This window comes from Cucurbita maxima, unplaced genomic scaffold (genome assembly GCF_002738345.1).
Source record: "Cucurbita maxima cultivar Rimu unplaced genomic scaffold, Cmax_1.0 Cma_Scf00013, whole genome shotgun sequence".
NCBI classification, from domain to species: Eukaryota; Viridiplantae; Streptophyta; class Magnoliopsida; order Cucurbitales; family Cucurbitaceae; genus Cucurbita; species Cucurbita maxima.
This window is the reverse complement of record NW_019272029.1, coordinates 2,111,375-2,243,965: the sequence shown is the minus strand read 5'-3', so window position 1 is coordinate 2,243,965 and position 132,591 is coordinate 2,111,375. Positions and strand designations below refer to the sequence as shown.

The 132,591-nt window shown below is 36.2% G+C and overlaps 28 protein-coding genes, 1 long non-coding RNA gene, 2 other non-coding genes and 1 pseudogene across 44 annotated transcripts in view; 15 read left to right on the top strand and 17 right to left on the bottom strand.

Moving 5' to 3' along the window:
- Nucleotides 1-1,281, top strand: part of LOC111488091 (60S ribosomal protein L44) — a 1,356-nt gene extending 75 nt beyond the window's left edge. The window contains exons 2-4 of the mRNA XM_023135722.1: nucleotides 571-750; nucleotides 852-926; nucleotides 1,031-1,281. Coding sequence (XP_022991490.1) covers nucleotides 571-750; nucleotides 852-926; nucleotides 1,031-1,090 — 315 coding nt within the window. The 3' untranslated portion in view covers nucleotides 1,091-1,281. The remainder of the gene's footprint in view (nucleotides 1-570; nucleotides 751-851; nucleotides 927-1,030) is intronic.
- Nucleotides 1,282-1,864: 583 nt separating this feature from the next.
- On the bottom strand, nucleotides 1,865-4,302 carry LOC111488087. 2 transcript variants are annotated; one of them, XM_023135718.1, is made up of 3 exons: nucleotides 3,693-4,302; nucleotides 3,274-3,401; nucleotides 1,865-2,773 (listed from the first exon to the last, which is right to left on the bottom strand). In XM_023135718.1, exons 1-3 carry the CDS (start codon nucleotides 3,906-3,908, stop codon nucleotides 1,987-1,989), a joined length of 1,131 nt encoding a protein of 376 aa, XP_022991486.1. In that variant the 5' UTR covers nucleotides 3,909-4,302; the 3' UTR covers nucleotides 1,865-1,986. The 2 variants fall into 2 exon arrangements, with proteins under 2 accessions (XP_022991486.1, XP_022991487.1); XM_023135719.1 differs by having other exon boundaries at nucleotides 3,274-3,332.
- Nucleotides 4,303-5,378: 1,076 nt separating this feature from the next.
- Nucleotides 5,379-10,047, bottom strand: LOC111488086 (photosystem II stability/assembly factor HCF136, chloroplastic-like). The gene is made up of 9 exons (XM_023135717.1): nucleotides 9,668-10,047; nucleotides 9,091-9,326; nucleotides 8,463-8,593; nucleotides 8,097-8,229; nucleotides 7,800-7,922; nucleotides 7,257-7,331; nucleotides 6,898-7,013; nucleotides 6,065-6,149; nucleotides 5,379-5,687 (listed from the first exon to the last, which is right to left on the bottom strand). Exons 1-8 carry the CDS (start codon nucleotides 9,969-9,971, stop codon nucleotides 6,083-6,085), a joined length of 1,185 nt encoding a protein of 394 aa, XP_022991485.1. The 5' UTR covers nucleotides 9,972-10,047; the 3' UTR covers nucleotides 5,379-5,687; nucleotides 6,065-6,082.
- Nucleotides 10,048-10,139: 92 nt separating this feature from the next.
- On the top strand, nucleotides 10,140-10,212 carry TRNAA-AGC. Its single transcript has one exon. It is a non-coding gene; the product is annotated as a tRNA-Ala (tRNA).
- A 1,408-nt stretch (nucleotides 10,213-11,620) lies between these two features.
- LOC111488085 (endoglucanase 5) lies at nucleotides 11,621-14,752 on the top strand. Its single transcript, XM_023135716.1, has 7 exons — nucleotides 11,621-11,845; nucleotides 11,925-12,338; nucleotides 12,970-13,056; nucleotides 13,131-13,419; nucleotides 13,496-14,002; nucleotides 14,083-14,154; nucleotides 14,242-14,752. The coding sequence occupies exons 1-7, from the start codon at nucleotides 11,648-11,650 to the stop codon at nucleotides 14,529-14,531; spliced, it is 1,857 nt and encodes a 618-aa protein (XP_022991484.1). The 5' UTR covers nucleotides 11,621-11,647; the 3' UTR covers nucleotides 14,532-14,752.
- A 2,360-nt stretch (nucleotides 14,753-17,112) lies between these two features.
- On the top strand, nucleotides 17,113-21,243 carry LOC111488088 (glutamine synthetase nodule isozyme-like). The gene is made up of 13 exons (XM_023135720.1): nucleotides 17,113-17,270; nucleotides 17,357-17,396; nucleotides 18,118-18,221; nucleotides 18,409-18,457; nucleotides 18,561-18,667; nucleotides 19,620-19,707; nucleotides 19,832-19,960; nucleotides 20,065-20,139; nucleotides 20,220-20,273; nucleotides 20,371-20,408; nucleotides 20,569-20,728; nucleotides 20,811-20,871; nucleotides 20,957-21,243. Exons 1-13 carry the CDS (start codon nucleotides 17,197-17,199, stop codon nucleotides 21,046-21,048), a joined length of 1,071 nt encoding a protein of 356 aa, XP_022991488.1. The 5' UTR covers nucleotides 17,113-17,196; the 3' UTR covers nucleotides 21,049-21,243.
- A 699-nt stretch (nucleotides 21,244-21,942) lies between these two features.
- Nucleotides 21,943-29,262, top strand: LOC111488163. The gene is made up of 8 exons (XM_023135828.1): nucleotides 21,943-22,225; nucleotides 23,708-24,100; nucleotides 24,346-24,416; nucleotides 24,546-24,932; nucleotides 25,573-26,917; nucleotides 27,303-27,397; nucleotides 27,765-27,906; nucleotides 28,404-29,262. Exons 1-8 carry the CDS (start codon nucleotides 21,988-21,990, stop codon nucleotides 29,111-29,113), a joined length of 3,381 nt encoding a protein of 1,126 aa, XP_022991596.1. The 5' UTR covers nucleotides 21,943-21,987; the 3' UTR covers nucleotides 29,114-29,262.
- Nucleotides 29,263-35,986: 6,724 nt separating this feature from the next.
- LOC111488060 (delta(24)-sterol reductase) lies at nucleotides 35,987-39,446 on the bottom strand. Of its 8 annotated transcripts, XM_023135670.1 has the most exons (4): nucleotides 38,464-38,722; nucleotides 38,227-38,270; nucleotides 36,882-38,152; nucleotides 35,987-36,676 (listed from the first exon to the last, which is right to left on the bottom strand). In XM_023135670.1, the coding sequence occupies exons 3-4, from the start codon at nucleotides 38,127-38,129 to the stop codon at nucleotides 36,224-36,226; spliced, it is 1,701 nt and encodes a 566-aa protein (XP_022991438.1). In that variant the 5' UTR covers nucleotides 38,130-38,152; nucleotides 38,227-38,270; nucleotides 38,464-38,722; the 3' UTR covers nucleotides 35,987-36,223. The 8 variants fall into 8 exon arrangements, with proteins under 8 accessions (XP_022991438.1, XP_022991441.1, XP_022991445.1 ...); XM_023135673.1 differs by lacking the exons at nucleotides 38,227-38,270; nucleotides 38,464-38,722 and adding an exon at nucleotides 39,293-39,446; XM_023135677.1 differs by lacking the exons at nucleotides 38,227-38,270; nucleotides 38,464-38,722 and adding an exon at nucleotides 39,293-39,435 and having other exon boundaries at nucleotides 36,882-38,147.
- A 1,308-nt stretch (nucleotides 39,447-40,754) lies between these two features.
- LOC111488316 lies at nucleotides 40,755-47,159 on the bottom strand (annotated as a pseudogene).
- Nucleotides 47,160-48,470: 1,311 nt separating this feature from the next.
- On the bottom strand, nucleotides 48,471-50,965 carry LOC111488251 (S-adenosylmethionine synthase 1). Its single transcript, XM_023135948.1, has 2 exons — nucleotides 50,843-50,965; nucleotides 48,471-49,869 (listed from the first exon to the last, which is right to left on the bottom strand). Exon 2 carries the CDS (start codon nucleotides 49,865-49,867, stop codon nucleotides 48,686-48,688), a length of 1,182 nt encoding a protein of 393 aa, XP_022991716.1. The 5' UTR covers nucleotides 49,868-49,869; nucleotides 50,843-50,965; the 3' UTR covers nucleotides 48,471-48,685.
- A 4,532-nt stretch (nucleotides 50,966-55,497) lies between these two features.
- On the bottom strand, nucleotides 55,498-55,570 carry TRNAF-GAA. Its single transcript has one exon. It is a non-coding gene; the product is annotated as a tRNA-Phe (tRNA).
- A 41-nt stretch (nucleotides 55,571-55,611) lies between these two features.
- On the top strand, nucleotides 55,612-57,599 carry LOC111488252 (autophagy-related protein 8i-like). The gene is made up of 5 exons (XM_023135949.1): nucleotides 55,612-55,717; nucleotides 55,827-55,882; nucleotides 56,448-56,500; nucleotides 57,127-57,245; nucleotides 57,360-57,599. Exons 1-5 carry the CDS (start codon nucleotides 55,678-55,680, stop codon nucleotides 57,446-57,448), a joined length of 357 nt encoding a protein of 118 aa, XP_022991717.1. The 5' UTR covers nucleotides 55,612-55,677; the 3' UTR covers nucleotides 57,449-57,599.
- A 55-nt stretch (nucleotides 57,600-57,654) lies between these two features.
- LOC111488249 (E3 ubiquitin-protein ligase HEL2) lies at nucleotides 57,655-62,875 on the bottom strand. Its single transcript, XM_023135946.1, has 7 exons — nucleotides 62,515-62,875; nucleotides 61,058-61,363; nucleotides 60,672-60,880; nucleotides 60,133-60,181; nucleotides 59,962-60,051; nucleotides 59,734-59,796; nucleotides 57,655-59,609 (listed from the first exon to the last, which is right to left on the bottom strand). The coding sequence occupies exons 1-7, from the start codon at nucleotides 62,680-62,682 to the stop codon at nucleotides 58,023-58,025; spliced, it is 2,472 nt and encodes an 823-aa protein (XP_022991714.1). The 5' UTR covers nucleotides 62,683-62,875; the 3' UTR covers nucleotides 57,655-58,022.
- A 1,727-nt stretch (nucleotides 62,876-64,602) lies between these two features.
- Nucleotides 64,603-66,781, bottom strand: LOC111488250. Its single transcript, XM_023135947.1, has one exon. It carries the CDS (start codon nucleotides 66,717-66,719, stop codon nucleotides 64,782-64,784), a length of 1,938 nt encoding a protein of 645 aa, XP_022991715.1. The 5' UTR covers nucleotides 66,720-66,781; the 3' UTR covers nucleotides 64,603-64,781.
- Nucleotides 66,782-67,524: 743 nt separating this feature from the next.
- On the bottom strand, nucleotides 67,525-70,327 carry LOC111488184 (tRNA:m(4)X modification enzyme TRM13 homolog). The gene is made up of 9 exons (XM_023135854.1): nucleotides 70,162-70,327; nucleotides 70,005-70,070; nucleotides 69,552-69,878; nucleotides 69,218-69,470; nucleotides 69,039-69,096; nucleotides 68,370-68,456; nucleotides 68,150-68,284; nucleotides 67,898-68,036; nucleotides 67,525-67,813 (listed from the first exon to the last, which is right to left on the bottom strand). Exons 1-9 carry the CDS (start codon nucleotides 70,233-70,235, stop codon nucleotides 67,579-67,581), a joined length of 1,374 nt encoding a protein of 457 aa, XP_022991622.1. The 5' UTR covers nucleotides 70,236-70,327; the 3' UTR covers nucleotides 67,525-67,578.
- Nucleotides 70,328-71,150: 823 nt separating this feature from the next.
- LOC111488186 (peroxidase 5-like) lies at nucleotides 71,151-72,560 on the top strand. Its single transcript, XM_023135857.1, has 2 exons — nucleotides 71,151-71,381; nucleotides 71,661-72,560. The coding sequence occupies exons 1-2, from the start codon at nucleotides 71,154-71,156 to the stop codon at nucleotides 72,423-72,425; spliced, it is 993 nt and encodes a 330-aa protein (XP_022991625.1). The 5' UTR covers nucleotides 71,151-71,153; the 3' UTR covers nucleotides 72,426-72,560.
- A 1,973-nt stretch (nucleotides 72,561-74,533) lies between these two features.
- LOC111488183 (peroxidase 5-like) lies at nucleotides 74,534-76,283 on the top strand. Its single transcript, XM_023135853.1, has 2 exons — nucleotides 74,534-74,779; nucleotides 75,284-76,283. The coding sequence occupies exons 1-2, from the start codon at nucleotides 74,567-74,569 to the stop codon at nucleotides 76,052-76,054; spliced, it is 984 nt and encodes a 327-aa protein (XP_022991621.1). The 5' UTR covers nucleotides 74,534-74,566; the 3' UTR covers nucleotides 76,055-76,283.
- Nucleotides 76,284-77,006: 723 nt separating this feature from the next.
- LOC111488315 (peroxidase 5-like) lies at nucleotides 77,007-78,649 on the bottom strand. The gene is made up of 2 exons (XM_023136014.1): nucleotides 78,485-78,649; nucleotides 77,007-77,777 (listed from the first exon to the last, which is right to left on the bottom strand). The coding sequence occupies exons 1-2, from the start codon at nucleotides 78,647-78,649 to the stop codon at nucleotides 77,007-77,009; spliced, it is 936 nt and encodes a 311-aa protein (XP_022991782.1).
- A 1,172-nt stretch (nucleotides 78,650-79,821) lies between these two features.
- Nucleotides 79,822-80,869, bottom strand: LOC111488185 (short-chain dehydrogenase reductase 3b-like). Its single transcript, XM_023135855.1, has 2 exons — nucleotides 80,759-80,869; nucleotides 79,822-80,681 (listed from the first exon to the last, which is right to left on the bottom strand). Exons 1-2 carry the CDS (start codon nucleotides 80,770-80,772, stop codon nucleotides 79,895-79,897), a joined length of 801 nt encoding a protein of 266 aa, XP_022991623.1. The 5' UTR covers nucleotides 80,773-80,869; the 3' UTR covers nucleotides 79,822-79,894.
- A 1,749-nt stretch (nucleotides 80,870-82,618) lies between these two features.
- LOC111488187 (short-chain dehydrogenase reductase 3b-like) lies at nucleotides 82,619-83,942 on the bottom strand. Its single transcript, XM_023135858.1, has 4 exons — nucleotides 83,924-83,942; nucleotides 83,702-83,757; nucleotides 83,291-83,633; nucleotides 82,619-83,210 (listed from the first exon to the last, which is right to left on the bottom strand). The coding sequence occupies exons 2-4, from the start codon at nucleotides 83,716-83,718 to the stop codon at nucleotides 82,785-82,787; spliced, it is 786 nt and encodes a 261-aa protein (XP_022991626.1). The 5' UTR covers nucleotides 83,719-83,757; nucleotides 83,924-83,942; the 3' UTR covers nucleotides 82,619-82,784.
- Nucleotides 83,943-84,782: 840 nt separating this feature from the next.
- On the bottom strand, nucleotides 84,783-85,865 carry LOC111488170 (short-chain dehydrogenase reductase 3b-like). Its single transcript, XM_023135840.1, has 3 exons — nucleotides 85,840-85,865; nucleotides 85,438-85,780; nucleotides 84,783-85,325 (listed from the first exon to the last, which is right to left on the bottom strand). Exons 1-3 carry the CDS (start codon nucleotides 85,851-85,853, stop codon nucleotides 84,900-84,902), a joined length of 783 nt encoding a protein of 260 aa, XP_022991608.1. The 5' UTR covers nucleotides 85,854-85,865; the 3' UTR covers nucleotides 84,783-84,899.
- An 878-nt stretch (nucleotides 85,866-86,743) lies between these two features.
- Nucleotides 86,744-87,803, bottom strand: LOC111488314 (short-chain dehydrogenase reductase 3b-like; the record flags this gene model as incomplete). The annotated part of the gene is made up of 2 exons (XM_023136013.1): nucleotides 86,744-87,198; nucleotides 87,456-87,803. Coding segments are annotated over 2 exons (771 nt in total), but the record flags the coding sequence as incomplete, so codon positions are not given.
- A 2,425-nt stretch (nucleotides 87,804-90,228) lies between these two features.
- LOC111488149 (probable protein phosphatase 2C 49) lies at nucleotides 90,229-92,289 on the bottom strand. The gene is made up of 4 exons (XM_023135809.1): nucleotides 91,963-92,289; nucleotides 91,490-91,687; nucleotides 91,177-91,412; nucleotides 90,229-90,923 (listed from the first exon to the last, which is right to left on the bottom strand). Exons 1-4 carry the CDS (start codon nucleotides 92,137-92,139, stop codon nucleotides 90,353-90,355), a joined length of 1,182 nt encoding a protein of 393 aa, XP_022991577.1. The 5' UTR covers nucleotides 92,140-92,289; the 3' UTR covers nucleotides 90,229-90,352.
- A 6,062-nt stretch (nucleotides 92,290-98,351) lies between these two features.
- Nucleotides 98,352-100,297, top strand: LOC111488489 (polygalacturonase At1g48100). The gene is made up of 5 exons (XM_023136244.1): nucleotides 98,352-99,008; nucleotides 99,083-99,127; nucleotides 99,216-99,423; nucleotides 99,495-99,576; nucleotides 99,657-100,297. Exons 1-5 carry the CDS (start codon nucleotides 98,463-98,465, stop codon nucleotides 100,159-100,161), a joined length of 1,386 nt encoding a protein of 461 aa, XP_022992012.1. The 5' UTR covers nucleotides 98,352-98,462; the 3' UTR covers nucleotides 100,162-100,297.
- Nucleotides 100,298-102,632: 2,335 nt separating this feature from the next.
- Nucleotides 102,633-108,152, top strand: LOC111488189. Of its 3 annotated transcripts, none has more exons than XM_023135861.1 (2): nucleotides 102,633-103,094; nucleotides 108,142-108,152. In XM_023135861.1, the coding sequence occupies exon 1, from the start codon at nucleotides 102,687-102,689 to the stop codon at nucleotides 103,083-103,085; it is 399 nt and encodes a 132-aa protein (XP_022991629.1). In that variant the 5' UTR covers nucleotides 102,633-102,686; the 3' UTR covers nucleotides 103,086-103,094; nucleotides 108,142-108,152. The 3 variants fall into 3 exon arrangements, with proteins under 3 accessions (XP_022991629.1, XP_022991630.1, XP_022991628.1); XM_023135862.1 differs by lacking the exon at nucleotides 108,142-108,152 and adding an exon at nucleotides 103,305-103,335; XM_023135860.1 differs by lacking the exon at nucleotides 108,142-108,152 and adding an exon at nucleotides 103,297-103,332 and having other exon boundaries at nucleotides 102,633-103,093.
- Nucleotides 104,235-107,305, top strand: LOC111488188 (nitrogen regulatory protein P-II homolog). The gene is made up of 8 exons (XM_023135859.1): nucleotides 104,235-104,515; nucleotides 104,616-104,661; nucleotides 104,844-104,871; nucleotides 105,397-105,484; nucleotides 105,647-105,714; nucleotides 105,804-105,873; nucleotides 106,835-106,870; nucleotides 106,971-107,305. The coding sequence occupies exons 1-8, from the start codon at nucleotides 104,329-104,331 to the stop codon at nucleotides 107,036-107,038; spliced, it is 591 nt and encodes a 196-aa protein (XP_022991627.1). The 5' UTR covers nucleotides 104,235-104,328; the 3' UTR covers nucleotides 107,039-107,305.
- Nucleotides 108,153-109,177: 1,025 nt separating the features above from the next.
- On the top strand, nucleotides 109,178-112,205 carry LOC111488101 (ADP-ribosylation factor-like). 3 transcript variants are annotated; one of them, XM_023135741.1, is made up of 7 exons: nucleotides 109,178-109,311; nucleotides 109,904-110,063; nucleotides 110,511-110,581; nucleotides 111,031-111,150; nucleotides 111,264-111,382; nucleotides 111,469-111,550; nucleotides 111,906-112,205. In XM_023135741.1, the coding sequence occupies exons 2-7, from the start codon at nucleotides 109,916-109,918 to the stop codon at nucleotides 111,909-111,911; spliced, it is 546 nt and encodes a 181-aa protein (XP_022991509.1). In that variant the 5' UTR covers nucleotides 109,178-109,311; nucleotides 109,904-109,915; the 3' UTR covers nucleotides 111,912-112,205. The 3 variants fall into 3 exon arrangements, with proteins under 3 accessions (XP_022991509.1, XP_022991507.1, XP_022991508.1); XM_023135739.1 differs by lacking the exon at nucleotides 111,906-112,205 and adding an exon at nucleotides 111,613-111,656 and having other exon boundaries at nucleotides 111,469-111,569; XM_023135740.1 differs by lacking the exon at nucleotides 111,906-112,205 and adding an exon at nucleotides 111,613-111,656 and having other exon boundaries at nucleotides 109,186-109,418; nucleotides 111,469-111,569.
- On the bottom strand, nucleotides 110,588-123,626 carry LOC111488102. Its single transcript, XR_002719163.1, has 3 exons — nucleotides 123,615-123,626; nucleotides 113,585-113,587; nucleotides 110,588-110,708 (listed from the first exon to the last, which is right to left on the bottom strand). It is a non-coding gene; the product is annotated as an uncharacterized LOC111488102 (long non-coding RNA).
- Nucleotides 117,524-119,009, top strand: LOC111488100 (transcription factor MYB78-like). Its single transcript, XM_023135738.1, has 4 exons — nucleotides 117,524-117,772; nucleotides 117,858-117,987; nucleotides 118,140-118,464; nucleotides 118,560-119,009. Exons 1-4 carry the CDS (start codon nucleotides 117,625-117,627, stop codon nucleotides 118,746-118,748), a joined length of 792 nt encoding a protein of 263 aa, XP_022991506.1. The 5' UTR covers nucleotides 117,524-117,624; the 3' UTR covers nucleotides 118,749-119,009.
- On the top strand, nucleotides 121,206-123,165 carry LOC111488099 (probable pectinesterase 53). The gene is made up of 5 exons (XM_023135737.1): nucleotides 121,206-121,592; nucleotides 121,730-121,922; nucleotides 122,008-122,211; nucleotides 122,287-122,522; nucleotides 122,905-123,165. The coding sequence occupies exons 1-5, from the start codon at nucleotides 121,231-121,233 to the stop codon at nucleotides 123,062-123,064; spliced, it is 1,155 nt and encodes a 384-aa protein (XP_022991505.1). The 5' UTR covers nucleotides 121,206-121,230; the 3' UTR covers nucleotides 123,065-123,165.
- Nucleotides 123,627-123,843: 217 nt separating the features above from the next.
- Nucleotides 123,844-127,501, top strand: LOC111488343 (DNA-directed RNA polymerase III subunit RPC8). Of its 2 annotated transcripts, XM_023136037.1 has the most exons (9): nucleotides 123,844-124,193; nucleotides 124,387-124,549; nucleotides 124,617-124,712; nucleotides 124,968-125,055; nucleotides 126,123-126,207; nucleotides 126,322-126,385; nucleotides 126,575-126,715; nucleotides 126,837-126,975; nucleotides 127,070-127,501. In XM_023136037.1, exons 2-8 carry the CDS (start codon nucleotides 124,439-124,441, stop codon nucleotides 126,939-126,941), a joined length of 690 nt encoding a protein of 229 aa, XP_022991805.1. In that variant the 5' UTR covers nucleotides 123,844-124,193; nucleotides 124,387-124,438; the 3' UTR covers nucleotides 126,942-126,975; nucleotides 127,070-127,501. The 2 variants fall into 2 exon arrangements, with proteins under 2 accessions (XP_022991805.1, XP_022991804.1); XM_023136036.1 differs by lacking the exon at nucleotides 127,070-127,501 and having other exon boundaries at nucleotides 126,837-127,032.
- Nucleotides 127,199-129,446, bottom strand: LOC111488342 (gibberellin 2-beta-dioxygenase 2-like). Its single transcript, XM_023136035.1, has 3 exons — nucleotides 129,073-129,446; nucleotides 128,564-128,933; nucleotides 127,199-127,450 (listed from the first exon to the last, which is right to left on the bottom strand). Exons 1-3 carry the CDS (start codon nucleotides 129,444-129,446, stop codon nucleotides 127,205-127,207), a joined length of 990 nt encoding a protein of 329 aa, XP_022991803.1. The 3' UTR covers nucleotides 127,199-127,204.
- Nucleotides 129,447-132,591: the final 3,145 nt, after the last annotated feature.

The following is a 132,591-nucleotide window of genomic DNA, read 5'->3' as shown; positions in this document are numbered from 1 at the left end:
CGTATTTTGCTGTTTGTTTGGATTTTCTCACTCATTTCATGATTCTATCCTTCGTCTGGTGATCGGAATGACTGAAGGTTGTTCTTCGTTTTATAATATATTCTATTTGATTCCGAACGATGGAAGCTAAAGCCTCGCAAAATTCTTGTACTCTAGGATAATGGATTGATGAATATCGGAATTGTTTTTGGTTTGAAAATACCTTCTAGAGTTGTTTATTGGCATTTATGAAGGGCGTTGTTGGTATGTAAGAATGTTATGCTGTTCCTTGCAGTGTGAGTTCTTCTTGTAGCTATGTTGAATTTTTAGGATTGTTAATGCTGTAGATTTGGTTTTAGTAAGTTGAGACTCGATAGACTAGGTATGGCATTGTAGATTGACTATGAAATTCACTCAAGAATATGTTTGTAATTGTCTTCTCTATTCAAGCATTTTTTGCGCGTTGTTCCGAATATGTTCTCTACAATAATTTCTGTATAATAATTTTATGTTTCATGTAGAGTTTCTAAAGTATGATCTTATTATTCTTTGTTTCTTCTCTGAATGATATTCAACTCTTCTGCTAAACAGGTGAACGTTCCCAAGACAAAGAAGACTTACTGCAAGAGCAAGGAATGCAAAAAGCATACCTTGCACAAGGTTACCCAATATAAGAAGGGTAAGGACAGCCTTGCTGCTCAAGGGAAACGTCGTTACGATCGTAAACAATCAGGATATGGAGGACAGACCAAGCCCGTCTTTCATAAGAAGGTGAAAATCTCTTTCCATGATCATTGATCTGTTCAACCCTAAACCAGATTTTGTTTATTTTCCTTGAATACACAATCATGAGAGTTTAACTTTCCTTCCAGGCCAAAACTACGAAGAAGATTGTTCTAAGGTTGCAATGCCAGGGTTGCAAGCATGTGTCACAGCATGCCATTAAGGTTTGTATTCAAAGCAAATTTCTCATTCATTGGCGTCTCTTATTTTAGTTGTCCTTGAGTATGGTTTTCATTAATGCATACCTTATATTTGTTTGCTACTGCAGAGATGCAAGCATTTTGAGATTGGTGGTGACAAGAAGGGAAAGGGAACTTCACTTTTTTAGATTCATTAACGTTGTCATTCACCATGTTTTGCTGTCTAGGGAGTCTAAATTGTGGGTTTTTTATTTTTTGTTTGGTTGCTCTGATACTTGGGAACACTTTTACACATTGAATTTTGTTTAATGTACCAGTTTATAGTGGAACAACTAGGTAAGCCTCTACCAATTTAATGTATCACTTGTTTTGCTGTCAATCAGAAGCCCTTCTATTCACTTTTATTAGTTCGGTTATTCAATTGTCTCATTGTTTTTGAAAATGAATTTGAGTTTTTCTCGCGTCTTGCTACACGACACGAGTGATGAGTGAAGTTGAAGCAATAAGGTGTTCGGAAGCTCCACCGAAAGAGAGGAAATCAAACTCGAATAGGGATCAGTAGTAGTGTTGCATGGTTGGTTCCTTTGTTGTCGTCGAAGAGATCTTGGTGAGGGGCATGCTAGCAGATTTGCAATGTAGCAGCATAACGGCTGGATTATTGTAGGGATTACTTCCGAATTTGAGAGGGCAAAAACAGATTGAAATTACCAACGAAATCAAAATAGAGCCTTTTCTTTGGCTCGTCTCCTTCTGCACATGTACTTAGTATAGTTGCCTGACCGTATTGCCTCATCCACAGAAATGACTTTTATTAATAAGGCAGAAATATGGTTAATTAGGTGGCAATTTGCAGGCGCTTCCTTATGAAATGAGCTAATTGTGGCAGTAATGTTTTTAAATAAATTGATGTTCAATCGTGCTTAAAATGGTATGAAGGGGTGTACATGATGAATTTCCCTCACATAGATTACTCCAAATTTCTGGGTTTTGTTCAAAATCCTTGCTTGAAATCACAAATAAACAAGGCTTAGATGATTGAGCTGCACAAGCGCTAGATCGATCTGTAAGTAAATATGGATGATTATCAATCCATTGAAGCTTTGTACCTAGTTGTTGACCTTGGCAACCCATCAAATATCGACTTAGTGACCATTGCAGTTGAGAGTGCTTGAAGATCTGTTTTCAAACTCCAAGATGTAGACCACATGGATGAGGAAGAGTTACCTTTTTCTGTGTCCTGCAAATTACATGTGCTTGATGATCTTCTTCCACCAATCATCATCCCATTACTACTACCCATAAACGAGCCTCCTCCCACATCATCTGTTAAGATGGGTGTCAATTTACTCACTTCAGTAACCCCATTAGATGTAGCATTGATTCTTGAACCCCTATCCAGTCTCACATCCAAGTTCTTCGTTGTCATTGAAAAACTTTCACCATTGCTGATGTAAGTCTTGTTCAAAACGCTATCGGCTGCAATGGAGAAGTCCGCCATGGATTTCTGGCGTCTCCTCACCAGTTTTTCACTCCCTTTGGTCGAGTCGATTGCTCCGTACGGAGCGGAAATTATATCGGTGAATTCAACGTTTTCAAAATGAAAACCATCTGCAAAGCTTCTTGATTTTCTATGGCGGTTTTGATGAGGATTATGAGAGGATGCCAGCATGGGATGAGTAGTAATAGTAGTAGTGCCCCCATGGTTGAATTCCCCTTTTCTGTAGGCAGTGGTTTCACTGGTTGTTGGAATGTTCGCATGATGAGCTTCCGAAGGAGCCTTGAGTTTGGTGGATTTGATTCTCAGTGATTGGAATGAGTCCAACAGATTAAAGGACATGAACCGAGTTGCATTTCGCTCACAATTACTGTTCCTGTAGAAGCTCACACATGAGCAGAGATATTACGGGGAATATTATATGCATATGAATACCCACAGCAAATAACTAAACTTCAAAGCAAAATCATGCAACCTAATTAATTATATAATTGTTTTCTGTGGTGGGTACTCCAATTTAAGTCTTTTATCAACCGGTTACAAGTTGAACTATGCCCAAATTAACAAATAAGTAACAAATGTAATTAAGGATCAACTCGAGTGAGTGGCACGAGGAGAATTAACTTTACTAAGTACTAGAGTGTGAATGTGAGATTTTGGAGAATGAAACGAATCATTCTTTATAAGAGTATGAAACCTCTCCGTAGCACACATTTTAAAACCTTGAAGGAAACTTGGAATAAAAAGCTTAAAGAGAACAATATTTGCTAGTGGTAGACTGGGGCGATTACCGAACAATATTTGCTAATCGTGAAACTCTCAACATAACAATGAAGCAGTTTACACTATTCACGTATGAAACCAGAGAAAACAAACCTGGAAATGTCAAGATCCTTGGAAAAGTGAGGAGAAGGGAACTTTCCAGGAGTTGGAATCTGTAAAGATTTAAGAGCAAACATTTGATGGTCTGTAACCAATGCATTCATTCTCTTGATGTCCGAGACCTAATATATATACATAATTATGTCGTTACAAAACGCATAAAACATATATGATAGATTGTGATCGGAGTTGAGGGTAATCGTGATATGATAAATCATGAGAAGCAAAATTTTTTTTGTAAAACAATTTAAAATTTGAAGTTCTACTTATTTTAGGTATTACTTTCTGCATTTAAATCCAGAATATGTGAACAACTTCCTCCAATTGTCATATGTAGATCAACTTAAATCAACAAAGCAAGACACGAAAAGAAACGAACAAATCAACAATAAACAATCTCAGAGCATAATTACCTCGACGCCGTACTTGATGGCAATCCCGGCAAGAGTATCGTACTTTGAAACAGGGTGCTCGATGAAGCCGACGCCTGAAAACAATGAAATCGACGACAAATCTGTAGAGCTCGGTTCATCGATGTCCATGTTATTTTGCGTCCGATTCATACCACCGTTGCTATGAAGAAGATTGCAATCACGATTTTCGTCGTAACTTCCCCTTCCTTTTTCCATCCGCTCCTCTCAAATTCACCATCCAGAATCCATTGATAAACAGAACGAGGTGAAAAAAAATGAGATCTAGAATAAACAGAACGAGGATTTAAGAGGAACAATAATCGCGTGCGTCATGGAAGAATTTTCAAAACTAGCAGAAAATGGAAATCGAGAGATCGCTCAACGTATTCTATAACTTCTTTAGGATAAATGTGGCAAAATCCTCGAAGAATTCATTTGGATCAACGTCGTCCCCAAATTTTCCGGGAAAGAGAAAGAAACTAACCTCATTTTCCTCCGTTCATCTCCAATCACAAACGAATTTCATGCACTTACATTGCACTCTTCCATCGAATTCAACAAAGATGAGATTGGAGAACTCAGAAACTTCTAGGATTTTCGACTCATCTGATTATTTTGTTGTGTTCACCAGAATTGCGATTCAGCAATGGCGTAAAATTTTCCCGCGCCCTTTTTATATGTTTGGAAATCAATGTTGGTTTTAAATTGAACGACGCAATCCAAGCCTCATATTTGGCAATTTTGTAAAATTAATTTATTTTTAGTATTTAAATTATTTAAATATTTTAAAACTGCAAATTACACCAATGAAATTTTAGAAGAACTTACCATTAAAATAGTCAATTAGCCATTTGTGAAGGTTATAATATATAGCAATGGCTATGCTTAAAAAAAGTAAAAACATTATTTTATTCAAAAATATTTTATAATAATATTAAAATATAAATATTGAATTGATAAAAAAAAAATACCCTTATTTTATATGGAAATGGAAATCATTTAAACCTATTTAAAAATATTTAAAAAATACTCTTAAATTTTTAAAAGTTTAATTAAAAAAAGTTTCAAAATGCACCTTTAAATTTTTTAAAAAGAAAATTAAAGAATACTCTTATGGTTGATATACGTTTCAAAAATGCTTACCCAAAAATTAATTTATCTTAATCAGAATAATCTTAAGAAATTGTAAATATTAATTTGTTAAGAATTAATCAGATTGAAGCTATAACATTATCATTCGTTGGAAGCGAAATATTTGCAAGATTCGAATCACATATCAATTAAACATATAGTTGGAATTCCCAACGTGATACATTCTTGAAGAGCTCGATAATTTTCTTGTTGATCAACGATTATTACAATATCGGGTAACCCCGTCATATATTTAATCCCGCCCAGATATGTTTGCAAGTGAGATAATTGTTTCTTCAACATAGCGGCATCTCTTTTCGGAAGACGGTTGAGTCCCCCCGTCTTTTGTTCCGTTCTCAAGTCCCTAAACTTATGAAGTCTCATTTCGGCAGTAGACCAATTTGTTAACATCCCCCGAGCTATTTTTAATTAACATAATGACTCCGAGCCCTTGTTGCAGCATGAGCTATTGATTCCGCTACTTTATTTTAAAATTAAGTTTGGAGATAATCTATAATTGATACAGCCTTTCAAGTTTTGATTTCTATTGGGGAATTGAAATGTACAGTAATGTTCTATAAAAATCAAAGGACAAAAAAACATCTACAACTTCCAAATTCATCATTGTTGAATGGGCATATGAACAAGTATACATTTAAATTACAAATATTAACAAGAATGAAAACTATATACGAAATTGACTCTTTTTCGAATGAAAGCGTCTTCAGAAATGCAAAAAACGAGGAAAGATACGAAACTGGGTAGTATTAGTACCTCATCCCATCATCCAAAACAAGAATGCAGCTATGATTTAATGATACAAAATTTCGATCGCAAGCATCATATAGAATCTGATTCTGTAACCTGAGTAAGAACAATGTCGAAAAGTTAATGTCGAAAAGTTAAGGCACGGTTTGATAATCATTTGGTTTTGAAGTTAACCCTATAAACATTACTCCCACCTTTCAGTTCTGTTTTGTTGTCTAAAGTTTAGGAGTGTTTTCAAAATCAAAGCAAAAATTTGAAAAAAACAATAGAAAAATAGAAGACAAAATCAAACAGATCCACATCACAATTAAAATGAACATTTTAACACTGTGCTCCAAATTTCAATTGATTATGGCCAATAATTTTTCTTCTTTTTCCAAGTAGGAGAATTAAACAGTGACACCAAATGGCTAAGAGGCTATGATAAAGAAAATTCAAAGAGAAGCAGGAAAAGGGGGATATGTACTAATTACCGAGTAAAATCTCAAGCTTCAACCAAGATATTGAAGTAACACCCCGTCATTTCCGAGCACAAAGCCTTTCTTATCGTTTATAAACCTGCGGAGATGTATATAGATTAAAATCGAAAATTTGCGAAAGTAAAACGAAAGTACAGAATTCATGCTCACTACTAAACTCATCGCCCTAAATTTCTTTGGCAAAATTATAGTACAATTGCATTGAATTTGCAGCCTGATCGGAAGAGTTAGGCTTTTCTTGGCAACACAACTTGATATTATTCTAATGCCAAGTGTGAGAAAGCGCTTCAAGTGTTTTAAAAAAATTAATATTGTTTTCAAGTATGTACTAAGCACTATAAAGTTTCTGAAAAGTGCTTTTAAACATGTTAAGAACATTTTCACCTCCCAAAATTGATCCCAAACTCACCCTGAAATACCCTAAAGAAGAAGCAAGGTATAGATCTAATAGACCAAGCCCACCGATAGCAGATATTGTGAACGCTGGATCTTCAAAGGGGTAGATTGTGAGATCCCACGTCGGTTGGAGAGGGGAATAAAACACTCCTTATAAGAGTGTGGAAGCATCTACCTAATAGACGCGTTTTAAAACCTTGAGGCTGACGGCGATATGTAACGGGCTAAAGCGGACAATATTTGCTAGCAGTGGGCGCAAACTCCCTTGGACTATTACAATGGTTCTTCTTCTTACACTTTATTCATCAGAGGGAGACAGCCATTGAAAGAGAATTCATAAAGGGATGATCTATGAAGTAAGCACTTGAATTGGAGGTAGTTTCAAATTTCAAAAATTGTAAAACTCAAGTTTACAGGATGATCATACTCACTTTACAGAGTAAAGGTTGGCTGCAATATTGTCAGCTGCTTTATCACGGGTCCATGTCCTGCCACCATTTGTAGTTTTCAGAAGTACTCCACTTCCTCCAGCTGCCCAAGCCTCTTCCTGTACAGCACGTGTAATAAAAAACTAGATAATCATATTGTGGCTTCTGTCTGGCCCTTCCCTTATGTAATTGTTTATGCAAATCAACGAAATTCATTAAGTTCAGCCTCCAAGAAGGTCAATTTTAGTTATTTACATCAAAGAAATTTCATATTTCTATATTAATCACAATATTAGCAGAAGTCTTCAAGTATGAATGCAGACGCACAAAAGTATAGGCATGTCATGATCTTAAAAGATTACCTGTGAACGAAAACCAACATCTAATATGCCAAAACCTCGGCTTTGAACTGGAACTTCTTCAAACTCCTCACTGATCTGTTATATTAAACATATTGAATCCAACAAGCAGATAATATATAACATGAGTTGGCTGAGAGGTCCAGTTGAAATTCTGGGAAGTAACAGTGTAGATGTATCCTATACAATGACAGTCTAGAACTTACTTGTCACTCTATTTTCAAGAAAATAATGAATATGATGAAAAATTAGTTCAGTTCAAATGCTATGTTTTCATCATTTTGATTAAGAAAAAAAATTCTAATAGAAGCAAATCTGAAAAACATCGTGTTTATAGGATTCCACTATTGAGTTATTATGCAGCCAAAAGCCTAAAGCTCCAACCTCATATACAATATTCAATGCTTGAGTAACTAGTAGGAGAAAAAGGAAACGATTCTTGCTAAAGGTAAAAATCAAACCATACTGCAACTGTAAACCATTCTTCATATTTCCATTAGGATGGCTGGACGAGAAATGCAAATAAACGGTCACAACTTTACTTACCCCTGTCCCTTTACTAAGAAAAAGTCCTCCTCCACGAACAAGAAGCCAAAGACCACCATCAGCTCTCCACCCCATATTCTGAATCCTCCTTGCAATAGCTCTATTATGTGGCTGCCAGAATGGCTGGCATTGCAAATAAAACCAAGTATTTAAGTCGTACAAATGTGGCGATTAATCCCCACAAGAAACTCATCACTCAACAGTTTATTTAGCAGGAGCAAACTGCCTTCACAACCAGTTGAAAGCAATACACTTGGAAGTAGAGAGACAAAGAGTAAAGAAATACAGAAGTTAAACCTGCCCAGGCTCCCAGGTGAGATAGAAGTTACCACGACTTGAAACAGCTACATAACGCCCATCAGGAGAGCGATTGACGGTGTTAAAGGTTCCAGTATAATAGCTTGCACCACTTATACCACTAGAAACGGTTCTGAAAAAGGTAAAGAAACCACATTAGCATCTCATAATCGGGATTGAATTTTTTTTCTTTTAATGAGCTAAACTAGTGAACTGTGGCCCATGATTCCCTGCCACAAGCAGCCAGTAAAATCTTATCAGTTATCAGTCTATGAATTATTCCATGATGATTTCAAGGTTAAATTCTAAACGAGGCTTTGTCTTAAACACAAATAGAATAGAAAATTCTCTCCTGCCGAAGCTCACCTATTAAGAGTGGCAGAAACAGTCTCCTGAACTGCAGCCTTCCAGTTATAACCCTTGTTTGATGTAACATAAATTGCACCTTCATCAGTAACCATCTCTGCACTTTTTTCTCCAGTTGCTTTAATGTAGACCTGAAGGTTTTATAGTAGAATGACCCACTTTAGAGTTTAATATAAGCACTTTCAGGCAGAAAAGAACAGATTAATTTAGACCCGTAGATATATTTAAAACAATCAAAATTTCCATCTTAATTTGTAATGAGAGCATGTAACAGCCCAAGCTCACCACTAGCAGATATTGTGCTCTTTGGACTTCTAAAACGCGTCTGTTAGGGAGATGTTTCTACACCCTTATAAGGAATGTTCCATTCCCCTCTGCAACAAATGTGGGATCTCACACGCATTTTTTTTTGTTTTGTTGGCTGTGAGTAATAGATTCATGCTCCTATGGTCTTAACTTACATAGCGACATTACATGAGCATTATAACTACAATTGATAAAGAAAAGGTTAAAGCGGATCATTCAACCGACCAAGCATTTGAGGATAGTCCAAAAATAGAACAAACTAAAATTCAAGCATGGTCATATAATAACAATTCCTAGTCGAAGATATGAAATAGTAATTTACCATATCTCCAGGAAGCTGGGCGCTAAGAGGTATCCTTTCCCAACTTTCTCCAGCATCCGAAGTGTACAACAGAATTGCAGGCTTGCCAACAATCCATCCTTCCTTTCCTTTGAAGCTAATAGCATTAAACCGGTAGTTAAAGTCTTCTTCTTCAGCCGAGGGTATTGAACGTGGAGCCCATGTTCTTCCACCATCTTTCGTCTCTAAAATGGTTTGCCTAGTCCCCAAAAGGAAGCCTGCATTGGTCTGTAAGTGTCAAATGATTTCATGGCATATTATTGGCGAACGAGAAATTACAAATTACAACAGTCAGGAGCCTTTACAAAATCCGTAAGCCCGAACAATGTAGATAAGAACATATGAACAAAAAATGAACATCAGAAATTTCTTTCCACAAATTCAGTGTACAAATGCTCATAAACTCCAGATGTTTCCAACGACTAATTACAATGAGCAGTGAGCTCCCAAATTGCGACTCGAAAAAAACGGAGCAAAAGAAAAACAAATACAAAATTCTCGTGCATTTCTTAATCAATGAACAATCAGGAAAAAGAAAACCAAAGCAATCGAAACTAACCACGGTCCAAATCATCGGGCACAAAAGCAATGTCGAGAAGGACAACACCAGGATCTATAGGAAGGTAAAGTCTCTCCCACTCCGATAGAGATTCTTCAGACTTCGCCGGTGGTACGGGAGTAATAAACGGAGAAAGCGACAGAGAGACCGTGGCCGCCGTCTCAGCAACAAACTGGCGGCGATTGATGGAAGAATTCTGAAGAGAGGCTTTGGGAGTGGTTGAAGAGAGGGAATGGCGTGGAGAGGAGGAAGCAAAGAGAGAGGAGGACCATGAAGGTTTGAGGAGTTGTTGCAGAGTCGCCATTGTAGAGAAAAGGAAAGGAGCAGAGAAGAGTTGGCCGACCTCTTATCTCTCACGTTATCCAAAACAAATTCTCTCAACGGCTTCGCGGGTGATTTTGAAGCGTCTTGAAACGCAAATAGATAATTTTTTAATAATTAAATTTTAAAAAGAAGAAAGCACAGAGCATATGGGGATGTAGCTCAGATGGTAGAGCGCTCGCTTAGCATGCGAGAGGTACGGGGATCGATACCCCGCATCTCCAAAATCGCTTTTATTTTTCTCGAAATTGTTTGTGAAAAGAGTTTTTCGCTGGTTTTACCATGGAAATTATATTAAAATTCATAAAATTTGAATTACAGAATTCTTGGAAAATTGTGGGCATTTTTCGAAAATTTAAATAACGTGAATATTAAAAAAGAAGTGAGAAAATAAATAATTAGATAGAAAAAAAATTAAAAAATAGTGAATTTTGATCAGATTTACTTAAAAAAATGGTCAAATTTAAAGGTAAAAATTAGCTTTTCTCCTAATTAAAAATAGCTATTGAAGACTTATTTATATATAAGAAAGTAAAGTGGTTAATACAACAAAAACAAGGAGATTTTGAGCTTTATTTTTAATGAAATTAAATAAAAAATAGTTACAAATTACTTATAATTGACTTAATTATGAAATTTTAAATTTTAAATTAGACGATTTAATCTCAAAATTTGAATTTGGAGGTAGAAATTAATATTTGCTAAAAGAAAATAATGATCATAACAATATTACATATTTTATATATTTTTGAATAAAATCCTTGTTTATAGAACTAATAGTAGCTAAACCAATTTAATTATTATTTTCCAAATTTTAAGGGTAGTTGACCTTAACCTCTTAATTTTAATAATTTAAAATTAATTGAAAATTTTACATTTATGACATATTTGATTTTTTTTTTTTTTTTTTTTTTTTTTTTTTTTTTTTTTTTTTTTTTTTTTTTTTTTTTTTTTTTTTTTTTTTTTTTTTTTACTTGAACATAGGTTAAATTATATACATTCAATTAAGGTGATTAAATCTCTGTCAAATAAAATAAATAAATATTTTTCTTTTATTATTATTATTATTATTTTGAGAAAGTACACGTACTTAATTTTGGTTAGTTAGATAAGAACTTAAAATATTATTTTATTATTTTTATTTTTTTTTAAATTTATAAATCACACGGTCTTCTCCTGTCCCCCAATCAAAAAACACATAAGCCGCCTAACATTCCATATCCAAAGAACCAAAAGGGAAAATATATATATACACACGCCTTTGGATTTTATTCCAAATTCCCAATAAATAAATTAATATTGCTTCCAAAAGTCAGATCACAGTCAACGATGGAAACTCCATCAAAACAGTCTTGGCTCAATGGACGGTCCAGATGAAACGGCAGACCACAGTTCCACATAATTTAAAACCACAAATAAAAAATGGCCGAAACGACACTTCATATTTGCGCCCCACTAAGTCCAATTCCGAAGAAACGACGTGAGGGCCTTGATCCGACAGTGTCGTAAAGCTTCCCTTCTTCTTCTTCTTCAACAACGTGAAGGCTACCACTAAATAAATAAAAAAAATTCCAATTTCGATTATAAAAGACAAATGAAAATTTGAAATCTGCAAAAATAACAAAAAGAAACTCAGACGATCAAGCCGAGTGTCTTAAAATGATGCCACGCGGTTACTTATTGGCTTTGGTCGCCGCCGTGCTCTGTTTTGAAGCCGCCGCCGGTGACTTCAACTACGGCGATGCTGTGGATTTGAGTTTCTTGTATTTGGAAGCGCAAAGGTCCGGTAAACTTCCGGCGGACCGCCGTGTTAAGTGGCGGGGGGATTCTGGTCTTAAGGATGGTCTTGCACAAGGAGTAAGTTTTCCGGCCATAAAATTGGTTTTTATTTAATTTAATTATCTTCTAAATATGGAAATTAACTTTATATTAACAGGTGAATTTAGTGGGAGGGTACTACGACGCCGGAGACAATGTGAAGTTCGGGCTACCAATGGCGTTCGTGACGACAATACTTTCATGGGGAGCCATTGATTTCAAGAAGGAAATTACAGATCTGAACCATATGGACAACGCTTTGAAGGCCATTAAATGGGGCACTGATTACTTGATCAAGGCGCACCCTGAGCGCAACGTGCTTTGGGCACAGGTCGGCGATGGCGCCTCCGATCACTTCTGTTGGCAGCGCCCCGAGGACATGTCCACCCCCCGAACAGCTTACAAGCTCGATGAGTCCCATCCTGGCTCCGACCTCGCCGGTGAAACCGCCGCCGCCTTGGCCGCTGCTTCCATTGCTTTCAAATCTTACAACTCTTCCTATTCCGATCTCTTGCTGGTTCATGCTAAAGAGGTTCGATCATTATCCCCTCTGCTTTCTTTCGGTTTCAAACTCTTCTTTCTGTTTCAAACTCATGATTAGTGGGTTAGGAATCATAAACCTCTCCGTAGTAGTTTGATATCGTTTATGGAAATAGTGTTCATTATTTATAAACTCATGATTTTTCTCCGTATTAGCCTACCTTGGATTACTCCTCTCAATAATCCTCAACAATCCTCCTCTCGAACATAATACACTATAAAGCCTTTCCTTGAAGCCTCTTTCTTTGAAGCTCTTGAACAACTTCATTTTAATCGAGGTTTGACTTTTTTGTAGAGCTCTGGAACAAAGTGCACCATTTGTTCGACATTTGAGCAGCCCTTAATCGAGACTTGACCCTTTCTCTATAGCTCTCAAACAAAGTAGATCATTATTCGACATTTGAATCATCTTTGATTGCACCTTAAAAGGCCCGAGTTAAGAGCATGACTTTGATATCATATTAAGACTAACCTCTAAAATGATATGATATTATTCACTTTGATCATAAACTTTTAACTTTGCTTTTAACTTCTCCGTAACAATAAAGATATTATTCATTACTCGTGACAATAAAGATATTATTCATTACTTGTAAACTCATGATATTTTCGTTTGGTTTCAGCTTTTCACATTTGCAGACACGTTTAGAGGATTATACGATGATTCGATCCCATGTGCTGCTGACTTCTACAGTTCATCTGGATATTGGGTAAGAAATAAAATTTGAATTCCTCTTTCCTCTGGTTTTTCAATTCCTCATACGTTTTATTTACAAAATTGAAGGATGAACTGCTGTGGGCGGCGGCGTGGTTGTTCAGAGCCACCGGAGATGAATATTACTTGAAATACACGGTAGATAAAGCGGTGTCGTTCGGTGGAACTGGATGGGCAATGAAGGAATTCTCTTGGGACAACAAATACGCCGGCGTTCAGGTTCTTCTAACCAAGGTGTTGTTGGAGGGACGCGCCGCCGCTTATGAGTCCACGTTGAAGCAATATCAGGCGAAAGCTGACTATTTTGCTTGCGCTTGTCTTCAGAAGAACGATGGATTCAATATCAATAAAACTCCCGGTAAGCCAATGTCCGATCGCCGGAAAAAAAAACTTGTTCTGTTTTAGTAGCTAATTCTCGCCGGGAAATTACTCAGGAGGGTTGATGTACGTCCGGGAATGGAACAATATGCAATACGCCTCCGCCGCTGCATTCCTCATGGCGGTCTACTCCGTCTACCTCTCCGACGCCAACGCTAAGCTCACTTGTCCCGACGGCGTCTTCGAGCCTAAAGAACTCCTCAACTTCGCGCAATCGCAGGCCGATTACATCCTCGGCAAAAACCCTAATTCCATCAGCTATTTAATTGGCTACGGATCGAAATTTCCCCAAAAACTCCACCACAGAGGCTCTTCAATCGATTCGATTTTCACCGATCCCTCTCCAATCGGCTGCGTTCAAGGCTTCGATTTCTGGTACCATCGTCCTCAAGGAAACCCTAATGTTCTTCACGGCGCTCTCGTCGGTGGTCCGGACAAGAACGATAGATTCGATGACGATCGATCTGAGTATGAACAAACAGAGCCTACTCTCACCGCTTGTGCTCCTCTGCTTGGCCTCTTCTCCAAATTGCAGAGCTCTGTTAATGGCTACCGTATTCCTGGTAAGTCAGATTAGGATTTGATTTTAGGGTTTCGTTTGTGTGAATTCCTTGGCTGATTTCATTTTCGTCTTTCGAAACAGGATCCCGGGGAAATCCACCGCCGGTGAAACCTGAAAAGGAATCGCCCAACGCAAATGCCCCTGTGCCAGTAGGTGAGCAAAAAATAGACGGATTAACAAATTCAATATTGTTCTTCGTGTTCTTCTTGTTCTTCAATAAGATCTTGTGATTCATTGCAGGGGCTCCAGTTGAATTCATCCACACAATAACAAGCACATGGATGGTGAGCAAGGATAGCTATTACAGGCACCAAGTGAAGATCAAGAACACATCAGGAAAGCCAATCTCCGATCTAAAACTGCGCCTCGAAAATCTCTCAGGCCCTGTTTGGGGACTGTCTCCAACACAACAAAAAGGAATTTACGAGCTTCCGCCATGGCTGAGATTGCTTCAGCCTGGCTCTGAGTGTGTCTTCATCTACATCCAGGAGGGTCCTCAGGCTAAGGTCACTGTTTCTAGCTACCATTAACGAACGCTGATTTTTCCTTCCAAATTGGCTTCACAAAAAAAAAAAAAAAAAAAAATCAACTAATACAAGTTCTTCATCGCAACGATGTGTTTTTAAATGATTTGGTATAGTGTGGGTTGATTTAAGGAGAAGTGTATTGGCTAGGATGGACCGGTAGTCTTGTAATATTCTCGATTTCAATTTGGAAAGCGTGTAAAAAACTATGTCATTTGACCTCGAAACTTGTTGAGGATTATTGAAAAAGAGTAGTCCCACGTTAATTAACGAAAAAAAAGTGTAAAAAACTATGTTATTTGACCTCGAAACTTGTTGAAGATTATTGAAAAGAGTAGTCCCACGTTAATTAACGGAAAAAAGTGTAAAAACTATGTTATTTGACCTCGAAACTTGTTGAGAATTATTGAAAATAGTAGTCCCACGTTAATTAACGAAAAGGAAGATTATTGATTTATAAGTAAGGAACATTGTTTCGATTGATACGAGGCTTTGAGAAACCAAAAGGAAAGCTATGAAAGCTTATGATCAAACTGTACACTATTATATCATTGAGTGGTGATTTCTGACAAAACTAATATTATCATAATTTCCAATGGAACTTGAGAATTTTTAAAGATTTTGATTTTTCTAAAACCTTGAGGCAGACGTCAATACTTAACGGGCTATAAAGCCGACTAGCAATAGGCTCGGATTGTTATAAATGATATCAAAGCTAGATACAGACCGGTGTGTTAACGAGAATGCTAGACGCCCAAATGTGGTGGATTGTAAGACTCCACGTCGGTTTTTTAGAGGGAAACGAAACATTCTTTATAATAAAAGTGTGGAAATCTCACCTTGGTAGACACGTTTGTGGGTAAACCTTTTATTTAAAAATAATAAAAGATTAAGATTGGAAAAGGGGTGTATGGAAATATGTGGTAAAAGTTGCCTTGCATGGACGTGTTTTCTATACATGGTCATATTTAATAATGGTTTTAACATAATTTTCATCACGAAATTTAATTATGGATAGTTGTTACGTGTGAGCTGTCCGCATTTAAATTACTCTTTTTTTTGTCTTTTTTATTTTACAGAAAAAAACAAAACTTAAGTCAACGTGGTGGAATAAGGTAAACTTAGTTAAACATTTTGGAACCTTATTATTATTCATTAATCCATACTTTTTTAGAATTTTACAATAATAGCCCTTCCTCTCCCTTCAATTATATTTTATAATTATTTTCTAATATAAATTATATTTTAAATAAAATAACCAACCTATTAATTTCAATAATATTTTTATAAAAATTTATAATATAATGTTATACCTACCAAGTCAGAGACACCTTGAAAGTTCTTATAGGGAGAGACGTTTTTACATTTTGGAAGTTCTTATGAAAGAAAAGCAATTTCATATATTCTTAATTGACAAAGGGTTTCAGAGAGGAAATGCTCCGTTTTTTAGGGTACTCTCAAGAACATATCCAGTAAAGACAAGGTGGGGTCTATAGTAGGAGTGTATGGGTTGAATTGGGTTGAGAGAGAAAACGTTCCTTGTTTTTTAGGATACCCTCGATGTTCTTTTTCAAGGTACTCTCGAGAACATATCCAGTGGAGACAGGGTGGGGTGTGGTCTATAGTAGGGTGTATATGGGTTAAGACAGATTCACTGGAGATGAGGTGGGACGTAGAGATGTATGGGCCGAGTTGAGTTGGGTTAAGTAATTTTTTTTTGGAACCAATCCAAAACTTCGGATTAGTTGGACTCATAACCGAACCAAATTTTTTCACACCATAAATCTCTCCCAATTTTCAATTCACGAACAAAAAAACAGAATTGAAGAAAGCGCCCTCGTCATTGGGCCAAAGAGCGCCCAAAATCGCTCTCCCAAAGAGCTAATCTAACAACGCCTCTATCTATAGACATTTAAAATAATAATAATAATAATAATAATTAAATAATTTAATTTTTATTTTTAGACTCTGTTTCCAATAAAAATACTCCCAATATTTAGATATTGTACTATTTCATTTTTTAAATTATAATTTAGTATAAACAAAAATTTTCCATAAAATTTTGTATTTAATTTAAATAAGATGGTCCTAATTCCAATCAATTTTTATTAGATTAGGACATTATATTATATTTTAAGGAACATAACACAACATTATATGAATAAATAATATCAACAAAGGAACTATAATATGTTTATAAAAAAAATATGATTCGTGTTTACTATATAGATTAATAATTGCAAAACATTACTATAATTTTGCGTGGTTGAATTGATATTATGAATATCTTTAAAGAAATTATTATATTTCTATAATTTAACGGGAAATATAATTTATAATTGAATCAAAATTAATCATGATAAATTCAATAAAAGGTTTTAAATATTGATATTTTTCAAACAAAAAATTAAAAAGTGGGTTTAATTTTATATCTATTTAATTATCTAATTTTTAAAATTATTTATACATTTTTATAAATTTTGTATTTAATAGATTTATTTAAAATAAATTAAGGATTTGTTAATTTAAATAAATAATTGGTGGACTAAATTTGTTAATTTAAGATTTGAGAGGGTTCATTCGCCTATTTAATCCTTCGTTTCTGCTATCCCTTTTCTCACAATCTCCCGTTCTCTTCTATTTAGTTTTTTCTTCCTTTGCCACCGTCGCCATGTCTCTCCTCTCCGATCTCATCAATCTTAACCTCACGGACACCACCGAGAAGATCATTGCCGAATACGTATGGTGAGTATTCTATCTCTCAATCGCCCTATCTCTTCTCTTATTGTGATTATTGCCGGTTTTTTTTATTTTTGTTTTTCTTCTTGCAGGATCGGAGGATCGGGACTCGATTTGAGAAGCAAAGCTAGGGTACGCACTGGTTCTTGTTGCATTTTCCGACTTTGGATCAGATTCTGTTTTTGATGATGATTATCGTGTTGGCCTCTGTTTTCTGTTTTCTTTCTTTAATCGATTTTTCGTTTCAGAGTTCGGAGTCGATCGTGTTTTTTTTTTTTTGAAGTTTTTCTGGACAGATTTTTCTTTTTGACGTTTCAACTCGTTTGGAAAATTGTTGGTGGAGATCATTTTCTTCAGATTTCGAATGTTTCTCTCTCCGATCGTGCTTGGTTTCTGCCTGTTTCAAATCGCTTGAAAATTATAGGTGCAGATTTCAAATGTTTCTCTTATTATTATCTATCTTCGAATTTTTCCTTGAATCGATCATATTTTGAGAGTTCTTTTCGAGAGATTGTTCTTGCTGTATCAATTCGTTTGAGAAATTACATCACATCAATTCTTCAGTTTTCGAACGTTTCTCTATTTTTTCCTTGGAATTTGAAACCAGCTGTACATTATTTGGACAGTATTCTGGTGACATTTTCTTTAGCATTTATTCCCGAGGGATTTCCAGTAAATTACGGATATTTTCTTCACATTTCGACGTTTGATTTGAGTTCGAAATAGGTCGCTCTTTTTTAAAGCTTTTCCGTACAAATTTTGATGCACAACAGACTCGTTCGAAAATGTCCGTACATATCGTTTCTTCGGTTTCTGAATGGTTTTTTAAAATTTATTTTAAAATTACTCTCAGACTCTTCCGGGACCCGTGACCGATCCGGCGAAACTCCCCAAGTGGAACTACGACGGTTCCAGTACGAATCAAGCCACCGGAGACAACAGTGAAGTCATCTTACAGTATGTACAACGCCCCCACCTCATTATCATTTACACGTGACCATCATGCAATTGTTCACTCCGTCAGGATCGTGATCAACGGTCCTGATCGAGAGTATCCAAAATTATATTGGAATATTCCACTCGATTAGCGTAGTATTTTTTTCTTCTACATTTAACGGCGTCAGTTTTGTTTGACTGTTAACAGTCCTCAGGCGGTTTTCAAGGATCCTTTCAGAAGAGGGAACAACATCTTGGTATAGTGATCGACCGCTTTTTCCCGCTCATTTTTGGTAAATTGTTATACTTTTTGGTATTTTAAATGCGGGTTGAGGGGTAATTTCGTCTTTTCGTTATTAGGTGATGTGTGATGCCTATACGTCAGCTGGCGAGCCGATTCCCGCCAACACGAGATTCGACGCCGCCAAGATTTTTAGCGAGCCGGACGTTGTTGCCGAGGAACCTTGGTAATGTGACATCTTAGTATTAGTATTATTAATGCTAAGTAAAATCTTCCGTACCTCGTTTACTTATATAAAAAATGAGATTAAAAATAATTAAATTTTTCTGATCACTCAATTCTCTTAAATACATGTTGCACACTCTTTTTATATATATATGTTCTATTTTGGAATGAGACCCATATTTAATATAAATATCACAAACTAGTAAAGGTATTTTTCAAGTGAACATATTGTCCACTGGTAGCAAAAACCCCATCACGATTTTCAAAGACTTTGAAGTAGAAGCTAAAATAATTTTTTATTGTCCCGTGACTACTTTTCTTAATACCTCTCCATTCCCCGTGGGGTTGGAACTTGGAAAATGTCTTTTCTCGTGAGTGGTGTTGGTTGTTCATATATAGAATTGCCATTTGTCAAGAGGATGTGATAAATGTTGTATTGGACTATTCATTAAAGTATGTCCACCGTCTGCTTTTGGCTGGAACTTTTCCCTGCCACTATAGAATTCGATGGTTTAATGATTGTAGTAGGTAGCAGTCCACAATTTTGGGTACAAAAAAACAATGGTCCATATGTCAGCAAAAGCTATATCTTAGGCGCTTCACGGTGCGTGCTTTCGCACCCATCAACTTAATTGATCACATTTCAGGACGGAGAAATTTACTATGCTATCATAGATAGGTCCTATTAAGTGATTTCTACATCAAACTTCATTGGTACTTTTTGAAAGAAAAAAAAAACAATTATCATTTACGTAGGGTGTAGTAATACTCTTGTACTTGATATTTTCCAATTGATCTGAGGTCTCTTGTCCGTTCCCTTTCTCATGATAATTTCCTTTTGCTTTGTCTTATCCCAAGTAGTATTTTTCACTGAATATGATATGGGTCTAATTTATGATTTTCATCAGTTCTGTAAAATTCATGTCTTGCATGTATTTTGATGGTGACAACAGGTTCGGAATTGAGCAGGAATACACTCTCCTCCAAAAGGATACACGCTGGCCCCTTGGTTGGCCTGTCGGTGGATTCCCAGGCCCACAGGTATCCTATATGCTGTTTGTTCATCGTCATCATTAGAAAATAGGCAGGGTCTATATGATGATTGAAGTATTTGATTCTCAACTTTCTAAGGTAAGTATTTATCTAATTAAGCGGTGGTATGCAGGGTCCTTACTACTGTGGTACTGGAGCAGACAAGGCCTTCGGTCGAGACATCGTGGATGCTCACTATAAGGCCTGCCTTTATGCCGGAATCAACATTAGTGGAATCAATGGAGAAGTCATGCCCGGACAGGTGCATTTCCAACATAAATCATACATCCAAACACATAATTCCCCAGTCTTTTTTCTTTAAAATGATTCCCATGTTTTTTTGTTTGTTCTTTATTGTGTGGGCAGTGGGAATTCCAAGTCGGTCCTACCGTTGGTATTGCTTCTGGTGATCAGATATGGATCTCCCGATACATCCTCGAGGTATGATCTGACTTGAATATTAAAATACCAACTTGTTTTGTGACATCTCTTTTCTAATAACAATGGTTATGTTGTAACAGAGGATCACAGAAATGGCAGGAGTCGTTCTCACCTTCGACCCAAAGCCAGTTCAGGTTTGTGTTCAATTCAATTAGTAAACAACAACTTTTGTGTGCTTACTTACACATAGCATCATTTGGTTTGATACATTGTTTGATTATTATCAACCAGGGCGACTGGAATGGCGCTGGTGCTCACGCCAACTACAGGTTTTGTTTTCTTCTGTCATCTTGAACTTGCCCGTTGATCTGTTTGTAATAATTTGAGTTTGAGTAGGCACAAAGTGGACAATATCATATTATTGTGGAGAGTACTTATATCAAGCAAGTATATCATCTAAAAAAACCCTTTTTGTTTTGGTGGCCTCAGCACCAAATCAATGAGAGACGACGGTGGTATTGAAGTGATCAAGAAGGCCATCGAAAAGCTGAGTTTGCGCCATGAAGAGCACATTGCTGCCTATGGAGAAGGCAACGAGAGGAGGTTGACAGGCCGCCACGAGACTGCTGATATCAAGAACTTCTCTTGGGTATTATGTTGTCCAGCCCCTTTTTTACTCATAGCACCCTGTTGTGTTGTATTCATAAGCTCATAATAATGAAAAATCCCAGGGAGTTGCAAACAGAGGAGCCTCAGTCCGTGTTGGGCGAGACACTGAAAAGGCCGGCAAAGGCAAGTCTTATTCTGAAACACCCCAATTTCCTTTCTCAAGCGATCAAAGCTCTTATGGTTTCTTTTCAACAAATGTTATGTATAGGGTACTTCGAGGATCGAAGGCCAGCTTCAAACATGGACCCTTACGTGGTGACTTCCATGATCGCCGAAACAACCATTCTGTGGAAGCCCTAAACAGACTGAATCGGACGACGGCGTTGTGGCTGCAGTTTGTCTCTCCGTTTGATGCCTTTAATTGCAGTTGATTGGTGGCTAAAACTAAATATCTATTTGTTTTATGTGCCATTGTGATTGTGTCCGGTTATTGCTTTTGAACTAGCAACTCGAATATACCCTATTATCAAATAATTTATTTTCTTTAAGGCTTCACTTTTTACATAATTATTAAGATATATAATCATAGAAGTAAGTAATGATTTCGATTAATAAGTTTGAGAAATAAAAACTTAGGAATAATATACAATCAGTTATTCAATAATTATTGGGATTTTTTTTCAACGAACTATAGAACTTATTTGCTTTAAAAGCTAAAAGAATTGTTTTTGTTTTTGTTTTTTTTTTTAATTTTATAAAATAACACTCTAATTATAATAAAATGAGATTTGAAAAAAGAGAGGAAACTTATATCAAAAGAAATTTTAATCCTTAGTCGGGTAATGTATGTTATAACTAATAAATATTTACTTTTAATTGAGAGATGTATGCTAAAAGTTTAATAACTAATGAATGTTTATATATGTGGGTTTATACATACATATATATATATTCTAAATAATTAATTAACTAAAAGAATGTTTCAACACAGTTTCTTATTTTTAAAAAATATTTTATTAAAATATATATAATAAAATAAATAAAATTTTGTAGGTGGGAGTAATATTTATAAACTTAAATCTAAAAAAAATTATTATTATTATTTTTTTTATAACTTCCCAACCAATTTATTTTTCCCGTATATATGAGACGACGTGTCGTATCGGATACGATCGACAGCGCATTACTCGGCCCACGACCCATTTCTCGTGTGGGTATTATTTTTCATTTCGCATTCTTTGAGTTGGGTCTCCAAAACTGTATGTCAGGAGTCTCTGCCACTGCACCATAGATGAAAGAATGAATTCAGCTGCTGAAGCTAGAAGACGAGTGTGCGATAGATTTGGTGATGGCCGGTTTTCTAAGAACAATGAGAAACGGAAGCTGTTTGGGGTGGTCGTTGCCGCACTTTTGGCGACGTTGGTTGTTGAATCTAATGCATCGGAGACAATTGGAGAATGGCATATTCTTACCAGGCAGAATTTTTCTTCTCAGATCAGACTTCATCCGCATATTCTTCTTCTTGTCACACTTCCCTGTGAGTTTTCTGTCATTCTGTGATTTTGTTTTTATGGCAGATGTGATCAACACCAGGTACTTTTTGAGCTAATTGTGTACCGACTATATTGTTTTCTTTTGTTTTAATTTGAAACCATCTCTACAGATGTAGTCTGAATTTAAACAATATGCAATGTTTAGCTGATTAGGTAGTATGGTGATTTTTATTGCATTTGGATTGATTTTTTTTTTTTTTCGCGTTTTTTACTACCGCGACGGAGAGGCGGGTTAAAATCTGCGCGTTCAACTAGAGCGATTGGTTGAAGTTCGGAGGCTTCATTGCATGATGTTAATGAATTTAAGTGGCAAGAAGAGAAGTCTTGGAGTAGTTTGGTATTCGATTTACACATCAACAGTGTAAATTTTGATTTATGGAAGCGAAGCACCACTGTTTTTTGAATCATTGAAAAACCTTGCTCCAAACTTTCCAAGAGGTTGGAAAAAGATGTTATTGACCTTCATGAGCATTACACAAAACATAGGCTGTGGACTTTTCTTTGGACTTGATCTAGGGTGCGAGTTTCTCAGTGAGCAAGTTCAGACAAAAACTGGCTAGGTTTCTTGGGATGGATTTTGTATTGTTTAGCAGATAATTAAACGTTCTCTTATGCGAAAAGGATCATGAGCTATTAACAATTTTGATTATATTATCAGTCTTTTCAAGTGAGGAGAACTATTTAAGAAGAAAGATGCGTTATGCCCTTTTCATAACCTCATCCATAAAGTTCCTATTAAAGCTAGTCGTCAGTCCTTGTTCTTGATATGCTGGTTTTAGGCCTGGGGTGTATATGCTTGGAAATTGGTTACAGAAAAATAAAATTATTTCTCTGAGAATTCCCTTGTAAATGATCCTGCTTCCACCTCCAACTTCGAGGGAATATACTGAGCTAAACAGTATTTTACAATTAGCTATCTGGATTGGGCAAATGTTTTACAGAGAAATGGTAAAGGGAGATGCTGGCCAAAACGGATTGGGCCACAGTTCTCCTTTTGGAATAGGAATGTTCTTCCGTCTAGCCAACTTAGCTTGGATTTTTTCCATAACAGGAACCCAATAGAAGCTTTTTCTTGGGAAAAGCCCAGGGCACATCCAAATAGTTGAAGGGTAAACTGTTCAGCTATCCAACTTTCTTGCAAAATATTCTGCTGAATGATAGCCGTTCTCGAGAGATTTAAAGATAAATCTGAGAATTCAACGAGGATATGAAGAACTTTGCCACCAATATCTCAAAGAAAACTCATCATTTGGATAAAAGATAATTGTGACATGCCCATATTGCGAATGAGAAACCTCTGCCCTCTCTGTCTAAGGCCACCTGAAGCAAAAAATATTCCTCTCTATCTCCTATGAAGGAAAATTGAAAAATTTTAATTTCCTAAATCTTAGGGATGTAGTTTAAGTGTTCCAAATATATATTTTTTGTTTTATTTGTTGATGCATGATCAATTATTCTGTTGGCAGGGTCTGGTGAATCACGAGCCCTAATGAAAGATATAGCCCATCTTATTGAAAATAGAAAAGAAAGGTATAGTTCATTAAAGCTGATGTTCATGTACAGAAACTCAGAGAAGATGTTAGTAAATGCAATTGGTGCTACGTCAGAGGAGACAAATGTTATTTTCTACCATCATTCTGTATCTTACAAGTATCAAGGGAGACTAACAGCCCAAAATATAGTATTCTCAATTTATCCATACATGTCACTATTGCCTGAAGAACTTCCCCTTACGCACTTGAATACCCCTGAGGAATTGAAGTCATTCCTTGATTCAACTGATAAGGCCTTGCTTCTCACGGAATTTTGTGGATGGACCACACAATTGCTGTCCAAGGGGATAAAGGGCAATGTTACAGGTCTGTGATTTTACTTCTGTACCTCTTGTCCCCCTCAAATTCCCTATTTCATTTCCAAATGTACCAAGTATGATTTGTTTTATTATTTTCTGTTTCAAATGTGAATTGGTATGCAAAATTTGTATTTAAAAAAAAAAAGGTTCCTTTATATTTGCTTTGGTTGTATTCGGTAGCTACTCCTGGTGTTTCATCATTATGTTTTCTGTAATTTCTAGAATGAACATCTGCTCCACATTTTGTTGCAGATGATCTCGTTGGAACAACTAATGAACATACTGATGGAATACAAACATTGAGAGGGAAGAATAACGGCAAGGTGGCTAGCTATTTTTAATTACCATTATGCGATTGGTTTTAGATGATCACAAGAAAAAAAAATTATTCCAATAAATTTCTCACCTCTTTCTTCTCCCCTGCCTATATCCTCTACTTCCCAAAAAAACAGCATCGTAACAAAAATACAGACATGTGTGGTATTGAAAAAGTATATGGAGTTCCATGGTTTGGGGAGTTTAGTTCAGGAAACGATACTTCTGAGGCGAAGTGTACAAATGAATCTTTTCCATCATCTTGCAATCATGAAGAGTTCATGCGGTACAACTCTTTCTTCACAAATTTATTGGCTGTTGTCAGAGAATTCTTCCTGCCGAGAGAGAAGCATGGTTTTGGTCTAATCTCCAATAGATCAATGCTTTCGTCTCTTGGCATTGACAACTCGGATTCGTGGTTTGCAACACTTCATTTTGCTGGATGTCCCAGATGTTCAAAAACTCTTAGTGCAGATGATGACCTTAAGGAAAATTTACAGATGAATAATTTCATTGTTTCAGAGGTAACTTAATTTTCCTTCAAACAAGTTTGCTTTATGGTTGATTGGTTTCTCTATGATGTATATGTCAATAGACCACTGTGACACTTCTTTCATTTTAGATGATCATGTATATGTTGTAGAGATTACACCACTAAGCTCCTTGTTATTTTTTATTTTTGTCTCTTGTTGCTCTTAATGCCTCAACAAATTTTATGATCTTTTTGATGCTCTTAATGCCCTTCTAATGGTTCAGGAAGTGCTTGAAAATACACTGTAGCTGCTTTTTAAAAGTAATTATTTTACGTTTGTTGTACACTACCAATATTTTTTCTTTGTGATTGTCTTAGAAAATTAATAAAAACCCTACACATTAAACAATATTCAAAGAAAGGGGCGAAAGAGAGAAAGAGCGAGAAAAGAGACAGAGAGAAGACCTTAAACATAGCCACCATTTGGAGGTGACTGATTCTTATTTGCGTGAGGATTCAACAATTGAGCTTATGTTTAGATAATGGAAAAAGGCTTAAGGTTTCTGCCAGATTTAAAAGGAAAATGGAATTTAAATTATGAAACAACAAATAATAGGACTCTTTTTTTCTTCTTTTTTTTTATTTTTATAATTATTATTACATAATTTGTTGGGGTTTGTGTTATCATGTAGCTTGAAGTAGATGGGAGCGGTCAGCAGCCTTTTTTGCCAGTCAATAAGCCATCAATAATTCTATTCGTGGATAGATCATCCAACTCATCAGAATCTAGAAGAGACAGTAAGGCGGCTCTTGGGGATTTCAGAGAATTAGCACAACAGTACTGCACATCTTATCCCGTCACTGAACAAGGTGGTAACAAGCTCCTGAAACCTTTGCTTCAAAACAATCCAATTATGAGAAGTGCCTTGGAACCTCCTAGATTAAAGTTGTCTCCAGCATCTCGGTCAATTAAATTGGAGGATAAGACATCTTCTGTCATAATTGTGAATGAGGGTAAACTTGTCTCTTTGGATAAATTAGCTTCAGAACTACAAGGAAATTCATTGCAAGAGATCCTATCACTCCTTCAGAAAAAACAGGCTACGTTAAGCTCCCTTGCAAGGAATTTAGGTTTCCAGCTCTTATCTGATGATATTGACCTTAAATTAGCAAATCCATTGGCAGATGTGGCAGAAGTTCAGCCTTTAGAAGTGTCACCAGAGACATCCCCGAAAGGCACTACTACACTTAGTGTTCAACTGGATGAAGATCAGTCAATTCATGGCAGGTGTATGTCTGCCAAAGAGCGTGGGGAAGCTTCAGATGTTTGTACCATGGAATCTTCTACTCAGCAAGATAATGAGAAGAGTACTAGCATTCATACACATGAGCATCATGATTCTATACAGTCTGATGAATCAGCTTCCGATCAGAAATTGGATGTTCCTCGAATCATTAAAGTTGAAGAAAAATCTTCTTTAACAATGGAAATATCGAGGGATGAGAACCTCTGCATCCAAGGTTTTGAAGGTTCATTTTTCTTCTCTGATGGTAACCACCGATTACTTAAAGCTTTGACAGATCAATCAAAGTTCCCTGCTTTGGTAATAGTTGATCCCCTTCTGGAGCAGCATCATGTCTTTCCATCAGAGAAAATACCAAGCTATTCTTCACAGGCTGATTTCTTAAGCAGTTTTCTCAATAGAAGCTTACATCCATTTCAACTGTCTGAATCCGTTAACAGAAGCCCTAGGGCAGCCATTATCCCACCATTTGTTAATTTGGATTTTCATGAGGTGAATTCTGTTCCTCGGGTTACAGCTCTTACTTTCTCCAAACTTGTTATTGGCTCCATTGAATCTGAATCTTTAAATACTCTCGATCCACATGGCAAGGATGTGTTAGTTCTGTTCAGCAATAATTGGTGTGGTTTTTGCCTGAGAAGTGAAGTAGTTGTTTCTGAAGTTTATCGAGCTATCCAGGGTTATGCTAACACGCTGACGAGTGGACGTGGAAAGGAAGATAATATGTTAAGTGGTGAGTACTTCATTGCTTGTCCTCAAAATTATCAGGACTTCTGATGTGGTTCATTCTTATCTTCTTCGTCTTCTTCCTATTCTGTTTGAAAATGCCTCTGCATTTCCTTGTGGGAATCTTACAACTTGTCTTAACGTGATAATATTATTTTGCTCATTGCTCTTCGGTGGTTTCCATGACGTACTAGCTACAAAGTTTTTCTAATTTTCAATCTTAGTATATTAATGCAAGAAGTTTGTTGTATATCGATTGATTTTTGGTATTAGAGGTAATATGCTTTTAAAAAAGTGGTAATAAGTGTTTTACATTTATCCGTTTAAATGTTTGAATCAATTTTAGAATGGTCCAACAATAATAGTGTTTGTATTCACATTACATTTTGCAGAAGGTCGGACAGATCTACTGTCAAAGCTCCCGCTTATCTACTTAATGGACTGCACACTGAACGATTGCAGTTCAATTCTAAAGTCATTTGATCAGGTGTGCTTTTCAGGACTGTAGAAATTTGTCTTTAATTTTAATGTTTTTCTGCAGTCAGTGTTTTCATTGATTATTTTATCAAATTATTGGTGAACCATTACTCGGCATGGTATTCCCAACAATAATACGTACCATTTGCCAAGAAGGTTCTCACGACATCATAGGGATACCTTCCTTCCATTGATGTCCTTATAAACTAGTTTAAGTCAATATAGAAGTTTAACTTCTATATTGATTTGATATTTTGTATTTTGATTTAAGGTCATTGCTTAATTTTGTATTTTGGAAATTGGTCTCTGCCAGTGACTAATTTTGTATTTGCTTAGCGTTGTTCAATAGTTAACCTTTCGTAAACTTGGGCATGCAGAGAGAAGTATATCCTGCCCTTTTGTTATTTCCAGCAGCAAGTAAGAAAGCTATATTGTATGAAGGTGATCTAGCAGTAAGCGATATTTTTGAATTTGTGGCAGAACAAGGAAGTAATTCCCAACACCTTATCAGTCAGAAGGGTAATGACCAAACTAAGGCTTTTTATTATCCCTTGTTGCTATTCTTACCACCCGAGTTCTGCTTTCAGTTTGCATCATAATGGTGTTGATTTCTGCATCCATGGGTTTGTTTGTTTGCCGAGATTATCTGTGTATGATTTGCTTGTCCTGTTAGCCCACGATCTTTGTTAAAGCTTCCACACGTCTTAGACATAGAAGACTAATTTCCTCTTGGATGAACAAGAGCCGTAGGAATTTTGAATGCACCACGTCCGTGTCACATTGAATGTGGCCAGTTCTGTTGATTGAGAAATTTGTCTTGTTCAAGATTATCAATTGAAGTCGAGGGAATAATTTTTTACTCAAAAACTTAAACGGAAAATGACATTATTTCGACTTTTTGATGTTAGGGATGCCCTCAAGAGTAATTTTAAATATGCAGGATTGAGCTTTCAAGAAACCAGACATTTTCCACATGTTGTCTATAATCTAATTGCTGGTTGTTCTTTGTTAAATAGGAATTCTATGGACAGTAGCGGACAACGGAATTGAACGCGGCAAGTCAGTTGAAGATGTAAGACCCACTCATCTTCAAGAAAAGGATGCTATTCCAAGCGAAAAGTACCACGAAGTCCTAGTGAGAGACAGGAAAGTGGAAAGTGCTACAAGATTCGGTCACTTAAATCTTCATATCACAAATGATGAGGATGAATCATCACCTCATATAGGCATTGGATGGATGTTAACCGCCACAGACAAGCTTGTTGGTTCACAACTTTTTGATAATGCTCAGATTCTGATTGTCAAGGCAGATCAAACCGTTGGTTTCCACGGTCTGATAATCAACAAGTATATCAGATGGGATTCTCTTCAAGACATGGCAGAAGGTTTAGAGATGTTAAACGAGGCACCTTTATCGCTCGGGGGTCCGCTCATTAAACGCAAAATGCCTCTCGTGGCCTTAACTCAAAAAGTTCCTAAAGATCTGCAGCAGCTTGAAATCCTACCAGGCATACACTTCCTGGATCAGGTTGCTACATTACATGAAATAGAAGAGATGAAGTCAGGAAATCACTCGGTTAGTGGATATTGGTTCTTCTTGGGTTATTCAAGTTGGGGTTGGGATCAGTTGTATGATGAAATTGCTGAAGGGCTTTGGAGATTATCCAACGATGGCGCGAGTTACTTAAATTGGCCAGAGGTTCAACAACATTTGGGTGCATCATAAGAGCTTTTAGAGCTAACTAAACAGGTCAGTGCACACATCTGAGACCATTGGATAAGCCATGTTGATGGTGTCCAAATTTGGTGGCTGGATTTTTGTAAAATTGCTTTTGTTTGTAGGTATGGTATCTCTCCCTTCTTCACATTCATCAATCAAGTTAAGGCCTTGTTATTTTCCCCTTTACACACACACACATTATGAAAATCTTAATCAAGCTTTAAATTTTAAAATAGGTATATTAACTAATGAATGTTTATAGATGTAGGTTAACCTAACTTTTGTAATTTATGTTTTTCGAGTTAGTGAATACGTTGAGCGTACTTTGAAAAAACGTTCTGCTATAGTCTTTAATAACTATTTAGAAGTACTCAAATTGATAGTAAATATAGCTTGATATAGTTGATAAATTTAAATCTACATTTACTATACATTTTAATTATTTGAAGAAAAATGTTTCAATACATGGCGTGCAAGTTCCTTTCTTATTTAAAAAAAAACCTATCAAGTCCATATTCATCAATAATTTGATGAAAGTGAAAAAGGTGAAAAATAAGATAAGACAAAGAAACAAAGTAAAAGATAGGTTAGTTCTCCCCTTTTTTTTTTTTTTTTTTTTTTTTTTTTTATTACAGAGTTTAACGACTATTCCGTCATTGAGATGATGATGTTTTCAGAGGTGGTTGAGAATCCAAAAATGGATCATATTTTTCTTCTTCTACAATAGAAGGAGAAGATGTCGAGCCGACAGAAGTGGCCTCTTGAAGAAGCTTTTGAAAGTCAGCTTCCGAAGTTGTCTGGGCTAATGCAGCGAGTAACTTCGACTTTGAATTAAGAAATTCGAGGTCATCTTCTTGGATAAATCCTGAAGGTGGTCATTTTCTGATAACTAGACCTTTATCGCTGAGATCTGTGTGGGTATAAGTGTATTTATCCCACCATTTGATTTTGATAATTTTTACTTGGTCTTGGATTCCTATATTGGAACTGAAAAATATATCTTTAGTTGATCCAAAGATTTTCCACCCTTTGATGAACCAAAATGGATAATGAATTTTATGAGCATTCTGGCAGAATTGAATAAACATGAGTGCTCGTAATTTTGATACCAAATGACATTGAACCATGCCATCTGATAATCTCTGTAGGAGTAGGAATGAGGAACAAAAGGTTTTGAAAAAGTCTTATCCGTGGATGGATCTTGATTCCAATATGTCAGATTCATGACTGTGAAAATTTTCAATTTTGAATACACGATTTTCGAAGGGTCATCGCGACTTGGAATATGAGTAATTTCAACGGACTTTGTGTCGACTAGAATCAATTCATAAAACCTTATAGTTTTATGAGGATCTTCTGGGATATAAAAGAATCCCGATGGATAGGCTTTCTTGACGACCTCGCTGATTTTTATGTCGTCGTATTCTGGTTCTACCAGAGCTTCTGGTATAGACACAAATTTTTGAAAATAGGCCCTGATTTCATGAACTAGAGAAAATCGAACGGGAATAACTGCGTCCGAGTAGGTCGAAGGGACAAAAGGTCCCTTTGGAGTGGAAGAGACAGTAGGTCTCGATGGAGTAACGGCAGATGGTCGAGTTGAAGAGGCAGAAGGCCTCGTCGGAGTGATAACCTCCGCCTGTTTTTGAGAAAGCCTTGCTTTAGACCTGGTCATCAGTGTGAAACCAGCATCCATCGCATAGCTGCCGGATGTCATTGGAGTAGGGGTGTTTGAAGAAGCAGTGGGCTTCTTTCCTTTCTCTATCGCTTTCTTTCCGGTCATCTCTCGATGGAAGAGTGGCTAGGGAGAGTTTTTATTTGAGAGTAAGAACTCTCTTGAGAGGTAGTCAGCCAAAGGGTTTTCAACCCCTTTTATAGGCAAAATTTGGAGATCGGAACAAATAAAATGGCTTGCCATCTAGCAAAAATTTGTTTAGATACAAGATTCTTGCCTTTCCTACTCAAGAAGTGAATCCTCTGAAGCAATGTGGGTAATAGGCTTTGCCTTTCCTACTCCTACTCAAGGAGTGAATCCTCAGAAGGCACGTGGGTAATTAGCTTCTGTCCAACTCAAGGAGTTAACCCTCATAATTGAATTCACTACTGCGTCAACGCTGGTTTATAACTCGCTAGAGTAAGTTATTATAATCCTCTTCCTATGGAAGGGTAGTAGTTGAATATAAAGCAGCTAACTGGCCTTGTAATTCGATTAGTTTGATATCTTTTTCTAAAAGAAATTTAGATGCCCTAGAATCTGTTTTGATAACAAAGTTTTTGTTAACTAAATCACTTGAATTTTTTGTACACAATACTATTGAAAGTATTTCTTTCTTTACTGTTGAGTAATTTTTTTAGTAGAATTCCATATTCTCGAATGGATTCTTTCTTGTCAAGAGACTGTTTCAGGATTCCTCCATATCCGATATCGGATGCGTTAGTCTCCACTATTAAACCAGCTCTTTGGTTTATCAGAGATAAACACAGAATTGATTTGACAAGGGATTTGATTTTTTGGACTGTTTTGGTGTGGTCTTCAGTCCAGGGCTTGAATTTTTTTTCAGTGTCTCAAAGAGTGGTTTGCAAATAGGTTTGATATTTTGGAGAAGATCAGACACATAATTGAGACATCCCAAGAATCTTTGTAGTTGGGTTTTATCAGTGATTTGGTCCGAAAAATTTGAGGCAAACTCGATGGACCTTTGGATGGGTTTAATTAAGCCCAAATGAATTTCAAATCCAAGAAAGTTGATTTTTGTCTGAAAAAGTTTCATTTTCGGTTTAGATACCACTAAACCGTTTCTTTTGACTATGGCAAAAAATGTTTGAAAATGTTTAAAATGTTGATCGATGCTTTGAGAGAAAATCAGAACATTGTCAATATAGACATTTGAAAAATCTTGAAAAGGATTGAAGATATCATTTATAATTTTTTGAAATTCGAATGGAGTGTTTTTTTAGCCCAAATGGCATAACGTTCCACTCGTATTGTCCGAAAGGGACGTTGAAAGCCGTTTTAAACTTGTCTTTTTCCGAAATCTGGATTTGCCAAAATCCCGATTTCATATCAAATTTTCAAAATACTTTCGCATTTGAAATTCTTCGCATTAAATCTGATTTATTTGGAATTGGATATCTAATCCATTCCAGAACCTTACTTAAGGGTTTGTAGTTTATTACCAGTCGTGGAACTCCACGCTCCTTCTCTACCTGGTTGTTGACGTAAAAAGCTGCACATGACCAAGGGCTCTTTGATGGCCTAATAAGACCTTTCTGCAGAAGATCATTAATTTCTGCTTTGCAGAATGTTAGTAATTCTTTATTCATTTGAATAAGTCGGGCCTTCGTAGGAATATTTTTCTCCTCGAAAGTTTTGATATAAGGAAGATTAACTATGTGTTGCTTCCTATTCCAAAAGGCATTAGGGACAGTTGAACAAATTTCCCTTTCTATCTGAGCTTGTAATGTTTTGATTTTAGACTGGACGGTCTTGCTTTGAAGCTGTTCTTCTATTCTTTTGAATGAAATTTCTTTCTTCAGAAAAGAAATTTGTTTTTCTTTATAATTTAATACATTTATTGATTGAATAATTGTATTCTTTTGAAGATTATTTATTTAGTTAATCCTTATTTGGGAAAGGAAATTAAATTTTATCTTCTTTCTTAAGGCTTTTGACTCTAACCCTTTAAGTCCTTTACTAAGAGGAAGGAATTTACGAAGCAAATTCCGTCATTACAAACATGGACTTTTGATAGTTTGTAATTGATCTCGAGTTTGTTGTTGTTTGCAACTCTAAGGCTTTCGGTAGTTTTTTCAAAATACTTAGTAGGTATTAGGCCTTCTTGAATCATAAATTTTCAAGGTAAGGCTCCAACGAAGGAACTTTGAAAATCATCTTCGTCTAGGTTTGGTTGCGTCGTTTCCTTTTGTTAGGGCAACCTTTCCTGAAGGTTGAGAATTTCTTGGCGAAACATATAGGATTCTGACCTAGTTTCAGATCTTAATACCTGTACTTCTTGTTTGAGATTATTAATCTCTCATTGTAGGTCTTGAGTAGTGAGTTCTCTCGGTTTTTCAAACCTTTGGAAAACTGATTGAAGTCTATAGGGATTTCTTTCTTCCCTTTCCAGTGGTTTAGAGATTGTCATAGCATCTCTAAGTCGTTGAGCAATTTTCTGTTAAATTTCTGAATCTCGAATTTTCTCTACCACCTCGAGTAGAATTTCTTGATCCTTTGTAAGGACGTTTATGCATCCTTCGCACGTCCTTCTTCCTTCTTGTTCTAATTCGTATTCTGTGCTAGAATATGAATTGGATTCTTCTTGAAGTTCGAGGATTTCTCCCTCGCTTGATTGTTCTGAGTCGGTTAGAGTTAGTCGTAGTAGTTGATTTTTCAGCTCTTGATCTATATCCAACTCGTTGATCTTTCCTCTGATTGTTCCATTATACTTTGTCTTTAGACCGTCTTTGATCCTTCTTGAGAAGTGCTTTGGTAGTCCATTGACAAAATTCTTTCCAGAATTCCAACGAACTATCTGTTCTAATAAGAACTTTGCTGAAATACATATCTTTGTACCACCTGAAATCTCCTAAGGTAGGGCATTTCAGGTTCATGAGTATTTCGGCAGATCTCTCCTAGTATTTCAGGGGGTCGCCAACGAAGAATTCTATGAGGGGATAGATTAGAGTATTGACAGCATCTTCTATCCTTTCATGTTGTACTTCGGTCCTAGTTGACGGACCTTCTTCTTTGATGATTTGAGTTGTTGGCCTGATGACATAGTGGTTTAATATCTGTTGGCGGGTGGGTTCATCAAGATACTTGTCCCACCAGTCTTTGAGTTGCCCGGTAAATCCAGTTACTAAGACTTGAACTATTTGATGATCGGATTTATGACCCTGTAATTTATATGCGCCAGTGGCCATCATCATTTCATTGACAACAATTATCACAAGAGGCCGCTTCTGTCGGCTTGACATCTTCTCCTTCTATTGTAGAAGAAGAAGAAGACACGATCCATTTTTGAATTCTCAACCACCTCTGAAACAATCATCATCTCAATGAGTGAATAGTCGTTAAAATAAATAAATAAATAAAATAAAATCGTGGGAGAATTGACATATCTTTTACTTTGTTTCTTTTTCTTATCTTATTTTTCACCTTTTTCACTTTCATCAAATTATCGATGAAAATGGGTTTCCACCTTCGTCAAAGATTGAGTATGGATTTCCACTTTCATCCAATTATTGATGAATATGGACTTGTGTGTATATTAAGCGGTAGATTTAAATGTACCTTATCTGTAATTTAAGTTAGGATGACAGAGCTCATATAAATTGTAAGAGTTCAAGTCATTAAGCGTTCGAATGATATCAGAACCCCAATTTTTGTGAGGGAAGAGGATAACACTCAATCGTTAAGAACGAGCGCGCAATAGTCAGGAGGAAGGTGAGAGAAATTTAGAGGAATTTGAAGTATGTGATAGCTGGTCCATTTTCGTGTATTTTTGTTTTGGCCCACACTTATAACTCATTTATAAAGAACAACACCTCTGATGTGCCCCTAATATCTAGAAGTAGGGTCGAAAATTGTTTGAAATAATCCCTTATGCTTACAGTTTGAGAGCTATTAGTTTTTACATTGGTCTACATTTTCAGGGAGGAATTGGTCCCTCAACTCTCTTGAGATCTTCCCACAAGTCTATGGTGTACAATCCATTCTCGATGTCTTGTACCTTCAAACGCCACCAAAGTTTAGCGTCGTTTATGAGATACATCGAGGCTACTGTCACCTTCATGTCGTCGGTACAAGCCGGTGTGGCTTTGAAGTACTGTTCGACATCAAAAATGAAGTTCTTCAACTCTTTGGCATCCCGGTTCCCTTTGAAAGGTCTAGGTTCGGGAAACTTCAGTTTGTTGGATCTTGTATTAGTTTGCCCACCCAGTCGAGACGTTCTCCACGGCTTTCATGGTCACCTCGATTCGGGTGTTCATGGCGGACATTTTTTCTTACATGTCATCGATCGTTGTTCTGAATTCGTCAGCTAATCCATTGAACAAACTCATCATTGTATTTTATAGCACGTCGAACTCTTCGCCACGTCTCTCCTTGTGTGCGACAGAGCTATCGGGGCTACCAGACGATCTTGGGCTTCTCGTAGGAGCAACCTTTTCTTCGAGTGAGGTCACTCGAAACATCAATTCTACGATTGGCAACCCATCCAGGTAGTTACCCATTGCGTCGATTTCTACGACTTTTCCACTCAATTCTTTCACCCGTGCTTCCTGGAAGCGGATGGTGTTAGGGACTTCTTTGAGGAACAACATTTCTTCCTCTATTAAAGTAAGCCGGTCGACTTGTACTTTGGGTGTCAACATGTTCTCGGTCTTTGCTATTTCACGGAGCTTATAGAGATAATGACACTTGAGTGAACTTAAATTGCAATAAGGATGATTTAAAACTCATTTAAGAGACATCAATTTGTAGTCTTCACAAATTGTTAGGCTACGGAAAGAAAAAACTCAAATAAGACAATATTTGCTAATAGTTAGCTTAGACTATTACAAATGACATTAGAACTACAACTAGGACGCTGGACCTCGAATGGGGTGGACGACAAGCGGTTTGCCAACGAGGACGTTGGGCTTCAAAGGAGATGGATTGTGATATTTCACATCAGTTGGAGGGTAGAACAAAACATTACTTAAAGGTATGAAAATCTCTCCCTAACATACGTGTTTCAAGCCATGTGGAAAAATCAGGAAGAGAAATCTTATAGAGAACAATATCTACTAGCGGTGTGATTAGACTATTATATAATTCATTTTCTAAAATATTCATCAAGATCAGCATTTTTTTTATATAGATATTACCATCAATCGGCTCATCAACATCTCATCTAATTCATAAAACACAGCATCAAAGAGAAACTCTGTTGATAATCCATCAAGTTCAGCAATTCAAACTACAACATTTTCAAATTAACCACTAGGAGAGCTAAGGGCAGGTCAGACAAGCACTCAGATCTGGAACGACAAGAACATCATTTGCTTGAAAAAGAAAGAAAAAAAGAGAATCAAGTAAGAAAACGCACCAAATATTTGAAGCAGGAACTTAATTTAATTGGGCTGTTCCAGTTCAGCATAAGTAGTTTCAAGATGAGCTTGTTCAGCTTCCTTCACTTCCTTCTCAGTTTTCCGGCCTTTCTTGGTCTTGTAGTAAACTGTCATAAAGGTTCCAACAGCTCCATATTTCTTCCGGCATTGCTCATAGAGTTCAGCATCAAACATCCTCCAGAAATCTTTCTCATTCAGTTCTGACACTGCATATAGAGCCTGGAATCCATGGTTTTCTAGAAGCCATTTTTCCATTCTACGAACAGCCTCAGCACCGTCGAAAACCTCGCCCCTCAGGACAGGGCCTGGTGCATAGTAGAGTCCAACATCTGTGTACATTTGAGCATAATGTGTGTCGCCTTGCCGACGATGTAACTCGAATCCTGGTTCAGGATATATCATGGTTTTGACTGGAAGCTTGAAGAGTCTGTGTGGGCAGAGCCAAATAGGGTAAACCTGTCCAAGAAGACGCAACAAACAAATGTTGTTAATCAAATAAACTGCATACTGCAGCCGAAATTCACCTCTGATAGGACTCACAGCTGTTTGCCTATAACCACCTCTATCAAATACTTATGTTTGCTAGTTAAAATAAAACTTGGCTGGTTAAGCTATAGTCTCAAAAGTTTCGGAGTTGTGTTTAATAAGGTGCAAGCAGTACCTCCAACTCACGATGAGCCCACTCCAAAGCATCCGGAACCTTGTAAAGAGGAACAAGCATGTCTTGAATAACATGCATTTCATGATAATAATTTCTGATAGCTTCACCTTGAGTAGCTTTGAGCAGAGAAACTTTGGGAGGCATCATCCATCCCAATAAAAATCTGAACCACCATTGATCTGCAAAGGGAAGGATAAGCTTTCCCTCCCAATACAAAGACCTGGTGTGCCTATGATAGTAATCCCTTGTGGGGACATACTCCACAAACTCGCCTTTCTTGAGTGCGGTAGCTGCATGCTGATAGAACCATGGTTTGAACCACCATCCAATCTGATTTATTACATTTCCCTTTATCTTCGCCTCTTCTTTGGAGGCATATCTACCTTTCATGACCACAGCTTCAGAAGGGGTATAAATCATAGTTTCCACAAAGTCGGGAACCTTTTCTGGGTTATCTTGATCTCCATCTCTAGGGGCAAGAGAATCCATATAAGCTTGTCCTATCTCCCTTAATGTCCCTATAAAAGGTTTATATGTGACTTTCATATACTCTTTAATGGGTATGAGCTTAATCTCAGCAGCAACAAGAAGACCAATTGTTCCTTGGGACCACGGGATTGCATAGAAAAGATCCGAGTACTCGTTGTCTTTAGTGGCTCTAACAACCTGGCCATTTGCTAGAACAATCTCATAAGCCACAACAGTGTCCGAGAACAAGCCATAGAGATGGGAGCTTCCTTCAATTCCATAGCCGTTGATGAGTCCTCCAACAGTAAGATCGTCAAGTTCAGCAACTACAGCAAGGGAAAGATTGAGTGGAACAGTGGCCCTGCTGATTTGCCCCATGTTCACAAGGGGTTCAACTTTGGCAATCATTCTTTCTTTGTCAATATCCAAAATATTTCGAAAAGCCGATAAATCAACCTCAAAGTGACGTGCTCGTTTGTAGTCAACATTTCGCATTCCAACAGCAATCCAAGGCTTGCGGGCTGTGCAAACAAGGCCATCTTTTGTTGGGTTCCTCTGTTTAAGGCGCTTTACAACTTTCTTGACATTTTCATCGTGTTCCTTTTGACGTTTCTCGTAGGACTTCCAGGCAGATTTGACGTCCCCAAGATATGTGAAGAAGTATAGGCTGAATGATATAGGAAGGACTACAAAAATAACTAAAATCCATCTGAATTGCACAAAGTAGTCCACCCAGACCTTCTTCCTCTTTGGGCGCAGAGGAACCTCTAAATCTGACATTGTGTTAAAAGATTATGCCTTCGCTGCAGCAACCATGAAGAGAAATGGTCAAAGTGGTTGCAAAAAACTCACACAATTTTAATCAAGAGTGAAGTACCATCAAAGAAAGGCCTCCACAGAAAGATTGTACACCACTACCGAGATTTTTTTTTTGAAAAAACAAAAAGGTTTATCAGTGACACTGAAAAAAAATGACAAAAAGAAAGTTCAAGATTATTTCAGCATTTTGGAGGAAAGAAAGGCCATCTATTCAATTCAACCGCATATCGTATTAATTCATCAGACACAAAGATTTATTCAGGCAGGCGTGTATTCCAAGAGTAGATACAATCCAACATCCATTTTTGTTTTTGCCCTAACAGAAAGGAAATGATAAATTAAGGAGTCAACTAAATTCCTCGAGAAATTGTAGCTGGCTTAGATAAAAGAACAACAATATAAAATGAGATAAAAGTGGATCCTCGCTCATTTTTCAGTAACAAAACAGAGGGAAAACAGAGAAAGCAGCACAGAGATCCCTCCCTTGCTAAAGCGAAAACGAAAGAATAAAATTACATTGAAATAAACTCATTTTTCTCAACATTCAAACAACAGTAAGAGTTACAGGCGATGATTGAAGGTGAAACAAAGAAGTAGGAAATCGAACCGGAAATGCGTAGGAAGGCCGAGCAAAAAAGTAGCGAGTGTGGAAGCTTAAGCATGAAAATTAAAGTAATAACCAGTCAGAAGCAAAATAACACCGATTAAAACGAACCTACGGAATCAGCCTCAATTATTCTTCCACTGAAAAAGAAAAGAAACAAACAAGTGGTGGAAGAAATCCAAGGCAGATCGATGCTTCAACAGTAAAAGAATTCATGTACTTATTGTATGAAAATTTCTCTTTCCCTCTACAGTGAAAAAAAAAGTCTAACCGCATCCCTTATTTCAAAGTAATTGCACCGCTCATTTTCAAGAAAAGAATAACCAGAAGGTACGAGATCGAAATGATGACTCTTAGAAGTTATAACCATACTTTTTGAAGAGAGAGAGAGAGAGAGAGAGAATACGAAGCTTTTAGAAAAAGCAAGAAAAAATGCAAGAACAGAAACCGTAAAACAGAACCAGAAAAATGTTCGGATTATAGAGGAGCATGAGTTTCACGGTTAGAGTTAGAACACTACCTGAAGCTCTGAAATTGTGACGGCGACGGCGACGGCGGATGATCGAAGGAAGTGATTAACTATAAGGCCGGACGTCCTATTGGCGCGCTCTTCATTTCTCTCTCCTCCGGCCCCGGTTGAATTATGAACGACTGCACTTCATTAATATCGTCTCGCAAGTTCTCTCTCTGTGAAATTAAAAATATTAATAATAAAAAAAAATGAAAAAGCGAAAATTTTAACAGTCTGTTGTAGGCCCACCGGTTGGAGAACTTTGATCGTTTATTTAAATTTAAATTTTTAATTAAGAAAATTAATATGTAAGTTATTTATTTACGAGCATTAAAAAAATTACATTTTTTAAATAATTCAAAAAATATTTATAAGATTGATTAGAGAATAATTAATAAAAAAAATATTATTGAATTAAACTTAAGTCATAAATGGGGCTCTATTTTCTATAGATTTTTTTTTTTTTTTAATTTATTATTATTATTGGTCACATTATCTAAAATGATATAAAATCTATCTATCTAAACATAATTCAACTAGTTAAGATATATATATATATTAAATTTTTTAATTAAAAAAGGAAAAAAAACTATATATTAAAAAAACGCTTTGAAGATTGTATCCATATATTTGAAAATATCATGATTAGGGTGGGTTGCTAACCTTTCTTTATTGTCTATCTTTTTGAAAATGTATTGCTAATTATTTTTTTAATCTTTGAAAAAAAATGTAGCTTCTAACATGATGTCGAAAATATTTTGTAAAAAAGGAGATTTAAACTTATGAACTTGTAACTTCGAAATACATGTTGACTAGCTATGCTTGGGTCTGTAGAATAAAAAATGAACTTATTGTACCCATGTAGGTTGAATCAATTAAAACTATAAGCTATAAATTGAAATAGATTTTTTATTAGGATCTAAATTGAAGAGCCGATCAAATAAGAATATAAATTGAAATGTTGAAAGAAACATAAGAGAGAAGATGGGATTATAAACGTGGATGTGGATTTCAATTTTACAGATAATTCGTAATTACATTTATAATTAAGTTACATCTTTTACTTACCACCCAAGTTAATATTATTAGTAGTAGTATATATATTCATTTCGGGATCAATGACATCGAAGATATCTGTTAATACATCAAACCCTCCAACTAGAGTATATGGTTAGTTATTTTGATTATTGTCATATACAAAATTGTCAGTAACACGACTATCCATAATAATATGATATTATCTACTTAGAACATAAACTCTCATGACTTTATTTTGGTTTTCTCAAGATATCTCGTACTAATAGAGATAATATTATTTATTTATAAACTCATAATCTTACTCTACTGCTCCTTTCAATAATACTAAAAAACATAGAAAAAATAAGAACCATATAATTGGAAGATCGTCAAAGTGGATGTGAATGAATATATGTAAAAAAAAAAAAAAAAAAAAAAAAAAAAAAAAAAAAAAAAAAAAAAAAAATCAAAATGAATGATCAAAAAATGGAATGAATATTGGATAAGACAGTATCATAAAAGGAAACAAATTTGGAAGTTAGAAGGAAAAAAAAGGGAAATTTAAATTGAGAAAGAAATGAGTGAGGGAGATGGTTTTGAGACAGTAGGGAAGGAGGCAGGTGCCATCATACAACTCACTGATGTTACCTATCAACACAGAAGATTTGATGCAGATACTCTTCTGCTCCTACTAATACAACAAAATAAATAAAGAATAAGAAAAGAACAAAGCCTATTTTATTTATTTATTTATTTATTTATTTATTTATTTATTTTCATTTTCCCCACCTTGTCAATTTTAAACCTTTATTTTTAATTCAATCCAACTACATTCTAAATTTGAGCAATAAAACCAGTACCAACATATAGCCAGAATATTGGTTATGAGACATTTTCCCAGCCAGCATTCAATTCTCCTCTCATTTTAAAATGGAGGAATACAAGAACTTAAAATAATTTTAGAGAAAATACTAAATTATAAATTTAGAAAGTATAATTTATTTTTTTAGTTCTAATAAGAGAAAAAAATTAGAATTTCTAATTCCTAATAACATAGAGTGAGAGACCTTACTTCCATTGGAGAGAGAAAGATGCCAACAACGATGCGATGCTGGAATGTCAATTGGAGAAGAGAACGTCTAAAAGGAACAGGCAAAAGAGAATAATATCCACTATTGACATGAACTCGAACTATTATGTATCTTTAACCAATTGACATATACATCAACCCAGATATAAAACTTGATGGTATCTAATGTGTTCTCAATAATTTAAAGCTGAATTTTGCTGTTTTTTTTCTAAAACCACGAAAAGCTAACCAATCTCATGACAGCAAGTAGCAACGCAAGATAACAGTTAATTAGCTAAAAGTTAGTATATTAAATTTAGACCCTCTTTGGAAGTATTTTTTATGTCATTACCAAAGCTAAAGGTACTTTTAACTCAAAAACATCCTATTTATGAACACAAAAAAGTGCATAAATTTGTTAGAACATGTTAATTAATAAAAAATTACTTCATAAAAGTTACTGACATTATTGAACTCTTTACCCACAAAAATGCAACAGCACTCAAACATTGGTTTCTCACAGCGTATTTTAAGTGAAGATTTTGACTTATTTCAAAATAACTTATTAGGCATTCCAAACATGGTAATTTAAAGTGGCAGTTGCACTAGTTTTTACCAGACTGACTCATAAACACTTTAGCTAGCTAGCTACTGTAGAACCTAGCATCAAAATTTATTATAATATCTAACTGGCCGCTAAATATTATAATTATTTAAAAACTTTTTGAATTTTGAATTAACTAGCCGCTAAATATTTTGAATTATTAGTTTATTAGATATTGATCCATTCAAACTTTTTTTTGCATCTTGTTAATTAAATTTTCTACCTAACAGGTTTAAAAAACTAAAAAGTCAAAGACCCATTAAACAAGAAAAGAAAGTTCAAGAACTAGTCACTTTAAAAAATTCAATAACCTAGTGAATAAAATTCTGAAAGTTAAGAATTAAAAAAAAAAAAAAAAAACTTGTAATTTAAGTTCCTTTAAAGGAGGGGTCCAAACTGAAAAAGAAAAAGAAGGGACGTGCAGTGTGTCAGAGGGAAAAAAGTGTTGGGTTTTCGCCTTTTAGCCCGTGAGGCTAAAAAAACTGGGTTAAATTATTAAAATTTATATGAACTTAGTTTCAATTATGTTGAAACTTTTTTAAAAAATTATTTTAATTTTTAAATTTAAAGTTTTACTATTCATAAGCCAAAAAGTTCATATATGCTTAGGTAAAAAAAATGAAAATAAAGACCCTTCTTCAATTCCTAAACAAACACAAAAAATTGTGCATGAAAAAAGGTTCAAGCTTCAAGAATTTAAACTAAATAATGGAATAGAAAGGTAAGAACTTTACCTTTTTTTTTTCCTTTGGGAGAAAATGGGCCATCATGCACGTGGGTTTGTTTGCGAGGAGGCCAAGGCTAAGGCTAAGGCTAAGGCTAAGGCTAAGGCTAAGGCTAAGAAGAACACAAATGAGAGGCAAACAAATGAAAAAATAAAAGCATTGTCTACACATCATATATCGCATAAAATCATAGCTATCGTAATAATTTGCACGCTCACGTCACGTGTCAGCACATGGACCCAAAAGAGAGAGAGATTTACCGTCTAAAGAGTTGGCGCTTCACTGCCAGGATCAGGCCGGATATTTAACAGAGAGCTTGCAGAGCTTTGACTACAATACTCATGTTTGGCCTGAACTCTGCTTCCATGTTTAACGCACAATGCAGCAACGGCTGCAAACTGCAATGGAATCACAAATATTGGCCGTCTAAGATTTCGTTACATATTACATTCAGCCAAAACATTTATAATAACATCAAAATTGTCAGTGTTTGCTTGTAAACTGAAAACCGCCTTCATTTTTAGGAAAAATCATTCAATAAAACCAGCACAATGTATTTGTCTCGTAATTATAGTCGGATGTGGATTCAAAAATATGAATGTTCTCTAATAACTGAGTTAATTAGAAAAGGGGGAATCAACTGCAATCTGGGTGATGTGGGGTCCTATTGTATTTCATATCGGTTGGTGTAGCTTTCAGTTTTTCCTATTTCTCTTTTCAAATTTCAACCATGTTGGTGAAGAGTTAAACTTTGTGACGCGAGGTCATTAAAAATGTCCTCTCCGGGCTCTGTTCCCTTTCCCCTTAGATGGAGAAATGTTGGTTTAATACAGTTTCTTTCTAAAAGTAAAGGAATCTCACGCACAGACAGGCAATCAGGAGAGAGAGAGAGAGAGAGAAAGAAAGGAGATAATATCACCAAACATAAACAAGAAAAGAACAGTATGGGTACCTTTGCAACTGACTTGGGAGGGTACTCGTCTCCTAGTTTTGTGCATCAACACACTGCTTAACTTTATCATCGCTTGGGAGTGGCCTGAAAACGTTTCAAAACTCCCAAGTCTCAAGCTCAGAAGGTGGATAAAAGGAGGAAGAGAAGAGTATAGGCACAAAAACGTACCAATGTCACGAGATTTGGCTGTCCTCGAGGCAGTGTATGATCAACTGGCTTTCTTCCTGTCAAAAGTTGAAGCAGGACAACACCAAAGCTGTAAACATCACTCTTGACATTCAATGGTCCAGTCATTGCATCTCTGTAATTTACAAAAATGGGCACCACCCACAACATTTAGCTTATTGGTAATGGTATATTATAATTATGTAGTGATGCTTTACATTGAAACTTTCAAGAATTATAGAGAAGGAATTGAGGAACCTGCAACTTCCGATTATATCAATAATAATATACAAGCGTTCAAAATCTTCAATAGTCTTATTTTTCTTAAAGATCATCTATACTTGCTATGAAGATTGTTAATTGTGTTGAAGCTATAAGAGTGATTTCAGAAGTCGTCGGGTAGGCGAGATGGCCGTTCTTAAATATTAATTAAAAGAAAATACTGCAACTAGCAGCTAGAGCTAGTTGAGAGAACCTTTTGTTCCTGGTTATTTCACCATCCTTATCAAGGTACGGATTTTTTTTTTTTTTTAAGTAAGTTTGTTGTACCTAGTTCATGGGTTTACATTAAGATTTTTAATTTATAAAAAATGATTTGATGCTATTGAATCCCACATAATTATTATAAGTTGGTGTCGTGGAAATTAACTAATAGTAGTGTACTGGTAGTATAGGAAATTTTACCATTAAGGTCTGTAAGTATTCTTCTTTGGTGCATCAATGAACCAATGGTGATTTTTACAGTGGCCGCGTGCACCATGATCAATAAACTGGCCGAACCACTGGGTTCTTGTTTTCTATTTCCCTTTTTCACTTAGTTGTTAGCTGTACATTTTGTGCGTATTCGACTGGAAAGTGATCACAGCGAAGTCATTTAAGGAGCTGATCAAGCTAGTGCTTGAAAGGGCTAAAATAATCTAAACTTGGGAAAACATCTAAGCAGTAAGTTTCTTTAATGTCAATATATTAGCGTCAAGCATGAACTAAATGCAGAATAGTGAAAATCAGCCTGGAGCATAAGAAATTTTTTAATCAACTTACTCGGGAGTATGATAGCCAAAGGTTCCAAGAGCACGGGAGGAACGAAGCCATGCAGCCATATCAGGGGCTGTCAGCAAATTTTGCAAATTATCATCAAATATTAGTACGTTGCGGATGATACGAGGATCGGCCTTTTCATGCAAATACTCCAACCCCCTTGCAGCACCTACAGCAATTTTTACTTTCTGTGCCCAGGAAAGAACAGGGCCGGGTTGTGCTCCTTTGACTCCTTTCCTCCCTGCATTAGACAAGTGTCATGATATTTTCAATCAGCCTTCGAACCATTAATCAAATAAACTAAAGAGAATGTGCAACCTCAAATTGCTCTCCATCAGATTGCATGGGCAAGCACTTCATCTTTCCCTGCAGAACAGCTATTTCTTTTTCAGGAAAAATGAAAGAAAAGAACAAATGGAGATCATGCATCCAACAGCGCAATCGATAATAACACTCTAAGATTAATCGCGTGTACCATGTAAAATGTCATGAAGAGATCCATTTGAAGCATACTCATATTCAAGAATTCGAGAAGTATCATGAACACAGTACCCAATCAAGATTAGAAAACTATTGTGCTTTAGGCTTGAAACCATGGAATTCTATTAGTGTGAACAACGAGTCAATATGCATAGTGACAGCTATTTTTAAATATCATACTACAACTTGAATTAGTGTAGTCAAAAGAACCTGGGATAAGAATTCATCATCAGCTTATTTGCTGTCATCCAACTTTTTGATTGCCACAGTCAACTCACTTGTAAATACCCCATAGTATACTCTGCCGTAGGAACCCTCTCCAACCAAACAGTCTGCATCAAAAATTGTCGTGACCTTGGTTCCTCAAGTGATATGCAGGGACTTCCATGGGCCGTATTTTCACTATTGGAGGACTTTTAGGTGCAGTTTTTCGTTTGTGATAGCTTTCATCAGTTCCTACATGACAGAGCTTTACTTCTTTTACTATTTGATAAATTTGATTACACTTGAGAGACAAAAAGAACAGAGACATAAGAGGATTTTAAATTTTATACAGAGCACACAAGCAAGTGCAAAAAGAATAAACACATATTACACAGCCCACCAATTACATGTGTATTGCTTAAATAACATAAAATAACGAGAGAAAAAAGAGCCAATGTTGTTAGTGTTAGACGAACACAACTCTCCACAATGGTATGATATTGTCCACTTTGAGCATAAGCTCTCATGGCTTTGCTTTGGGCTTCCCCAAAGGAGTCCTTTGTTCAACATTTAAGGATTTACCAATCTATTGACACGACTAAGTTTAGGGCATGACTTTGATACCATGTTAGAGGAACACGACTCTCCACAATGGTATGATATTGTCCACTTTGAGCATAAGCTTTCATGGCTTTGCTTTGGGCTTCCCCAAAAGACCTCGTACCAATGAAGAGAGTATTCTTTGATTATAAACCCATGATCATTCCCTAAATTAGTCGATGTGGGACTTTCATCATCCAACCGTTAGAACAGGTGATCAACAACCTTACAAACGAAAGGCATTACCGAGTGTCACAATGTCAGAGTGTAGGCAAGAAGTTTAAAACCAGAAATGTGTCCAACTTCACATGAAGAACTCAAACAAACACTAGAAAACCGGAAATTAAACAAATATGAATTCTGAAAAATTAACCAACGTTCCCGAACATCATACTAAAGATATAAGGACTGGCAAGAATACTCATTAGCATTCGCTTCGGATTAAAAAGCGATCCTTCAAAAAAGCAAGTTAAACAAACCAATAATAAATAAAATGATACAGTAAAAGCCTCATGTACAAGCAGTCCATCAAATAAATCCGTTATCAAGATTAATAGAACAAGCATCGAAAAGAAAGCGAGAGATCACTTTCATCGACCATAGTTCATAAACTACAACTCACAAACAGAAATTCGAGCTTAATTCTCCGGACGCAATAAAGCAATACACTCAACATCATTCATGTTCTTCAACATTTAAAGACAAATATCAGCAATTCAACAGGAAACTAAAAATTACAAGAAAAGGATGCACATCGTAGATCAGATATATAGTTCAACGGAAACAAGTCCTCAATGCTTCAATTGGAGGAAACTATTGGTCGAGCGGATGCTAATAAATATACATACATACATATATATATATATAAGCAAAAACCTCGAAGCAGGCGACTGCTTCGTAGAACGGAGTCGTGGAGCTTTCTTTAACTTGACCTCGTTCAACTTCGCCGATCGTCTCCTACTTCCGATCAACTTTCCGGCGACCTCAGGTTCCAACTTGCGGCTTCCATTTGTAGGAAGCATTCACACAGAACCACCACGCTTCATCTTCATCCATTTATTCGCGACAGTAACTGAAGTTTAAAAGGACTTCGAGCGCAACGATTGTAGATTAAGTATTTGAGTCTCCACTCGAACTTCGAATCGCAGCCGTTGATCTTTGATTTTGACCATCAAAGTCAAAAAGATCGACGGATGAGCGTGATTTTCGACGGTGCAAATTGGTGGATGACGTGGCGGAAAGTTACTTACCCAAGAACCCGCAAAACGACAAGTCGGCTCACATGGAATTAATATCTTAATACTTCCTGCCATATTTAATATTGGTTTTAAGAATGTGGGACAAATAAAATGATGTAAACAATTTATAGTAATTGATAAATATTGATTTAATTTATTAACATTTTCTTTCTTTGTTTTTTTTCTAATTTTTAAATATTATACAAATTTCAAAAAAAAAAAACACAGCAGAAAACATATTGTTCTCTTTGGACTTTACTTTTCGTGCTTCCGCTCAAGGCCTCCACTCAGATATTGTCCTTCTTTGGATTTTACTTTTCGGGCTTCCCCTCAAGGCTTCCGCCCAGATATTGTATTTTTCGGGCTTCCCCTCCAGGCTTCCACCCAGATATTGTCCTCTTTGTCCTCGTTGGCACTCTTTCCTTCCTCCCATCAATGACACCCTTTATAAATGGTGGTTTGTTCTCCTCCCCAATCAATGTGGGACATCACAATCCACCCCCTTCGTGACCAGCGTCCTCGTTGGCACCCTTTCCCTCCAATAAATGTGGGACTGCCCCCAAATCCACCCTCTTTGGGACTCGTCCTTACTAGCACACCGCCTCGTGTCTACCCCCTTTCGGGGAACAGCAAGAAGGTTGGCACATCGTCCGGTGTCTGACTCTGATACCATTTGTAACGACCCTTATAAATGATGCTAGAGGAAGGTTTTCACACTCTTATAAATGGTGATTTGTTCTCCCTCCAACCAATGTAAGACATCATAATGAACACGTTGATTTATTCAAGATTGGTAAGATTTCTATCACTTAAATCTCGGATTCTCTCTCTTAATAGCTTGCTTTTACTCAAGGATCGAACACATGATTTTGCTTAAACTTAAAGTTTTATAACACTTATTTATCTTCAAAAAGATTTTGGTCTTTCACAAGCATGAGTTCTTTAGAGTTTTTTCTTATTGGGGACTTAATTTTCGAATCTAATTGAATTTGAATCATAATCTTGAGAATAACCCGAAATTTCTTGGTGTATTTATAATAAAATATAACCTAATATAAATATAAAAATAACGAGAAAAAAAAAAAAAGAAAATGCTTTAACAAAATGCTCTCATTGCATGGCATGGATAGTATTAAGAATTTTAAAAATATTACAAGAAATTGAAACTAGGAAAAGGAAATAGAACAAATATAATTTGCTTTTGAACATAAAGCAGCAGAAGAAAGAAAACACGAAAATCAATCAACTAACAACTCCCAGATATTTCTAGAATTGTAAGGAATTTAGACCAACCGGATGGGATGATCTCTTTAAGATTGAGGCTTCTCCCACTTGAGTGGCTTGACAATCTCCCAGGTGAAGTCCGGGTCCTCCCTTCCGAAGTGTCCATATGCTGCTGTCTTCAAGAATCTCCCATTGCCACCCCTCTTCAGATCAAGGTTGATGGTGATCATTCCAGGCCTGAAGTCGAAGTTCTCCTTCACGATTTCAAGGATTTCCTTGTCGGGGATCTTACCGGTTTTGTATGTGTCGACGAAAACTGATAACGGCTCCGGTACACCAATGGCGTAAGAGACCTGGACAATGCACCTCCGTGCAAGCCCACTGGCAACTATGCTCTTAGCAGCCTGCCTGACAATGTAGGCGCCACTCCTATCGACCTTGGTGGGATCCTTTCCGGAGAAAGCACCACCACCGTGGGCTCCCCAACCACCATATGTGTCGATGATGATCTTGCGTCCAGTAAGACCTGCATCACCATGGGGACCACCAATGACAAACCGGCCTGAGGGGTTAAGGTGGAAGATGGTTTTCTCATCGAGGTACTTCTCGGGGATGACAGGCTTGATGACATGCTCTTTGAGGTCTGCAGCGATCTCGTCATTGGTGACAGTCTCATCGTGCTGGGTGGAGATCAGAACTGTGTGCACACGGACGGGTACCATGGCGCCATTGTCGTTGTAGTACTCGACAGTAACTTGGGTCTTGCCATCAGGTCTCAACCAGGGGCAGGTGCCATTCTTTCTAACTTCAGTGAGACGAGCGCCCAACTTGGTGGCTAGGACATGGCTAAGGGGCATCAATTCAGGGGTCTCGTCAGTGGCATAGCCAAACATGTGGCCTTGGTCACCAGCGCCAATCTCCTCAGGGCGCTTTGTGAAGTGGCCGTGAACACCCTGAGCAATATCTGGGCTCTGCTGCTCAATGTTAACCAGGACCTTGCAATTGTCAGCATCAAGACCAACATCGTCGGAAACGAATCCGATTTCTCGGCATGTGTCACGGACAATCTTTTCGTAGTCCACATTGGCCTTGGTAGTGATCTCTCCAAAGACCATGACCATGTTGGTCTTACTGCAGGTCTCACATGCGACCTTGCTGTCAGGGTCCTGAGCTAGGCAAGCGTCGAGCACCGCATCAGAGATCTGGTCACAGAGCTTGTCGGGGTGACCCTCATTTACGGATTCAGAGGTAAATAGAAAGGTCTCCATCTCTGAAACATAACAAACACCATATTAGATCGTGTACAAAATATTCAGTTCATTCGTTATGTCAATTGTTAATCTTTCTGTTCCAATTTAGTCACATCAATTGGGCAGAAGCATATTGTATGTTGTTAAAGATTGGAAACATCCACCAGTTACCAGAGCAAGCTCGACGCATACTCATCTTGAAATCAAAACTACAGAAATCTGGGTGATACAAGCACAGATCAAAGAAACTTTTCGAAATTTTTAATGAATGGAATGACGCCATGGTTGGAAAGTAGCCTCGACAAATCTGAACAGTCCGACAGGGTTCGAAGGTAGGTAAACAAAATTAAACTTGGAAAATTCAAGATCTGTCCTGAGGAATCCTTAACAATTCGACCACAGAGATAGTCCGCTACCAAATCGAATTACCAGCAACAATAAGAAAATGAGCAAAAACAAAAATAAAAATCTTTGATCTAACCATGGATCTAGGGAATCCTAAAATTGTTACACGAAAACCGCGGGAAATCAGTACGCCGACATGATCTTTCTTCTTTTACTTACAAATCGGATCGTGCTATTCAACAAACAGTTTGTGGTGACAAATAAAAGCTGACAACCGAAACAGAGCTACCAGAGAAACAAAAAGAAAAGCCCCAAACACCCGAGATCCCGAATCTCAGAGAGCACAAAACAGTATCGAAGTTACAATCACTAGTTCCAGATGAATTCTTTTTTTAAAAAATGTCAGATCTGCAAGATTTCACAACTCAGAAGAAGAGAAACAGAGTTCATCGCAACATACAAGCACCAGACACCCGATTCAAACAAAATGAGTACCACTAGCTTACATAGCAGAAAGAAAAACCCCCAAATTCGTTCAGAAACCAGGAGAAAAAAGGGGAAATGAAGAACCACAAGCATGCTCAAAGCCTCATGAAAATTTAATAAAAAAAATGGCAATGAACGAGTGGTGGAACAGAGCTCGCAAACCTGGTGATATCGGCTGCGTAGATCTGGAAGAGAGAAAGAATTTGAGCTAATACGCCAACCGGACCAGACCTCTGTAAGAAGGCGAAGCTCAACGGTACAAGGACTACCAAGTGAACAAACCCTGTATTTATAGCGTCCAGCCACCCTCCAGGCTACCGGAATAACCGGTTAGGATGCCCTAGGAACCAATAGGGGAGACTGTAGGGACTAGGGACGGAATTTCGCAAGATTCTGCCGAGCCATTGGTCGCTGAAGATCCTGGCCGTCGAAATAGAGTTGGTGAAGAGAGCACCCGCGGGTGATCCAACGGACAACATTTTGATATTAGCCTCTCGATGACGTTCCGGGTTATAGCCACTTTCATCCCGTTTCAGCTTCACGCGCTTCTCCGGCCAGGTAGAGTCAGCGACTTTAATTATTATCTTTATACTAAAGTTAATTTTTTAAGTAGCAATTTTAATATTATAATAAATAGAATCCGACGTGGAAGAAGGACACGTCAGCAACGTGCTTCATGCTGCCAACCCGTTTAAAAGCAAAATAAATTTGTGTCATTTTTTAATTTTACCAAAATCTTAATTATTCAAAATTAAATATTTTTAAAATTATTTTATAAAAAAAATCAATAATAATATTTTTTTTAGTGTAATAAATTTGGCTTGAAAGAAGGATAAATTGAGATTCGCATGAAACATGAGCCATGAATGCGACTGTACAGCTGACTCTTATGCACTCATTTTAAGGCAAAATTAATACATATTTTTTAATTTGGTAATTCTAGATTTTCAAATTTCCTCAATTACCTCAAACTTTAAAAATTATGATTTATATTATATTTTATCTTTTTAGTTTATTATTTTATGACCATATAATAGAAACAACGCAAATTATATTAAAAACTCTAATTATAAAATATTATAATTTTGTAAATTTATATAACAAACATTCTTTAAATAATAAATTTGTAATTACATTTTGATTTTGAAAAAAATATTGTTTTTATTTAAAAATCCACTTAAATGGTTGCAATCATCACCCACCCAAATTCCTAATATATTTATAATTTCATTTTCAAGTTAGGTAGCGGGTGAAATAATCTTGGTCACCAATCATAGACCAGATATTTAAATTATTTCGGTTCTTAGATTAGAGGTTAGGGTACAATAAATGTTAACGATCGAATTAATCTTCATTATTATCTAAAATAATTATTATATTAATCTATGAGATAGTATCTATGTCTATAATTAGCAAAAATTTAATATTTTTAATTAGTTGACTATTATATACCAATTAATTATAATTTAGGTTAAAAAGTGTAATAATTCGTATCACACGATAAAAAAAATAAAAAGAAATTTGAACTCCCCAGGGAATGGTTTGGCCGGGGACCGCCGCCTACGGGTTGCCCCGGCCGTCGTAGGGCGGCGACTGCGGAGGCGGGTCTGATTGCCCCACGAAAAATGTGTGGCTGCGGATAAACATGGGGTTAAAATATTATAAAAAAGTTTTTTTTATTATTTTATTTATTAAAGGTAACGCCACATACTCCAATCATAGAATGGAAAATAAAGGCAAAATAAATATATTACCCGTGGACGTTTTCACACATTTATAAGAAGTTTTTCGTTTCTCTCTCTAACGTGAGATCTCACATTTATAAGAAATGTTTCGTTTCTCTCTCTAACGTGAGATCTCACAATTCACCATTTGGGGGTTCAATGTTATCGTACGCACACTGCTTAGTATCTAGCTTCGATATTATTTGTAATGGCTCAAACCCACCGCAAGTAAATGCTGTCTACTTTAACTCATTACATATAAGATTGTTTCGTTCTCCTCTCCAACTAATGTGGGATTTCACATGGGTCGTCTTGTTAAATTAGGTTGCCCACACAGAGTTGTCATCTTGTTATATACATATATATATATATATATACACACACGGTTGAGGTAGCAAATTTCTCTTAGCTATTTTTTCTTGTTATTAGTGGAGTCAATTGAGTCGTGTCCTTTTTTCTTCTTTTTCAGCGTTTCATGTATTTTTTTTATAAAAGGCATTGGACCCTATGAATAAAGAATTATCATTTTTGGTACATTTGTACGGTCTTTGTATAATAATGTTTGATTAATCCACCACATTTAAATATAGTGTGAAAATTATCTTATTTATAATTAAATAAATTACAAGGATATGAAAATAACAATAAATGGAAAGATATCTATGGTAATAAGACAAATATTAGATATTTGCTTTATAATAAAATATCAAATATAATGTATATGATAAACTATAATTTATTACTAAATATCCTTAACACCCCACTGCAAGCTAAGCGTCGGATTTAAACGGACGTGAAGTTTGAATCTGAAAAATTCAAAAAGGTTGAGAAACACTTTTCGTGAAGACGTCAACAACCTGGTTCAGAGGAAGCGTAGAAAAACACTTTCTTGGCCATCGAAAATTGCAGAGGGATCGCCGCTCGACGGTGATGCTACCTTGGCTTCGGCGAGAATATGTCTAACCCATGAAGAGGGATTGTCGCTTAGAAATGATACTACCTTGGCTCTGGTGAGAATATGTCTAACCCTAAGGAGTAGAAGGGGAAATCTAGAGCAAGGGACAAAGACACTGTTGAAGCCAGAAGAGTTGTCACATTGTGCGAATGAGCCAATTTTGGCGAGAAGGGCGGCGGCAACTTGGTTGGTAAAGAGGCCAGTGCGGCGCGCAAATTCCAAAGGTAAATCTCTGCAGAAGGTTGATAGGTTTATGTTAGGGTTTATATGAAGGATGAAGGGAAGAGTGGGAAGAGAATGAAAGAGACTATATTGGCTGAGGAAAAATCGATTGTGTTGGGAAAGGTAAGGTTGTATGTACAAAGTATGACGAATGATGATTTGGAGGTCAAAAGGGTGGAGCCAAACAGTAATCAATCGGCTCATGTGAAAACCATGACCCTTGTCCCTGCGTCGTCAAAGCCAGTAGTGGTGGTGGAAAAGAACAATAGAAGATTTCAAAAGCTATTGAAAAGAAAGGATACGGGTTGCTAAACCAAAATGACTATGATACCATAAGAATGTTTGATTAATCTACCACACTTAAATGGTGTGAAAGTTATTTTATTTATAATCAAATAAATTACAAGGATATAGAAATAACTGGAAAAATATCTATGTTATAAGACAACTATTAGATATTTGACTTATAATAAAATATCAAATATAGTATATATCGTAAACTATAATTTATTACTAAATATCCTTAACACGGTACTTTACATCTATCACACACAAACACTTTTTTCTCCAATTATTGTATTTATTTATTTATTTATTTATTTTGTCACGCTTGTAATGTAAATTAGTGATAATAATATAAAGTTGAACAAGAAAATAAATGGTATTGTCTTTTGGGGGCAAAGCAATTAGCCTTGAACTTCCTTTTCCAAGAAAGAAAGAAAAACGCGGTTTTAATTATTTAATTATTTAATTATTTAATTATTTAATTATTTATTATTATTATTATTATTGGGAACATGGCTTGATATGTGTGTGCCATCCATGATTTGGTTGGCAAAATATAAAATTTTCTCTTATTTTTCAGAACTTATTTTATTATTTAGTCTTCCGCACAAGATCTGTGCTTCACCATCTCACCTCTCCTATTTTTTTTAATTATTAAAATAGTCCTATTTTTAAATTATTATTTATTAGACACAAAATTTAAAAAAAAAATTAAAAAAATTAAAAAAGAGGTGGACAAAATTTAATATTATTTTATTATTTTAAATTCACTAAATAATATTATTAATTTTATATAGAATTAAAAATAAAAGGAAATGGGTGGATCTGGAGTGGGAAATGGGGGAGTGAGGGTGACGTGTTGATGGTATTGGCACCATGGCAATGATCTGTAAAGCTTATTTGGCCGACATCACGGCATTCATTTCCCCCTGTCTCTCCACCGACACAACACCCTCTTTGATTTTATTTTAAATATATATATATATATATATATATTTGTTTATTTTTGTGAATATTAATAATATTTATAGATATTTTTAAAATTATTAATATTTTATATCATAATTAATGGTATAGTATTATCAACATTTTATTTGATGTCAATTAATTGACCCACATTTATAGAATAAGATATAAGAAAATGAACAAATATTGAATTATTATAGTGGAGGAAGGTCACATGGCCTCTAATTTTCAGGATATATATTATTTTGAGACAATAATAAAAAATAAAAAAAAAAGAATTAAATTCAAATCCAGTTGGTTTAAAAAACAAGAAAAGGACTGAATTGTCATTTGGCATGGAAACTGAAATTATTTGGTGAAAAGACAAAAAAATGATGGCATTCATGTCTGATCTGATCTGAACTGAACTGACACTGGCGTTAGAGAAGGGCAGAATTGTCATTATGTTACCAAGATGAAAAATATTTGATATATTTCACATTTTTTACAAATCCAGTTGGTTAAAGAAAAAAAGAAAAAAATGGTATAATTGGTATTTCGCATAAAAATGAAAGTATTTGGTAAAAAGACAAATATCCAGTGCATTAATTCAGACGCTGTCCTAAATAAAAGGGTAAAATTGTCATTCTGTACGCTGGTGAAAAATGTCATAAAATATAAAAAAATGCGGTGAGCGTGGATCGAACACGCGACCTTCAGATCTTCAGTCTGACGCTCTCCCAACTGAGCTATCCCCGCTTAGTTGTTGACTTATAAAACTTAAATATAACTTTTTCTATTATCTTTCTCTTTTTATTCATCTTTATAGTTCTTTCATTTTGGACGGCATCGCAAAGAGATCGCTAATGGGAAAAACCAAATCCTTCAAAGATGAGTTCACCTACGGTATGATTGATCTTTTGTGCCTTGAAATTGTAGCTGATTATCGTTACTTTTCTCTCGTTTGATATTTTAGGAGATCATTGTATAATTACGGCGTTGATTTTTTTCATAGAACAACGATTTGCGGAGTCGTTCGAAATCTTGGCCAAGTATCCCGATCGAGTCCCTGTAAGTTGCAAAATTCTCATCATATGTATCTTTGACTAGAGAAGATTCGATTCTAGTTGCGTCTGTATCGGATTTTTTCGAGAAATTATTCTAGATAATGGTGAATTTGTGAATTTGTGAATTTAGTCGATATATAATATCGGTGACTCGGAGAGTCGGTAGGTGTCGAATTCTTTGGTTCTTATCGTTCTTCATCTTTAAGAAATCTCTGCGAAAGCTATGAATGATGCTTTCCAAATAAGTCCTCTCGGCAAATGAAGTTCTAAAGTTATCAGATTATTTCCGTCAACGTTTCCTTCGCTATCCAAGAACAAAATTGTATGTGGATAGAAGATGCTTGTTGATTGTCTTCAAGCGATGCAACGGTGACTTCGATTTTGGTAGCCTTGAACAGAGCTGTAGAATTGTTGCTAAAAAATTCAATGCCTCGGAAAATAATATCCTGTCTGAATTATGTAATCTTCTTACGTTTTTGAGGTGTACATGCTAGAGAGATATTCATTTCCTCCAGAATCCATGAAAGTGAAATAATGGTTTCCTTTTGATGTTTCGACTATAATTGCAGGTAATTGTTGAGAGATATGAGAAATGTGAACTTCCCGAGATGGAAAAGAAGAAGTGAGTTTCTCAATCTCCACCATTTCTGAGCTTCCTCAATGTTTCAGTTCTACTGATTTCATTTAGCTGTCTCTGAAAATCAATTGAATGAAAACATATATTATCACCTTAGCATTGCACACTTTTTGACTTCTTGATTGGTAATGTTTGTTTTTGTTTGGCTATAGATCTTCTAGCTATCTATTTTTGGCCATCCCAAAAATCTGCATACTGTTTATCTATTTATACCTCAACTTACAGATATCAGTGTGATGGGCTTAGAAAAGATGAATCATGTTTTGTCATATGGGTTCCAAAGCTTTCTCACCTTGTCAATTACCCATTTGATAGTGTTCTTGTACTCGTTCCTCTCTCCTTTCGATGTGATCGATGTGGGGTCTCACCTCTTTCGATGTGATCGCTGCGGGATCTCACCGTTCTTGTTTTTTGTTTCTTTTTTCTTTTTCACATTTCTCATTTTTTTTAAGGAACATGACTTGTCTATTTCTTGTTTTCAAAATCTTAGTAACCTTTTCTTAAAAAAGGGAAAATTTTGAGAAACTACAATAATCAAAAGAACATATTGTTTGTACCAATATAGTTTTCCTTCCTCTATTGAATCTCTTTTGCTTTCTCATTGACTGAAGGTACCTCATTCCTCGAGACATGTCTGTTGGCCAATTCATCCATGTTCTGAGCACCAGGCTTCATCTAGCACCTGGAAAAGCTCTCTTTGTGTTTGTAAAGAATACTTTGCCTCAAACAGGTAGAGTTGCATTTGAGCTGGATGCTGCTCTGCCTATTTTTGCGCTCGCTCGTGAACAAGTCTTTCAAATGCCAGTTACTAACATGCTAAATGATTGACCTCAAACTTTTACAGGTAGCTTAATGGATACAGTGTACGAATCATACAAGGACGACGATGGCTTTCTGTACATGTGTTACAGCAGTGAAAAGACCTTTGGCTAGGACCATCTGATTGAGATTTGCCAATGCTGAAGCTGTATATTTCTGCTGCTCCTGCTGTCAATATATCCATAGACAAATTTGTTTTTATCAAGTGAACATTATCTATAATGCATACATATATCATACCTTCATATTTCAAACTATGTCCGAATTACAGACCCACTTTATCTAAGATGAACCCAAATTAGTTAATATGAAATCCTATGAAAAAGAACACAAGTGTAATTTCAAAGAAACATACAATAGCATCAACTTTGCAGTTTGTTGAAAGGCAAGCATTCCTGTGGAAACATGAACCTTATAGAAGGATTATTAAATACACTCAAGGTGAGGTCTAAACATCAGAAAAAATTTCATCATGCAACATATCATATTATCCACACTATGATATCAAAATGATTACTCAGAATATGAAGCCATATGAAGCATGCCACGTTACAGGCTGCTTTTATCACCAATCCAAAAATTTCGCCATCCTTTCGACCCGTCTGGATGTATAAATCCTCCGGCCAGTTCGATCGCTCGCATTCTGTTGCTTCTATATCCACAAAATATTACATTTCACCGATTTGTGCTAGGAGAAAAGCCTCTGAGCACCGTTTCGCCACACACCCCGAACAGGCACTGCCCCAGCGGTATTGTTCCCATCCTCAACTCTTTCAGATGGGTCCGAGTCTGAAGCAGGGTTGGAGTTTTTTAAATCTAAGAGTGCAGCAACCGAACCATCGCCTAAACGAACTCTATGGAACTTGGAGGTTTTCTTTCTTTGCTTGGTCCCCCCACCATCTCCATCCCCTGTGCTGTGGTGGTTCGATAGTCCAGTAGACGGTTGTCTGTTTTGTCCTCCTGTCCCACTTTGCTGGTCATCGGATGATATCTTCGTTTTGCCTTTCAAAGCACGGTACTCACCCTTCGATAATACCTCAACATCTTCCTCCAATGGCCTGAGACTCGACTGCAGCTCCCGAACACTGCTCAAGATACTGTCTGCTAATCTGTCCTTTGAACTGTCCTTTGAACTGCTGTCTTTAACATCTATAGACTTCCCTTTACCCTTCTTTCCCTTAACTTTAATTTGAATGCTATCTTGAGCCCTACCATTTTCTTGGATCACTTCTTGCTGTAAACTAGCATTATAGATCCCCACAAGTTCTTTCTGTTTCTGAGCATCAGGACAGAGCCTAGCCAGTTCAAGCACAAGATGTGATAAACCGAACTGCTGCACACAGTCTAGGTACATTTCCGGGTCGATCTGACCTTGGCGATATTGTGCAGATATATCTTTAAAAATGGCATATCTATCTTGGTCAAAATCAAGTGCAGCACGTATCTTTTCAACTAGAGATTTGTTAGCTGTCTGGACATCTTCGGTGTTCATCGAACTCTGGCTACTTGAGGGCACCTTCCGTGCCTGTGCCGCAGATACAGGAGGGAAATCATTAACCGAGGGTTCAGTATAAGCCATGTCGGTGAGATTGGGAGCAGAAGCAGAATGGCTGATCCTACTGCTACTACTACCCGGTCCACTCGAAGAATTAGTCTTACCCTTCGCATGCATCTGAGCAGCATTTGAGTAACCAGAGCCTGAAGAGCCATTACTGATGGTCACAGCACCCTTAGTCTGCCCAGAACTGCTCGATGCCGTATGATTGACATTTATTGCAGGCCAAGCTTGAGATGATTTATTTGATGGTACCACAGGCGCACGACTTGATTTTGGCCAACCTTGGGCAGGATTTATTACAGTCACATTCCTCTTGCGGCGAAGATGAGCAGCCATACTGTTATTATCTTTGTCCGGAATGGGTTTTGGATGGCTACTGCTAGATGCTGTTGATAGGGGTGGAAAGGATGATTGCTCCAATTGGGAATTCCTAGAATGACCCAATGCTTGAAGGTATCTAGAAGCTGATTCAGAATCTGTTGTGGATAAGGCTTCAAATGGTTCAATTAAGGGATCAATGTTGCTTATATTTCCCTGATCTGAGTCTACTTGTCCGCTAGGTAGTGGGTCATGAGTGGTGTCATCAACATTGGCTGTTTCAAAACTTTCTTGAATGGCCACAGAAAGTAGATCGTCAGAAGAATCACGACGAAATGTTCGTCTTCCACGGCGATTATCTTGGTCGTTACTTCTTCGATATCGAAAACTGGTTGGTATCTGAAAAGATTAATGCACGAAAGGGAAATACAATGTTAAAAAAAAAAAAAAAAAACAATAAATTGACATACAAGAGACAAACTGAATTTCTTAAAAGACCAGAATTGGGAGAGCAATAACATACCTGCAAAGCAGCATTTCGCTTTGATCGAGATAGCTTACCACCATGTTCAATAGTATTGTGCCTCTGAAAAATAGAAAATAGAAATGAAGAAACAATGCAATAAGATGGAGAAGGCCTAGAGCCTTACACGCTTGAAAGAAATGAGCAAAAAATAAATAAATAAATAAATAAACAGAAAGCATTAACTAAACACACACACACAAACCCTTCTTCAACGTTATAAGTTACCTTCATTTCTGATTCAGATTGGAACACTATAAACTTCTTAGAAAGGCAGGCTTCATCTTCACAAAGAAAATGTGCTTGTCGGAAATGGATCTGTGGCCAAAAAGTTCGATGCATTACATTCAAAACTCAAAACAGTGATTAAAAAGACAGTATTTCATTAGTTAAACTTGCCTCCAGGTCATCATAATTCTTATAATATTCATACTGTCCAGGATGGAGCCTGCAACCCAAAAAAAAAAAAAACTAAATTTAATCTCACTAAGCTACCAGTGAAAAAAAAAACGAAGATCTAGAAGTGTAATCAGTTCAATACAATTTAATTTTTACTCAAGTTATTAAAACGTTTGATTCCCTGAAGAAGAATAGTGGAACAAGAAAAGAACTGATTGGTTCAGTTCTTTTAATCCATTTCTTCTTCTTTTTTTCTTTTTATCATCCCAACCAACTTATTTTGCTGAAAGAAATGGAGTTTATGGAAAGTTTAGTTACGAAAATATATACAAATTAATTTTAACCAATGAATCCTTCTAAAAGATACTGAATTATGATTAGATGAGTTGCTAATCAAGTCTATTAAAAAATAGATTGAAGATTGTTCAAGTAAATAAAAAAAAACAAAATGAAATCATGGTATAGTTCAGCTTAGGTTGGACTGCCAGTTTAGTTTAAATTTATACATTCTAATCACAAATCATGGATTCTTAGCTTACCTTTGGCATATATGACATGTATAATGCTCTGTTGACATATGAGTATACAGCTCATTATCTCCGTAAAAAGGAGTCCTGCAATACTCACACATTGGGTGTCCGGTGAAACCACCTCTCTCACTCTCACTTCCGTCCACCTCAGAGTCACCAGTGTGTATGTGCTGATTCAGTTGTGCTCTATTATACAGCTTTTGTTCACAAATAAAGATCTGAGACACCAGACAAGCTAATCAGCACAATGGTTGCAATCAAAGAAAAGATCAGATAAACTCTAGTTCAAGTTCACATATAATTATTGTCATCGTAACTATCTACTAAGAGTAATCTGCTATGAATTTCAATGTCCAACCTACCATCAAGTAACTTAAAAAGAATAATAAGCATACCTTCCTTCCTTCCAAACAAAGGCTGCACATAAACAACTTATGTCGATGAAACAAATGACCCTTTAGCTGTTCAATATTCCGAAATCTTCCTCGGCGCTTTGAGCCATCATTTGGTTGATCTTCACCTATCTTATCACACACACTGCATGATAACCTGCACATTGCTTTTATCATCTTGTAGTGGTCAACGTCATCAAAAAATGCTTGTGTGTCTTCATGATACCAATAGGATCCACAACGACCTTCTCTAGGTTCAGAAGGAAAGACTGTGAAGTCGTTAATAGTCCTTGTATAATCTCCTAAGGCCTACAGCAGAACCAAACACGACAACATCAGCCCAATGAAACAACAAAACAGTCCTCAAACTCAATCAAATTACTATTTGAAAAGGCACCAAATCCACATAATTATAAATTTCAGCACTGTGGTAACAATCGAGTTCTCTCTGGTCTCTCAATAAATACGGAATGTGGGATGGGAGCTCCAGAGTATCAAGAAGGACTATAACAAATACAGATAACAGAGATACTAAGGTATGGTGGGAGCACATATTTCGCTTATTAGATTGTGTTTGTTAGCAGCCATCTAGAATTGGTGGCATTGAGATCTACAAGTATCATCCTTTCAATTTGAAGAAGACTTCAGAAATTTATCTAGTTCATTGAGGGGTGGCTTACTTTAGTTTCAAATTTCAATAGTCCTAACTACTCAGCAAGTCAGCTGAAAGCACAAATCACTGAAAATAAGAAGAAAAAAAAATGCAACACTCTGAGCCTCTAAGGCTATAATCAATAATGGTGATTGTATCCGGAAAACTTCTGATCAATGATATGGACACCAATATTGCCAAAAACATATAAAAAAAAAACATTACAAAATATAAACCTCAATGAGAGATCAAGCTAAGTGGTGTTTTGGAAAACTGTTCTCAACAGTTCTCTGTTTCCATTCTCATATTTGTTTTTGAAAATTGTGACTATTATAATGAAAAATTATTATTCACAACGAAACCATTGTTCCCAAGTTCATGATTTTGTTTTGTACTAACAAAGCGTAAAATTGTTTCGAAGGCAGTTTCCAAACAGCCCATTATCTATCAAAGAAATAAAGAAAAGAAGAGAGGGAGAGAGAGATAGAGAGAGAGATAAATGAACTATAAGTATATCACGGAGAAAAAGATTGAATAATCAGACGTTCGAAGTGCATACGACATTCCTTTGGTATAGGTATGACAGCCCGAATCGAACAGAAACGGAAACATAATCATAATTTAGAAAATTCATTAAACTAAAGTGAGAAACAAATATTCCATAAAGAAATCGAATACAACTACAGCAGTAGATCACTTAGGAAACACCAAAGTTGCATATGAAAGAAAAATAAAGATCAGAATTCAACAATTAAATACCGTCAAAGATTGAATACGATCATAGAACGGGGAATAGCTGCAGCCTCACCTTAGTGACGAAGACGACGGTGGATTCGGACTTGCAGATGCAACAGCAGCGATCACCACAAATGAATCGAAGGCGAGCAACGCAGGTGGAGCAGACATCCCGATGGCCGCAAGAGCCATAGGCAACCCATTCAAGGGCATCGGCACACACCGCACAGCTATCATCCATTGTTGTGTTCTTCTCAACGGTTCCGGGAAGGAGAAAAGTCTAATTGAGATCCTCAAAATTGATGGCAATTCGGCTTTGAAGAATCTCGAATGAGGAGATGATTAGGGTTTGAAGAACGAGATGAATTCCCAGAAAGTTCTTAAAAAGGGTCGAAGGAGAATTCGGGGCGCCGAGACGAAACTCACTCCACATACCAATTTTTTCTTTTTATTTTTTCTTTTAATTTCATGTCCTTCCAACAATTCCAATTTCCAACAAAAAATTAAAAAATAACTTAAAACTATATTTCGTATTTCTCTAAACAAATATTCTTAAAATTTCAAAATTTTGAAATTGCCTTTTTAATTTTTGTTTATTATTAAAATACCTTCCACTTTCAAAATATTTAAAAAATATTCCCAATTTTCATTAATAATATATATATATATATATATATATATATATACTCTTAAAATTAGCATTAATATAATTAGAAAAAAGTTTACCAATATTTTTTATTTTAGAATATAGATAGAATTTATTTATTACTTTGAGTATTTTTTAGACGGGGTATTTAGTTCTATTTATATATATTAACAGTATTTTTTTAATTTAAAAATATTAAAAAGTGTTTTTAACGTGTTTTAGAAAACTTTAATAATATTTTTTAAACATTCATGCCAGTTGTATTTTTAAATTAATATATTAATAATTTTCATCCAAAAATAATCATAATGATAATCAAAATAAATAAATAAATAAGAGCAACAATATTTTTATTAATTTTATTAATTTAGTATAAAAAAACAAAAAAATGGTAAAAATTAGAGTATGGAAGGTGAAACGATAGCATGTTATACAAATTATTGTTGACTTTTATTGTTATTTGGATTTTAGAATATAGATTTATGATTTGGGGTATTTTAGTCATTTTAGTCATTTTCTAATTTCAATTTATATGCTAAAATATATGTTAGGCCATTTTGCCAAACCTTTTTAGTCGGATTGGGCTTGGGCCGAATACCTAATTACAGCCCAAGCCCAATTACTTCCAACTCTCTAATACAAGTATGACTCTTTTGATCTTTAATTGAATTTTTTATCTCAACAAATATATATATATATATAGTTATGCTCGTGTTGACTCGTATAATAACAAAATTCGGTTTTATAGGGTGACGTAAGAAATGGTTTAATAAAATTAATTTAAAACTTCTTCTACATAAATATCGAAAAGTAAAATTAAATTGTTGGAGTACACGCAAAACATATTTAATAATTTAATAACTTTTTTTTAATCCTAATGAATTAATTTTGGAGAACACGCATTTATATAATTTTTAAATAAATAAATACAAATATAAAATAAAATCCAGAGTATTACAGTAAAAAGGAGTTGGTGAACGTGCGCAGCCTTTTCTGATCCAGCCACTTGTTGTCCAAGTTTGTCTATTCAAAGTGGGGCCCATTGCCACTTGTTCGTTTGTCTTTTTTTTTTTTTTCCTTGGATTATAAGAGCATAAGCCGAGAAATTCAAATGCTCCACTACTTGTGTTGGCCGGTCAATTTTGAACATATTCTCTAAGCGGAATACTTAACGCGTTGGCTACAGTACTGCACGAGTCGATATTACACATCACCTAGTATCCATCGTTTACAGTTAAAATGTTTCTTCAGTCAAAATGACATGGCATGGAACTCAATTCATTTTACAAATTTGTTATTACGAGTAGTTCATATAAAAAATTGAAACAATACTGGAGTCTCGAGGTAGATGCTACATAGTTGGCTCCATCAACGAGATGGTCTCGTTAAGATGCTCATCACATGATTCTTGAGAATGAATCAAATCAGATAGTTATATTTTGATGAGCTTCTCGAGGATTTTTAATCTTTATTTCATGCTCGTCCACTTGCACGCGTAAATAAATTTACCATTTCAATAAAATCCGAATAACCCAACCTAATAACTTCCATTACAAATATAATTTTGCAATAAATATTTATAAATTGGATATTCTTTAGGGACAATCAAATTCTATCATATAGAATTTGTTCCTTTTTATTTTAAAACTCCACTAAATCTCGACAATCTTCCACGTGGCACATGACACATGTCATCAATTGAACGTTATCCAAAGCGGTTCATCAAACTCCCCCTTCAACTTCTCACCAACCACCTCATCTTTCAAACTCAGCCCGGAAAGCGCCAGCTCACTTCCATAATACCACGTGGGAGTCCCATTTTCATATGCACTCCACGTCAGTCTCCGCAGCCCGGTCCCGTCCAGCCTCACCACGAACAGATCGCCATATGGCTGAAACTGATTGGGCATTGACACCGGCTCCGCTGACACCCCACCCAAATTCGACGTGAATAAAAGCCACTCCCCGTCCCTACTAAAGCACACGTGGTTAATCCTTTCTTTGTCCACGTCACTGGACCCTTCCGGTCCAGCCACGTGAACTCTCCTCAAATTCGAACCGTCCGGCCTGATGACATAGATACTGAACGTTTCGGTGTTCTCCGGATTATGCATGTTTGAAGAAAACGCTATGAGATCTCCCGCCGGCGACCAGCTCGGCATTGTGTCGATCCATGGTCCGTTAGTCAACTGTCGTGCTTCGCCATTGAAATCACCGTTCACAGCGTCGATGATGTAAAGATTCTTGTGTCCCGATCGGCCGGATCGGAATACTAGAAACTTTCCGTCCGGCGAACAAGCCGGAAAGGCGTTGTTTCCGGTGTCCTCTTTTGTGAGAATCTTCACTTCACCGGAAACTTCGTCGTTATCACCATTGTTGAGATCATCGGAGTTGATCGTGGTCCGAGCGATTTGGACCGTCGCTCTCGCTGGCCCGAAAATGGGCCCCAGCGAAGAGTAGATCACGTTCTTTTCTGTCGGGCTCCACGAGTTGTAAAAAGCGGTTCGATCTTTCAATACAGTCCAACATTTTGAGCCGTCTGCTTTGACGATTTTTAACCCGACGAAATCGGGATTAAACGCGATGAAATTGCCGTCAGGTGACTGTGTCGGGAACGAACCGTTTATTCGGATCAAACGGAGTTCATTAATTGGGGAAATTATCCGTTCAAAATGGGGAATCGTTATCTCGCCATGAGACGACTCTCCACGGAATCGGTGGTAACCGATATAGTTGGAATCCGGCGAGACAAACGGGTTGTAATGATGAAAACTGGGATTCAATTTCTGGGTAATCGGGTCGAATTCGTCTGTCCCGGAATTGTAAATCTCAATGTGTCGGAATTTGTTGTCGGGTCTCCGGGTAGCGACGACCACTCGTTTCCGGTCGTTCATGGCGGCCGGAGTGAAGCAATGGAGACCCGCCGGAGTAACCCGGATCGGAACAGGGGGAACAGAGGAATCGAGATTTTCAGGAATCTCCCCTCTGAAAATGCTCCACCACCCATCCTCGGCCTGCCGATGGAAGAAGACGGTGGAGTCGCCGGACCACGATGGCCATCCGCCCCGACCCGAAACTATAACTCGTCGATCCGGGTCAGAAGATCTAAAAACCACAATTTCTGTGTGGAGCTCCTGAAATTCGCCGCCCCAAGAACGAGAACCATAAGAAGCAACCGCGACAAACTTCCCACTTTCCGAAACCGCCGGACTGAAGTCTACAGACCCACGAGGAGTCAGGCGAGTCACCGAAACGGAACCGTCCAACCCAGTGACATACAGAGCGGACCAGCTCGTGAAGGGCTTATGGGGGTTTTCATGAGCGGAGATAAAATAGAGGCGATCATTTCTGATAATGGGTCGGTCGTGAAAGCAGCTTCCGGGGGCGGACGGTAGCAACTTGGGGGCGGAATTGGGAGAATTGGAGAGATAAACTCTAGGGGAGCCAGATCGTTCAGAGATGAAGACGATGGATTGTTGATTATCGACGAATTGGGCATTGAAATTGACGGAGATTCCGTCGGTAAGGCAGTGTTCGGTGGTGGGAGAACTGAGTGGAACAGAGAAGGTGTCGAAGCCGTATTGGGTGCGTCCCACGGTGGTGAAGATGACAGTGCCGGTGGGGTTAGTCATTTGGGGAAGTGGCGAAAGTGAAAAGTAGCGAGTAGTGAGAGAGAAAGGAGAGGATTTGGGGACAAATTAATAGGGAATGGAAGTGGAGTCTTACGTAAGAGATGAGACAACGGATTTGGAATCTATGCTCATTTTTCTCGGAAAGAATTGTATAAAAATCTTTCTTGGTGGACAAGGATAACGGTTGAAGTGTTGGACTCCAACACTCATTGTACTAGCCCTAGCCTACCTGGTTCGAGCGGTGGAAAGTTTTTAAAACGCGTCTATTAGGGAGAAATTTTCATACCCTAGTAAAGAATGTTTCGTTCTCCTCTCCAACTGACGTGAGATCTCACAATTCACCCCCTTTGGGGCCCAACGTCCTCGTGGGACTCCCACCAAGTCCACCCCTTCGGGGCCAGCATTCTTGTTGGCACATCATCCCATGCCCAACTCCTTCGGGGCTCAACCTCTTCGCTGGCACATCGCCCGATGTCTGGCTTTGATACAATTTGTAATAACCCAGCCCTAGCAGATATTATCCTTTTTGGGCTTTCCCTCACCTCAAGGTTTTTAAAATGCATTTGTTAGGGAAAGGTTTCCACACCCTTATAAAGAATGTTTCATTCTCTTCCCCAATTGACGTGGGATCTCATACAATTTGTAATAACTCAGCCCTAGCAAATATTGTCTTCTTTGAGCTTTCCCTACCAGGTTTCCCCTCAATGTTTTTAAAACGCGTTTGTCACAGAAAGGTTTCCACACCCTTATAAAAAAATGTTTTGTTGTTTCAGTTTAATTATAAACCAAAATTTAAACCAACAAATGCTTCAACAAATGACTTTCTCATGATAAATCAAGAAATTTTCAATTAGAGCATCTAAGCAGCACAAATATTTCTGCATTTAGCAATAAGTAAATGGTTTTCAGGGGAGATGCTAGATGGGACATACTTGACAAGCTGTGTTTCCAAGCCACATTCCTTGAGCCACATTAGTCTTCCCATATCAATAATCTCCTTGCACATAAATCCCAGGACTGCTCTTTCCACTGGATTCATATGTCTAGCAATGTCTTCTACTGTGCTTCCGTTCATTCCATCGCCTTCATTTTCACTGCAATGATACGAGGTTTAAGTAAAATGGTCATCGTCCATCACGAGGCTGCAATACGAGCAGTAAGCGTGTGATAATGGTTACCTAGATTGAAGAAACGTTTTCGAGTCGGCAACATCTGAAATATCTTCACTGTGATTAGCATCCACTGCCCAACTAGTGAACCATGTAATAGCAAGAAATTCTTCTTTCGTGATTCCGAGTTCTAATAAGTATCTCTTATCTGCAGGGAAGATCATCTTTAAACGACTATTGAGTACTGAAGTTGAACAAAAGGAAAGGAAAAAGCTACCTTAGTTGAAGCATATAATGGCAAGATGTAAAAGGATTGCTTACTTGTGTAATGCTTCCATTGACAAAGGTGATGACAACATGTCGCTATAGCCAAACCTCTCAATTTTGGTCTATCTCCGCACTGTTCAGTATTGACATGATTGGATTGTTTGGTAAGACAACATCTGAGAGCCAAATCTATGAAATAAAATAAGTATTAAGACAACATTAGTTGGTGTAACAACTAAAGTTTACAATGAATTCATTAATATAATTGAACAACCTGTTGCAGGCCCACAGAGATGTTTGCCAATGGCCAAGTAAGGATTATGCCTCAAAGATTCAACAGCATTCAGGTTTAGATCCTCAACTGTATGAAAGAATTTAACCATATTTGTGTCATCAAAATCAAGAATCAGATGGAATTAACACAGAAAGAACTTAACTATACTGCAATTAGGACACACTAAACATTTTCAGAATGCAGGTATATGATTATTGTGAGATCCCACGTCCATTGGAGAGGGGAACGAAACATTCCTTATAAGGGTATGAAAACCTCTCCCTAGTAGACGCGTTTTAAAACCGTGAGGCTGACGGCAATACATAACGGGCCAAAGTGGCAATATCTACTAGCGGTGGGTTTGGGCCGTTACAAATGGTATCAGAGCTAGACACCGGGCGGCCAGCGAGGACGCTGGCCCACAAGGGGGTGGATTGTGAGATTCCACATCGGTTGGAGAGGAGAATGAAACATTCTTTATAAGGGTGTGGAAATCTCTCCCTAGTAGACGCGTTTTAAAATCGTGAGGCTGACGGTGATACGTAACGAGCCAAAACGGACAATATCTACTAGTGGTGGGCTTGTGTTGTTACAATTATAATGTACCTTTCTAGCTTGTTAAAAGACAGTCTTTGAAAATGCATTAAATGAAGTTGGAGAAAACCTTACTGTCGATTCGCAAACGCTCTAAAACCAAGCTCTCCTTCTGTCGCAGTGATCGATCCGCCTAGAGGTTGAATTGGCATAGCAAAACACATAAAGATAAAGAATATAAAGCCAAATGAAGTTTAGTTGATCCATTTGCTAAAAATCTAGACATGCATAACGACGAAATCTCGAATTCTAACCTTCAGTTTGTACGATTTCCGCTCAACCAGAAGCACCCTTTTTATACCATAGCAATCCGCAAGCATTTGAGTTAAGTAGCCTCTTCCTGCCCCAAACTCAATTACCGCAGGGGCAACATTAGCCTCATTGCCACACGATCTGTTACCCTCACATTGTTCCCCTCCATCATAATTCCTCAGCACTCCAAATTCCTCCATGTTTCCAAGAATCGACGCCTGCTGCAGAACATGTTTCTCTTGAAATGGAATTTTCCTACCCAAAACAAAACAGAGCATATTTTACAAAACCCATTAAATCTCATTGAAAGAAATCAATTGCTAACAGCACAAGTACCTATCTATTTCTCCTTTAATCCACATATTGCAAGCTTCCTTTATCCTATAAGAGTCTTGAATATCCTTGCATATCAGACCATGAAGAGCTCTAATCTTTGCAAGAAGCCGATGAAATTCAGCTCCAGACATGCCATAAACGACATTCCTCTTCATTTCAGAGGAAATGCTATCTGACAAACCCGAAGCCAGTTCATCGGACGAGATCGAATCCTCCTCCCCAGCATTGATGCCCTTTTGATAGAACGGTTGAACAGCCAAGGATTGAGTTTGTTTCAATAACGGACACCTCTTTACATGCCATTCAAGATTTTCTCGAAGCACAGAGCTAGAGAAGTGAATAAATACAGAGAACATTATACACTACCAATTTTTACTAAATTCAAAGCTTAGCTTTTTATCAGATTTCACGAACACCAAATACACAGATGAGAAAGAAAGGAACGAAACTTACTGAGACGGGTCTACAGGACATGGAACCCACTGAGTATCAGCTCTCGAGCTATGATTACCACAAAACCTTAAAAAATTCGACAATCAAAGAACAATAATAAGAGAACTTAGCGATTGAAATAAGCATTAATTCCAGAGAGATAGAAGAGGATGAGTACTTGGAATCATTAATGGGAGAATTCGCACAGAATCTGTTCTTCTTTGGAAGCCAAAACTGACAACGGGAAGCCATTTCTAAACCTAACTCTTCACTCACCGGCACTGCCTTCAAGCTCGAAACGAACCCTAAAACCCTACGAAACTCTTCTTCACGGAGCTTAGAAATTGAATTACGAAATTTAGAAGATGCCGCTTGTTTGGATGCAAGAAAAAATTTATTCCCGTACGGAATATGGATATAACCTTGAACGGGATAGTTACACTTAACCGAATTAAATTTCAACCCTAAATTATTTAGTAAATTACAAATAAAACTTCGATATTTGATATCACATTTTATTTAGGTTAAAATACCATTTACTTTAGAATTTATTAATTTTTTTTTCAAAAATAATTTTAATATATATTAATTATTTCATAGTTTTTACTCACTATATATTTTTTAAATATTTTTATCACTTAAAAATAGCTATCGCTCATTTAATTATTTCTATTTTAAAAAATAAATACAATTTGCTACTTAAAAATTATTTATTTTTTAATTTTTATTAAAAAAATGGACAAATGCTACGAAAATAGACTAAGTATTGCTATTGATTTTATCCAACATGAAGATTTGACTTTCTCCCCTTGAGGCTAAAAATATATATATATTTTTTAAAAACTAATAATTAATATTAAAAAATTCAAGATTAATATTTAAATTTATTAATATTGATGGGTTGACCAATTTTTTATTTTTTTTAAATAATATTAAGGGTAAGATTAAAAATTTAAAAAAATTAAAAAAGAAATTAAAAATTATATAGAAGATTTAAAGAATATTTAATATATGCAACCCACAAGTTATATAATATTGTTTGAATTGAATTAGTAATAAACGTGTGAAAGAAAAATATTCATAATTAGTTAATTAGAGAGAAGAGTTCAAACTTAGAAAATTTCATCTTTCAGCCTATAAATATTACTGAACTTTGCTTCAATTGCTTCAATGGCTTCAATGGCTTCTTCTTCTCAATTGTTCTCAAAGCTCTCTTGCATCATCTTCTTCCTCTCCCTCTCCACTTCGGCTTCCGCAACCCTAAAAGTCGGTTTCTATCAATCATCTTGTCCCGAGGCAGAGGCCATTGTCAAGAACGCTGTAGATTGCGCCGTCTCTCGTAACCCTGGCATTGCTGCTGGGCTCATCAGGATGCACTTCCATGACTGTTTCATTAGGGTAAGCAATTATTTTTATAAACAATACTTTTAATTTTTAAAATATTGTTTTTCATTTTGTTGGGGGACGGTTGGGAGTGGGTCCCACATTGACTAATTAAGTGGATGATCACGTGTTTATAAGTAAAATATACATAAACCTTTTGGATAAGCCAAAAGTAAACTCACCAGAGTTTATGTTTAAAATGGACAAGATCATTCCACAAAAAAAAATGCTTATGATACCTAATTGTGAAGGTTCAAGATTTATAGCATTAACATGTTTTTGGTTTAATTTCAGGGTTGTGATGGCTCAGTCCTATTGAAATCCACTCCTGACAACCGAGCTGAGCGAGAGCATCCAGCAAACTTCCCAAGCTTACGAGGTTTCGAGGTTATTGACAAAGCGAAAGCACAAATCGAGGCCATTTGTCCCGAAACCGTGTCGTGCGCCGACATTCTTGCCTTTGCAGCTCGTGATAGCTCCTACAAAGTTGGAGGTATCAGCTACGCCGTGCCAGCCGGTCGCCGCGACGGTCGCATCTCAATAAAAGAAGAAGCCAACGCTCTCCCTCTTCCCTCTTTCAATGCCGATGAGCTCATTAACAGCTTCGCCCAACGAGGGCTGTCGGCGGCGGAGATGGTGACACTTTCCGGCGCACATTCCATTGGAGTAGCGCACTGCCCCACCTTCTCTAACAGGCTTCATTCCTTCAATGCAACTCACTCACAAGACCCTTCCATGAACCCCAATTACGCGGCTTACTTGAAGACCAAATGCCCGTCGTCATCCCCGAGTGATCAGTCGACGGTGGCGCTGGAGTTTTCAACACCGAATCGTCTCGACCATCGATACTACGTCGAGTTGAAGAAGCACCGTGGGCTGTTGAGCTCGGATCAGACATTGTTGAGTAGCTCTTCCACCTCGAGAATGGTATTGGAAAATGCTAAGTATGGCTCCAAATGGGCTGTCGAGTTTGGGATGGCAATGGCTAAAATGGGCTCCATTGATGTCCTCACGGGATGGCAAGGTGAGATTAGACGCCATTGTAGCTTTGTGAATTGATTCAAAGGAAGCTTTTTAGCATGATTGTTTGAATTAGTGAAAATTTAAGTTTGATATCTCTTAATTAAGAATGTTTTTATTTGTTGTTTCCTTAAATGGAAGAAGTATAATAAAGATGTATGATGGTTTGGAACACGAATGACACGATCATTATCGAAGTGTCGTGGTTGAATTTGCCAAGGATCTAATGTTGGTTGTGCTATTTTCAAAGGAATTCGTCTCATTTTGTAACAGAAAGCACTCGCATGGCATGCGTGAGCGTTTTTAGGGTTTTTCGTGATTAGAATCCTGAACTCATAAGAGACAATTAGAAACAAGAAAATATGTAACAACCTAAGCATATCGCTAGCAAATGTTGTCCTCTTTAGGCTTAGTCTAATGCTAATAGATATTAGTTCTCTTTAACGTTTCCCATTTGGGCTTCCCACAATTTTTTAAAACGCGTATACTATAGAGAGATTTCCACACCCTTATAAATAATGTTTCGTTCTTTTCTCCAACTAATATGAGATCTCACAAGGTTGTTGTAATTTGACCTGAGAATAGTGGGCTTAGCGCGGGAACGAGAGGGCTTTTGAATCAAATAGCACGCATAAAAAATGTCTTTTATGACGGGGTTGGTGGGCTATCTGATGGATGACTATCTCTTATGGTTACTGTTGGTTAGTACCCTTTCGTTTTGGGATTATAAACCAAATTTATACTAACCGACAAAGATAAAAGCTATTTTTTCTGCTATGGTGAATCTTGACCCTTAATTTGTAAGGATTATGGAGCGTTCGGCTGAAATGCAAACTTAGATTAAGAATGATAGAAACAACGAATCTCTACAATGATATGATATTGTGCACTCTGTCATACTTTACTTTTGATTTTTACAAAAGATCTCGTACCAATAGATAGATGATAGTCTCTTATTCATATATCCATGATCTTCCTCTTAATTAGCCAACGTAAACTCGAACAATTCTCAATAAAAAAAAATATTATTATATTAAAAAATACATATAAATGTATTTTAAAATGTGGAATATATAATTAGTTTTCATATAAAAATCTAATAATTAGTTGAAATTTGAATAATATATATATTTTGACAGTTAGATATTAATAAAAATAAAATTATTTACAAGTTGACAACTTGACATCAATAAGCGTCTATGACTTCTTATCTTCGTGTGTCGTTTTTTTTAAACATTAATTTATCCTATTCTTAGTCGTTGAAACTAAATCAACATATTTATATTATTAATAATTTATTTTTCCACGTTTTTTAATTAACCAAATTTCAAAATCCGACTATTTCAAATTCAGTATTTTAAAAATAAAAACAAAATTATAATAGACGAGGAGGGAGGAAAAAAAACAATTTAATAAAAAAGTCCCATTAGGTGTATTATTGACCAATTTAAAATTCTGAGTTGGTGACCCGAGCAACTCGAGAGTTCACAACTCAATCCAACCCTATATTTTAGGGTTGGAATGGATTAAGTTGTCGGATTGTTTTTATATATATTTATATAATTATTTTTAAAAAATCATACTTATCCACGACAAACGCATCACTAACATGGGTACAAACGTTAAACATTATCCATCTTTTTAAAAGTAGGGTAGAGTTGTGTTGGGTTGTACCCTATTTTCGGTTTGGTCAGATTGACTTGACCAAAAAAAAATATTAACCCATATAAACAAGCGCGTTTAAATTACCGATCAAATCAAAAGGTGAAGTATAGTGACAATAAATTTAATTATATATGTTAGACTAACACGACTCTTCATAATGATATGTTATTGTCCATTTTGAGCATAAGTTCTCATAGCTTTGCTTTGTGCTTCCCAAAAGACCTCATACCAATGAAATTAGTATTCCTTGCTTATAAACCCATGATCATTCTCTAAATTAGCCGATGTGGGACTTTCATCATCTAATTATATCAATACTCTATTACTTTCCAAATTAATTTAATAAATACATACCTAATTCGGGCAATTTGTGACAGAAAAATTCAAACTTAGACAACTTCATATTAGCCGTCTTTGATTTTAGCCTATAAATTCATTACCCATTCCGCCAAATTTCTTCATTAAATCCAAACAAACAAGCAATATCATCATTCCCTCAAAAACCCTCTTCCTCCATGGCTAATTCTTCTTCCCACAAGCTTTCCTACATCATCTTCTTCCTTTCCCTCTCCACTTTCGCTTCCGCAGCCCTAAAAGTGGGCTTCTATCGATCATCGTGTCCCGAGGCCGAGGCCATTATCAAGAACGCAGTTGATCGCGCCGTCTCTCGTAACCCTGGCATCGCTGCTGGGCTCATTAGAATGCACTTCCATGACTGCTTTGTCAGGGTATGATTCAATCTTTTTTATTTGGGTTTGTGTTGAAAATTGTTAGGAAAGAGTCTCATATTACTAATTTAATGAATCATCACGAGTTTATCACTAAGGAATATATTTTCATTGGTAAAAGTAAAACTACCCGAGTTTACACTCAAAGTGGATAATATCATACCATTGTGGAGGATCGTGATTCCTAACATGATATCAAAGTCATGACTTTAACTTAGTTTCACATTTGAATGAGGTTTTTTGGGAAAGCTTTAATATCCTATCATTGTGTAGGGTCGTGATTTCTAACATGGTATCAGAGTTATGCTCTTAATTTAGTCCCACATTGAAATGGGGCCTTCAGGGGAAACTTCAATATCATACTACTAGGGAGGCTCGTGATTTCTAACATGATTTAACCTTGGGGTTTTCTTTTTTTGTTTGATTTCTAAGTTTTTTTTTTTTTTTTTTTTTTTTTTTTTTTTTTTTTTTTTTTTTTTTTTTTTTTTTTTGTAATTTTTTCAGGGATGTGATGGGTCAGTGCTTTTGGAATCAACTCCGGGAAACCCAGCTGAGAGATATCATCCAGCAAATTTCCCGACATTACGAGGTTTCGAGGTTATTGATGAAGCCAAGGCCAAAATTGAGGCTATTTGCCCCCAAACCATGTCTTGTGCTGACATTCTCGCCTTCGCCGCCCGTGATAGCGCCAACAAAGTTGGTGGTATTAACTATGCTGTACCAGCCGGCCGCCGCGATGGCTGCATTTCAAGGAAGGAAGAAGCCGGAACTCTCCCTAGTTTCACTTTCAACGCCGAGAAGCTCGCCAGCGAGTTTGCGAAACGAGGGCTGTCGGTGTCGGAGATGGTGACACTTTCCGGTGCACACTCCATCGGAATAGCTCACTGCCCCACCTTCTCCAAGAGGCTATATTCCTTCAATGAAACTCATTCACAAGACCCTTCAATGGACCCCTCGTATGCTGATTACTTGAAGAACAAATGCCCGCCACCGCGTGGTGATCGGAGCGAGGAGGCGGCCATGGCGCTTGATTTCTCCACGCCGCACCGTTTGGACAACCGTTACTATATTGAGCTGAAGAAAAACCGTGGGCTGTTGACATCTGATCAAACGTTATTGAGTAGCTCTTTGACGTCTAAGATGGTGTTGAAGAATGCTAATGATGGCTCCAAATGGGCTGCTAAGTTTGCTAAGGCGATGGTTAAAATGGGCAAAATTGATGTCCTTACGGGATCACAAGGCGAGATTAGGCGCCATTGCAGCTTTGTGAATTGATTTGAATGGTTCTATTTGAGCACCGACAGGGAAAGAAGTGGTTTGGTGTGTGTCTTACGTTAAACATTTGTTGTTTTGTTCTAATTCGCTACATTATTCCATTGTTTGTTGTTGTGATTGATTCATTTTTTTTTGTTTGTTGAACTCAAAAAAAAAGTGTACATTTTGTTGTTATATGAAACTTCGTAATTCTCTTTATTGAATAATATTTTGTAATTTATTAATTTTTTAATAATCTTTGTCACAATAGCACTTTTCTTGGCGGTAGATTTGGTGATTGTGCAGCACTCACACCCAACACTGACTGAGTCATGTCAAGCCAACTTAAGATTATGTCGCATACGGCCGAACAACGTATATTCAAGCCTCTGACCCTGTCTAAAGAGAAGGTTATAGAAAACAAGAGTAGAGAAATTTTGAAAGAGAGTATGAAAGCAAAGATTGAGAGAGATTGAAAACAATGTTATATGACTACAAGTAAAAGCCACACAACTACTAAATATCATATAACTTACAGGATAGGGAGAGTTTGACACCTAGTCGCATCCCTTTACCGTACATTTTGAGGCGATTTAGGTCTAGCAAGCCTAGACGTGATTTTGCCGAACGGTCATGCAAAATCTAGTGGGAGGAGTTGACGACTGGTCACATCCTCCTCTAGTACATTCTGGAGCATTTCATGTCTACCAGGCGTAGACATAATTCTGCCTAATCATCATACACTATACATCATGAAAGCAATAACTGATACCTGTCAAGAGTTTTGGCATGCCACGAGCATGCAACAACATGCCTTGAACGAGCATAATTGTCATATGACTCACTTGTGTGCCCGACCTCCTATTACAAGTAATTTTAGAACGACATTAACCAAAACAAAGGGTGTAAATCAATCATAAAATGAGACTAATTACATACAAAGCCAATGATAATCAATTCAAACAAAGAAACCCTAGTTCTTAAAATGGCAGTTCCTTCTAATCTCCCCTTGAGTTCCAGTCAAAACCAGCAGCTTCCCCATCTTCACCATCGCCTTCGAGAAATCCCTCATCCACACCGCTCTATTCCTCAGGTATCTCCTCACCGTCGCCGCCGTCAAAGGGTCAGTCACCAACGCCTGATCGGACGACAAAACCCCCATCTTTCTCTTCAAATTCTCAAAAAACTGAACATCCAACCGGTTCGGCGACACATTATCCAAATCCGCCGTTATTTGATTCAACCTACTATTCAACGGACACTTGGTTTTCAAAAAAGCCGCAAACTTTGGGTCCAAAGACGGATCAGTTTGATTAATTGTATCGTTAAAAAAGTAAAGGCGTTCGGAGAAGGCGCTGCAAGGAGCAATGCCGATGGAGTGGGCGCCTGAGAGAGCCACCATGTCTCTCAACGACAGGCCTCGTTGTTCGAATCGTTGTTTGAGGAACCCAATGTCGGATGTCGGAAATGGCACGTTGTCGGAAACGTTTGCTCCATGGGAAACCAATGAGTCGCGACGGCCGCCAGGGACCGCGTAGGTGAATTGACCGGTGATGGCGACGCTGTCTCGAGCTGCAAAGGCTAAAATGTCGGCGCAAGAAACTGTGTTTGGACATAGGGATTCAAGATGGGATTTGGCGTCGTCGATTACTTCGAAGCCTCGTAATAATGGGTTGGCGAAATTGTCTTTTTCGGAATCAGGATTTTGCGGCGTTTTGTCGAGGAGTATCGATGCATCGCATCCCTGTCATTGTTTAATTCATAGATAGAATTAGTGTTTATGTAACGAATGAGCCCATCACTAGGAGATATTGTCAACTTTCCTTTTCGGGCTTCCCCTCAAAATTTTTAAACGGTCTATAATATTTCGTTCGACCCCAATCGATAGATGTGTCAATGACAAGGTTGAGCTCTGAAGGGGGTGGACACGAGGCGGTGTACCACACAGAACCCTAGGTGGATAGGTGGGTTGCACATCGATTGGAGAAGGGAACAAGTGTTACCGAGGATGCTGGACCTCAGAGAGGGGTGGATTGTGAGATCCCACATCGGTTAGGGAGGAGAATGAAACATTATTTATGAGGGTGTGGAAACCTCTCCCTAGCAGAAACGTTTTAAAAACCTTGAGGGGACCCTGAAAGGAGGTGGATTTGAGGGTTTCACAATGATCGGAGAAGGGAACTAGTATTAACAAAGACGCTGGGCCCTGAAGGGAAGGAAGTGAATTGTGAGATCTCACATAGGTTGGGGACGAGAACGAAACATTCTTTATGAGATTGTGGAAACCGCTCCCTAACATAAACGTTTTAAAAACTAAAAAAAGGACACTGGTGGTCAATTTGAATCGTTACCATTTAAATCTATAATCCAAAAATGGTGTAATACTAAAGGATTATAAGATGGAAGGGAGAGTAAATATAGAAGAAAATGTAAAAAGTAATGGAGGCTTACTAGAACAATACAATCATGAAAATGCAAACGAATAAGGCCAGCAGCCATGCCAGGGTTGTGGTGAACAGCCTTCGCCACTGTGGCTCTCACAATGCGTTCAGCCAAAGGACATGTCTGACGATAGAACCCTAATTCCAAGTCTTGACAATAAGCTTTAGATGCCATTACGATGCCCACCATTAATAAACTCACAAGCTTGGCTTCTCCACTCAAAGTATTCATTTTGTACTAGCTAGCTTAGACAAAGAAGAAAGAGAAGATAGATGGATAAGAGTTCGTGATCGATCATATATATATATATATATATATAAAATGAAAATTACGCATAATTTACTCCGTCATCAACTTATCTTGAAATGTTTCTAAGAGTGAAGGATATCTTTACCGACAAACACGAGTTCTTTAACCGTGTTTTTTTCTCACTCACATGCTTTCTTAAAAAATCTCTAAGATATCATGAACATAGGATTACTCCAAGCTAAAACATGTTTAAATTTAGAGTTCTTATGATTGATCGATCGAAAAGTAGAGTACATTAGAGGGATATGATCGAAACATTCAAAGACTTTGGCATAGAAATTGGAGGATGCAACAATTATTAGGACAAAAAGGGTTTCATTGATAGGGATTTAGATTTGGAGAACAAATTAAAAAGACAAACTTTGATGAAATTGAATATTTGTCGCATTTAAGGATAAGACTTAGGAATATCCACAACACCATACCAATGTTCCTTAGGAATGATCGAAATGTAATGTTCAACAATTTTGTATGGACAAAAAGTTGACACTTTTTTTAAAAAATAGTGTCACTTTTGCATAAACGTTAAGATCCGACTCAATTATTCAAATTATAAATAATCCACTCGATCTCAATTTAAGGATTTATTTAAAATTGTATTTTTTTTATTTTAAAATTACATCCAAAAATGGTTAAAATGATTTTTAAAAGTGATGAAAGAATAAATAAAAATAATAATATGAAATTAAATAGAATTAAAATAATTATTTATATAATTTTATCCTAAACCATTATTTATATTTATATATATATATATATAAACAATAAAATAAATTCAAGTCAATTCAGTTTAACATAATAAATCGAGTTTAACTCAATAAATTGAGTTTAATTTTTTTTTATCACTCCAATGATAAAAATCTTTTAATTATTATACAATAAAAATAAAGATTTGAAATATTATTTTAATATTAAACATGAATATTATTTATTATTTAAAATTTAAGTGTAATTGCACATGGACGGTGGAGATTCCAAGATTTTGACTTTAAAATAAAATAAATAAAGAAAAATTCCAGCTCATCGCCACCTCATAATATTCCAATTTCCTAAATTCTTAATATTAATAATAACGAAATTCATTAAAATATTGCAAAAAGGACGGAAATCTCAGATGGAAGAATCGGGCGGCGGAATTGAAGAACAAACCATGGTAAAGCCGCCGTCGACGGTCAAGTTATGCCCACTAACATAAGCCGACTCATCGGACGCCAAAAACAAAACCGCCTCAGCGACATGTCGACATTTCAATACAATCCCTTTCAAATTCGCCAGACTGCTTGTGTTCCTCTCCGCCTCCTCCACACTTATATTATAACTCTCACACGTCATCGGCGTCGCCACCCCGTACGGCGAAACTCCGTTCACTCTAATCCCGTACTTCCCCAGCTCACTACACGCCGTTTTCACCACCCCAACCACCGCGCTTTTCGACACGGTGTACGCTGCCGGCCCAACCCCACCTATCGCCGCTGCCACGCTGGAAGTACAAATAATCGACCCACGTGTCTTGCTTTTTACCATCGCACGTGCGGCATGCTTCACCGTTACCGTCACGCCTTTCACGTTAGTTCTCATCGTGTTCTCGAATTCCTCCATGTCTAAGTCTAGGATTCCGGCAAGTGGGCCCATCTTGCCGGCGTTGCTGAATAGGATGTCCAACCGGCCGTGTTTTTCCACCGTGAAGGCGACGGTTTTCTCGACCGACACCTCGTCTCTGACGTCGCAGTGGTGGAAGCTGGCTTGGTTTTGGCCGATTTCCGCCGCGAGTTTTTGTCCCAATTCGTCTTGGATGTCGGCGATGACGACGATCGCGCCGTTGGCTGCGAATAGTCTCGCCGTCTCCTCGCCGATCCCACTGGCGGCGCCGGTGATCAGAGCTACTTTTCCTTGTAACCTAAGAAATTAAAGACAGAAATAATAGTGAATAATTAAAATCAATTTGTTTCAACATAAATTGATTAAAAATCTTACCTTGGCTTCGACATTGTTCTTCAGAATTTGAGAATTGAGAGAGATCCTTGATCGTGTGTATATATATATATTAATATAAATCTTTGAATATCTCACTGATATGATCATGGGGATTTGTGACATTAATTAATAACTTACTCAAAAAAATTATTTTTTGAAATCTATAGTTTGTATACTTTAATGTTGTAATTATAAGGTGGGTTATTAGGTAATAATTATAAGAAAAGAATGTGAATTACTTAAAATAATTAGATAAATTGGATTTGAAATTGTATAATGAAGTTGTGGATGATATTAGGAGATGTCTTGCAAGGACGAAGCAGGTGCGGTGCTCGAGCAAGTGGGTGAGATTTTCCATACAAATTTTAAAAATTTTGGGTTCATTATTATTCCTACTCTATGGAAAAACAAATGAATGGGTGGTCCTACATAATTAGAACAAAATTGATTGGTCCCAACTCTATTTTTAAGATTATTATGGATATTAAGAATATTTGATGTTTGAAACCGATGTTAGTGATTGATTATAGTTTATGGTGATCGGGTTGGGTCAACCCAACAATTCAACCCAACTCTATTTTTAAGATTATTATAGATATTAAGATTATTTGATGTTTGAAACGGAGGTTAGTGATTGGTTGTAACTTGAAACATTTCATATTTGTATTTTTTGAGATTTTAGTTATTAATATAAAAAAATTAAGTCAACAAATTTTGGAAGCGGGTGAGATTTTCCATACAAATTTCAAAAATTTTGGGCTCATTAACTGTACTATATGGAAAAAAATGATTTGGTGGGTCCTATATAAATTAGAACAAAATTCATCTTCCTTAAGGAAAGTGAGGAAAAGTAACGTAACAAAACTAGAAGGGTGTGGAAATCGGGAGAAGAGAACGAAACTTGAAACCTAAAGAAGAATAGAAGGGTGTGGAAACCGGGAGATCAAAACGAAACTTGAAACCTAAGGAAGAATAGAAGGGTGTGGAAACTGGAAGAACAGAACGAAACTTGAAACCTAAGGAAGAATAGAAGGGTGTGGAAACTGGGAGAATAGAACGAAACTTGAAACTTAAGGAATAATAAAAGGGTGTGGAAACTGGAAGAACAGAACGAAACTTGAAACTTAAGGAATAATAGAAGGGTGTGGAAACCGGGATAACAGAACGAAACTTGAAACTTAAGGAATAATAAAAGGGTGTGGAAACTGGAAGAACAGAACGAAACTTGAAACTTAAGAAATAATAGAAGGGTGTGGAAACCGGGAGAACCGAACGAAACTTGAAACTTAAGGAAGAAACATTCTTTATAAAGGTGTGGAAACCTAAAGAAACTAGTGTAAGCGAAGAAACATTCTTTATAAGGGTGTGAAAACGTAAGGGAACAAGTGTTAGCGAGGAAACATTTTTTTATAAGGGTGTGGAAACCTAAAGGAACAAGTGCTAGCGAAGAAACATTATTTATAAGAGTGTGGAAACTTAAAGGAACGAGTGCTAGCGAGGACACTGAGCCTTGAAATTCTTTATAAAGATGTGGAAACTTAAGGGAACGAGTGTTAGCGAGGACACTTGAGGAAACCTAAGGGAATATAACGAAACATTCTTTATAAGGGTGTGGAAACGTAAGGGAACGAGTGCTAGTGAGAACGCTGAGCCCCGAAGTAGGGTGAGGGGTAGACATAAGACGATGTGTCAGCAAGGACGCTGGACCCTGAAAGAGATGGATTGGTGGGTCTCACATCGATTGGAGAAAGGAACGAGTATCAACGAGTACATAACGAAGACGCTCGAGCTTCAAAGTAGGGTGGATAAGCATGGTGTACACCTTATTTTTTAAAACTTTTATTCATTGCTCAATTAATATTTCTTTCACACATGATTCACGATTATTCATTTCCATATTTATCATCAATATCTTTTTCTCAACTCAACCTATAATCCTCTTGGATCGATTAAGTTTTATTTGAATTTGAACATACTCATCTCATTTCAAACTACATCATTCAAATCATACAATAAAAGAAACGAATCACCCTAATGATTTGACCGCCGTGAAGCCGCCATCGACCACCAAGTTTTGACCACTTACATAGGCAGATTCATCCGATGCAAGAAACACAACGGCCTCAGCTACATGGCTAGCCTTCAGCACCACACCCTTCAAGCTTGCCGATGCAGAAACAAGCTCTTCAACCTCACTCCCTTCCATATTATAAAACTCACAAGTCATCCTCGTCGCCACCGCGTACGGCGACACACAATTCACCCTAATCCCATACGCCCCGAGCTCCCCGCAGCACGACCGCACCACCCCCAAGATTGCATGCTTCGAGGTTATGTATGCTGTCGATACTACCCCACCAAGCACCGATGCCGTGCTCGCCATACATATGATCGACCCTCGTATATTTCCTTTCACCATTGCTTGTCCAGCATGCTTGATCGTCGCCACCACCTAAGAAAAACTTAATATTATATCGTAACTTATCAACTTAAACTTTTGAGTTAAGTGTATGAACAGAACATAGAACATACCCCACGGACGTTGGTTGAAATTACGTCGTCAAAGTTGGACATGTCGAACTCTAGAATTGAAGTAAGAGAGCCTGTTATGCCAGCATTACTGACAAGAATGTCGAGACGACCGTATTTCTCAACGGTGTAGTTCACGGTTTCTTCAACTTGGTTCTCGTCTCTCACATCGCAGTGATGAAAGCTGGCTTGGTCGACGCCAATGGAGGCTGCTACTTTTTGACCCAGTTCGTCGTTGATGTCGGCTACGACGACATAAGCACCGTTGGCTGCAAAGAGCCTCGCCGTCTCTTCACCAATGCCATTGGCAGCTCCTGTTATGAGAGCCACCTTCCCGTGCAGCCGCCTGGTTGAGAAACTTGTAAGATATTGAGATGTTGGTAATGGACATAAATAGAGAGAATAGATTGTTACCTTGTGGATTTAGACATGGTTGAGATCGTCTTCAAGCTAAGCTCTTTGCTATGTTCAAATTTTCACACAACCAATATAAACATAATCATATATTGACAATAAATTTGTGGAAGAACCATGAAGATATTATTTCATCAATGTGTGGCTGAAAATATAAGCAAACGATTGGTCCTCAATTATTGGTTGCCTTCATTTTTTTTAAGCTATAGATAAGTAGGACACTCCATGACCTAACCTAAAGTTAATAATAGAAGGGTTAAAACAAGAGCCCACTAACTTAAGCATCAAAGGCTAAGTGACGAGAGCCCACTAACTTAAGCATCAAAGGTGAAGTGACAAGTACCATGTGGAGTTATTTGGCATAGTGACGAGAGCCCACTAACTTAAGCATCAAAGGTGAAGTGACAAGTATCATGTGGAGTTATTTGGCGTAGTGACGAGTATCACATGGTGTTATTTGTCTCATATTTGTGCTGAAGCCTAAACTATTCGATCGTGTGAGATCTTATATAACTTGAAGAGGGAAACGAATCATTCCTTATAAGAGTGTGAAAGTCTCTCTCTAACATATGCATTTTAAAATCGTGAGACTGATGACGATACGTAATAGGCCAAAGCGGACAAAATATATTAACGGTGGGTTTGAATTGTTACAGATGATATCAGAGTTAGGGGCAATGTGCCAACGAGGACGTTGGCACCCAATGGGTGGATTGTGAAATTCCATATTGGTTGAAGAGGGGAATGAATCATTCCTTATTAAAGTGTGAAAATCTTTCTCTAGCACATGCGTTTTAAAACTGTGAGGCTGACGACAATACATAATAAACTAAAACAGACAATATTTGCTAGCAGTGATCTTAAGTTGTTACAAATGATATCAGAGCCAGACACTAGGCGGTGTGTCAGCGAGGACGTTGGCATCCAAAGGGGTGGATTGTGAGATCCTACATCGGTTGGAGAGGGGAATGAATCATTCTTTATAAACGTGTGAAAACCTCTTACAAGCAGACGTATTTTAAAACCGTAAGGCCGAAAGCAATACACACCCAAAACGGACAAATTGGCTTCCATTTCATTGCACAAGTTAATTTTCATTGCAATTGAAGGTGTGTTTATTCCTCAAAGTTCCAACTTTGAAATGTTTCAAAAGTAGAACATTATTACTCAAATCATACAAACCCTTAAGACAACTGAATCATACGGCTGATCTGACGGCCGTGAAGCCACCATCAACCACCAAGTTTTGACCACTTATATAAGCTGATTCATCAGATGCAAGGAACAGAGCGGCCTGAGCTACATGGCTAGCCTTCAGCACCGCACCCTTCAAGCTTGCCTTCGAACAAACAATCTCTTCAAGCTTATCATCTTCCAAATTCAAAGCCCGGCGAGCCATGGGCGTTGCCACCCCGTATGGCGACACACAGTTCACTCTAATCCCATACGCCCCGAGCTCCAAGCTGCTCGACCTCACCACCCCCAACACCGCGTGCTTCGAGCTTGTGTATGCCATCGGCCCCGCCCCTCCTATCATGGCCGACACGCTCGTTGTGCAAATGATCGACCCACGTATGTTTTTCTCCACCATAGCTCGCGCACCGTGCTTAATCGTCCCAACCACCTTTTTAAAAGTACAAATCCAAAAACTTAAAAAGCTAAATTATAACCACATATCAAATATCGGATAGATTCTTCAAATTTAAAGGGTACGAATAGATTTCCAAATAACATACTCCACGGACGTTGGTTGCAAATATGTCATCGAAATCGGAGATGTCAAGCGATAGAATCGAAGCTAGAGAGCCCACGATGCCAGCATTGCTGAAGAGAATGTCGAGGCGGCCATGTTTTTCAACGGTGTGGCTCACCATTTCTTCGACTTGCTTCTCGTCTCTAACATCACAATGGTGAAAGCTGGCTTGGTCGATGCCGATGGAGGCAGCCACCTTCCTACCCAGTTCGTTATCGATGTCGGCTACGACAACGAAAGCGCCGTTGGCTGCAAATAGTCTCGCCGTCTCCTCGCCGATGCCACTGGCGGCTCCTGTTATGAGAGCCACCTTCCCATGCAGCCGCCTACATCAGAAATTTTAGTACATAGATAGAGAGAGAGAGAGAAAGACACGAGTGTTTACCTTGGTTTCGACATTGTTAAGATGGTCTCCAAGCTTTTGGATATATGTCCAAATTTGTACACAATTTTTTATATAAATACATCTCCTATAATTAAAATAATTTTTAATGTCATCAATGTAATAAAATAATGCCAAAATTTTAATTCACCGACAATAAATTCGTTAAAGACTCAAGTGGACGTAATAAGTCGGTATAAAAATGAAGATTCAGATCTTTAATTTCTTGATCAATGATATGTATTTTCAATGTGTATGTATCTATTTACCTCGTATTAAATTCTATTTATTTTATTCAAATAAAATTATTATATTCAATTTTTTAATTAAATATATATGTAATAACTAATTGAATTATGCTTAAATTTGACCATAAAATTATATTTAAGGTTAAAGTTTTAATACTTTCCTTTGTCATGGGGTCATCTTCCTTACTGAGATTTTACTTGTATTCTTGCTATACTATACAACACGAGTGACGGGTGATGTTGAAGCAGACACAGTTAGTATAAAAAATCTTTCTCAAGCTCAGATACGAACGACTCAATCACATATGCTCAACTGAATATGCAACCATGAAACTGTAAAGTTTGAAACTTCAGTTCCAACCTATCGTACTTGTCAACTTGAATCACCCACCAAAATTTAAGTATTTTAATGATAAGTTTAATTATAAGTTTAATTATGCATTATGTATTAAATTTTTGGGTTCTCACTAATTAAAATTCTAAATTTTTATAAATGAATCAATTTAAATAATATTAAAGAAAAATGTTATAATCAATTGAATAATAGCAACTTTTCATTAAGATTGAATTTGTTAGGTCTGATGAGTCGAAAATATATGTCTCAATCGATTAAATTATGTTCGGATTAACTTAATAATAATCCAATATGGTACGAAAGAGATTAATAATACAAACGCTTAAGAACACAGAATTATATGACTGGTTGGACCGCCGTGAAGCCGCCAACGACCAAGTTTTGACCACTTATATAAGCTGATTCATCGGATGCGAGGAGCAGAGCGGCCTCAGCTACATGGCTAGCCTTCAGCACCACACCCTTCAAGCTTGCCGATGCAGAAACAAGCTCTTCAATCTTACTCCCTTCCATATTCAAAGTCCGGCGAGCCAGCGGCGTTGCCACCCCATGTGGAGGCACACAGTTCACTCTAATCCCATATGCCCCGAGCTCCAAGCTACTCGACCTAACCACCCCCAACACTGCATGCTTCGAGCTTGTGTACGCTATCGACCCTATCCCTCCAACCATCACTGCCACACTCGCCATGCAAATGATCGACCCACGTATGTTTTTCTCCACCATTGCTCGTGCGCTGTGCATGATCTTCCCAACCACCTTTTCATGTAAAACGTTCATAGGTTAAATTATAAGGGTTTATATACCTACTCTCTATTTGTATCATATATATTCTTAAAATTTTAATTGCTGTGTTTAACCAATTTTTGAATGTTAGATTAAGAATGTTTTAGACATAAAATAAAAAATTTGAGAATCTATTAGCAAATTTTAGAGATTATAAAAACCCTACGACTAAAACTTATAATTTAATTACATCGTAACGATTAGCTTAAGATTTTTGGTATATAACATACTCCATGGACGTTGGTTGCAAAAACGTTGTCGAAATTAGAGATGTCAAGCGATAGAATTGAAGCGAGAGAGCTCACGATGCCAGCATTGCTGAAGAGAATGTCGAGGCGGCCATGTTTTTCAACAGTGTAGCTCACCGTTTCTTCAACTTGCTTCTCGTCTCTCACATCACAATGGTGAAAGCTGGCTTGGTCGATGCCGATGGAGGCAGCCACCTTCCTACCCAGTTCGTCGTCGATGTCGGCTACGACAACAAAAGCGTCATTGGCTGCAAATAGTCTCGCCGTCTCCTCGCCGATGCCGCTGGCGGCTCCTGTTATGAGAGCCACCTTCCCATGCGGCCGCCTGCATCAGACATTAGTGTACATAGACAGCCAAAAGCTTGTGAAGATTGTGTGTGAAATCCAAATCTTGATAACATTATTTAATGATAAGTTTTAGAGATTATCAATAGCTTTGTTTTTTAGTTGATCGACCTATAAGGTGAAGATCTGTCCGTCAATAATATATAAATAAATAAATTATTATGTTTTTTTATTATAAAATCTATTTATTTGACTTTTAAATAAAGTTTGTTTTTTTTTTTTATATGGATAAGGACAAAAATATTGAAAGATGTGTATAAAATCAAAATTGTAAATAAAAATGAAAATATTAGTTAAATAATATACCTTTTGTTTTAATTATTTAAGGTCAACTTTATATTTAATGGTGCTATTACTAGTATATAGATTTACAGTAAAGTCACCAAATTTAATTACTTTATTTAATGATATATTTAATTATGCATTAATTTTTTTTTAATAAAAATCAATTTATATGCAATGGCAGGTTTGTAAAAAGAAAAAAATCGTCGGAAAACTCGCGAGAACTCGAGCTACTCGGCAGAGGAGAAATCGCGTCTTATTTATGGCGATTCCCACTTGCTGAAGTATTAATTCTAGGTCACTGTTTCTACCGGAGCTCGTCTTCAAAATCCCACGCGGCCCCTCGAAGCGCAGCCGAAACCCTAAATTCTTCTATGGAATGGCGGAATTGAACGTAAATACACCATTTCTTTCCTCATTCTTAGTTTCTTTCCCGTTTATTGATTCTCTATTTGCTATGGCTTGTTTGGATTTCAACTCCCAATTCTTCTCTGGATTGGTTTGGTTGGTGCAGTTCTTGATATTTAGAAATGTTCTTCCAGTTCGTTCTGTTCTTGAAATGTTATTTGATGATGGTCTATGTTAGATGAAAGTTGAAAGTGTCTCACATGAGTTAATTTAGGGAATGGTCATGAGTTTATAATCTAAGAATACACTCTTCATTGACATGAGTTCTAAAAGGTCAAAGCCCAAAGCAAAGCCACGAGAGCTTATTCTCAAAGTGGACAATATCATACTATTGTGGAGAGTCGTGTTCGTCTAACAGTCTAAATTCAAATATCCATTGCTAGTCTCATGCAGCATTGAATTGTTCAATTGATTTCGTTCCACTGGATCTGATTGTCGTTATTACTACTTCTGAGCCTTTGCTGGCTGAATTCATACAAAATCTTGATGTTGTACGATTTTATCCAAAGGGATCCTCAGAAAATTTAAACATATATGCATAAATCTTCATTGTTACTCTGTTACAATCTAACCCTAGTTTCAAACATTTCTGAATTTCCTGTTTTGGTTGTTTTCAGTTGACAGTCTCCTATGAAGTTCCTCCTCTTTTGCCTCCTGTGGCCACTGTAAGTATTCCAGCCTTTAACCTGGTTTCAGTTCCATTGTTAGCTTAAAATCAATCATGAAATGCATAGCTGAGATAGTCTTATTGTCGTGATGTGTTTCTAGTAAGTCGTAGGATGTTTGCAAATATAGGAACTGCTGCTACCTTTGCTTGAGAGGTTACTTAAATGGAGTCTAGAAAGCCTAGGACTGAGTTATTTGAGTGTCACAATCGCATTCTTACCGAACATTTGTAAGCGATTGTGCGCTACTCACTCTCACTACCGAGTGAGTCAACCAACTTGAAATCTTGTCGTCTACGGTCTAACGATGTATATTCAAGCTTCTAGCCCTACTTAGAGAAGAAGATTTTAGAAAATGGAGTAGGGAGAGATATTAAATAGAGAGTTTGAAACCAAGATTTGAGAGGATTGAAAAAAACAACGTTTATATTGTGAGCAGACCTTCATGAGACTAGCAATGGAATGCTTTCTCTATAATACAGACATTTCAAATCTACCAGCATCAACATGTCTAAAATCAAAATATCCATTGGCAGTCTCATGGAGGGTAGGAATAATAGACAACTAATTGCATCCCCTATAATATAGACATTTCAAGTCTACCATCATATACATAATTTTGCCAAAGTCACACTTAAAAAATACTAAAAGAAAATATACATCATGAAAGCAGTAAAGGAAAACATCAAAGTGATCAGGACAAGGAATTCAAACGAGTAGAGTACCCTCATGTCACTTGCGGGATAAGATTAACCCTTTAATATGTTTACGGAGACCTCTAACTTATTAGAAAAAGGGAGTTTGATCGAAACAAAATTGTTGGTTCAAGGGCAAAGAGGTATCTTCTATTGAAGAAATGGAGAGGGCCATGGAATGAACTGCGTTATTGGGTTGTTTAGGGTACAAAAACTTCCGGTTGTTTAGGGCACAAGAACTTTAACAAGATGGTGTTTACTGAGTTAGTCTTGGTTTCTTATGATAACTCCAATTCGACTCAACAGACATTTGTCCACTGACATATTTGAACACGATCATGTGAAAAAAAATTAATGTACTTCACAAAAATATGCTGGGACCAGCTGGTTTATTTAGTAGGAAGAAAACTTGGTACTTGAAAATTATTTACATTACAATAAATGGGATTGTAGTGCTCGTTTTTACAGGAAGAAGAAGTTACACTCATTGGCATCCACTGTTATCCAACCATCTCTGCAGACTACAAAGAGCCTGCGCAGACAGACTGCAGTATCTCAATTTTCTCTGCTGTGGTAGTGAGGAACCGTCGCCATGAAAACTAGAGAAGCAAACCACCACAACAGTCAGATTATCGAATGAGTCCAATCGCAAAGCACACAGGACGAGCTCTCGAGCACACCGCTCTGGGTCGGCGTGTCGTTGAAGCCCCTGTCGAACTACATTGACCGCTTGTTGGCTCGACATCACGTCCCAAATCCCATCACAAGCTATGATCAAGAACTCATCCTCCTCTGTAAGAACCACCTGCTTGCATTCTGGTTCTGCAATGAGAGGTGAAGGAGAGCCATGTGGGAGCTTCATGTCCCAATCCCCCAACGCCCTTGACACCGATAAAACACCGTTCAGATAGCCACCATCAACATAGCCACCCAGCTCTTCCACCCGTTGCTTCTCCAGCGAATAAATTGGCCGGTGGTCTTGTGACATATCTACTGCCTCTCCATTCCGGCTGAGAACAGCCCGGCAATCTCCAGCATTCGCCACCATTAAATGCCTGAAGAACAGATAATACACCATTAAATGCAATCAGCTATTGATTGTATTGATTGTAGAGGAGTGTTGGGAGGGAGTCCCACATCGGTTACTATCTCTATTGGTACATCTCTATTGGTACGGAGACTTTTTGGGGAAGCCCAAGCCAAACTATTAAAGTAGACAATATTCTACCATGGCGGAAATTCGTGATTACTAACCAACTCTACAAATACAGGGACGAAGGATCATTACATGGGGAAGGAAGAACATACCTTCCAAGCACAAGGGCTGTCAGGGCCGTCGTTCCACACGAATTACTGACACCAGAATCATCAGCTAGAGCTTGATCAGCCAGAAGAAATGCTTTCCGGAGGCAATTTTGTATCTCCTCCGGCAAGACTTCATCGAAATCTGGCATTTGAGGAAAATTGACATCCTCAAAAAAGAGTCTAAGAACATTCTTTCTGATATAAGCTGCTGCTTCAGGACCTCCATGTCCGTCAAACACCTGAAAAACATAGGAACTCCACTCGGATCATGTCCATAGTAAACAAAGACAACCCAAATTCAAAGAACTGAGCTCACCCCATAGAAGGCACTTGGCTTAGGAAACTTAAACAGCGATCCTAAATGTGAAGACAAATCATCTATCCTTATATGTTCATCTTCCATGTATCTCCTCGGTCCAATATCAGCAAAGCTACCCGACCGGAGATTCGGAAATTCCTTATCCTTTGCCTTGTCGGTGTCGGGATCTGGAATTTTCTTCATGGGTTTAATATCCTGAAGATGCAGAAACTAATATCATAAAACTCAAACAAACGCTCAGAATCCAACAACAGATCAATTTTGCACAAAATACAAACAAAGATGAACTCAAAATCATGATTCCAAAGAATCTAAACCCCAAAATCCAAAACCCTTTCCAATTCCAGAACTATCACTATCGCCCCGAAATCGAACCCGATCACCACAAAATCAATTTCGTAACAATCACTGTTACTTTCCCTAACTCAGAGTTGAATTTACCTATACAAAGAAGAAGAAGAAGAACCTACCGATTGTGAACTGGAAGAAACGGGCTCGGAAGCACGAACACGATTGAAAGTCGGATCGATCAAAATACCACCATTAATGGACTCAATTTCCTCAAGACGAGTTTCCTTACTGTAATACGGCACCTCTAGAACCGGGAGGCTCTTCGGACAAACAATAACCTCTGCTTCAGCAACCATTTTTACATTGACCAAAGAATCAGATTCTTCAACAGAGCGATCAGAATCGTTACAACAAGAAGATCGGTATGTATGAATTAGAATTCGGATCGGTTTTTTTTTTTTTTTTTTTTTGTCTGGAAATTTTAGAATGTTGATCGGAAATATTTTTGAAGAAGTCGGCGATGAAGAACAATATATAGTGGAGACGACGCGGGGGAGAGTAAATTCATGGAAGGAGACGGAGCACGTAACGCCGTTATCGGGACTTGTCTACGAAGACACGTTACCGTCTTCGCGTTGACGCGTGGCAGGCTTATTTTCTAAACTCCTGCGAAATTACTGAAATAGCCTTTCCTTTGAATTGCGTTGACTTCGTTTTTCTTTAAAGGGAGAGCGTTAAAGTGACGTAGGATCATGGGTCTGGCAGCTGTAGAGTTTTCTAGCGACTTGTCTCCATGCCCGCCGACGTGGAAATTAAGCTACTTTGTTTTAAAAAAAATATATAAACTTTTAGTTGTTTAGAGTAAATATGTTAGCGAAAAGATAATATAGGTTGATAATTTTTTAAAAATAATAATCCTCTATTAATTATTTAATTAAAATTATCGATAATACTAAATAATAGTGCTTTCTTTTCTTAAATAATAAAATTAATATGGGTTGAGATTACGTAAGCAATTTTTTAAGGAGTGTGCTGGAATTACGTGTCAGAATTGGCCGACCCATCAGATGGTTTCAGACGCGGTTCGAATAAATTGGTGGGTCTATCACCACGTGTCAACAAAAGAGTGGCTCAAATTTCAATAACTTTTCTAATTCCCTTTTTTTTCATCCATTTATACATTTTTTTTAATACCTTCCACTTTTAAAAATAAAATTAAAATATTCTTACCCTTAATATTATATTTAAAATGCATCCACATATTTTACCTTAGAAAAAAAAAAAAATTCTTATCGTTAATTTTAGACGAAAATTATCTATCGACATTTTATAGATTTTTTTTTTCTTTTGGAGTCTTCAAACAAAGTACACTCTTTGTTCAATATTACAAAACATATTTTTTTTTTCTCATTTGGAGTTGGGCCCATGGAGACACGTGGGAAGTACCAGCCTAGCAGTATAGGAGGGGTCAGAGGTCGTTGGGGTGGGAGGGGAGTGTACGATGTACCCGAGTGGTGTGTTTGGCAGCATATTAAAAGTTTGGTATGACAGAGAGTGTAGAGCTCTCATGGCTTTACTCTGTGTTTTCCAAAAGGCCTCACAGCAATGATGGTAGTATTTATAGATTATAAATTCATGATCATTCCTTAAATTAGCTAATGTGGGACTTTCATCCAACAAGATGAAGCAGGTGTGTTGTTTTATGGACATGATAAGATTAAAGAAACTTCTCGTTTTAAAATACATACCAATGGATATTGTCCATTTTGGCATGTTATGTATCACTATTAGTCTTATAATTTTAAAATACATTTAACCATCTTACAATCCACATCCATGGCGGCCAACATCTTCGCTGACACACTATTCGGTGTCTAGTTCTAATACCATTTATAATAATCTAAGCCCATTGTTAGTAGACATTATCAACTTCAATCCATTACATATCGCGGTCAATCTCACAGTTTTAAAATTTTCACATTCTATAAAAATGAGATCTCACATAATATATTTAAGTTAGATTAAAATAAGCATATAGTTTAATGAGATTACATCATAAGCTCGTTAGTTAACATGATCGATGTCATGATAAAGAGTTATTGTGATCCTTTTATTTATTTATTTATTTGTAACATACATCAATTTATCATCGATAAGATTGTGTAATAAACGTAAGAAAATAAAATAAAAATAAAAATAAAAAATAAAAAGTTGATTTTAGAGCATTGCGAGTGGGGGATTAAGTTTGGTTTGGGTGGTCTAATTCAGCAACCCACTCATTAAATAAAATTAATTTTCTTTTCTTTATTATTATTATATTATTTTGATTATTTCTTATATTAATTAAAAGCAATTGATTTTATTTCTCTCATATTTATCCTAATTGATGACATCAATTTCCACAATTTGTACTTTTCTTAATTTTATTTTTCTTTAATTTATTATTATTATTATTATGTGTTTTATTTTTTAGTGAACAGAAATAATAATAATAAATAAATAAATAATTGTTCTAGATAAACGTGGAGGAAACCACAGAGACGTGTGTATTTCCATCAAACACGTGCCACCTTTTACTGTCTCCATCAACTTAAAACACTTTATATTCGTGTGGTTACCAAAAGTTATTTATTTTGTAATATATTTTATTCCAAAATAGTTAAAAAAGAATTGTGAGACACTGATAATGTAACGGACAAAAGTAGACAATATATGTTAGGAATGACTTCTAATTTTGCTCGCTTGGAATCGGGCTCAAATTCTGAGCCCTCTCATATACAAAAAAAAAAAAGAAAAGATAAGAACGTACATTTGCCAGGTCTCCAAGTCAGTCTGCGCTTTTTCGAGTAGAGGTAGCATTTCGGTCTTAAGAAAAGCCGTCCTGCCCGCAAATCAAAGAAACCAACTGAATTAGAAAGAGTCGTTTTTTTTCCAGTCACCCTTTCTTTCACTCTTGAACATAGGAGGCTGGATGAGATTGAACTCTTTCCTTTCATTGATTTTTGATTAATGGAGTAGTCTACCAGAAGCTCAAGCTGTTACAAAATGATATCAAAGCCAGACACCAAACGATGTGTCAACGAAGATGCTGGGTTTCCAAGAAAAGTAAATTGTGATGTTGCTCCTAATGAAGTGAATTGTAATTGAGCTCGGACTGTACGCTGTGCTAGCAAAGATACTGAGTTGTCAAAAGAGATAAATGGTGAGTAGACCAATTATTAATTTATTTTTAATGGATTGACATAAAAACTATATTATCATAAATGGATAGTCTCAAGATATATATATATATATATATATATATATATATAATTGATCTATATTACTTTATTTAATTTTATGAAACTTAGGTTATTTATTTAAATATAAAATAGTGTGATTCTTCTGGTAGATTAAAAATATATTTCGTAATGATTTTGAAATTATTTAAAAATGATTTTAACTATTTTTAAAATAATAAATGGTGGATAATATGAATGAATTTTTTATTGAACATTGGAGTAAGACAATAATTGGTGAAATAGTGAATGAAAAAAGAATCTGACACGTGTTCGAATGTGATTTGGTTGTGTTGGGGACAGTAAAATGATTCTCTCCAACCAACCACACAAATTGATTAATGAAATAGTAAATTTAAAGGAATAATTTAATTGAAATATAATTTATTATTCCATATTGGGCCTTCCAAATTTGGGCCGACAAAACCGGAGTTTTTAAGCCCAGCACCTTGTTAAGTACCCGGGCCTCAATCTAGGCCCAAAACAAAGCATAAACACGTCAACATAGTAAACTAAAATATAATTGCTAAAAATAATTAAAATATCACAAAAATAGAAAAGGAATAAACGGGTTGATCATGGGTTTGTAAGGAATACATCTCTATTGGTATGAGGTCTTTCGAGAAAACCAAAAGTAATGTCATGAGAGTTATTGCTCAAAGAAGACAACATCATACCATTGTAGAGGGTCAGTGGTTCCTAACGCAATACATATTCGATTAAGAAGTTAAAAGTTCAAATCTCTCAGTCAACGTTCCTTTTAGATACGATATCGACGTGGGTTCGAGAAGATATTAGGGTTTAGGCTCGATTTTGAATGCATGCCCACCATGAGTAGTGGGGTAAGGCGTGGCCAAAAATTTGACCCCTAAGTCAAAATTGGCAATTTGGCATTGCCTACTCACAAATTTGTCTTCCTCTTTGCAAATTACATACTTTTTCCCTTTTTCTTCCTTTAAAATATCTCTCTTTTTATTCTTTTCTTTGGGAATCTTTTTTAAACACTCTTTTATCTTTTTATATTCTTTCCCCAAATCCCACCTAAATATTCATGCTTCTCATCTAGTAATTATGTTAATACACTCACACACACAAAAAAAAAAAAAAAAAAAAAAAAAAAAAAAAAAAAAAAAAAAAAAAAAAAAAAAAAAAAAAAAAAAAAAAAAAAAAAAAAAAACATTCTCGTAATCGTCAAAACCTACATCGATTTGCTAAGCTTGTAACTTTATAAGTAGATTATGTTTCGTAAAGTTCTAGAAAAAGAATTTGTAATGAGATGTGTTTAAATCTTATTTTGATTCACGATCTAATTTTTCATTTATTTTAGGAATTTTTTATGTATTTAAACCCTTTTTGTGTTAAAGTCTCACGTCCATTAATTAGAGAACGATCTTGGATATATAAGTAAGGGACATTATTTTTATTGGTGTGAAGTTTTTTGGAAAAATCAAAGCATTACTTATAAGGGTGTGGAAACATCTCCTTAGTAGACGCGTTTTGAAATCATGAAGCTGACAACGACACGTAACGAGTCAAAACAAACAATATTTATTAGTAGTAAGCTCGAGCTATTACGAAAGCCATGAGAGCTTGACAATATCGTATCATTACCGAGACTACCCTAATAGAATATAAATTCAACGTAAAAAGGGAGACAAATTGAATAAAACTTTGGGGCTCTTTTATAAAGTAGAAATAGCTTTTTGTGGTGTGTGTGTGTTAGAGGCATGTGAGGCAGTGTTAGAGAAAGAGAGAGTAAAGAAGATGGATGGAGATGCAGAGGGCACCACCAAGCCTCCACTGCCCTTTGTCATGTCGTTTTACCCCCACTCTCACATACCATGTTTCCACAAACTCAAAAAGACACCCAAACAAAGAAAAAAAAAAAAAATTCAAACTTCATATAAACCCTAAAAAAATCTTCAAAAAAAAAAAAAAATTTGATTCTAAACTTGTCGAGTCGTATCGATTCTAACCCTAAACTTTTAGTTTCATCGGTTTATATTTTGCTTCCCTCTCCAACCGATGTAAGTTCTCACAATCCACCTCCTTTAAGAGTCAGTGTCTTAGTTGGCACATGGCTTGCTGTGATTTGGTTACGATACTATTTGAAACAAATCAAGCCCACCGCTAATAGATATTGTCTGCTTTGGCCTGTCCTCACGGTTTAAAACGACCTTCGATAAATGTTGTAATTATTGGATGAAAGTCCCACATTGGCGAGTTTATAATCAACTAATACTATCTCTATTAGCATGAAGTCTTTTGAGGAAGTCCAAAGTGTCGTCTTGATTTTTTTTCATTAAACAATTATCAAAATTCTCTTATGGGGTTTCTTTTTTTGTTTTGTTTTGCTTTAAAAGCAGGCCTTTCAGCCACTTTCCCACTTGTAGTTGTCTATTACATTCCTTCTGCAATTTTCAAGTATCAAAACCTGTTTGCACCAATTAATAACCTTAAATCCTCACTTTTTAAGCCTAAAGCTGTGACCAAAAACATGTTCTTTTTAGTTCAAAACAGCTTTGAAGCTCTCCAACAACAGCAACAATCAGCATTTTAAGTAGCAGATTCACTGAAAAAAGCTCTTCAAGGCATCTTTGGTTCTTAATATGTGGCTTGAATTACTAGCTCAACCCGAAGAAGAAGAAAAACCCATCTCGTTCGTCGTTTTTAAAATGAGAAAAATTAACGTTCGGGTTAGTAGCCAAAGAGGCCAAGTGATTAGGGTTTCATTAGGGTTTTTATCAAAGTTTCACACTTTTATAAAAAATGTTTCGTTTCTCTCTCCAATGGATGTGGGATCTCAGATACGGAAAGCACTACAACGTATGATTACGTTTCTTAATCTTTTCCGAAAGTTAATTTAAACATGTTACAATAATCATCCTATAATTGACAATGATTTTGGCTTTTATGAGTACTAATGACCTCATAAATAGGCAGGCCTATAAAGCTTGAAACTTTAGGGTTTTGTTTTTGAAAAAAAATATAGAAATTTTGTCAGATTATTGAAACTAGATTTGGGACCAAACTGAGGCATGGTTATGGGAAGAACATGGGAGGCTTATCTCCAATCCCACTGCCCTTTTCTTCTTCCTTTTTCTCAAACACTCAATGCCACTCTCCATTTTGTGTGTTAAAGGTCAATGCCTACATGAATTTGGTCGGTTCCACTGCTCAAATAATCAATCCAAAAGTAATAATTTAAACATCAACCCTTTGATTCACCTTCCACTTTCACTTAAAGTTGTGTTTTTTTCTCATTATATAGCCAAAGATTCAGCCTTTCTTGCTTTGTGTTCATCCCATGTTGAAATACCCTCTTGGGTTCTTGAGAAATCGAAGTAATTTCGTTGAAGAAAGTGTTTTTTGAGTGTTTTGAGACATACCCATCGCAAAAAATGTCTAATTTTGTGTTGTCATTGTCATTTTGGGTTACATTTTTGTGTTGTCTTCTTTGTTCTTCCCAAGCTCGATGGCATCATCATTCCAAGCAAAAACACTCTCACCATCATAAACGTAGCTACATTTCACATCCTCCTACTCCTTCTCCTTCACCGGGCGATGGCGATTACATTAACGAAACGAATATCTTTGACGTGCGAGGCTTTGGTGCTGTCGGCGATGGCGTTGCCGACGACACTGAGGCGTTCAAGATGGCTTGGGATACGGCGTGCCAGAGTGACGACGCTGCAGTCGTGCTCGTTCCTTATGGCTACTCGTTTATGATTCAATCAACAATCTTCACTGGCCCTTGCCATGGTCATCTCATGTTATGGGTTGATGGCACATTGATGCCACCGGATGGCCCTGATGCATGGCCGAGGAATGCTAGTCGCCGGCAGTGGCTGGTGTTTTATAGAATTGATGGGATGTCCTTAGAGGGTGGAGGTGTGGTTGATGGGCGAGGTCAAAAATGGTGGGATCTTCCTTGCAAACCACACAAGGTATTTATTCGATCTTCTTCGATGTTTAAGTACATGTCTCCAACGTCTAACACGAAGATATTTTTAAATTTTAGGGACCAAATGGAACCACGTTACCGGGACCGTGTGACAGCCCAATTGTAAGTTCGTGCTGACCATATGATACTTCTCTATTAAGATCGGTATATGATGAAATTACTTAGGTGTATCACACTGTAATGATTTTAGGCTATAAGGTTCTTCATGAGCTCGAATTTGACTGTCCAAGGACTTAAATTCACAAACAGTCCTCAGTTTCACTTCAGATTCGACGGCTGCAAAAATGTTCATATAGAGTCAATTCATATAAAGTCTCCGGGTCTTAGTCCCAACACGGATGGTATCCACATTGAAAACACAAATGACGTCGGGATATATAATTCAATCATTTACAATGGTAAGTTGGTTGAAACTATATTTTGCTAAGAGAATGAATTATAAATCCTGATTCTACTTATCGTTATGTAGGGGATGATTGTGTATCAATTGGGTCGGGTTCATATGATGTAGATATCAGAAACATCACGTGTGGACCAAGTCATGGAATCAGGTATGGTATAAATTAGTAGTAGTTCAATTAGTTAAAATATTAATAATCTCCCATTCTTAAACCTTATTCTTTCGACCTAGTATCGGAAGTCTCGGTGTTCGCAACTCGAGAGCCTGTGTTACAAACATAACGGTCAGGGACTCGGTGATCAAAGACTCAGACAACGGTGTTCGGATCAAGACATGGCAAGGTGGCTACGGAGCCGTAAGAGGAATAACATTTAGCAACATTCACATGGACAACGTTAGGAATCCCATCATTATCGACCAATTTTACTGTCTAACCAAAGATTGCACCAATCAAACCTCAGCTGTTTCAATATCAGACATTGAATACACAAACATCAAAGGAACATACGACATTCGAAGCTCGCCTATGCACCTTGCCTGCAGCGACGCCGTCCCGTGTACCAACCTAACGTTGTCGGAGATCGAGCTCCTTCCTGCTCAAGGAGATATAGTGTTGGACCCTTTTTGTTGGAATGCTTATGGAGATCTTCAAACACTTACTATTCCCCCTGTCTCATGCTTGCAAGAGGGGCTTCCTTCTTCTATCAAATTAAACAATGACAATGAGTATTGTTGATCCTTACCACAACATACAATCATATGTACATAAAATAATCAGAGGAATGTAGCTCGTTCAAATTTATATGTCATGTCACACGATACCACAAAACAAAACAACTCCTATCAAGTAGTTGATTTATAGCTACGTTATATCATGATATCTATCGACTTTGAGTTAAAGATGTACTCGAACGTTAATCGCACTCCGAGTATATGCACAAAAAATTGCACTCACCCACCTAACATGTCTCCTTTTTGTTCTTTTCAAAATGGCATGCATTCATGATGGTGTTATCCTTTTCCCAAAACAATGATCTTAACTTTTTGATGAGTGGATTGGGTCTATTATTTCCATTTCTTCAACTCGATTTTTACTTATTGTTTAAGCGTGATGGTAGGTTCGTTGAGTTGAGAAAATGACTTTTCTTCATTCCCGTTTTTCCAAATTCTTGGGATTGATAGAAACATATTAGGTAGGATAGGTTTTCTCGACGTATAAAAAATTGAGTTCAACAAATAGGGGATGAAATTCGAGAATCTCTGACCACTTACTCGAGGTCATATGCTTTAACCCATTGAGTCATACTCGAGCTAATGATATTTTCTTATAATTCTCTAGAAACATATATTATAAAAATTAAATAAAAAGGGAAAAAGTGAGATTTAAGTGGAAGGTGGTGGGCTCATTTGGTGTGGCTGTTCTGTAGCACGCGCGACCATCAACAAACAAACCAATGTCCCAAAGTTTGGCACGTCGGTGCACACACTCGACCACCCACCCGACTCGGGTTAGGTTAATCCAAATATAACTCAATTAATTAAATAATATATTTTTTAAATAACATGCCACGTCATCTATCATTTATATATTTGGGCCAAGCCCAACCTTATGCCTGAACGTCCCTTTTTTATCATGGGCCTTTACGCGGACCTTTTCAATATTTTCGGCCCATAAAGCCCATTACTAGAAAAATCATTATTATATTTAAAAAAATGATTTTTTAAATAGAACAAAATTACTTTTTCAGATTTAATCCATTGAAAGAGATATTTTGTGCTTTGATGTGTTTTTTTTATTAATTAAAAAATTATATCTTTAAAGAGAAATGTGTATAAAACACGGTAATAAAAGATAACCTTTCTAGTTCTAACCACTTTTGAAAATTAATTCAAAATAATAATGATTTTTTTTTTCATAATTAATAAATACAATTATTATTTAAAATTACACTAAAATAGTCCCCCCTTAATTTTCAATTTAATTTTGGCCTTTAAATATTTTCCAAGAATTAATAAAATTGGCGAAAATGATTTGTGTCCGGACAACAATAAATGCAAGAAAATTGGAAACATAATAATTATGTCTCAATTTCCTCCTAATTTCTGCAAATTTTATCATTACATTTTGAAACTTTTAAATTGACAACAAAATAAAATTAAAATAAACAGTAAATCATTTGAAAGATTGACCATTCAATTTTTACTTTACAGTTGTAGGATTCCATAAAGGAAAAAAAAGCTCGAGCGATATAAAAAAATAATATTATTATTAATTACGAGTGTGAAATGAAAAATTTGAATCTCTATTCTAATAATAGAAAAATATACCTTAGAATAAAATTATTTAAAAAATAAAATTTAAAATAAATATCGTAAAGCTCGATTATTACCATATATTAAAAGATATAATAAAATAAAAAGATGAGGAAACGTGACAAATGACTGTAATTTACACGTCTAATAAAGGTATATTTATAAATTAGGTAGGATGATTGTGACTTACAAGTCTATGGAAGTCTTATTATTATTTTTAATTATTTTAATTATTATATTACAATACTGTCCCCTTCAAAGAATTTTTCACAAAGTCCACGTATTTAATTAACTACAAATTGACATATAATTCATATGTTTTTTTTTTTAACAAGTTAAATATTACGAAAATATAATTGATTTTAATTGACTCCGAAGTCTAAGCTTTAAAGTCTTATTTTCAAATATTTACAAATAAATATTAGGATATATGTATTGGAAAAAGTTGTTGAAAATCTTTAAGGATAAAAATATTTATTTTTTATTTTTTTAATTTTAAGATATTAATGAAGTTTCTATGTATTTTTTTAAATAAATTATCAATTATTTTCATAAAAAAAAACCAAAAAATAGAATAATATTAATTTAAAGTATAAAATAAAATAAAATAAAATTAAAATAAAATAATAACTTGGAAAAAATTATTGTGGGCCTGAACGTGTAATGCCACTACACCTACAATGACGTCATTATGACAGCGTCAGCAAGCTTTGTAAGTAAGCTCTACACAGTTTTAGTAAGCCACGTCAGCAAGCCTACGAGATATAATGACTTCAGCGACTCGGAAATTACCTGAACACCCTCAAACTCCACCGCTAGTTGGAGGGCATTTTCGTCTTTCAATTCCACTTCCAAGTTTCCACTCCTTATATAGCCCGGCCAGTTCAACCGGTTTTGTATTTATATTTTTAAACGGAAATTCAAGAGGTTTTTTTGGTTTACGCGGTGATGGAAAACCAGAAGCGGCAGCCGCCGCGGGAGACAATCGCCGAGGAGGAGGAGGAGGAGGTGGAGATGGAGAAGTTTTATGCTCTGGTGAGAAATTTCAAGGAAATACGTGATCGGTGGAGGAAGGAGGTGGTGAACGGCGAGGGCGATGAAACGGCGGCGGAGAAAACGAGGAAGAGAATGAAGACGACGGAAACGGTGCAGAATCAGTCGAGTTGGATTTTGAGGTTCGAGAGAGAGGATTTCGATGAGGATTTACAGGTCGGAGGAGCGGCTGTGGAGCTTCCGAAGCATTGTTGTCTTGTTAAAGAAGACACTCCGGTGGCGGCGGCGCCGCTGAAGAAGGAAAAGAAAGTGGCGAGTGGAGTTGATTGTTTGGATCTTAATTTATCACTCTAGAACTTATTTGTGTTAAGGATATTTAGTAATAAACTATAGTTTACCATATATATTATATTTGATATTTTATTATAAGGTAAATATCTAATATTTACTTTAATATCCTATGTATCTTTTCATTTATTACTGTTTCCATAGAGTTGTAATTCATTTGATTATAAATAAGATAACTTTCACACCATTTAAGTGGGGTGGATTAATCAAACATTCACAAGTTCAAATAGGTTTAATTTCGTGTTATCATTCACGTGCATCACAAGAAAAAATATGTTTTTTTTTCGGTAGAGATAGATATGTTCGAACAACACTAATTTATTTCTCGAGTCTTTCACTCATTTAGCTTGGTGAAAAAAATCTCACTGTAAAATTGAACTAGCAACTCCTCGACCCGAAATCTAAATCAGCGAGGCCAATTCATACTCGACAATGACACGAATAGTAGGAGTCAACAAAACAACTCAAAATTTTGATTTATTCTCTTAGCTTCTTTGCATATGATCGACTCATATGGAAACAATTTTGTGGTGGTATAGGCAAGACTTTCATGTTCTTTTAAATGTTGTTATTTTATGTTCAAAAATATTCTTATTTGAATATGGTCTCGATTCATTTATATATTATTGTGTAACATGGTCTCACTTTTTTTTTTAGTTTATCTAATAAATTATTAAATTTCTAAAAATATATAACAAATTATAAAATTTTTATTTCAGTAAAGCTTTAATTTTATGTCTAATATATTATATATATATTTTTTTTGTGAAAGTAATATATTAATTATGAATTTGTTATTATAATTTCTAAAACTAATTTAGATGCCAAGATACTAAGGAAAGCTATACATATGGGTTGTGTCGGAAAGTTTTATTTAGCTTCATAAAGATGTGACACGACGCTAGGTTCTAAATCCATACCTAACTTAAATCGGATTGGGTTCTAAAAAAAACCAAACCTAACCTTAAATACTATTTAATCCAATATAATCATTATAATTCGAGTTAGGTTCGGTCCGGGTTCTCGGGTTGAGTGTACACCGCTATAATTACATGGGGGGACAAAAATGTCTTTTCACCATGTTTCAACCTTGCCCTATGGGCCTTTGGTGACCATGAAGAGTTCAAGTAAATGGGCTTTTGCTTTCTAGAAAATGGACAAAAACACAAAAAATTCCCCAACGTGAACTACGAGGCTTCCGATCAGCTCGACACTCTGCTCCGTCTCTGATTCTGGCATACAACTTTCCATGGCGGCAACCACGACCAAGCCCACCGCTCTTCTCCTTCCTTTCCCTTCTCCTCTTCCAAAACTTCCTCACTTCGCTTCTTCTTCCTTCACTCCAAACTTCGCCGTCAGATTCTCTCAGTTCAACCTCGTCTACAAGCCTTCCAATCGCCGAATCCTTCCTTTAGTCAAGGCCCAAGCCTCTCTCGGTATCCATCACTCGCCTCGCATTTTATATATTGTGCTTACAAACGGATTTTGGATCTTCAGCTTCTCAATTTTTAATATGCGGTTTTCTTTTCTTTGTAGATTATGTGCCTGATTTCAAATTTTACAAAGTGGAGGCGATCCTCAGGTACGGATAGGCTCCATGGTGTTCTCTTTTGCTACATTTGGAGTTTGTGAATGTAGATTTTGTCATTTTCTTTAGTTTATAATTTGGATTTATCTTTTGAAGATTTTGAGTAATCTTGCTGAGTTTGTTGCATCTGATACATATTTATCTGTGTGCTATGTTGGTGTATATGGACGAGATAGGCCGTGGAGAATCCAAAATGTTTCGTCGGTAAGATCTGGTTAACCTTGAACACGGTCATTCGTAATTTCCATTTGGAATATGCAAAATCTCGTTTGGTTTTATTGTCGAATATGAAATAGTTGTGTAATGCACTGAACGGATGGTCGATATGGTAAAATTAGGGCACCTGAGACTACGGGGGAACAGAATTATGTACACTTTGAATTTTTTGGCATCATAGGAAGCGTAGTTTAGGATCATAATATTGAGGCTATCGAGGGAGGGAAAACTACCAGTTGATATCATACTTGCATTTAATTGGTTGCATACCACCAATTGTGTAATGCAATGAACGGTTGGTGCTCGTCCAGAATGCTAACATTAGCGACTCATGTCATGTTAAGAACTTCTTAACCTTTAACCTATCTTACCTGACAAAGATGTATACATTTTATGTGCTTTAATGATAGCCAAAGAATGGAGATTATGCAGATTTTTGTTGTTTAAATATCCTATTTTGCAAAGCACTTGCATTAAGTTGTTCTATTGTTTCTTTGGGAGAAAAAAATAAAGGCATTGCTGAAAATGGGTATTCGAGGTGTCACGGTATCTGAAGTGAAGGGCTTTGGTTCTCAAGGTGGATCCACAGAGAGGCATGGTGGTAAGTTTTTCTTTCATGATTCTCTCTGTCTTGGTGCATGGTGAGGGGAATCTATTTGTACATGTGAGCCTGTTTCTAGATTCTCGTGTCATTTCCGATTAGTCATTCCTGATGTTTGCTCATGATTCCAAATAACTTTATTCTCTTTCATTTACTGTTTAGGGTCTGAATTCTCTGAAGACAACTTTGTTGCTAAAGTTAAGATGGAAATTGTGGTCGTTAAAGAACAGGTAAAATAATTTTTGCACGTATATATTGTGCCAACTACTGCATTAGAATCCATGGGTATTATGATTGAATTTAAGTATCCTTTTATCAGGTTGAAGCTGTCATAGACAAGATAATTGAGGAGGCAAGAACTGGCGAAATTGGTGATGGCAAAATTTTTGGTAAAACATTAACTTTATTTTTGTTAATGGCTCAGCTCCTTATCTGCTTATGTCGTAATTGTTTGCTTAATTTATATTCTTTGAATCTACTGTCCTGTTTGTTGAGCGGTTCATTTGCGTTGTCTTTTTATTTCACTTGTTTGATTTCTTTTTTCATGCATTACCATTGACACTAGTTTCTTATGTTAACTGGATTAGCACCTTATGTGTTAATTATTAGTAACCAACTAAAAAAAAAAAATGGTAAGTTTTCGTGATGCAATGTGAGATAAATTGTTTTGTTTTATAAGTTTAGTGATAAAGAATCACTACAAGGGAAGGGAAGGAAAGTAAGATTCGAATTACCTTGTTGATTGAATATCTCAAGGCAAAAACACTTGTTTGAGATTCGAATTACTCCACCAGCAAGATGGATCATGTCTAGCTTGAATGATTATAAACATGCAATCTAAACTATATAGAATTGTAAAAAAACTTGGTCCTTATTTTGGCATAAATGCTATTTTTACTACATTTTCCAAGTCTCTTTACAAAGATAACAAACGTGACTTTATATAGTCTCAAAATGAAAACACTTAACCTTTCCTGAGACATTTCTAGAGTGGTAACTTTCATACTTTATAACCATAATTAAGCATTAGGTAAATTTTATTAAAGTAAATAAAAGTCTTAAACACAATAACTCTAGATTACCATCCACCCAAAATTGTAACCATCTAAGAATAATTCAAACTTGATAAATGCTATACTAGAGTTTGCTAGAGTTGATTTTAAGACGAAGCACATGGACTTTACTAGAGTTCATCATTTAAGTTATCATGCCCTATGCTTGCATGCTGGAGCACGTATCTAAATGCAACACACATGGAAGAAAAACGAATCTTGGAATTAATTTTTCTTTATTTAATGAACCCTTTTAGACTCCTATCGAACTTCTGACACATTTTTCATCTTCACACAGTGATACCAATCTCAGACGTGATAAGAGTTCGTACAGGTAACTTGTTAGCTTTGGTCAACTATCAAAATTTCAAGTTGCCTCTATGAAACTTAAAAGACATTAAGATTATTTCATATCACATTGGTATATATCACAGGAGAACGTGGAGAAAGAGCGGAGAGGATGACTGGAGGGCGATCCGACATGGCTGTTGATCGAGTATGACAATAAGGAGAAAATCCTTGCAGATGAAGATGTTTAGAGTTTGAATCATGTTTCCATGATCTTGCCGATGCCTTCCTCAGTCCTGTGGAGAGGAGAAATAAAATAAATTGTAAGTTATAAGTCAGGTAAGTCACTGCCTCTTGTAGTCATAAAATTGAACCATATTCGGCAATAATCAATGCCCAAGTTACTGCACCATTTCCTAATGTACCACTGATTTTATGTTAAACGCTACTAAATAATTTTGTAACTCAATAATTTTGTAACGGCCCTAACAATCCATCTCCCTTCGAAACTTAGCGACCTCGCTGACACTTGTTTCTTTCCCCAATCGATATGGGATCTCACTAACTTTTGTTTTAAATTTTCCATATGCGGGTGTATTTCATGTAAAATACTTGTTTCATGGTTTTTAGTTCTAACAATGGCAAGAGCGGAGTTGACCCATTATCGATTTTTAAAATGGTAATAGGTGCCTTTCTTCATCTTTTTCCATTACATTCGTTCACTTTTTATGTTATCATCCTTTTTTGTGTATGTTATTTATCGTTTTATATTTAATTAAACATACCTATGAATCACACTCAAATTTATACGACTTATTATAAAATGATTGTGAGTATATAACTTCAAATTAAATTGGGGAGTGTTCCATTAGAATGGAAGTTTTATAAAATATAAAATGATCAAAATATCCTCGAATCAACCCTCTTGGATCTCTCCGCTTTCACTTTCACAGCTACCGACCATACCGCTATCGTTGGTGTGAATGTTTGATTAATCCACCCCATCTAAGTGGTGTGAAAGAAGGATATGGAAATAGTAATAAATGGAAGTAACTATTATAATAAGGCAAATATTATTTGCCTTATAATAAAATATCAAATATAATATATATGGTAAACTATAATTTATTACTAAATATCTTTAACACCCCACCGCAAGCTAAGCGTCGGATTTAAACGAACGTGAAGCTTGAATCTGAAAAATTCAAAGAGGTTGAGAAACACTTTTCATGAAGATGCTAACAACCCGGTTCTTGGCCATCAAAAATTTGCAGAGGGATCGCCGCTCAGCGGCGATGCTGCCTTGGCTTCGGCGAGAATATGTCTAACCCATGAAGAGGGATTGTCGCTTAGTGACGATGCTACCTTGGCTCTGGTGAGAATATTTCTAACCCCAAGAAGTAGAAGGGGAAACCTAGAGCAAGGGACAAAGACAATGTTGAAGCCGGAAGAGTCGCCACATTGGGCGAAGGAACCAATTTTGGCGAGAAGGGCAGTCGGAAGAGTCGCCTCATCAGGCGAAGAAACCAATTTTGGCAGGAAGGACGGCGGCAACTTGGTTGGCGAATAGGCCAGTGCGGCACCCAGATTCCGAAGGTAAATCTCTGCAAAAAATGAGAGAGACTATATTGGCCAAGGGAAAAACCGATTGGGTTGGAAAAGGTGAGGTTGTATGTACAGAGTAGGACTAAAGGTGATTTGGAGGTCAATAGGGTGGAGCCGAAGAGTAATCAATCAGCTCCAACTACGGCAGCCATGAAGACTGCCCCTGCGACGTCAAAACCAGCAGGGGTGGTGGAGAAGAAGATTAAAGGATTCAAAAGCCATTGAAAAGAAAGGATCGGGGTTGTTAAACCGAGAGGGCTCTGATACCATGTGAATGTTTGATTAATCCACCCCATCTAAGTGATGTGAAAGAAGGATATGAAAATAGTAATAAATGGAAGTAACTATTATAATAAGGCAAATATTATTTGTCTTATAATAAAATATCAAATATAATATATATGGTAAACTATAATTTATTACTAAATATCTTTAACCGTTGACAACGTTTCTTTTTAATTTTTTTAATTTTTTATTTAGGGGAATCCAAACAAACTCCTAATTTTTTTTCCAACATAAGTATTTGGGAATGGATCAATACTATCCCGATTACGGATAAAGAAGCCGACCCAAGATTCGAATTTTTTCTCCCAAACACCACTTACAGTTTAAGCAACGTCATAACGGCGTCATTGAACCACAAGAACCGTGCAAACGAACGTTTTCTCACGTCGTGACAATATTCATTTTTATTGATTTTTTTTAATATTTTAAATAAAGTATATTTTAATTTTATAAAAATAAGAGCCCCATAAATCACGAATGCGCGATTGATTGCGAAGGACAGCTTCTCTCGTGTGCAGGAGAGAGAGAGATCTATCGTTCTATCGTTCTATCGTTCTATTTGGGGCCGTTCTCTCTAATCCGCTTTCTTCAAGTCCCGTAAGTTTTTCATTCAATTGCTTCTCTCATTTCTCTCCAAGATCTCCCCACAATCCTGTGGATTTTACCCTTAATTTTGATTCATTCTGCTTGGATCTGTCCTCCTGGTGATTCCCTCTTTTTTCCCTCTTTGATCTTCGGTTTATCTTGGAATTGATTGTTCTTTCATGGGTTTTGATTAATTTGAATTCTCTGATCTGGATCTGATCTGACCCTTCTTTGCTTTGGATTGCGTTCGGCATGTTTATACTCGGATTTGCGTTGATGCATGTGTTTACTTTTGTGGGATGATTGTGTTTCCATTGTACTGGATCGGGCGGTCTTATTGGGGATCTTTTTTTTAATGCTTTTATTGTGCTATGTCGATTACTTGGTTTTGGCTTGAATTGTGGATGAAAATGGCGTTATGGTCTTGTTCGTTGTTTCATTTTGAATCTAGGGTATTCAATCTTTGAATCAAAATACCGGATCCTCCTCTCTTTTGGGTTTTATTTACATTTTTGGCTGATTTAAGTATCGGATGCCGTTGTATTTTAAGGGAGGATTGTTCTGGTTTATTTTACTGATGCAGGCTTGTTGTATTTGTTTTCAGTTTACTTGAAAAATGGGGCTGTCTTTCACCAAGCTTTTCAGCCGGCTCTTTGCCAAGAAGGAGATGCGAATTCTCATGGTGGGTCTTGACGCAGCTGGTAAGACAACGATCCTTTACAAGCTCAAGCTGGGAGAAATTGTCACCACCATTCCTACCATTGGTAAGTCGTTGTATCATATCCAACTATTGAATTTATGTATTAGCAAATGGCGGCATTGATGCTTTCTGTTTGCAACAATTTGACGCTTTGTGTCTTGATTGTATCGATGAACATGTTTGTTTAACTTGACAGTTCCCTGTTTGTTTGCACCATCATGTTTATCATCACAAAAAATCTGAGTTGTTATAATGAATTGTTGTTTTATCTATGCGTAGTTGAATTTACAATGGATCTCTGGCTAATTAATCTAATTAAGAATCTAGGATCTGTAAGGGCTTGTGCTTTCATCTCTGATTTTTTTAATATTGGCTGGTTAGAGGCTATGAGTGAACCATACAATCATAACTTTCTGTCATAGTTGCACGAGATTCCCGAAATGTTGCCAAAGTGGGCTGATTGAAACAGTGATCTATTCATAGGCTAACTGACTTGCATATGAGTGTGCAGGTTTTAATGTTGAGACTGTGGAATACAAGAACATCAGCTTCACCGTCTGGGATGTTGGGGGTCAAGACAAGGTACATTGATTGGTCCTATTCTGTAATGTTGGCTTTCTACTTTCTCTGTTCGATCATTCGAGGTGCTAAACTTCTGACAGTGTTTTTTTGAATCAAATGATAATGTTGCTGTCGTTGTACAGAGTTCCTATTTGTAACATGATAGATGCTTGTTCTTAAGCTGTCAATGTTGATCGATAGATGTTAATATCTGGCGTCTTATATGCCCTTATACTTTTCCGTTGTATTACCTGGCTTTTAGTCACAAGTATAGATTTTACAAGTGAACCCCTCTAAACTTCTGAACTTTCTTAGGAGTGTTGAGTTATAATTTTCTATGTAACGTGTATATAATTTGATACTCGTGCTTCCACAGACTCATAGGTGCTAGCCAATCATCTAGCACATGGGTAATACTAGCTTTTCTCTCTTTGTTCTCTCCACTGATTTGATGTCTGTTTTGTTCCTAGATCCGACCATTGTGGAGGCATTATTTCCAAAACACCCAAGGACTTATTTTTGTGGTGGATAGCAATGACAGGGACCGTGTTGTTGAAGCTAGGGATGAGCTGCACAGAATGTTGAATGAGGTACTCATAATAAAGACCGATTATCAGATCCCGATAGCCTTTGCATATGCTACAGGAAACAGTTGTTTCATTCTAGTTTATTGTCTAAATGATTACATGCGTTGCACTTACAGGATGAGCTGAGGGATGCAGTGCTTTTGGTATTTGCCAACAAGCAAGATCTTCCCAATGCCATGAATGCTGCTGAGATCACCGATAAGCTTGGTCTTCACTCCCTCCGACAACGTCACTGGTACATTTGATGATCATCAAACTCTAAACACTTGCAATGGCTTAAACATTAAGGTAGTAATACAATGTCTTGAAATCCCGTTTCAGGTACATCCAGAGCACATGTGCCACATCCGGTGAAGGGTTGTATGAAGGACTTGACTGGCTCTCAAACAATATTGCCAACAAGGTAAAACATAACAATGTTCTGTGTTTAATTAAATGCACGCGTCTACTACAGTACGTGGTAGAAGACCTATCTTTTCACTCTGGGATTTTGAATCTTAATAATTTTCACTGTCTAGTTTTATTTTGTCTCGGGATAACATAATCTGAACTCTCGAGCTCATAATAGTATCAGTTTTGCCTTTATTTCTAAAACTCTAAAACGCATAATCTTACTGAAAAGGAACTGTATTGAAAAGGACAGCAAGATTGCTTGTTTCAATCGGGTTAGTCGGGCTTGTAGTGTACAAAATTGACTAGCTTCTGGTTCAAGTTCATCGACTCGATAATATGATTGCGTTATTTGTTGTGATTTGCAGGGATAGATGGGTTTCATTTGAGGTGGGATTGCTTCTGGAAATTCAAATGAAAGTCATTTTTGTTGCAGTCCCTGTGATCTATAAGGATGTTCCCAGTGGATGATTCCTAGGTTGGGTTTGAATTCTGAATAATGAAAGAAATTTTTGAAGTATTTTGTGGTGTTATCGACTCAATAGCATTGTTTTTATGTAATGAATTAATGATGCTTCTTAAATAGATGGATGTATTTGTACGAGAATCATGTTTGCTTTTTGAAATGGATTGCTGAAAAGAAATCACCTTGTAACTTTATTGGATTACATCAATGGCCTTGTATCTCGTTCCTATCTCCATCCCCAAAACCTTACCTTGGATTCGATTAGGTTGTAGTACAAACTTAACCACCATTCCCCAACTCGATCGATCGAATAAACCTTTTGTCCAACTCGATCGAAGAAACCTTTGATCTCTAGTGGAACTTTTTGATCTTCTTGACTAGATGGGGGATTAGATGCTAAATGTGTTGGTTTTATCTGGCATTTGATTGCATGGGCTCACCGTGCACTTGTATGGTCACGGTCACGAACACATGGTTCAGTTTGATTTTTAAACCCAAACCGGTAGTGAACACTATGTTGCCATAAGAACTTGTTCAAACCTTTATCTTTGTTACACAAACACTAAAAAGAAAACCCATAGGGCGATTTCAATCAACTCAAAGAATGAACTTAGATCCGAATCCTCTAAATAATACTTCTAACACATACAAGACTAAAACTATAACGATTGCTGGAATGATAATAATTATCATCCTCATCCAACTACGCATCAACAATGTATGAAAGTGAGCACAAGATTGATAGTTAAACGTTCTTAAAAAAACCAACTTCAACTATATGTCATCGTTTTCCCTTACCCTCGAGGAATGTTGTAGAGCCATTTTTGAACCACCGAAACTAACACTAATGGCTTCAAACTCATCCATATCTATATTAGAAAGGGATATATATCTTTTCTTTTTTTTTTTCCTTTTGAATTTGGGTTGACCTATACCCATAACTAAAGTAGCCTAACAAAACAACAAATCAAATCAATTTTATGGTGTTATTGATTAGGGTTAGGTCAATAAAAATTGGATTTTTATTTGAATCAAATCTCAAACCTTCACTCAACTCAATCCATTGGTTGGATCCAATCATAATGGGAGAACCTTCTAATTTGACTATCAAAATTAAATCCCAAGTTTTAATATACATTAAATTAATAATAATAATAGTGGAGCAAATTCAATTATTTATATTTTCTACCCATAGAGAATATAGAATATGATGCAATATAAAAAATTAAATAAATTTTAACCCAGCCTTAATTCTCACACTAACAGCTATGAAATTCCCTTTGTTTATAACATTCTTGTTTGTTAAAGATGAACATACAAAAGGTTTCAAACTTTAGACCAATTTTAAAGTAAAATACATGTTAAAGAATTGTTTTTTAAGTTTCAAATGTAGTCTACGATTCCAAAACCATTTTCAAAAAGAAGATTAAAAGAATTTATTCGTATAAACATGTTTAGCATTTTTTTTTTTAAAAAAAAACAAAAATAAAATGTAACGATCAACGTTGAAGTTCCTATGATTGAGCTACCAAATCCTCACGATCGCTTTCATCTGAATGTGGTCTTGGTTCATTCATGTACCTTCTAATTATCAACAAGGATTTGTTCAAAACCCACGTATATCTTGAGCCTATTTCACTAAATCCAAAATGACTCCTAACATTAACCCTCACTCTCAAGTCGTGAATATGATCTTCTTGCTTCATGTTCGACTTAGCCCTTGACCTATTTGGTAGGTTCTAAAACGACCCATATAATCAAAAACAAAACTTTGATTAAAGGATAATGGTAAGATTAAAAGTGTTTAATGGAAAGATGTGATTATAAAAAGTGGGTCACACTCACTTATAAGTGCCACTGAATTTAGACCCTTCTCTTTGTTTATCTTCCCAATTGGGAGTCCTAACAGCTAAAATGCCCACAATTTGTTGCATAGTATATGATTCAAAGAATGTTAGGCCCTTCTTATTAATATTTTATTATTTCAACATTTTGACTTTGACCTTACCTAATCTATTCTCCCTTCTTCTTAATTAACAAATATTTATACCTTTGTTCTTCGGTGCTTCTTCATCGTTGTTATAATAACTGATCTCAGTTATAATTTTTTCGATCATTTGTGTCAAGTTGTAATGATCCATACTCATAATTTACGTTACTTACTCCTTCTAAGAGTGAACACTATTCTCACAGATGAACACGAGTCTATATAAGTATTCTCTTATCTAGATGTAGTTTCGATTCATTTATGTGTCTCTTTTTTATTTGGGTATCACACAAAAGATCTTATCTAATAACAATTTTGTTCAATCTTCCATAATTTTTTTTATTCTTATTCCATTTTGTTCGAGAAATTTCCCTTCAAGTATTGTAAACTATATAACATACCACAAAGATCGCCCTCATTTGGTGCGATGAATGACGAACAAAAAAAAAAAAATGGAAATGATGAATTGTCACTTTCACTTTCTTTTTTGAACTTTTTTTTTTCCCTTTCCCAAATTAAAACCCTTTGGAATTCTTGTGTCATTATTGAACATAACAAAATAAGAGGGTTCCAACAAAAATCTTGATTGAAATCATGGGAATTTATGACTTTTCTTTTCTTTTTTCGGAAAAACAAAATCAATGTCGTATCTAACAAATCAATCATCGAAGAACTTAAAAAAAAAAAAAAAAAATTTACTTCTAATGTTTTTTTCACTAAATTCTTACCGATTTAAGGGTTAAGATTGACGTTTATGTAAGTTTAAGGTGCAATTTGAAGCGTTGAAATGGGTACTAACTCGATAAAAGTTGATATCAAATTTGAGTTTTTGGTTGTTTTAATGTGTTGTATTGATGATAGGTGTAAGGGTGTAAGAAGATGATGGAAACAAAAAAGGGAGAGTTTGAAGAAGACAGCTTCAAATAAGGTGAGTTTACAGCATTGAAACGCAACTTTGGGCGGTTTTGGCTAAGAGATTTGGTTCTTAAATCATTCAAACATCTCTTCTTTCTTTGTCTAATGATAACTTTTCCAAATCAACGTGGCAGTTTATAATGCATTCATTTCAATTATCTTTATCAATCCAATCTAATCCAAGCAACACTTTTTAAAATTACACGTTAGATGGTGATACACAACGAGCCAAAATGAATAATATTTGCTATTAGAGCCAAACACCAGACAACGTTGACCCTCTTTGAATTGTGAGATCCCACATTTGTTAGAGAGGAAAACGAAACATTTCTTATAAAAGCATGAAAATCTCTCCCTAATAGACACGTTTTAAAACCGTGAGGTTGATGACAATATATAACGAGCCAAATTTGTTAGTGAGATGTTACACTTTTTTTAAGCAAAAGTTAGAAATAGCATCTATGGCCAATTGAGATAAAGTTTCGTCTTTTTCATTGAATACGGTCCTAGAAATACATGATAAACACATGCAACCACAATTAGTAACTTTGGTGAACTTTTTTTTTTTCACGAGCCTCTTTTATATAGGTATAAACATGAAAGGGTATCTTTCAAATTTAAAGAGACAATGATTCTCTTTACAAAATTCACCCGAATGTGTAACCCTAATTTAAAGCAGTCGAATATATCCATATAATAATGTAAGAAAGATTTGAAACATGAATACTATCTGTTTAATTGAGACCGACCGATATCTAATTTACTTCTAAACTTTGCCAACTTAGAACGGAATCTACAAAAGCTAATCAATTAGATGCATAGCTACATGAAAGAAACCTAACCCTAAGTGTCGGTTCTACCATAATAGCCTTTTTGTTGAGTTAATAGTAATTACCTAAACAAGGCTGCTATGATAGTTCTAAATTCTTTTCTTTCATTTCAACATTTCAAATCATATCAAGATTTAAAGGGCTGTCGTTATTCGTTTTGTAACAGTTAAGTTCAATGTTAGTTAATATTGTCTAAATTGAGCTTTTCCTTTCGAGCTTCCTCTCAAAGTTTTTAAAACGCGTCTACTCGAGAGAGGTTTCCAACATCTTTATAAGGAATGTTTCGTCATCTTCCCCAACTGATGTTTTGAAATCAATTCAACTATAGTTTAATGGATAAGACACCAATTTCGGAAGATAGTTAATTGATTTTTTTAAGAAAAAAAACATTACCGTATATGTCAATTACCATTAAGTCAAGCATAGTTCGGTAATTGAAACAACTTAAAATGTATTTTTTTTATTTAATGTAATTTAAAAAAAAAAAAACTAAATTATATAGTAAAAAATAAATATATATTCGTACATAAACGTTTAAAATTAAGGAAGCGTGTGTGAGGTGGCACCCATTAATTATTATATTTTATTTTTATAACAATATTCTAATTTTGGTCCATCATTTCCACATTCACATTAAACTAATAAGGGAATTTAAATTAAAGGGTTAAATGTGGAATTATTTTAAATTAATGGGTCACTAAAAAATTATTCTTTTTCCATCTTCAATACAATTTGGATATTTCTAACTATTATTCAATTATTAATTAATTTCAAATTTTGAAAAATCTAATATTTAATGATTTTGTAATAGCTCACGATGGTTAATAGATATTGTCCACTTTGATCTATTATGTATCGTTGTCAGCCTCACGATTTTAAAATGCGTCTACTAGAGAGAGGTTTTTATATTTTCATAAACAATGTTTCGTTCTCATTTTCAACTAATTTTTTTATTAAGGTTCGTGCATGAACTTAAAAGAGGGTAATGCTCTTGTCAATGGAAGGTATGAGAAAATTTGGCCTTAATAGTCAACCGCGTTGACTTGCTTTGTTTTTTCCATTACAATGGTTGCAACCTACCTACCACCAAATTTTGAACAAAACCCGTTTGCTTCGATCTTGTTTGATAACCATTTTATTTTTAGTTTTCGATCTTGTTTTGTTATCAACTTTCTACTAATATTTTTAAAAATCAAGTTAAGTTTTGAAAACTATAAAACGTTTATAGAAGGTTGATTTTCCACCTTACAATAGGTTCGCTTTGAGTTGGATGAGATTCTATCGGCCGAACTTTGCGAAATAGGGTTAGCTTCAACTCAATTAAAACATGGGCTAATTTCAAACTCGATTTTCATAATTTTTAACAAAATAGAGATTTTGTTCAAAAAAATAAATAAATAATATAGTCGTCATTATTTGACACAGAGAGCAAACCTGACTTCCAAACAAACTACCAAATAAAAAAAATATCTTCAAAAAAGGAAAAAGAAATTAAAAAATTAAAAAAAAAAAAGAATTAATAAGTTGATCAAATTGAGAAAGAAAGAAGACTTGGACTCACCTTTTTCCTCCCAAATTGCCAATATGGGTTTGTCAAATGGAAAAATTACAAGTCAAAGGGTCAACTCCATTTAATTAAACAAATAAATAAATAAATATTATGAATATTTACATTAATTAATCACTTAATTAACATCCTAATCTTCCATATATATATATATATATATATATATATATATATATATATATAGATATATATATAGATATAAACATAGATGGTTGGATAGTCTCTTCATAGCCTTTTCCTTTTTTTTCTCTCTCTTTACCTTTTCTCTGTCTTATCAAATAATCCCACTTGGATTCTGAACCAAAAATCCATTCTTTTCCCGATGGATGTTAAAATGAGAGGCTTTACGGCGGAGGAGGCGGAGGAGGGCGTCCGGAAAGGCCCCTGGACGGTGGAGGAGGATGCTGTTCTCTTCAATTACGTTCACTCCCACGGCGAAGGGCGCTGGAACGCCGTCGCTCGTTGCACTGGTTCGTGTCGTTCCTGGCGGCGCGTCTAAATAAGAATTTATTATGGGTTTGTTTTTTTGATGGGAAATTTGTGAATTTGTTTTAGGTTTGAAGCGAACGGGTAAGAGTTGTAGATTGAGATGGTTGAATTACTTGAGGCCGAGTGTTAAACGTGGTAATATCACTCTCCAAGAACAGCTCTTGATTCTTGACCTCCATTTTCGATGGGGAAACAGGTGAATTATCCAAATTTTCAAAGTTTTTCTTTCTTTTTTTCATCTGGGTATGCTTAAAAATTGAATCTTTTAATGACCCACTTCGAAAAATGGAGTCTTTTTTATTGGAGGAAAAAAAAAATATGATGGAATTGGAATTGGAATTGGAACAGGTGGTCCAAAATTGCGCAATATTTACCCGGAAGAACGGATAACGAAATTAAAAACTATTGGAGAACCCGAGTTCAGAAGCAAGCCAAACAACTTAAGTGTGACGTGAACAGTAAGCAATTTCGAGATGCCATGCGATATGTGTGGATGCCCCGTTTGCTAGAACGGATCCAAGCCTCTACTGACTCAGTTACTGATGTCGCCGTCTCTGCCTCCACTGATGTCGTCCTATCTCTCGAACAAACCCAACCATCACCTTCGAGGTCTAGTTGGGTCAATCCTCATGTGACTCCCTCAACTTCGTCATCAGACTCTGTTTCTAATAAGGTTGTTAAATCATTACAAAATTCTTACGTTAAATGAATGACCTAAACTCGAAAGGTTATGATATATCTAACCATTTATTTGTATGTATGATATAGGTTCAACTTCAAGTTTTTCCTGTTTCAAACGTGATGGAAGACTTTAGCTTGGTTGGTACGAGCGAGGAGGAGGGAATGATGATGGTAGTGCAACAAGGGTGTGACGGGGAAGCGACGAATGGTTGGATAGGTGGCGGAGAGTTATTGGAGGATGGGTTTTGGGATGGGGAAGACATGTGGTTCTTGTAGGAACAATTTGGTGATGATGTTTAATAAGAACATTAGATTAGAAATCCTCCAATTTGAATTTGGTTACGTGACGGAAAATGTTATAAATAGGGGAATGAATGACTTGACGAACTAGAAGTGTAGACTAAAAAAAACATGATGACAAACAAGGAACATTGACAGCTTATGATGTCCACTACCTTCGTAACATTTAGTTTTGTAAGTTTATACATTAATGTTTTGTCTTAAATTACACACTTTGCCCTTACTAACATTATGTTTAATTTAATTAATAACTATAGTTCCAACTGACCTATTGCGTATCATCGTTATTCAGCTCTCCAATCGATGTCGGATTCACAATAAACGCTAACACATAGCCTGATTTTTGACTTTGATACTATTTGTTATAGTCCAAGTCCACCACTAGATCGGATTCTAATACCATTTGTAACCACTTTGGCCCATTACATATTGTCGTTGTTCCCCTCTTCAACTGATTCGTCTGTTGTTTGACTCTAATACCATTTGTAACAGCTTAAACCCCCCACAAACCGATATTTTATTAAAACACTTTTAATTTAAGTAATTATTTTAAAACAAAAGTATCTCGGTCATAACAATTTTACTTTTAATTTTGTTGGTATAGATATTAATTTTCAATTCTTTTAAATTTTTGTTAGTCATCTTATCTTCAATATCACTATCATTCAAATGTGATATCGGTTCATTTATGCACCACTTCTTTAATCAGATATCACATGACTTAGTCAGAGTTTGAGAGTCGAATTGGGTTCACCCTCAAATCCTTCAAGTGGAGGCATGTATTTGACATGTTCCGTTAGCCTCGTGACATGTTCCGCTTTCTATATTGGTTGTCTCTAACCTTGTTCAATTTTTTATCCAAAATTATTAGTAACAATTATTAAATATGTATTTTTATTTTTTTAAAATAGGAAAAAAGAAAAAAAAAAACAAATTATGCAACACTTGGTTAAATTTTAAAGTTGGAGTACTAAATTAATCTAAATTTATGGTTTAATTCGGGGAAAATAAGAATATTTAATTTATATGGTTCCTAAAAATAAAAATGGGTTGGAACATAAAGGGAAATATATGACTCATGCTTACCTCATCATGATCACCATTTCCACTCACAAACTCAATAAATAAATTAAAATTTTATATTAATCTCAATACATTTCTTTTTCTATATTATTGGATTTTTACGTCACGCACACATCAACATATTGATATATATATATATATATATATATATATATATATATATATATATATATATATATATATATATATATATATATATATATATATTTTGCTACATAATTCAAACATTAATTCTATATATCATTAAATTTCTTGTGGTAATAATGTAATTCGAAATCCGAACCCTAACAATCTCCCGTAGTCTCGGTTTATTCCTGCACCATTTTTTTACTCGGGTGTCACATGTCCACCAACTTTCGTTTTGATTCGTCCCCAAACTATATCTTACTGGGAGAGATACCGCTCTAACACCATTTGTATCGACCCTATTCCCAGGATTCATAATCCAAATTCGGCATCTAATGGCCCCAGCAATCCCCTACATTTTCAGCGATATGGTCACGCTACCTACTAGAGTGAAAACTATTTCAACAAACCAACGTGAATTCTTTCCGCATATTTTATCCTCACTCACATACATCCTAGAAAAATTCTTAGAAGGTCACTTGACATAGGATTTCTCCAAGTAAATCACGTTTAACTGTGAAGATCATATGATTAAGCCATCGAAAAAAAAGACACACCTTGTTGATATAGATAGTAACTTTCAATTATTTTAAGCATTTTTTAGTCATTCTATCTTCAGAGTCTTTCGCACTCGGGCGTAATCTCGATTAATTCATGTACCCCATTTTTACTCGGATGTCACAAATAGCAACATTCTGTAAATTAGACTATAGTTTTCCTTCCTCAAAATATTGTTTTAGCCTATAATATTACTCAAACATTGTGGATAATTATTCATTCGATTAAAGAAACACGAACTAACTCCACTACCCTAATTATATTAGTAGTATAAGAATCATATCCCCTCTCTATCATATTCATTTAAATTAAACTATTTTTTCTCGAACATAAAGTAATCAGTCAATATTTTCTTAGTGGAGGACGTAACTAACACGTAGGTGGTCACAAAAGTAAAAGCCATGAGAGTTCAATTCCGTAGAGGATTACCCCACATACGTAGGAGGGGAGACCCTAAACACCATATAGATATCAATCAAATCAGCACTTTGGGATTTTAATATGGAATACAGCCATGGGTTCTCCATTATATACCAATGGCTGAGTTGGGACAATTTGTACCCAACAAAATAGCCCTTCCCAATGGGTCCTCTACAGTCCTTAGTGGAGTACTATATTCTTGGTGACCCATGTGATTGGTCTGCCAATTGGGTCCATATATATTCATAACTTTCTAGGGTCTTTAGGGCTCATGGCTGCAATGAATGACCTCAAACTTCTTCTTCTTCTTCTTTTAGGGTGTAATTTGTTCATGCAATCTTATTCACTGAGTGATGTGGAGGAAAGGGAGGACTACAAGAATTGGCTCTCATGGAACCTTCAAAATTACAAGAAGAAGGCAGTTTGGAAGCCGGGTTCGCAGCCAAACTCCGGGTGGTTTCAGGGCGTCGGAGTTCTCGATGATAAATTGAGAAAGGCCGAGAGCAACAAAGTGAGAATCGTCATTAGCCAAGACGGGACGGGCGATTTCGTGACCATTGGAGAAGCTCTTAATAGCATTCCGAAACCTAATAGTAAAAGAATCGTTTTGGTCATCAATCCAGGAGTGTATAGGTACAGTAACTATTAGAAATCATGGACCTCCACAATGATATGATATTGTTCACTTTGAGCATAATTTCTCGTGACATGATCATCTCCTTAATTAGCTAATATATGATACTAATGGTGTAAAATTGGATCGAGTTCAGTGAAAAGATCAGCATTCCTAAAACCCTACCATTCGTAACGTTTCTTGGAAGCGCCAGTCACGACCCGCCGACCATCATCGGAAACGACACGGCGGTGGTGATCGGAGGAGATGGGATACCATTGGGGACGTTGAAGAGTGCGACTGTGGCTATCAATGCCAATTATTTTGTAGCTATTAATATCAAGTTTGAGGTAAAAGATTCAATGTTGATGCCACAAACACAACGTTCCAAGAAATGGCTATCATTTTGAGTTAAATACGATCATGGGTTTGCAGAATACAGCAATGCACGAGGTGGGATCGGTGCGAGGACAAGGAGTGGCATTGAGAGTATCAGGAACAAAGGCTGCCTTTCACAATTGCAGCTTTTATGGAGATCAAGACACGCTATATGATCATAAGGGTCTTCATTATTTCAACAATTGCTACATCCAAGGCTCGGTGGACTTCATATTTGGCTATGGAAGGTCCTTCTATGAGGTTAAATCTAAGTTTAGTTAATAAAGTTTGCACCTTTATTTAAGATTGTTCATGTTTTGAAATGGGTTTGTGCAGAAATGTTATTTGAACTCCATAGCTAAGAAAGTGGCTTCTGTGACGGCTCAAAAGCGATCAAAATCTTCAATGGGAAGTGGGTTTTCGTTCAAAGATTGTGTTGTAACGGGGAGTGGACAAATCTACTTGGGAAGAGCTTGGGGAGATTACTCTAGAGTTGTTTTTTCCTATACTTTTATGGACAAGATTGTTCTTCCTCAAGGTTGGAACGATTGGGGCTCGAGAAAACGTCAATCGTAAGCAACTTATAACTTTATATCTTTCCATTCATGTCCACTGTGAGATCCCACTGTTAGTTGAACTCATTGTGCATAAGTTTTTGTGGCTTTGTTTTGGACTTCCCCAAAAGGCCTCACATAAACGCAGAATTATTCAGCAGATGTAGGACTTTCATCCAACACCCTCATCAGTGATTGGGGAAGAGAACGAATCATTCTTTATAAGGGTGTGAAAACCTCTCTCTAACATATGGGTTTAAAAACCTCGATAGAAACTCGAAGGAAAAGTCCAAAAAAGACAATATCTATAGTGATGGGTTTGAACTGATCCATCTAGAGGAGCTCGGATTAGTTAGTTAGGGTTGGTGCATATTCACATTGTATTTTTTGATGGATGTAGGACGGTGTATTATGGAGAGTACAAGTGTAGTGGACCAGGGGCAGACCTAAGCGGAAGAGTAAGATGGGCTCACAACCTCACAGATGAAGAGGCTCAGCCATTCATTGGGACTCACTATGTTGAGGCTGATACATGGCTTCTTGCCCCTTACAACTCTTAAATTTATCAACCCTTTCAAGATTTATGCTCTTTCCATTATATATTATATATTGTATCCAAATATTTCAAATTCTTAAGAATTTCTAAATATAATCTTCGATATTTAAATTAAAAAAAAAAAAAAAATCCTTGTCGAAATGGATCGTTCATCTACTCTCATAACATTTAAAAATTTAGGGGTTAAATTGTTGAGTAAATGCTACTAAATAAAAATAATTCAAAACAATAATAAATCTTATAACAAATTAAAATTAAATATATTTTGATTTTTTTCATGCAATATCTTTAGATTCCATTTTCTTACAATATTATTTCATATCTTAATTATATCTTTAATCTCTCAACTTCAATTAAAATAATAATAATAATAATAATAAGGATAAAATAAAATAAAAATCTAAATATTTATAGACTATATAAAAAAAAAATGGAGAGAATAATTTTTAAAAATATAATTATAATAAACAACGGTCATATTTCAAAAAAAATATGCTTAGACTTTTATAAAAGATTTTAATCATCGATTATAATAATTTAATATAAATTTAAACGAGGATGGTATTTTAAGAAATTTAGTGAGAATATTATTTTGCATTGTGTTTAATTAAATTACAATAATTAGTAGGTTTTGTACAAATAAATAACTTAAGCGTAAATTATATAATTAGTTGAGTTTTTTTTTTTTTTTTTTAATTTTAATTATTATTATTAATTTTGACATTTTTTAAAAATATATAAAAAAAAAAAAAAAAAGGTTAAGAAATAAGTAATAACCCTTTTCNTGTTTTCCCTCTCAGTCGCGGGCGAAGTCGCCGTGTCTCCAAGTCCATTGCTTTCATTGTACCCTTGGCGAAGGATCTTCACCGCCGCACCTCTATCGCCACAAAACCCTTCTTCCTCTTTGTCTCCGTGGCTCTCACCGGCAGCCACTCAATCAGCCCCCAACCGGAAACCACTTCACTCTCATTCTTCCTCCAAAGTTTTAGTCTTTAGACGCCCAAATCAATTGCCTTTGGGTACTGAAGAAACAGGGAGGAAGAACTAGTGACCCAGTTTGGAGATTCTTCAGAATTTCTGGGTTTCTTTAATCTTTGGTTCCTCTGTTTGATTTCATTGCTGATTTCGTTAAGGTTCACCACTGTTTTTGTTCTTGTTTGTTCATTGTTTGGTTCTGATATGATTTATTTATGTGACATTTTATTTGGGTCCAGTTCTTGTGGGATAATTTTTGTTTGTGTTCTACACATTAGGTAGGGTGGATTAAAGTTACCCATCAAAAATTTGGTCCTGTTTTGATGTTTTGATTTGGTTTCCTTAATCCAGAGCCTCAAGGAATGTGTATTGGTTGGAAGTATTAGACTTAGAGATTGTCCAAATGTTCTACCTTAGCCGAATTGAGCACACACTGCGTGTGCCTCCAAGCATGCTCCATTTACCTATCCTTGATGCTATTAAGGGGGAGCTGGAGAAACTGTTCCTGGATAAGGTTTGTGTAAATTTTGTAGGTAAACTTGTTGATTAACACTTACACTGAGATGAGTTTTGTGATGAAGGTTGTTGCCAACTTGGGGCTCTGTATTTCTGTTTATGATATAAGATCGGTTGATGGGGGCTTTATCTTTCCCAGCGATGGTGCTGCAACATACAAGGTATTCTTGCACTCTTCAGATTCAACCATTGCATTCTGGTGCCTAACATATATCGTATACTTACGTTTTCGAGTACAAAACGAATATCCTTTTGTGCTTCAACATATAAAATCTAAATCAAATAACGAATAATCTTTTGCCTCTTCGTTGTCCATTTATCTTATGAACTATTTGTCTTTTCAGTGTTCTTGTCATTTGATGTCAGAGTTCTTCGAATCGACATCAGGGTTACTTATCGATTGGATATTTTGGCAGGTTGTGTTCACATTGATTGTGTTTCGTCCATACGCGGGGGAGATAATTATTGGAAAAGTGAAAGAATCAGATGCAAATGGTTTGCGAAGTATGTTAACTTCTTTTCCATACTTTTTTTCAGAAGGTATATTATGCTAGGAACCACGAACCTCCACAACGGTATGATATTGTCTACTTTGAGCATAAGCTCTCATGGCTTTGCTTTTGGTTTCCCCAAAAGGCTTCATACTAGTGGGGATAGTGTTCTATACTTATAAACTCATGATCTTCCTCTTAATTAGCCAATGTGGGACTGCTCCTCTCAATAATCCTCAACATATTTATCTATCACGAATGTTTTCTCTTTGATTCGCGTTTAACTTAGTCTAGCAATTTTAATCTTGTCACGCTATTCTTTCTATTAAGTGTATGTTTAAGATTAGTTCCTCTGTATAAATCTTCCAATGCTTCTGGTTCATTAGTGATTAGCGTAAGAGCTCTGTCTTGGATTTCCGAATGAGTTGTTCTTAGGCTGATCGTTTCATTGGTGTAGGCGTGTATCTCAATTCTTGGTAATTTTAGTGTTAGTGTTGTGGGTTTATCTTCTCCAAATTCTGGTGGTTCATTGTATATTGGGGAATTTGTTCTACACCATTCAAATAAATTTATTTTTTCAAGCTATTATATACATATATATGTTGAGGATCAATCTGGTTAAGAGTTTGAGCCTTGTACTTTCTGATACAAAGAAGTTGTGAGCTTCGAAGGTGTAGTACAAAAATGACTTATATGTCGAACAAAGGGTGTACTTTGTTTGAGGGCTCCAAAGGAGTCGAGCCTCGATTAAGGGGAGGCTATTCGAGGGCTCCATAGGCCTCATGGAAGGCTCTATGTTGTACTTTGTTCGAGGGGAGAATTGTTGGGATGGAGTCCCACATTGGCTAATTTAAGGAATGATCATAGGTTTATAAGTAAGGAATACATCTTCACTGGTACGAGGCCTTCTGGGGAAACCAAAAGCAAAGCCATGAGAGCATATGCTCAAAGTGGACAAGATGATTGATAACGTACTTGAAAGAGGCTTTTGGAATAACCTTCATCTTCTCATTCTTTCTTTATGAACATTACATATGATAAATTTAGCATGGTGATGATGAAAGTATATTAATCTTGCAGTATCACTTGGATTTTTCGAGGACATTTACGTTCCCATCCATCTTCTGCCGTCTCCATCAGAATTCAAGCCTGATCCGAAAAATAGGTAATGCTCCCTGTGCAGCCCACAACCTCTGGCTAATGGTGTTTCCATTTGATAATCTGTGTTGTTGACGTATCTAAAGTATTATCCGTTACTATTCTTTTGTGAGTATTGCAGCGGAAAACGCAGATGGGTGTGGGACTATGATGGTCAACCATACGACATATATGAAACGGATGAGGTTTGTGAATTATGATAATGGTTTTTCATATATTTTGGTTGGAACCCAGTGTTAGTCCTTAACGTTTATACTTATTCCATTCGGGTCCTTAAACTACGAAATGCTTTGTTTGAATCCTCAACTTCGCACGAGTCCTACTCCGTTTTTCTTGATAGTTGTATGCTTAGTTTTGGTTTTTGGAAATGGCAGATAAAATTTAGAATACACAGCATAGACTACCCAACAATCCCGGTGGATCAGCAGCCGAACGAGAGTAACTCAAAATTCCAAATGGAGGAGCAACCGAAAGAGAACGTTAACGTAAAACCATTCGCTCCCATGGTTGTTACTGTACGTTGCTTGCTCTAAATTCTTTCCATTTCATCTACTCGTGTTATTGATATGTGTGTATAGCATTAGCCAGAGGAAGACTGGTTTGTCCATCAATAAGGTCTGCTTTTTGTGGATGTAGGCGACAATCGACTATGATGGGTTGGGTCCTGTTTCGTGGTGGGATGGTTCAGGAGATGCCGATGCCGAAGCCGAGGCCGAGGCAGAGGCTGAGGAAGATTCCTAAGATCACTTTCCCATCTTTTTACTGTGAAAAATTGGTATTTGTTCATTCATAATTCTGTATTATATATCATTATCACTTGGCATAGGCATAAGTCTTTTACTCTCTCGTTCTTCGGACCAACTTCGAAGCCAAGTTGGGAGAGTCGAGCAAAGTTCCTGTTGGCTGTTTTTCGGATCCCGCTCGTAAAGTCTAAACATTTGGGTCGAGTTGAATGAGGTATTTGAAAGGGTAAAGAGGGAATGAAGTTGAAGTAGTGATAATTATTAAGAAGCTTTAAAGAGATCAAGGCGAGAATCTGCTAATCTAAGGGAATAAGCAGCTTTCTTGTACTGAGCCCAAGTGAAAGGCTTATATAGAGATTGGTGATTGGGGGGTATCATTTCTGATAGAGGTGCTATCCATGCATTCAACGGTGGTGCCCCGAAGTACATGATTGACATTCTTGCCTTCTTTGAGCTGTTTGCCATTGCTCTATGCCTCACACTTACAAATCTCCCATTTGTCATTGCCTGTTGTGTTCAAAAACAAAAACAACAAATCTCAATAACCCATTCTATAAATGAACTTATTTTTTGTGTTAATTGTTTCTCGACATCGACATTGGCATCTGATAGATTATTTATCGCTTCAAATACTTGTTTACTGTCTAACTAGCTCAAAAAGATATCATTTTGAAGTCCCCTTCTATATGGTGGTTTTGCTTTGAGCTCTAAACGTGTTCTACAAACATTAACGACAACGAAAGGTGATAGATGACAATAAACGACGTTTTCTTGATGGTTAATGATATTTTATCTAATTAATAATTTTGTATAATTTTTTTAAGAATAAAATGTCAATTAGCAATGGACACATTTTCAAATGTGGTACGAGTTTCTTTGAAAATACTTTAAGGGTACATACATACGGAATACATTCAAAGTTGTGTTTATGCATTGTTTTCTCGCAACAATCACGGGAGTTATTGTACAAATCAATGTAGTGTTTCAAAAGCTAACAAATCTATGTCATGTTCAATTAAAAAGTGTCAGTTCTAAATTGTCATCTTAGGCTACAATAATGACGAGTATTAAACGTCAACTGAACATGATATGTCTTTACATTAAGAAAATATGTCAGTTATAACTGTCATTCATTCAATTTGCAATTATATGAATGATGACACTGGATATGATGCCAGTTTCCATCTGACGTCATAGCAAGCCTTCGTCGTATAGTTTACAACAACATTGGGTTTGATGTCAGTTGTAAACCGATATCATAGTGAATCATCGTCGTACAATAACATATTTTTTATGGCAATTTTAAACTGTCATTGTCATACCCTATGACGACTCCTAGAAAGATGGCAATTTGTAATCCGTCACCATACATAATATGATATTAGTTCTGAACTACCATGCGCTACATGACAATGGCTATGTTCATATGGTCGCTGTCCTAAAATTTTCATTTAATAATCTTTGTAGTTTTCTTTTTAAGGTAAGTTTTTGTATGATATGAAAAAGTAATGTCATGTCACGTCTTATTATTGCATTATGTCAACTAAACTAAATCATTAACCTTAGGACTTATAATCATAATTTAATCTCAAATACGAAATAAATAAATAAATTTTGTACCTGAAGTGCATCACCAATCAAGACGTAGAATGCAGACGGGTCGGGGCAAACGGGTCGCCACAACCCGTCCTGCAAGGAGATTTGAAGGCCATCAACATCGTTGGATCTCAAGATGGTCAAGATCTGAGGGTCAGAATGCTCCCCAAATCCAATCCTATTATTTGAAGGGTTGGATTTTGATGAAAGCTCCCAATTTTCAGTGTGCTTGACTGCAGGGTAGTAATTGATCCTCAAAACTGAATCACTATGGACGTCCCTGATGAGGTCACTGAACACAGACTTGTTTGGTAACCATAGACCCTCACCTACTAGATCAAGAATCTCACATCCTAAATCCTTCACGCTTTTAACATATTCATTCACCACGTAGCTGAAAAAAAAACAAAAATTAAAAAATTAAAAAATATTAATATTTTGTAATAATATTATACGGTATTATCCACTAAGAGCATATAAACTCTCGTGACTTTGAAGGGAGATATGATATCATAAAATATGGTGTCACCAACCTGAAAGTAGAAGGATCGTTGGAGATGGAGGGGGAGGTTTGGAGAACGGAAGCGGGGTCGGAGCGAAGAAGAAGGTATTCGAGGTCGCCCGTGTCGCCGTTGGGGCCAATGGCTTTGGTACCATAGCCGAAGGGGGCAGCGGGACCGGCGCGGTGCTTCTCGGGGGCTGTTTTGGCGAAGAAATCAAAGGCTTGGCATTCGAGTCGGGAAATGGCATGGTGAGAAACGCCATGGTTGATGAGCTTGAAGAAGCCAAAGTGGTGGCAAGCATGGAGAATGGATTTGGAAGTAGTTGGCCTGGTTTGGGAGAGATCTATGGTGGGAATCCCGACCGCCTCTGTCTTCTTGGTCCTCATGGCTGTCGGACAAGGCATGGCTTCAACGATGGCTAACCTCTTACTTATACAACACTTTGAAATAGAGAGAGAACAGAGCTGTGCTTGTTTGGTCAATTTGTAATTATAGTAATGCTGATTGTGATTTAATTAAATTCAAAAACATTTTCTTTTTAGCAATATTAGGAAGATAGATGCTAAATTATATATATATATATATATAGTGAAAAATACTTCAAATTTATATTTTAATATGCATTTAAAGATATAATAATAACTATGGTTCCAATTATAATTTTATGATGCATTGTTTAGTCTATTTATCTATTAGAAATAATCCAATAAAAAATAGTTAAATGATGTGTATTTATCTTTATATTATAAAAAAGAATATTAGTCCAATCACAAAATATAAATTCTATTTCAAAACTTCATCATTGATATAAATAAATGATTATAGAAATTTTTTAAAATATAGATTTTGTATTAGTAATATTGTTAACCGATTAAATTATATTAGACGTTTCATATTATCATGGTGAAGAGTATAGGCTAAATAAACCAATTAGTTTATAATCTCGTGGATAATTAAGAATTTGGGGTTCGAGTCTTTTAATATTTTCCAATTTTATCCTTAATGTATTAAAAATTCTTCCATTAAAAAAATTAAGTTGACATGAAATTGAAATTATATTTAGATGTTAATAATTAAATTATAAAAAAATGGAAACTTTAGGGAGATTAAGAACCATAAAGTATATTTAGGATCGAATAATAGTAAAGTTAAAAATTAATTAGGTAAGTAATTATTATTTGACTAGAAAATTGTGTATGAGAGAGAAAGAGACAACCTGGTCGCGGCTGTTTGTCTGCCTGTGCTTGGATTCTTGTCATGAAAACCTTGTGTTTTTATTATTATTTTATTTATTGAAGCCAACCAAAGTCTCCTCCAAGTTGCCTGTAATGTTTGACTTTTTCTCCTCTTTTGACTCCCTTGCACGTGCACCACCACTTCTTCCCTACCTTCTCATTTCCGTGTACAGTAGTTCAATCATACGAATTTTAAGATTAAGTATACTGTGTTTAGAGCAATTCTATACTGAATAACCTTCTGAAAATTTTCCCAACATATATATACTATGAACCGTTGTTATTTCTCTCTTTCTTGCTTATATAACGTCTCTTTCAAAAATCTCTCTCTGCCCTCGTTTTCTAAAACCTTCTCTTAAAACTGAGGTCAAAGGCTCGAGCATACGTTGCTTGACCGTAAGTAACGCAAGAACGAATTGGATTAGCTCACTTGTCGTTGGAAAGTTAGTGCTGCACAATCGCAAGTCCGCTGCCATCAAAAGTGCGATTGTGACAAGTGGTATCAGAGCCATGCCCTAAACTTAGTTGTGCCAATAAATTTGACTAAGGGGAGGCACACTTTGTACGAAGGGAGGTGTTGGATGATGAAAGTTCCACATCGGCTAATTTAAAGAATGATCATAGATTTATAACACAAATAATATTGTCTCCATTAGTTTAAGGCCTATTGGGAAAGCTCAAAGCAAAGTCATGAGAGTTTATGCTCAAAGTGGAAAACATCATACCATTGTGAAGAGTCGTGTTTATTCTAACATAGTATCAACTCTTTCGACAATATTATAATATTATAAAGGCTTTGGTCACCAACTTTAGGGACAAAGAACAGTTACAAGTCAAAAGTGAATATGAAGTTCCAACGTGGTAAGGACAGCAATTGTTTCTTCATTTTTTTCTCTTTAATTAATCCTTAATTATATAATTAAACAACATTATAATTTTCTAATCTTAATTCACTTTGCCTTTACCCCTGTTGTTGTTTTCTTGTCTACAATACTTTTTAAAATAAATTTATTTAAATTAATAATTAACTTTCTTTCTTTTACTTTATTTAAATATTGTTTTTGGTAATAACAAATTTTTTTTTAATGTTTAATGTATTTTTATAAACGAAATTGATTATCAATGTTTTATATTGATATATCAATAAATATTTCAATTTTCGATGCCAACATAAAAAAAAATAATTATTTTTTAAAATATAATTTTAACTAAAATCAACTTACTCGAAGGAGGGATTGCATGTTCCGACTAATAAAATAATTAAATAGAATTACATAATTAATTATATTTAAAAATAAATAAAAAAAGGAAAGGCCGGCCAGCACCATTACCCAACATTAAGGAGAAGACAAAGAGAATGAGACACCCATTTTCCTTTCAATTTAAATATTCACAAAAATAACTATGTGGGTCCCCATCTCTTGTGTTTTGCCACGTGGACCCCTTAGGATTCTCCACAGTCCACAATAAATTTTTTAATTTAGTGTGATTTATTTTATTTGTTTAAAATATTAATATTATTTTGAAAGCATGCCTTAATATAGCAAAATAATGATTATAAATTTTAGTTAATATAGGAAAAAAATTAAAAAAAATTACAAAAAAATTAATTATAGAATTTCCAAAAGTTATAATTTCTCATTATTTTCCTTAAATCTCTTCGATCACTTCAAGTTCGTTTTAGTCGGTTACGTATAGCCGTCAACTTTATAGTTTTAAAACACCTCTATTAGAGAGAGTTTCCACACCTTTACAAAAAAAATATTTTGTTTACTTCTTCAACCAATGTGAGATCTCACAATCCACCTCCTTTGGGAGCCAGCGTCCTCGTTGGCACACTACCCGATATCTGTCTTTGATATCATATGTAATAGATCGATGCCACAACTAGTAGATATCGTCCACTTTGGCTCATTGCGTATACTAAAGAAAGTTTTCACACTCTTACAAGAAATACTTTATTCCCATCTCTAACCGATGTGGTATCTCACATCATATGTATTCGTAGTCGTTTATTAGGTAGTTTTTACATAGTTGGCCTCTTGTGGTGTTGGCAGTTGAGATATTTCCAACTTCTTTTTATAAATTATCCATTATAATGATGTAATGCTTTTAGGAACATAACCGAGAAAGTTTAGCCAAAGTTCTAAATTCTAATAATTTCAATATAAATTTTGTCTCACTTGAAAGATCGGAATCATCGTTAACCCTTCAACATGTCGTTTCTATATCGACGTGTTCTTCCTCACCCCTTCTAGTATGTTCAAATATCTCAAGCGATCGATGAACTTCTAAGTCTCTATCTCTGTCTGTC

Excerpts from the sequence above, each read along its gene's own strand:
- LOC111488170 (XM_023135840.1), bottom strand. Across the intron at positions 85,326-85,437 it reads TTGCAACCAACGTCCGTGGA|GTGGTTGGGACGATTAAGCA; the intron begins GTATGTTATTTG and ends ACTTTTAAAAAG.
- LOC111488163 (XM_023135828.1), top strand. The coding sequence starts at position 21,988 with ATGAATTCAGCTGCTGAAGCTAGAAGACGAGTGTGCGATAGATTTGGT. Across the intron at positions 24,101-24,345 it reads GATAAAGGGCAATGTTACAG|ATGATCTCGTTGGAACAACT; the intron begins GTCTGTGATTTT and ends ATTTTGTTGCAG. Across the intron at positions 24,417-24,545 it reads GAGGGAAGAATAACGGCAAG|CATCGTAACAAAAATACAGA; the intron begins GTGGCTAGCTAT and ends CCAAAAAAACAG.
- LOC111488087 (XM_023135718.1), bottom strand. The coding sequence starts at position 3,908 with ATGGAAAAAGGAAGGGGAAGTTACGACGAAAATCGTGATTGCAATCTT. Across the intron at positions 3,402-3,692 it reads CCATCAAGTACGGCGTCGAG|GTCTCGGACATCAAGAGAAT; the intron begins GTAATTATGCTC and ends TATATATATTAG. Across the intron at positions 2,774-3,273 it reads AAGGATCTTGACATTTCCAG|GAACAGTAATTGTGAGCGAA; the intron begins GTTTGTTTTCTC and ends GAGCTTCTACAG.
- LOC111488343 (XM_023136037.1), top strand. The coding sequence starts at position 124,439 with ATGTTCTACCTTAGCCGAATTGAGCACACACTGCGTGTGCCTCCAAGC. Across the intron at positions 124,550-124,616 it reads AGAAACTGTTCCTGGATAAG|GTTGTTGCCAACTTGGGGCT; the intron begins GTTTGTGTAAAT and ends TTTGTGATGAAG. Across the intron at positions 126,208-126,321 it reads AAGCCTGATCCGAAAAATAG|CGGAAAACGCAGATGGGTGT; the intron begins GTAATGCTCCCT and ends TGAGTATTGCAG.
- LOC111488188 (XM_023135859.1), top strand. The coding sequence starts at position 104,329 with ATGGCGGCAACCACGACCAAGCCCACCGCTCTTCTCCTTCCTTTCCCT. Across the intron at positions 104,516-104,615 it reads CAAGGCCCAAGCCTCTCTCG|ATTATGTGCCTGATTTCAAA; the intron begins GTATCCATCACT and ends TTTTCTTTGTAG. Across the intron at positions 104,872-105,396 it reads GAATCCAAAATGTTTCGTCG|GCATTGCTGAAAATGGGTAT; the intron begins GTAAGATCTGGT and ends AAAAAAATAAAG.
- LOC111488250 (XM_023135947.1), bottom strand. The coding sequence starts at position 66,719 with ATGACTAACCCCACCGGCACTGTCATCTTCACCACCGTGGGACGCACC.
- LOC111488186 (XM_023135857.1), top strand. The coding sequence starts at position 71,154 with ATGGCTTCAATGGCTTCTTCTTCTCAATTGTTCTCAAAGCTCTCTTGC. Across the intron at positions 71,382-71,660 it reads TCCATGACTGTTTCATTAGG|GGTTGTGATGGCTCAGTCCT; the intron begins GTAAGCAATTAT and ends GTTTAATTTCAG.
- LOC111488099 (XM_023135737.1), top strand. The coding sequence starts at position 121,231 with ATGGCTGCAATGAATGACCTCAAACTTCTTCTTCTTCTTCTTTTAGGG. Across the intron at positions 121,923-122,007 it reads CTATTAATATCAAGTTTGAG|AATACAGCAATGCACGAGGT; the intron begins GTAAAAGATTCA and ends ATGGGTTTGCAG. Across the intron at positions 122,212-122,286 it reads ATGGAAGGTCCTTCTATGAG|AAATGTTATTTGAACTCCAT; the intron begins GTTAAATCTAAG and ends GGGTTTGTGCAG.
- LOC111488088 (XM_023135720.1), top strand. The coding sequence starts at position 17,197 with ATGTCTCTCCTCTCCGATCTCATCAATCTTAACCTCACGGACACCACC. Across the intron at positions 19,961-20,064 it reads GAGAAGTCATGCCCGGACAG|TGGGAATTCCAAGTCGGTCC; the intron begins GTGCATTTCCAA and ends TTGTGTGGGCAG. Across the intron at positions 20,140-20,219 it reads TCTCCCGATACATCCTCGAG|AGGATCACAGAAATGGCAGG; the intron begins GTATGATCTGAC and ends ATGTTGTAACAG.
- LOC111488086 (XM_023135717.1), bottom strand. The coding sequence starts at position 9,971 with ATGGCGACTCTGCAACAACTCCTCAAACCTTCATGGTCCTCCTCTCTC. Across the intron at positions 8,594-9,090 it reads CCCAGCTTCCTGGAGATATG|GTCTACATTAAAGCAACTGG; the intron begins GTAAATTACTAT and ends TAAAACCTTCAG. Across the intron at positions 7,923-8,096 it reads TCACCTGGGAGCCTGGGCAG|CCATTCTGGCAGCCACATAA; the intron begins GTTTAACTTCTG and ends TTGCAATGCCAG.
- LOC111488100 (XM_023135738.1), top strand. The coding sequence starts at position 117,625 with ATGGATGTTAAAATGAGAGGCTTTACGGCGGAGGAGGCGGAGGAGGGC. Across the intron at positions 117,988-118,139 it reads CATTTTCGATGGGGAAACAG|GTGGTCCAAAATTGCGCAAT; the intron begins GTGAATTATCCA and ends GAATTGGAACAG. Across the intron at positions 118,465-118,559 it reads CAGACTCTGTTTCTAATAAG|GTTCAACTTCAAGTTTTTCC; the intron begins GTTGTTAAATCA and ends TGTATGATATAG.
- LOC111488249 (XM_023135946.1), bottom strand. The coding sequence starts at position 62,682 with ATGGATGATAGCTGTGCGGTGTGTGCCGATGCCCTTGAATGGGTTGCC. Across the intron at positions 61,364-62,514 it reads CCGTCGTCTTCGTCACTAAG|GCCTTAGGAGATTATACAAG; the intron begins GTGAGGCTGCAG and ends GTTCTGCTGTAG. Across the intron at positions 60,052-60,132 it reads AGAATTATGATGACCTGGAG|ATCCATTTCCGACAAGCACA; the intron begins GCAAGTTTAACT and ends TTTTGGCCACAG.
- LOC111488189 (XM_023135861.1), top strand. The coding sequence starts at position 102,687 with ATGGAAAACCAGAAGCGGCAGCCGCCGCGGGAGACAATCGCCGAGGAG.
- LOC111488060 (XM_023135673.1), bottom strand. The coding sequence starts at position 38,129 with ATGTCAGATTTAGAGGTTCCTCTGCGCCCAAAGAGGAAGAAGGTCTGG. Across the intron at positions 36,677-36,881 it reads GGGCTCATCGTGAGTTGGAG|GTTTACCCTATTTGGCTCTG; the intron begins GTACTGCTTGCA and ends CTTCTTGGACAG.
- LOC111488342 (XM_023136035.1), bottom strand. The coding sequence starts at position 129,446 with ATGCCTTGTCCGACAGCCATGAGGACCAAGAAGACAGAGGCGGTCGGG. Across the intron at positions 128,934-129,072 it reads AACGATCCTTCTACTTTCAG|CTACGTGGTGAATGAATATG; the intron begins GTTGGTGACACC and ends TTTTTTTTTCAG. Across the intron at positions 127,451-128,563 it reads TGATTGGTGATGCACTTCAG|GCAATGACAAATGGGAGATT; the intron begins GTACAAAATTTA and ends TGAACACAACAG.
- LOC111488489 (XM_023136244.1), top strand. The coding sequence starts at position 98,463 with ATGTCTAATTTTGTGTTGTCATTGTCATTTTGGGTTACATTTTTGTGT. Across the intron at positions 99,009-99,082 it reads TTCCTTGCAAACCACACAAG|GGACCAAATGGAACCACGTT; the intron begins GTATTTATTCGA and ends TTTAAATTTTAG. Across the intron at positions 99,424-99,494 it reads TAATTCAATCATTTACAATG|GGGATGATTGTGTATCAATT; the intron begins GTAAGTTGGTTG and ends ATCGTTATGTAG.
- LOC111488187 (XM_023135858.1), bottom strand. Across the intron at positions 83,211-83,290 it reads TTTCAACCAACGTCCGTGGG|GTGGTGGCGACGATCAAGCA; the intron begins GTATGTTCTATG and ends AGTTTTTCTTAG.
- LOC111488251 (XM_023135948.1), bottom strand. The coding sequence starts at position 49,867 with ATGGAGACCTTTCTATTTACCTCTGAATCCGTAAATGAGGGTCACCCC.
- LOC111488085 (XM_023135716.1), top strand. The coding sequence starts at position 11,648 with ATGATGCCACGCGGTTACTTATTGGCTTTGGTCGCCGCCGTGCTCTGT. Across the intron at positions 11,846-11,924 it reads AGGATGGTCTTGCACAAGGA|GTGAATTTAGTGGGAGGGTA; the intron begins GTAAGTTTTCCG and ends TTATATTAACAG. Across the intron at positions 13,057-13,130 it reads ACAGTTCATCTGGATATTGG|GATGAACTGCTGTGGGCGGC; the intron begins GTAAGAAATAAA and ends ACAAAATTGAAG.
- LOC111488252 (XM_023135949.1), top strand. The coding sequence starts at position 55,678 with ATGGGAAAAACCAAATCCTTCAAAGATGAGTTCACCTACG. Across the intron at positions 55,883-56,447 it reads AGTATCCCGATCGAGTCCCT|GTAATTGTTGAGAGATATGA; the intron begins GTAAGTTGCAAA and ends CTATAATTGCAG. Across the intron at positions 56,501-57,126 it reads CCCGAGATGGAAAAGAAGAA|GTACCTCATTCCTCGAGACA; the intron begins GTGAGTTTCTCA and ends CATTGACTGAAG.
- LOC111488149 (XM_023135809.1), bottom strand. The coding sequence starts at position 92,139 with ATGGTTGCTGAAGCAGAGGTTATTGTTTGTCCGAAGAGCCTCCCGGTT. Across the intron at positions 91,688-91,962 it reads TTTCTTCCAGTTCACAATCG|GATATTAAACCCATGAAGAA; the intron begins GTAGGTTCTTCT and ends CTGCATCTTCAG. Across the intron at positions 91,413-91,489 it reads AGCCAAGTGCCTTCTATGGG|GTGTTTGACGGACATGGAGG; the intron begins GTGAGCTCAGTT and ends TATGTTTTTCAG.
- LOC111488184 (XM_023135854.1), bottom strand. The coding sequence starts at position 70,235 with ATGGCTTCCCGTTGTCAGTTTTGGCTTCCAAAGAAGAACAGATTCTGT. Across the intron at positions 69,879-70,004 it reads TGTCCTGTAGACCCGTCTCA|CTCTGTGCTTCGAGAAAATC; the intron begins GTAAGTTTCGTT and ends TCACTTCTCTAG. Across the intron at positions 69,471-69,551 it reads ATTAAAGGAGAAATAGATAG|GAAAATTCCATTTCAAGAGA; the intron begins GTACTTGTGCTG and ends TGTTTTGGGTAG.
- LOC111488183 (XM_023135853.1), top strand. The coding sequence starts at position 74,567 with ATGGCTAATTCTTCTTCCCACAAGCTTTCCTACATCATCTTCTTCCTT. Across the intron at positions 74,780-75,283 it reads TCCATGACTGCTTTGTCAGG|GGATGTGATGGGTCAGTGCT; the intron begins GTATGATTCAAT and ends TAATTTTTTCAG.
- LOC111488315 (XM_023136014.1), bottom strand. The coding sequence starts at position 78,649 with ATGGCATCTAAAGCTTATTGTCAAGACTTGGAATTAGGGTTCTATCGT. Across the intron at positions 77,778-78,484 it reads TTCATGATTGTATTGTTCTA|GGATGCGATGCATCGATACT; the intron begins GTAAGCCTCCAT and ends AAACAATGACAG.
- LOC111488101 (XM_023135739.1), top strand. The coding sequence starts at position 109,916 with ATGGGGCTGTCTTTCACCAAGCTTTTCAGCCGGCTCTTTGCCAAGAAG. Across the intron at positions 110,064-110,510 it reads CACCACCATTCCTACCATTG|GTTTTAATGTTGAGACTGTG; the intron begins GTAAGTCGTTGT and ends ATGAGTGTGCAG. Across the intron at positions 111,151-111,263 it reads TGCACAGAATGTTGAATGAG|GATGAGCTGAGGGATGCAGT; the intron begins GTACTCATAATA and ends TTGCACTTACAG.